At 38.4% G+C, this 144,179-nt stretch overlaps 6 protein-coding genes and 2 long non-coding RNA genes across 8 annotated transcripts; 5 read left to right on the forward strand and 3 right to left on the reverse strand.

The window, feature by feature from the left end:
* The first annotated feature begins 1,183 nt into the window (after positions 1-1,183).
* Positions 1,184-5,162, forward strand: LOC121913155. The gene is made up of 3 exons (XR_006100221.1): positions 1,184-1,232; positions 4,562-4,740; positions 4,885-5,162. It is a non-coding gene; the product is annotated as an uncharacterized LOC121913155 (long non-coding RNA).
* Positions 5,163-20,956: 15,794 nt separating this feature from the next.
* Positions 20,957-22,634, forward strand: LOC121906339. The gene is made up of 4 exons (XR_006098598.1): positions 20,957-21,033; positions 21,131-21,191; positions 22,209-22,387; positions 22,533-22,634. It is a non-coding gene; the product is annotated as an uncharacterized LOC121906339 (long non-coding RNA).
* A 2,005-nt stretch (positions 22,635-24,639) lies between these two features.
* On the reverse strand, positions 24,640-59,769 carry LOC121882871 (complement C3-like). The gene is made up of 43 exons (XM_042391364.1): positions 59,746-59,769; positions 59,190-59,257; positions 58,582-58,623; positions 57,336-57,528; positions 55,551-55,716; positions 55,166-55,236; positions 54,834-54,925; positions 53,744-53,826; positions 53,474-53,561; positions 52,305-52,407; positions 50,934-51,048; positions 50,164-50,279; positions 49,842-49,985; positions 48,951-49,166; positions 48,631-48,831; positions 47,706-47,861; positions 47,029-47,158; positions 45,643-45,711; positions 44,829-45,134; positions 43,123-43,375; positions 41,490-41,575; positions 40,833-40,972; positions 40,514-40,720; positions 39,833-39,893; positions 37,505-37,588; positions 37,222-37,425; positions 36,691-36,766; positions 35,572-35,731; positions 34,772-34,879; positions 34,469-34,619; positions 32,979-33,142; positions 31,512-31,667; positions 31,232-31,291; positions 31,023-31,113; positions 30,417-30,468; positions 30,212-30,299; positions 29,659-29,748; positions 29,202-29,307; positions 28,738-28,827; positions 28,551-28,634; positions 27,712-27,792; positions 27,093-27,240; positions 24,640-25,814 (listed from the first exon to the last, which is right to left on the reverse strand). The coding sequence occupies exons 1-43, from the start codon at positions 59,767-59,769 to the stop codon at positions 25,670-25,672; spliced, it is 5,268 nt and encodes a 1,755-aa protein (XP_042247298.1). The 3' UTR covers positions 24,640-25,669.
* A 2,341-nt stretch (positions 59,770-62,110) lies between these two features.
* On the reverse strand, positions 62,111-66,984 carry yju2b (YJU2 splicing factor homolog B). Its single transcript, XM_042394159.1, has 10 exons — positions 66,903-66,984; positions 66,163-66,203; positions 66,000-66,053; positions 65,821-65,903; positions 64,967-65,022; positions 64,809-64,869; positions 64,525-64,667; positions 64,131-64,303; positions 63,817-63,955; positions 62,111-62,925 (listed from the first exon to the last, which is right to left on the reverse strand). Exons 2-10 carry the CDS (start codon positions 66,163-66,165, stop codon positions 62,420-62,422), a joined length of 1,218 nt encoding a protein of 405 aa, XP_042250093.1. The 5' UTR covers positions 66,166-66,203; positions 66,903-66,984; the 3' UTR covers positions 62,111-62,419.
* A 22-nt stretch (positions 66,985-67,006) lies between these two features.
* gtf3aa (general transcription factor IIIAa) lies at positions 67,007-69,286 on the forward strand. The gene has a single exon (XM_042394172.1). The coding sequence runs from the start codon at positions 67,111-67,113 to the stop codon at positions 68,185-68,187; it is 1,077 nt and encodes a 358-aa protein (XP_042250106.1). The 5' UTR covers positions 67,007-67,110; the 3' UTR covers positions 68,188-69,286.
* Positions 69,287-78,769: 9,483 nt separating this feature from the next.
* Positions 78,770-79,583, forward strand: LOC121882936 (persephin). Its single transcript, XM_042391470.1, has 2 exons — positions 78,770-78,848; positions 79,120-79,583. Exons 1-2 carry the CDS (start codon positions 78,770-78,772, stop codon positions 79,581-79,583), a joined length of 543 nt encoding a protein of 180 aa, XP_042247404.1.
* Positions 79,584-80,525: 942 nt separating this feature from the next.
* wdr83 (WD repeat domain containing 83) lies at positions 80,526-84,954 on the reverse strand. Its single transcript, XM_042399264.1, has 10 exons — positions 84,804-84,954; positions 84,370-84,482; positions 84,001-84,121; positions 83,417-83,522; positions 83,259-83,307; positions 82,937-83,063; positions 82,681-82,748; positions 82,239-82,347; positions 81,551-81,665; positions 80,526-81,276 (listed from the first exon to the last, which is right to left on the reverse strand). The coding sequence occupies exons 2-10, from the start codon at positions 84,470-84,472 to the stop codon at positions 81,121-81,123; spliced, it is 954 nt and encodes a 317-aa protein (XP_042255198.1). The 5' UTR covers positions 84,473-84,482; positions 84,804-84,954; the 3' UTR covers positions 80,526-81,120.
* A 106-nt stretch (positions 84,955-85,060) lies between these two features.
* wdr83os (WD repeat domain 83 opposite strand) lies at positions 85,061-90,105 on the forward strand. The gene is made up of 4 exons (XM_042399272.1): positions 85,061-85,218; positions 87,152-87,257; positions 88,148-88,245; positions 89,693-90,105. The coding sequence occupies exons 1-4, from the start codon at positions 85,169-85,171 to the stop codon at positions 89,757-89,759; spliced, it is 321 nt and encodes a 106-aa protein (XP_042255206.1). The 5' UTR covers positions 85,061-85,168; the 3' UTR covers positions 89,760-90,105.
* The last annotated feature ends 54,074 nt before the right edge of the window (positions 90,106-144,179 follow it).

Consider the following 144,179-nt stretch of genomic DNA (forward strand, 5'->3'; position numbering starts at 1 on the left):
ATGTTGCCACATGCATGATGCTGTTTTTAAATCATGTGCCACTGTAGTAATCATCACCTTAAAATAATCTGTTTTAATAAATCTTCTATAGATGCTCCAAAGACCTCTTCTGTGTCAGTGAGTCCCTCTGGTGAAATAGTGGAGGGCAGTTCAGTGACTCTGACCTGTAGCAGTGATGCTAACCCAGCAGCTAATTATACCTGGTACAAGGAGAATGAAGACTCACCAAAAGCATCAGGACAGATCTTCACCATCACTGATGTCAGACCTGAACACAGTGGAAATTATTACTGTGTAGCCCAAAACAAAAGAGGACATCATAACTCCACGTTATCTCTGACTGTTGTAGCAGGTACATTTTTTTCAGTTCATTCACACATGTACACATCATCAGTCATAATCCACCATATGATGAAATGAAGGTGGGGAGATTTCGCAGTGGCAGTTTAATGAAGCCTTTTGCAAGTTAAATCATCAATGTGAAACTCTTCAGTTTCAGGTGAGAAGAGGAAGCTGGTGATTCTATGTGTATATTAGAGGGAGTGAATGGTAGTCTGCACCAAAGGTTTTTGCAATGAGTGGTTTTAGTTTATACAGGCGCAGTGATGCTATGTGCAAAAGTGCTTCAGTTAATTATTACTGTAAGAGCTCTGCTTGAGCTGGTTGTAGCGCCACCACAAATATAGAGCCATTTGTATTCAATAGTGGCTGAGAGAAACATGAACTCATGCAGAATCTTGATATTGAGCTACTGCATGTTTTCATTCAGAGGAAATGTGCCATACTACCAGTTGTAGCACATCGACCTGGCAGAAGGCCATGAGATAGACCCTGGATGTAGTGAAAAGGTTCAATCTCCCAGCTGGCCTAAGATAGTTTGGGGATCCGGCAGAAAAATGTAATTTGTTTCCTAAGAGGGTCATTATTATTCATTATCTCAAAAGAAGATTTTTTTTTTGCTATATCAATATTGTATTTTATCACCATTACCCAGGAGCATGGAAATCAATTGTCATTGGAACAACCACTGCTGTTCTTCTGGCTATCATACTACTCTTTGTGTTCCTATTGATAAAGTAAGTAGATTTGTTTTACTAAAGCATTGCTTATTAAGTACAGTTTGACGACTGAGTTATGAAATAATTTGTTTTTAATTAATTCCCCTAACCAGTAAAAAGAGGCCCTGTAAGCAATTATCAGAGCCCGGAGAGAGAGCTGAGAACAGAGAACAGGTGAGTAAAGAGAGTTAAACAATTCAGTGAAAAATACAGTGAAATCCTGCTTTAGTTCCTCAGTTCAGTCCAGACTACTTCATCACTCAGTATCATAAAGTACAACATGAAAACTCATTCAATTTGTGAAGCAGTTCATGTCCTCATTGCCATTAGTCTCTCTTCAATCCTCTTCATCACTTGGTCATGATTATATTCCTGCTACATCCAGAACTTTGTATTTTGAACAGGGTATTTGTTCAATACCTTATATTTCTTTACCTGCCCTTTTGTTTCTTGTTAGTGAAACAGGAATATCTGTTTGATCTGTATCATTACTCAAGGTGATGCTGCTTAGGCATTTCCGGTTGTGGTTGCTTGTCAAGTTGCTGTTTATCATTCAAACTTAGTTCAATCGATTACAATGTGACACAACCAACCATGATTCTAGCAGAGTCACTGCTTAGTTTCCTGGTGATGAAATAACCCTGGTGAGAAAGGCACCACATGAAAGCATCTTTCATCAGACGGACGTAACCCTTTACATGCTTGTCCCTGCAATGTTACTGCTTTCATTCGCAACACAACCATACCGGCATTTTCCCTGAAATGTTACTAGGTCTTGAGGTGGGAAACTGTCAGTACAGATTTCCCTGAATATCGATCCCTGCTCCCATTCACGCATGACCCCATGCAAGAAATGTTCCTGAACATTTCAGGGATAGACTGAATGTGTGAAAGGGGCTTTAGCCTGTTGCCATCACAACAGGGACAATAATAATAATAATAATAATAACAATAATAATAATAATAATTTTATCTATAGAGCACTTTTCAAGCAATAAGCACAAAGGGCTTTCCAAAGGAGAGGAAATTCCAAACATAACAACATTAGTGAGAATTGCAAGAGGTAAAATAATGAAACACAAACATTTACACATATATGCCATATATCTACACAAATAAAAGATAAAAACTCTCAGTGAAGGAAGAAAACGATAAAAACGCTCAATAAGAAAAAAAAATCAAACAGCTCATGACCATAGAAATGTAGTCTATCAGCTGTTAGGAAAAGCCATTCTATAAAAATATGTTTTAAGACGAGATTTAAAGCAGTGGCAGAATCAGCTGATCTGATGCTTAGTGGGAGGCTGCTCCAGAGCCGAGGAGCCAGTACTGCAAAGACTTGATCGCCCTTTGTTTTTAACCTGGACTCTGGAATAGTCAGAAGACCCAGACTGGCAGACCTGAGGGAGCTCAGTTATATACTCCAGCGCCAGATCATTCAGAGCCTTGTATGTGATTAAGACCACTAAAATGGATTCTAAAAGAGACTGGAAGCCAGTGCAGTGAAGCCAAGATAGGCGTGATGTGAGAGAATCGCTTTGTTTTGGTCATTAATAGGGGTGTGCCTGAAAACAAAAACGTTATTTGGCAAAGCACAAATAGTGAGTTGTTTTTTTTACAAATATTTGTTTCATGCAAATATTTTAAAAATTATTTGTTTTTGGGAAGAAAAAAAAAAAAAACATGTCAAATACCAGTGCACAGGTCGGTTACATCGCTATCTCAGTCTCTCTCCTCTGCTCCGCTGTTATGTCTATCAGCAGGTCTCAACGAGGGGAGTCACATCCACCTGCTACATGATGCACATTTCCTAATTTGGACATCACCATATGATTGTGACACACACAAAGTGCTCCCAAGGGACTCTACATAACCTGTTGTTCCCCTTCTCCTTTCCACAAAGTTAGATTGTAAAAAATAGGCAGTAAATGAAAAGTGCAAAGCAATAATCGCCTCTGAAGTTCTTCTCTACATGTTACACGCTGTGCTGTCTCTGTGTTATGGGTGTATAAATAGGTAAAGGTCTGCAATGAGGCGATGAGTAAAGTTTTAGCCCAATCAGGAGACTTGTCTATGATCTGGGAGATTCTAGTTCAAAACCCAGTGTGGGGACCCCCTTCGTAAGATTGAAGTTTATTCATGAACACTTATTGTAACACTTTAATTTTCTAAAATTTAAAATATAATAAAAACAAGAACAGGATTTTTAAGCTTATTTCCACATTTATTTGAGTACAAATACAAATAATTTTGCTGCTTCAACTTCCATCTTATCAGAGGTAAATTGTAAGAAGTTTTGGGACAGCCAGCTTTTTATATCATGTAGACAGCTATGTAATGAGGCTAATTTACTAGTGTCAGAAAGTTTAAATGACAAGTACAGCTGTGTGTCATCCACATAGCTATGGAAGGAGATGCTGTGATGATGGATTATCTGTCCCAGGGGTAACATGTATAGGGTAAACAGAATCGGTCCCAAGATTGATCCTTGTGGTATTCCATGATTAGTCTGAACTGTTTGTGAGGTACATTCCCCAACAGAAACGAAAAATTTCCTGTTGGCTAAGTACGAGGAAAACCAGTCCAGAGCAGTTCCAGTAAAACTCGCCCACTGTTTTAATCTGTCTATAAGGATGGAATGGTCGACAGTATCAAAAGCTGCACTGAGGTCAAGCAGTAGTAATATAGAACATGCACCTGAGTCTGCAGCCATCGGTAAGTCATTTGTGACTCTGAGGAGGGCAGTTTCTGTGCTGTGTAGTTTGCGGAACCCAGATTGAAACTTCTCAAAAATATTGTTGTTACTTAGTGCCTGTAGTAGTTGGTCCAGCACTACTTTTTCAAGGAATTTTGAAATGAAGGTTAGTTTGGAAATTGGCTGGAAGTTTTTTAGGTCTGAGGGATCTAAACCTTGTCCCTTCAAGAGCAGTTGAACACAAGTGGTTTTAAAAATATCTGATACAACTCCAGAGGTAAGAGAGCTATGGATGACGGTCAGCAGTGCCTGGCTGTTTGACTCTATAGTTTCTTCAAGCAGTTTTGATGGGATAATATCAAGGGGACTTGATGAGGGTCTCATAAGTGACACAGTTTTCATAAGATCTTGCAGTGATATTTGTCTAAAATATTTGTCTAAACACATCCACGGAAGGGCAAGGGAGGTCGACTAAAGAGGTGGGGGGAGTGATATATGCCCTAATATGATCAATCTTATCTGTGACGAAGGTAAGAGTTTTGTCGTAGTCAGCTAGAGAAGAAGCGTCAGCAGTAGGTGGATGAGGGTTTACAAGCTGATTGATAGTTTAAATGGGATTCTGGGGTTGCGCTGGTTGGATGAGATTAGCTGTTAAAAATACTGGTCCCTGGCTTCCTTTACATTGCAACTGATAAGTGCTTCCTTTACCTTGACAAAATAAGTGGAGATGGAGATAAATGGATTGGTCAATAATGTTCTACCAAAGCTAGACATAACTACGCATGTAAAAGTAAATTTGTCTTTGCAGTGTCGACCCACTGAGAGGCAGCCAGAGGAGCAGGATGACATTCACTATGCCAGTGTCAAGTTCTCCAACAATCAGGCAGATCCTGTTTACTCCAACATCAGACCAGCTCGTCTCCAAAGACGTGAAGAGGAAGAAGAGGGTGTTGAGTATGCTGCTGTCAAATTTAACAGTGCCCCAAGGTGAGCAGCTCTTTACACAGGAACCTTTTTTTTTATTTTAACATTTTATTGCTGTTGAATTTGCTTGTTTTGTTTACATTCTTGCTATCACTATTAGTTTATACCATCTCCAGGATCATATTAATTTTTTTAATTCCTTCTCAGAACCAGAGGTCAGGAAACAGAGGAAGACCCAGCTGCATTATACAGCACAGTCAACAAAGCCCGATGAACACAACAGGAATCTCTAGTCTACCTTTTTTAAATTTTAAAGCAGGTAATCATTTGATTTTTAGCTATGCTACTGGCATAGTTCTGGAGATGGCAATGTCAGTCGGTTGGTTGGTTTGTTGGTCCTATTGGAACAGCAACTTATGGTCCCCACAGGATGAATCCTACTAACTTTGGTGATCCCCTGACATCAACTCTAGTGCCACCAGCAAGTTGACATATTTGGTTTTAGTCACATGTCTTGACAACTGTTGGATGGATTGCCATATCATTTGTTATAAATATCAATGGATTCCCAGCGTATGGATGAATCCTAATGACCTATGAGAAACTTGTGTGTAATACACTTTAAGATAAGTCATGGTTGTTGCAATGAAAACAATGCAAACCATGATGGAGTTTAGTATCAAATTCAGTCCCTACTCCTGAACACTTATAATTGAACAAATTAACTGAGAGCAGCCTTGCATGTTGACTTCATCCTGATTCTGTTTCTAAATGGGTCCAACAGCAGCGTCTACAGCTGTAAGATTCTTGTGTCAATTAAAGAACTGATTCTCTAAACTGAGAAAATTGAAATGGAAAGCAAATTTGACTGTGACCTTTTGTTAATATGAGTGAACAGTTGTCGTTTCAACTTAATACCTTTATTGTATTGAGCTTTCTATCTCTACTAGAGTTAACTTATCTCACTTAGTTTCTAATATCTTTGCATGAATGTAAAGAGAATTATCTGTCACATAATTGTTTAGGCACCACGGAGAGAAGCCTGACAGAACAATTTCTTACATACTGAATTGTTGCCACATTTTTAAAAAAAGAAGACAGGAAAAAAGGTTTGGAACCATCAGGCCACAAAACTAGTCTCTCATTCTCTCCTTTATATAGATTACAGTACAAAGTTTGTATATAGTTTGTAAATCAGCAACAAAGTTATTCTCTTAGGTATTTACTGGCATTGAGTCAATCATGCATATCAATAATGTGAAGAGGAAGTCTGGTGTATTTTAAGATTCTGATCTCTGTCTTCTGGTCTCCTGACCACAAATGAAAGTTACAGTTCAAGACAACTTCCCTCTAAGCCTTGTAAGTAGATTTGCTTGATGTAACTATTCGTCTGTACATTATTTACCTGCTGATGTGTTGATGTTTTTTGTTTTGTTTTGTTTTGTTTTTTGCTTGTTTTTTTTCTTTGTTTCTGAAGCCAAAAAGAAAAATTATAAGAACAGAGTTAAACTGATTTGTTGTCTTCCTTCTGTCTGTGCCTAAGAGAAACCCGAACTGGGATTAAGAATATAACTAAATAACGATAACTCAAGTCCTTGGGGCCCGTATTTATCAAACAGAATCAAAAACAAAGGAATTACACTTAAAAATTATCTAAAGAGTCAACCAATGTTTTTTTTGTTGAGTGTGGGCAATAAGACACATTTCCCAATTGACTTATTCCTACTTACAACAAAGTGTAAAAGTCTCTTAAGAGCAACTCCCAAGTAATCCCAGGATTGATTAAATGAAGCAACAGCCAATCAGAGATATGGATTGACCATTGGGTTATATTTGGAGACTTGCTGTCCATGTCAAAATTGAAAAACAATCAACTGTCCAGTCAGAGCTTGGATGAAGCTTATTATTGATGAGCTGATGGCAACCATGACAGACAGTCTTTCTAAAAAAAGGAAAAAACCTCCTTTCCACCTCTTCAAAACTAACGGCACCCTTATTCAGTTATAGGTGCAATATACGACATTCAGCCCAATTTAGAACATTAATATAACAGCAGTGAGTCCCTCCCTGTCTTCCCTGCATCTGTTTTCAACAACCTTTCACAAATGTTATCATATTACAGCTAAACAGTACAGTAAAATATGTTTCTGAAAACATTTGCAGTAACAGAATCCATAGTTGATCAGCACTGCCTAGTTTGACAGTTTGAACTGAGTTTCGTGAGCTATCAGTTCAGGGGCCACTTTCTGAACTGATAGCGTGCACATTTGTTTTGGTCTGAGATGTTGGTGCTATAGTGCAACATCTAGTGTGGCTGATTGTCATATATTGCACCTTTAACAAAAGAAAAAAGCTTATGTCAAATAGAATTTTCCTTTTGACATATGTTTTAATTTAATTATGACAATAAATGCATACATTGAGAGGAAATGTATAACATTGTGTGTATTGTATTTCACTTTATTTTTATTTATTTTTTTATTTTAGATATTTATAAGATGGTAGGCTTTAACAGAGCCGGTACTGCTCCGAGGTGAGCAGCTCTTCACACAGGAACATAGTAGCAAGAGTTTTATTTCAGTTTTTCCTTTATTACATTTGACTGTCATATCTTCATTATGGCTGTTTGTATAATTTAATACAATATCTTCAAAATCACCTGATCCATTTTTCTTAATTTCCATCTCAGAACCAGAGGAAACTGGGGAAGATCTAGCTGCACTGTACAACACAGTCAACAGAACCTCATGAACACATCAGCAAACTCATGTTTTGTTTTTTGGGAGTTTTTTTTTTTTTCAGTTTGAAAACAATGACAAGAACTCCTTCACACTGTCTCGCTTACTGCTGGAATATTTATTAAATCACTTTGTTTCAGCCCAACCTTCATCAGGCATATATACCTTTACTTCAGCAGTAAAATAATAAGCTAAACTGTCCATTTAAATTGGTCTAAAATATATAACTGTCTCTATGATGCATTCTCAGAGAGGTTCACACTGAAATCTTATTTTAAATTTCAATGATTACCTGTGTAGCCCCAGTGTAAACCTAAGTTTTTAGTTCCTAAAAATGTGGTTGAAAATAATTTAGTAAGTCAATTAAACTGAAAGATATATAGTTTAATAAAGAAAGAAGAAAGTGGTTACCACGAGATTAAGATAATTTAGTCATAAAAAATGTAGGATGTAAAGTAGTAAAAAACAAACACTTCACAACAATGTTGAAGTGGGGGTAAGCAAAATAAAAAAATAAAAAATAAAAAAACACAGATTGTCCCTTTAGTTTCAGCTATTTTGTTTGATCGGTTACTGTAGGTATCGATCGATTCTGTCTCTGCACTGTCCAGTATTATGTCAAGTGTGTCCAACAATCATCAGGACTTAATATTCAAAATAATTACAATACACTCAAGAGTAATAAAACAAGGTACTGAGGTCACATTCATTTGGGTTCTTGTCACATAGGCATTCCGGGTAACAAATGGGTGGACAAACTAGCCAAACAAACAAAGGAAACATAGACATCCATATTAAACTTTAAAACATCAATAAAGACTGGCAACAGCAGTGTGGTCAGGAAATAAGGGGGAGATCAAATTTACATTTGATTCAAAATAGAGTGTGTGGTGTGAGAAATGGAGGAAACAGAAAATAGGAGGTAATAAAAGCTAAATTAAGAATAGGACACAACAATCTATAAAGCACACTTAATATAGAGAAGCATCCAACTGGTCTTTGTGAACATTGTTAATTACCAGAAACTGTGGAACAGTGATCATCAGCTGCAATAAATATATATCAGAGAGAAAGGACATGATGGAGGAAATGACAAGATTCGGGCTAACAGGAGCAGGATTAAGAACATACTGGAGTGTGGTGTTAGTGGACAAGGTAAAAGATGCTTGATCAGATACCTCAGGAGAACAGGACTGATGGAAAAAGTGACAATCTGGAGACTGTAGGAGTGAACTAACTAAAAGATGGCAGTAATGCAACACTATGTGATGCCAGTTGCCGTTAAACCTCAGAGAAGAAGAAGTAGGTATCAGTCAGTGCCACCTGTGGTAACTGGCTGTAGGTAAAGAAGAGAATGGAGGGCAGGGTTAGATGAAAAAACAACAGTCTGCTATAATGAAATAGTGGAAAAGTGATGAGAAATAGGGATTCTGCCAAACAAATCTGAGAGGATTTAAGTTTTGTGTTATTGAATTTTGTGACATATATTGATATAACCAATTAAGTGTTAAGTATTTTCTCAGGTAATTAATTGATTTGCTAATTTTGGTAAAGGTAATTATGTTAATATTATTTTGAAAGATACTATTTTTTATTTTAAAGGGGTAATCTGCATTATTTATGTTTTTGTATAATTTCACCTAAAAGGGTAAATATTATTAATACATTCAAAAAGCAATCGGTCCTTCTAAATTGTTGTCAGTTATTTAAAATACAGCATGGTTAAACTGAACAGACCTACTGCCACGTTTGACAGTTTCTTTGTCTATTAGTAGGGTATTATAAGTTTCACCTAAAGCAGGTAAACCTTTTAAATGAACTGAGCTAAAGATGCAAGTAGTGAAAGTGATCCTGGAGACTTCAAAAATCTTCAGTGTTAAAACCTGCTAACTTAAGTTTGTAGTATTTGTGCTACTGGAGTCACCGGAGTCATTTAGTGGAGCTGTGGATACTTGCCAGTGTAATATTTATTAACGTTGGGTTAGAGGAGATATACTAAAGATTATTATAACTTTCAGCTTTGGACATATCTCAGGAGTAGTGTATCAGTTAGTTAACAAGTGGTAAGATTGTAATGTTTAAGATATTTAAAAAAACACACTGGAGTATTAGAGAGCTTTTACTGATATACTTGTAATTTCCTATTGCTGCCACTAGATGGTAGTAGAGAGTTATATTTCATTGATAACAGACCATTTCCACTGTTCTTTCTGTATTTACAGTATGTCTTCCAGTTTCATTATTACAACCAGTTTTATTGTCAGTCAAGTATTTGTTGTCAGTATTCTAACATTCATCTTGTGAATAATTTCTACTGCCTTACAGTAACATTACAATTGTCTGTTTTTCTGCTTTCTTTATACATATTATTACAGCTTGTTTTTGTTCTATATCACACTTTCAATACCATGTAATTACATTTGTCTTTGTTCTTTGTTGTTTTGTCTTGAAAAGTGTGACTTCTTACATATCATACTGATGCAATACATCTCTTGGAACTCATGGTGGTGTATTCAGTGTATTAACATGCACTACAAGTGTGAGGAGATGCATCAGACTAAATGTCACACATTCGTCACGTGTCATGTTTTTTCTTTAGACACTGAACTGTGCTCACACATAAAAAGAGTAAAATAATAAAAATATCTCATTATTTCTCTTCTCTCTTTAAATTACTAACAGGCCAGAACACTGGTCTCTTATTCTCTGTAACATAGATTACATCAAGTCTTTGGACAACAGTAAAATATGGTTTTAACATATATGTTTACTGTCTTATTTCTCCTCATGCATATTCATAATACTAAGAAAGAGGAAGGAAATCAAGTCATTTAACATCCTGATATCTGACTTCTGCTCACAGATCACAGAGGACGAGCACCTTAACAGACAACGTCCTTCTCTGTTGTAAGTAGAATAGTTTACTGATATGATTATTACATGTTTTGTACATTATTTGATGTATTTTATTGTCTGTGAAGCCTCACAGAGAGATGAGAGGAGCAGCTATGCGTTTAACAGCAGCAGCGAGTGGATTTGTTGTCTTCCTTGTCTCTGTGTCAGGTACTGTATATCTACATTTACATTGTAGGACATTTAGCATATTTATTCAGAGCAGCATGAAGTGATTTTAAGAAAGTAAATATAAAATATCCCAGATCAGCACTTTTCTAGGTTTGATGTATGTGTGATGCAGTATGATGAATAACTTTTAAACTCTACAACACCAAACATTCACTTCTGTTTATTTCTGTGTAAAATATAGCTGTTGAATGAAGACAAAGAAATAATGACAGTATTCACTGCTGAACACTTTGATAATATTATATTAAGATGTTCAGCTGTGTCTGTGTCATGGGTGGTGGGGGTGGGGCCCGGCTAGTAAGGTTTGTCCAACCTCCCTCCATGGATTGTAATCATATTTTATACATGCATATGCATATATACATAGTTCTATGATGGTACAGCAATGCACTGAGAATTTCATCTTGTCATGATGTTTAAAATCTGTTTGGTAATTTCTGCACTCTGTACTGTAGTGCTGGACAACTGTTTTAGCTGTCTAGGTATAACAGTTGCTCCTTCCTGTTCAAACTTGTCACACATCTTATTTTAGCTGCTTTCAAAAGTTTCCCACACTTCATGTTCTGCGTTTCTTTATGGTTTTCATACTTAATTGAGCAGCAACTTTACCAAAGAACTAACAGAGAGGAAATTAACCAAGACAAGCACAGACTCTCTAATGATTCATTTACTTCTTCTTTTCCTGTTCAGTAAAACTGCATTAATGTTCACAGGTTCAATACATTCTTGTTCCTTCACTGAACCTTCAGACTGTACGATGTTCTGTCTCAGTGCACAGAGAGATTAACTGTAAACAGCATCTAAAACTGTTTCTTTATACTGTAAATTCAAAGTTAAACTTAGAAAACACTTAGGGCCAAAACCACAAAGAATGGATTGCGCCCGTTAATAGAGCTCTGAATTGCGAAGCATTTGCACCCGCAATCTGCCCCGTTTTAAGATCTTATTCGGAGCAAAAATGTTCATAAATTTCTGCAGCTGAGTGCAGTTTTCCCTTGTTTTGCATCTGATTGAAAAATTGCGTCCATAATGAAAACTGCCCAGAGCACAAAAGACTCAAATTGCGTGTCTTTAAATAACAGAGATGTGCACACACACTACACGATCACACAATCACAAACCAACTTTCATGTATTTTGTTTCTTTTACTTCTCTAGTGTTTCGCATCTATGACATCATCTACAGAAATTTCCATCAAAATAGGCTGTGGCTATTAATGTGACTCAGGCAGGTCTGAAACGTGTTAGATTAATGTCTAAATCTTGCAATAATGTTGTTCAGGTGTTACTGAATGTATCCGGGATTTCGCAGAAACATCAGTAGGCTACTGATGTTCGGTCTGTTGCCCACAGCTGGCTGTGTGTCACAGCTGGCAGCAGCATCACACAGCAGTGGTCAGGACTTGACAGTAATTAATGTTCTGCGTTCTGCTACACATCTGCACAGATCAGTTGTTACACACAGTTTCCAGGTTTATACGGAGGAATTGTTTGTAATAAAGCAGCCCTTATGGGTGAATCCTGAGCTCCATCAGAGCTGTCAGGACATTTTTATTTGTATTAGTTGAAAGTTCGAGATAAGCCTGAAACCCCCATATCCACTTGAAATCAACACATCATTACTTCTTAAGTTTCATCTACTGGCATCTTGCTCATTTTGCATGTTAATAATGTAAAGAGGAAGGAAGTTTATTTTTTAACAGCTTGACTTCTGTCTTCTGCCTGCAGACCACAGAGAGACGTGATCTTGTGAAGACAACGTCATTCTACATTGAAGTCTTGTCTTTTTTCTTCTTGGGATTATTATTTACCTGCAGACATGTTTTATTATCTCTAAAGTCAGAGAGATGAGACATGCATATGCATATATACATAGCTCTATGATGGTACACCAATGCACTGAGAATTTCATCTTGTCATGATGTTTTAAATATGTTTGGTAATTTCTGCACTCTGCACTGTAGAGCTGGACAACTGTTTTAGCTGTTAAAAAAGTTGCTCCTCTCTGTTAAAACTTATTGTCATCCATTTTATTTTAGCTGCTTTCAAAAGTTTCCCACACTTCATGTTCTGCATTTCTTTGTGGTTTTCACACCTACCTCAGCAGCAACTTTACCAAAGAACTAACAGAGAGGAAATTAACCAAGACAACCACAGACTCTCTAATGAGTCATTTACTTCTTCTTTTCCTGTTCATTAAAACTGCATTAATGTTCACAGGTTCAATACATTCTTGTTCCTTCACTGAACCTTCAGACTGTACGATGTTCTGTCTCAGTGCACAGAGAGATTAACTGTAAACAGCATCTAAAACTGTTTCTTTATACTGTAAATTCAAAGTTAAACTTAGAAAACACTTAGGGCCAAATCCACAAAGAACGGATTTCGCCCGTTAATAGAGCTCTGAATTGCGAAGCATTTGCACCCGCAATCTGCCCCGTTTTAAGATCTTATTCGGAGCAAAAATGTTCATAAATTTCTGCAGCTGAGTGCAGTTTTCCCTTGTTTTGCATCTGATTGAAAAATTGCATCCATAATGAAAACTGCCCAGAGCACAAAAGACTCAAATTGCGTGCCTTTAAATAACAGAGATGCGCACACACACTACACGATCACACAATCACAAACCAACTTTCATGTATTTTGCTTATTTTACTTCTCTAGTGTTTCGCATCTATGACATCATCTACAGAAATTTCCATCAAAATAGGCTGCAGCTATTAATGTGACTCAGGCAGGTCTGAAACGTGTTAGATTAATGTCTAAACCTTGCAATAATGTTGTTCAGGTGTTACTGAATGTATCCGGGATTTCGCAGAAACATCAGTAGGCTACTGATGTTCGGTTTGTTGCCCACAGCTGGCTGTGTGTCACAGCTGGCTGTGTGTCACACAGCAGTGGTCAGGACCTGACAGTAATTAATGTTCTGCATTCTGCTACACATCTGCACAGATCAGTTGTTACACACAGTTTCCAGGTTTATACGGAGGAATTGTTTGTAATAAAGCAGCCCTTATGGGTGAATCCTGAGCTACCTACCTGCAGACATGTTTTATTATCTCTGAAGTCAGAGAGATGAGAGGAGCAGCTATGAGTTTAACAGCAACAGCGAGTGGATTTGTTGTCTTCCTTCTCTCTGTGTCAGGTACTGTATGTCTACATTTACATTGTAGGGACACTGTAACTTATTCAGAGCACCCTGAAATGAGTTTCAGAGAGGAAGAAATCATTCATTCTCAGATCACCATGTTTATATTTGGCCCATAAAGTGATACATAGTCTATCCTTAAAACTCTGCAGCCATGAGGCATAGGATTGGTTTTATAATGGTTGGGACATTTCTGTTGGTTGACCAATATGCACATTTATGTTCAATTGCTCACATTTGTGTACACACAAATGTTTTGTTTTTGTTTTTAATAAAAAAAATGCATTTACTTATATAACTTGCCCAAAACAGGACTTGAATCATGTGGATTGTTTTTAGATTTAAAATGACACTTCACTTATTTTTAAATAAATGTCATACGAGTGTGAGGTTCTTTTAAAAATACCAGCTTGAATTTCCACTGTTAAAAAATACAACGCACGCACAGTGACAGTTCAGGAATTTTATTCACAAGTTATTAAAACAGGTTATTTTAAAAGAAGCTTGTGGTAACCAAGAGTATTTAAAATGGAATAAAATAAGTCCTTAAAACGTCTGTTCCAATGGTGAGGGGCAATAAATAGGTAGGGGAAGGGGGATACTCAAGTTCTCTGTGACACGAGGGGGAAAGGATATGAAGCCGCTGTAGGAGGAGGAAAATAAATATCCTCAATCAAGTGACATATGACTACCACTAGCACATACACGCCCTCAGAGTAGCCTGTTTCACATTCCTTTACTTATCATAATAGTGCGCGTTGAACCAAGTCTCCGTCATCGGTGCCTGGCTCGTCCCGCTGTGGTCTGTCTGCTTCCTTGTCCCAGCTGTACCTTTCACCCGGTGTATCCACGCTGTTTCAACGAGTAGCCTCCGTCCTCGGGTTCCCACGACCAACTGCAACCTATTTTCTGTGGAGCGAACCCTCTCACGTCCGTCGCTCCCCGTGTCTCCAAGTTTCTCCCCTTCCCTTCCTTGTCCACCTGCCTTTCACCTCTCACACTCAGCCAAAAATCAAGGAACTCAGTCCAGTCCGCCAATCCTGAGTGAAGGGTCCATCACTTGATCAATCAGAGTACAATTCACTCAGTCCAAGTCAAAACACAATATCAGAAAATATAAAACCATATAAAAAAAAGCATGCAGGGCAACTCACTAAAACCAGATGCATATAATAAAAATAAGACATGCAAAATATAAGATCAAGTATGACTACAATTATGTCTCACTTTCACATAAATTCAAGACTTAAATTAATATTTGACACTTACATATGATATAGAGTCACTTCACTTCATGCAACTCTGTTTTAACCAAACTGTCTGCTGTGTCTTGTCTCTCTTTTACTGTATAGATTTACCTTCAAAACACTACTGAGAGAGAAACAGCAATGATCAAACATTAATCTGTCTTTAAACCATCTCAAAAACATTCACTTGTTTTTATTTTCTAACCAGCTCATGAACTTACAGACTTTATGACACCAGAGTTCACCTCAGAACCTGCTGCTTCATCGTCTTGTCTCTAGCTTGCAAATCCAAATCTACACCAACTGTATGAGAAATTCACTTTTGTTTCTTTAAAACTGATGTTAAGCAAACTAAATATTTGTATACTTGTTTCCTAGTTTCCTTTCCAGGTTTGCAATCTGAAACACAATAATAAGTGAAAATAAGTCTTTCCCCTGATGTTGTTTTGAATCTGATTGTGGTTTCTGATGTGCTCTGTGTTACAGTGGTACAGGGTCAGAATGGCTGGGGAGTGACTTACACCTCTACTCAGATCTGTGCCTTAAAAGGATCAGCAGTGGACATACACTGCACCTACAGATACCCATCCAGAATAAATGGCCATGATAATGAAGTTGAGAAAACATTCTGGTTTACAAAAGAGAGTAATGATGTGTATGTGGATCTGGCAACAGACCCGGAGTATTCAGGTCGTGTTCAGTATCACTGTGATAAGAACGACTGCACTCTGACAATCACAGACCTGAGAGAGAGCGACTCAGCTCAGTACAAGTTCAGGTTCATAACAAACGACCCAGGAGGGAAATATTTTGGTTCACCTGGAGTCACTTTGACTGTCACAGGTAACATTTTCATATGAAGATTTAATAATTTAATTCCAAACGGTGAACACAAGTTTATGTGTATGTGTGCTTGTATGTGTGAATGTTGACAGTTATGTTTCAAATCAAGTCTGCTTTTCTTTTTTTTTTTCTTTATTCACATATGCAGATCTCCAGGTGCAGGTGAGCAGTTTAACTATCAACCAGGATTATCCCCGGGCAGAGCTGAAGTGTCACAGCAGCTGTCATCTGCCTGATGGTTCTTCCTACATCTGGAACAAGAATGGACAGGACATTAGGAGACGAACATCTAATTCTTATTCAAGCAGCTTTGATTCTACGGACAGCTTTTCCTGTGCTGTGAAAGGACATGAGAAGTCCCCCTCTCCTTCACTGTGTGAGTTTACTTCACAGTCTTTTACACCATCTGGTGGAGTGTTTTAGCTAATGTACCATAACTGAATGTGTCTTAAATATGGGTGATATCACTTCCCTCTCTGTACTGGTCCCATTAAGCCCTTGAGATACTGCTGTAGGTATCCCGACATCAATACAACCTTTAAAGCACCACTGACATGCATATTGTATAATGTCTGACAGCTATAGGCTACATAGATAAAAACACATACAGGAACAGTCATGCACACATAATGCTTAATGTTGGAGATATCAAGCCTCAAGCTTTTTCAGCATTAGCGTGTTCTGTTGCACCTGTCACCACATCAAACAGTGTTGTCACAGTGTACTGACACACCGTGGAGTGCACTTCTGCATCAGAGGTTAAACCACTGGAGGGCAGTAGAGACAAGGCTTCAGCTGGTGTTAAGTTGCTCTTTGATGGGGAAAGAAATGCACTGTGAAATGTAAGTTGTTTAGTTCTATAGTTTATTCAAGTGCATTCTTAATTGAAAGGAGTAATGCTGAATACTACATTTCCCAGAAAGCTATGAGAACACTTGAAACCCAACAGTATACATGGCTCCACATCTCAGGATTATACATTTCCTTTATCAAATTGTATCTAAATTAGCCATCAGTATGTATGGATCCACACCTGAATTTAAATGAGAAACTTCAACATTGCATTATTAATTGCATTTTGTGGTACTCAAGTGTAAAACACTCTTTATGTTTGTCCTTGTGTTGGTGCCATAAGCTTCATAAATTAGTCTCATGTCCTTCTCTGAGGAGGACAGAAGGAGGCCCATGCAGTATCACAGCAGGTTTACATACTAAAGTACCTTCATGACAGATTAAAGTCTGTTCTCTGATGTTGTTATGAGTCTGGTTGTGGATTCTGTTGTGTTCTGTGTTACAGCGGGTCACTGGGGAGTGACGTACTCTTCTACTCAGATCTGTGCCTTCAAAGGATCAACAGTGAAGATAAGCTGCACCTACAGATACCCATCCAGAATAAGGGGCACTTCTACTGTAGTTAAGGAAACATTCTGGTTTACAAAAGAGAGTAATAAAGAACCTGTGGATCTGACAACAGACTCAGAGTATTCAGGTCGTGTTCAGTATCACTATGATAAGAACTACTGCACTCTGACAATCAGGGACCTGAGACAGAGCGACTCAGCTGAGTACAAGTTCAGGTTCATAACAAACGACCCAAGAGGGAAATATACTGGTTCACCTGGAGTCACTTTAACTGTCACAGGTAACATTTTCATTTGAAATGGAGCAAAACATTAGTTCAGGCAGAGCACAGAGCTTTACCAGCTGCTTGGCTACCAGCTGACTAATAATGATCATCATATTGATAGAAGTGGACAGTGCTTCCATTATAACCTGACACTTCTTACTATTACTCTGTTTACAAATCTAATGTTCATCTATGTGATTATTAAGGTTAGTTAGTAGAATCTTCATTACTGCTTGGATTCTCTGAGAGCTCCCTCAAAGAGCAGGTTCTTTTCCATCAAATCTAACTTTATAACCATTTGCTATAAATTGTTGATTCCTTGACGTTGTGATCAGTTAGTTTCAGATGTTTCAGATCATTTAGGAAATGTTACTGTGCACATGTGGATATTTGCTTGTATGTACTATATGTTGACAGTTAATTCTGAAATGACATTTCTGTTTGTTGTTCACAGATCCAGACTTCCAAGTGCATGTTAAGAAATCTTCCCCCAACCAGCATCCCACCTGGACAGAGCTGACATGTCACAGCAATTGTCAGCTGCCTGTTGATCCTTCCTACATCTGGTACAAGAATGGCCAACTAATGAAGGGAAAAGATATATATTTTCATCTGCACTCTATTAATCCTGAGGACGAGTATTCTTGTGCTCTATCAGGATATGAGTCTTCCCCCTCTCCTTCAGTGTGTGAGTTTTCTCTACAATGTTCCACTAACACATCAAATGACAACTTTGACCCGAATAGTCTACAAGTCAGACCCAGTTTTACTTCTTACACTTTTTCATTTATACTTTGTACTTTTATCAACTTAACTATTTTACTTGGACCAAAATGTGATGTCAATTGTTTCTTTGTTTTTTTCCTTTTTGTTTGGTGTTTTTTAAATAACCTGCTGGCTTGTGCTACGGTGTGTAAGTGTACTCAAGTGCAGAGACACCATACTAAGCAACATAATGTCGTCAGAATATTTGTAGAGACAGCAGGATTTATAGAACAAGACAAAAAAGATGTGTAACAGTGAGGCAAGTAGAGCTATATGAAACTACAGGGCCAATAAAACAGCAAGCAGAATCTGAACATACACAATCCAAAAGAGAAAAAACAAGTGTAGAAAAGGACAACTGATTAACAATTAGTGATAAGCAATCTGCAATCTGCAGTCTAAAACTGCTTGCATGAAAGACAGTGAGCACCTGAGACAGGTCAGTGGCAATAATCAAACATTAAAAAGAAAATTGAAAACCTATTCTCTTATACTTTCTTTTATTTATTCCTGCCTCCATCATTGTCTTTAGAGTATAAATTATCAGTAAATGAAACAGACTTTGTTTTATGACAATATTCACATTGTAAAGTTAATATGTGTTCATATCATATCATCTTACAGATCCTCCAAAGCTTCCCTCTGTGTCAGTGAGTCCCTCTGGTGATATCATGGAGGACACTTCAGTGACTCTGAACTGTAGCAGTGATGCTAACCCAGCTGCTAAATACACCTGGTACAAGAAGAATGTAAATCCAGACCTTCAACCTCTCAGTAAAGAACCACAGCTTGTCTTCAGCTCCATCCAGTCTTCTGACTCTGGAGAGTATTACTGTACAGCTGAGAACCAGCTGGGGAAGAGGACATCTGAATACATCTTTATTGATGTGAAATGTGAGTGAAACAGCTTATTTAAAAAGTAAAATACTGCTTACACTGGTAAACATCTTTGCACTTTTTTTAACCAAAAAGCATTTTGCAGATCATGTGTGTTTTCCTCAGGTTCCATCTGCTGTAAAAGTAAAATTCAAATTTAACAGTTCTGTTTCCTTCAGTTCAAACTTTCAGACATTTCACTTATTTATAAGGACAACGCACATTAATCAATGTTTCTGTGTTAGCCAGCTGGCTAATTTTCAACTTCAGTGGTTCTGAAACCAATGAAGTGATGGTTGAAAATAAGAGACAGAAGGCAAGAAGATGCCACAAAGACAATTGCAACAAAATAAGCACTCACAAGACAGTTCACAAGCCGTGCAGAGCAACATGAGACAGCAAAACATTAATACAATATCTACTATTCATCCATTCACCAGACCACCTTCAAGTTTACAGATGCTGCCACATGCATGATGCTGTTTTTAAAATCATGTGCCACTGTAGTAATGCACCTTAAAATAATCTGTGTTAATATGTATTTTATAGATGCTCCAAAGGCCTCTTCTGTGTCAGTGAGTCCCTCTGGTGAGATAGTGGAGGGCAGTTCAGTGACTCTGACTTGTAGCAGTGATGCTAACCCAGCAGCTAATTATACCTGGTACAAGGAGAACCAAACACTGCTTCAAAAACCAGTGGGAAGTTATAATTTAACCTCCATCACCTCCAAAGACAGCGGGAGCTACTACTGCAAGTCTAAGAATCAATATGGACAGAACTCTATGTCTTTATTCATTGATGTCCAGTGTAAGTACAAAACAAATCAAATCTCTGACACACAAAGTGGGGTATAACTGTATGTTATGATTTATCTGCTGTCTGAGTTTAGTCTGGTAGAAACATCATGTTCTAAGGTAGAAAGACTGAAAGGCAGATTCTAGCATGGCCGCTTCTTCTTTGGTCCCCCCTTGCTGGTTTTTGTACAGATAAAAATGAACCTGAAAAGAAATGCTAATTTGTTTGGTCTCTATACATATTGCCCCCCAGATGCTCCAAAGCCTCCCTCTGTGTTAGTGAGTTTCTCTGGTGAGATAGTGGAGGACAGTTCAGTGAATCTGACCTGTAGCAGTGATGCTAACCCAGCAGCTAATTATACCTGGTACAAGGAGAATGAAGACTCACCAAAAGCATCAGGACAGATCTTCACCATCACTGATGTCAGACCTGAACACAGTGGAAATTATTACTGTGTAGCCCAAAACAAAAGAGGACGTCATAACTCCACCTCATATCTGACTGTTGTAGCAGGTACATTTTTTCAGTTCATTCACACATGTACACATCATCGGTCATAATCCACCATATGATGAAATGCAGTTTGGGGGATTTTGTGGTGGCAATTTAATGAAGCCCTTTTCAAGTTAAACCACCTTAAATTCTTCAGTTTCAGGTGAGAAGAAGCAGCTGGTGATTCTATGTGCATATTAGAGGGAGTGAATGGTAGTCTGCACCAAAGATTTCTGCAATGACTGGTTTTAGTTTATACAGGCACAGTGGTGCTATGTGCAAAACTGCTTCAGTTACTTATTGGGTAAATAACAAACTGTAAGAGCTCTGCTTGAGCTGGATGTAGCGCCACCACAAATATAGAGCCGTTTGTATTCAATAGTGGCTGAGAGAACCATGAACTCATGGAGAATCTTGATATTGAACTACTGCATGTTTTCATTTAGAGGAAATGTGCCATACTACCAGTTGTAGCACATCTACCTGGCAGAAGGCCATGAGATAGACCCTGGAGGTCCCACAGAACAATGTAATTTGTCTCCTAGGAGGGCCATCATTAATATTATTATTTTTATTAATGATAATGGCCTTTTTTATATCATTATCATTATTATTATTATTTTTGTTATATCAGTGTTGTATTTTATCACCATTACCCAGGAGCATGGAAATCAATTATCATTGGAACAACCACTGCTGTTTTTCTGGTTATAATACTACTCTTTGTCTTCCTATTAATAAAGTAAGTAGATTTGTTTTACTAAAGTAATGCTTATTAAGTACAGTTTGACAACTGAATGATGAAATAATTTGTTTTCTTAATTAATTCCCCTAACCAGTAAAAAGAGGCCCTGTAAGCAATTATCAGAACCCGGAGAGAGAGCTGAGAACAGAGAACAGGTGAGTAAAGAGAATTAAACAATTCAGTGAAAAATCCAGTGAAACCCTGCTTTGGTTCCTCAGTTCAGTTCACACTGCTTAATCACTCAGTATCATAAATACAACATGAAAACTCAGTCAAGTTGTGAAGCAGTTCATGTCCTCATCGCCATTAGTCACTCTTCAATCCTCTTCATTACTTGGTCATGATTATATTCCTGCTACATCCAGAACTTTGTATTTTGAACAGGGTATTTGTTCAATACCTTATATTTCTTTACTTGCACTTTTGTCTCTTGTTGGTGAAACAGGAATATCTGTTTGATCTGTATCATTACTTGAGGTGCTGTTGCTTAGGCCTTTCCGATCATGGTTGCTTGTCAAGTTGCTGATTATCATTCAAATTTAGTTCAATCCATTGCAATGTGACATGACCAACCATGTTTCTGGTAGAGTCACAGCTTAGTTTCCTGTGATGAACTTTGCTGAGAAAGGCACCACATGAAAGCATCTTTCATCAGACGGATGTAACCCTTTACGTGCCTGTCCCTGCAATGTCACTGTTTTCTGGGCTGACTGAATCTATAGCTTCTGTAATCAGTTTTGTTGGGATAATATCAAGGTGACTTGATGAGGGTCTCATAAGTGACACAGTTTTCATAAGATCTTGCAGGGATATTGGTGTAAAATAATCAAACGTATCCACGGAGGGGCAAAGGAGGTCAATTAAAGAGGTGGGGGGAGTGATATTTGCCCCACTATGATCAATCTTATCTATGAAGAAGGTAAGAATTTTGTCACAGTCAGCTGGAGAGGACGGTATTAAACAGGTATTCTAGGGTTGTCCTGGTTGGTTGAGATTAGATGTGAAAAATACTGGTCCCTGGCTTCCTTTACCTTGCAATTGATAAGTGCTTTCTTTACCTTGACAAAAAATTAGTGGAGAAAAATGGATAAGCCAATAAATCAAGGCATATAACTGATGTTCTACCAAAGCTAGACATTACTATGTCTGTAAAAGTAAATTTGTCTTTGCAGTGTGGACCCAGTCAGAGGCAGCCAGAGGAGCAGGATGACATTCACTATGCCAGTGTCAAGTTCTCCAACAATCAGGCAGATCCTGTTTACTTCAACATCAGACCAGCTCGACTCCAAAGACGTGAAGAGGAAGAAGAGGGTGTTGAGTATGCTGCTGTCAAATTTAACAGTGCCCCAAGGTGAGCAGCTCTTTACACAGGAACCTTTTTTTTATTTTAACATTTTATTGCTGTCGAATTTGCTTGTTTTGTTTACATTCTTGCTATCACTATTAGTTTATACCATCTCCAGGATCATATTAATTTTTTTTAAATTCCTTCTCAGAACCAGAGGTCAGGAAACAGAGGAAGACCCAGCTGCATTGTACAGTACAGTCAACAAAGCCCGATGAACACAACAGGAATCTCTAGTCTACCTTTTTTAAATTTTAAAGCAGGTAATTATTTGATTTTTATCTATGCTACTGGCATAGCTCTGGAGATGGTAATGTCAGTCGCTTGGTTGGTTTGTTGGTCCTATTGGAGCAGCAACTTATGGTCCCCACAGGATGAATCCTACTAACTTTGGTGATCCCCTGACATCAACTCTAGTGCCACCAGCAAGTTGACATATTTGGTTTTTAGTCACATGTCTTGACGACTGTTGGATGGATTGCCATATCATTTGTTATAAATATCAATGGATTCCCAGCGTATGGATGAATCCTAATGACCTATGAGAAACTTGTGTGTAATACACTTTAAGATAAGTCATGGTTGTTGTAATGAAAACAATGCAAATCATGATGGAGGTTAGTATCAAATTCAGTCCCTACTCCTGTACTCCCTCCTGTACTCCCTGTCCTGTAAATTTACTGAGAGCAGCCTTGCATGTTGACTTCATACTGATCCTGTTTCTAAATGGGTCCAACAGCAGCGTCTACATCTGTAAGATTCTTGTGTCAACTAAAGAACTGATTCTCCAAACTGAGAAAATTGAAATGGAAAGCAAATTTGACTGTGACCTTTTGTCAATATGAGTGAACAGTTGTCATTTCAACTTAATACCGTAATTTTATTGAGCTTTCTATCTCCAGTAGAGTTAACTTATCTCACTTGGTTTCTAATGTCTTTGCATGAATGTAAAGAGAATTATCTGTCACATAATTGTTTAGGCACCACTGAGAGAAGCCTGAGAGAACAATTTCTTACATACTGAATTGTTGCCACATTTAAAAAAAAAAGAAGACAGGAAAAAAGGTTTGGAACCATCAGGCCACAAAACTAGTCTCTCATTCTCTCCTTTATATAGATTACAGTACAAAGTTTATATATAGTTTGTAAATCAGCAACAAAGTTCTTCTCTTAGGTATTTACTGGCATTGAGTTCATCATGCATATCAATAATGTGAAGAGGAAGTCTGGTGTATTTTAAGATTCTGATCTCTGTCTTCTGGTCTCCTGACCACAAATGAAAGTTACAGTTCAAGACAACTTCTCTCTAAGCCTTGTAAGTAGATTTGCTTACTACTCGTCTGTACATTATTTACCTGCTGATGTGTTGTTGTTTTTTTTGTTTGTTTTGTTTTGTTTTTTGCTTGTTTTTTTCTTTGTTTCTGAAGCCAGAAAGAAAAATTATAAGAACAGAGTTTAACCGATTTGTTGTCTTCCTTCTGTCTGTGCCTAAGAGAAACCCGAACTGGGATTAAGAATATAACTAAATAATGATAACTCAAGTCCTTGGGGCCCGTATTTATCAAACAGAATCAAAAACAAAGGAATTACACTTAAAAATGATCTAAAGAGTCAACCAATGTTGTGTGAGACACATTTCTCAAGTGACTTACTCCTGCTTACAATAAAGTGTAAAAGTCTCTTAAGAGCAACTCCCAAGTAATCCCAGGATTGATTAAATGAAGCAACAGCCAATCAGAGATATGGATTGACCATTGGGTTATATTTGGAGACTTGCTGTCCATGTCAAAATTGAAAAACAATCAACTGTCCAGTCAGAGCTTGGATGAAGCTTATTATTGATGAGCTGATGGCAACCATGACAGACAGTCTTTCTAAAAAAAGGAAAAAACCTCCTTTCCACCTCTTCAAAACTAACGGCACCCTTATTCAGTTATAGGTGCAATATACGACATTCAGCCCAATTTAGAACATTAATATAACAGCAGTGAGTCCCTCCCTGTCTTCCCTGCATCTGTTTTCAACAACCTTTCACAAATGTTATCATATTACAGCTAAACAGTACAGTAAAATATGTTTCTGAAAACATTTGCAGTAACAGAATCCATAGTTGATCAGCACTGCCTAGTTTGACAGTTTGAACTGAGTTTTGTGAGCTATCAGTTCAGGGGCCACTTTCTGAACCGATAGCGTGCACATTTGTTTTGGTCTGAGATGTTGGTGCTATAGTGCGACATCTAGTGTGGCTGATTGTCATATATTGCACCTTTAACAAAAGAAAAAAGCTAAAGAATTTTCCTTTTGACATATGTTTTAATTTAATTATGACAATAAATGTATACATTGAGAGGAAATGTATAACATTGTGTGCATTGTATTTCACTTTATTTTTATTTATTTTTTTATTTTAGATCTTTATTTTTGTTTATTTATATTATGGTAACTTTGTTTGTTTAAAACCTGTATGATTGTGTGAATACTTGCCGCTGTGTTCCTATATTTCATTCAACTTGGAGAGTGCAATGTTATTACTACTGAAAACAACAATGACCCAAACCAAACAAAACAAAAACAATAAGATGTTTCTTGAAACTGGAATTCCCCTTATGTAAAATAATTGAAAATCCAATCATTTTTTTGTAATTCTCGCCTCCAAGCAATCATGTGAGCCTGGAGAGAGTCCAGACAACAGTGAAAATGTGAGGAAGAAAAGTTCAACAGTACCAATGCAAAAGAAAACCCCATTCAGTTTCCACAGTTTAGTTCAGACTGCTGAGTCACTGACTATCTTCTAGATCAACTTAAAAATCTATCTGACAGAAACACACTTCATGCTGCCCTTATGCCAACCTTCTTCACAAAAAATAATGAAGAATAATTGTTTAACTGTAAACCTCAAGAACATAATGAACAGGACCTGTGTATCAAGGTTGACACAAATGGTGTCTTTCTCCAGTTTTTATCACACCCTGATATCAACAATATGTTTCATAGCTCATGTTAGACATGTTATTCATTGTGAAAATTTGGATATTTTGTTATGCTTTGTTGTTGCCAGTCGTATTTACTTTTTCCTCATTCTTATATTATATAATCAGTACAGAATAATCTTATGGAACATGATATTATAACTGCTTTATCACTTTCTGTTCTCTTTTCCACCATGAAAACACAAATTACATTTGAATAAAATGTCCTTATTGCACAGATTGGGTTGTATGACTAGTAAATCCTTGTGTACACAGTTATTTTTCATCTTTCCAACACAATATCGCTTCTCAGACACGTCTACAGCCTGCAGGAGTTGACAGACAGTTCCTCTGCAGTATCATCAAGGCTCTGGCATTTAGCTTGCAGGCTGGGATTGCTGGAGCACTCTGCAGATGAAGGCCAGCGCTCCACCCAGGTGTCCTTCCCTAATATGTAGTTGAATCTGTCAGACAGGAAGCAAAAAGAGAGAGGAGTTTATTTACATTTAAGTTGTATTTTACGAGATCAGAATGTATCAAGATAAGTTTTTTAAAGAGTTACACTTGTGTGATTCATTTGTTCGCTTGTCCCCATTAACCTCATGATTGATTATAAACCAGAAACTCAGGGTTTACTTCTCCTGGTGTGGAAAATAAAAATGAAGCAGCCTTTTCAAGCCATAGTTTGTACTTAGGAGGTCAGTTATGTTTTCACAAACCTCAGTTTTTGATGTAGCCACAAACAGAGGAAGGAGTGTAGCACATCACATGTAGGTGCGAGGCTATCAGAAATCAGCATCAATGAAAAGTGCCTATCTGCACACAGACTTCAAAATCCAAATTTATTTAAACGCACAATATGTAATTTCTGCCACTAGGGGTACCTCATTCAAAACAATAACAAAAGATGGAGTTTGTTGATGTTGTGAAGTAGCATGGGATCATGGGAGTTGTTGTCTTCATTGTTAAACAACCAGCTTCTCTGGGTTAGGATTCCTTCACTGTTCATTGTTCAGAAGGTTTTTACCAGGAACCAAATTATCCGCAGAGGTCTCCTCCTCTCCAGAACAAACACACCCGGTGATTAAAACTGGTAGAAACACTGAATAAAGCAGTTTCACATAAAAAATCAGTGTTTCTCTGACGCTGTTCAGCAGACACAAGACGTCCGTAGGGGCTGCAAGCCAAGCTGCCGCTAACTTTTGCTCAGCTTGTTTCTCTGACAACTTAAGATCCAGACATTCAGCAGGTGTTTAGCGGGAGCCAAATAATCCGCAGAGGTCTCCTCCTCCTCAAAACTAATGCACATGGGGATGAAAACCGGTAAAAACACTGTATAAAGCAGTTTCACATGAAAAATCAGTGTTTCTCCGATGCTGTTCAGCGGACACAAGACGTCCGGTAAGGTCTCTGTGTGAGCCGAACTGCGGCTAACGTTTGCTCAGCTTGTTTCTCTGATAACTTAAGATCCAGATGTCCAATGACTAAAATCCTTCATCCGCTTAAAAGATATACTTAAAAAGAAACAACAACAACGTAACGTAAAAATGTGGCTTAAAACTGGATTTATCAATTTGTCAATTTATGACAGTTTCTGGCGGACAACCACAACACTAACGTATTTTCTTGTTTGGTAAACACCATTGTGGTGGACGACCATAACTCTGAGGCATGCGCACAAGATGATTATCATAACATTAACTTTTCTCACAAGTTTATTTATTTTTACTTGCTCTCCTCACCCGTTTGTGCTGCTATCAATATTCCACTGGTCCTCTTTGGGGCCAATGATGAGGTACTGAGAGCCCTGCTTCAGGTTGAGCCCATCTCTGCAGCCTCCATGAGACATAAAAAACCTCTTCTGACCCACTACCACTCCGGCCTCCAAACCTGGAATGTAGCAAAAGAAATTTAAAATAATATGTTATTTTTTTGATAACCATAAAATAATGTAATTAGTCTCGATGTCAGTGGAGAGCTTTGGTCTCCCACAATTGTCTTAATGCTGTTGCAAGACATATTTTACAAAATTAACATATAGTGTAAAAGAACAAATTATCAACTAGCTTCAGTACAAAAAATATTATTTCAGCTTCCAAATCTGACTTGGAATAAATAAAAAAATGTGGCCTGCTGTGAAGTTTGACATTGTGCAAGCAAATGGTGAGAATTCTTTCATACAGAGAAAAATGTAAGGGAGAAGAAGAGAGCAACAGATATTTAAAAATAGGAGCAAAGAGTTAAAATATGTTAACAAATGAGTGAAGTGTGTGACATCAAAAACTACATGTCTAAGCCCGCCAGTGTTTGCCAAAGTACAAGCAAGAGCCTGACAGACAGACAGCGAAGACAGTGACTCACCCAGCTTGATAACTTTTGTGATCTCCATCTCGTATTTGTCATAATAACCCTTGGTGACACTCAGCACCTTCACCTGGAAAACTGAAGCACATGAACAATAAAACTTGTCATTTTGCCCTGCTAGTGATGAGGCCTGTGGTCATGATGCCATGAAATTTGCTGTGGATGTTCACGGTCCACAGAAGATGAAACTGAATGTCTTTGGCTTGCCAAATTTGATCTTTCTACTACCACTGCAGCGGGATCAAAATTTTCACATGTACACAAGAGGTATCACACCTTAATGAGCAAAATTTGCTTATGCCACAATCACTAAAAATAAATGCTGCAAGAATTAGTCCTATTATTAATCCTATTTCTAGCAAGTAATTGGAAAGCTTGATATTTTTCTCCTTTTCTTACTGCAACCACACAAATCTTTGACGCATAGATTCTGTATATTCCGGCAAGAATTGCAAATAACTTCTCTCATGCTATCTGCTCATTTGTGCCACCACGCTTAATCAAGACTATGCATGGAGTGTGCAGCCTCCTATTGCATGTTCCAGTCATCCATTGATGCATTGCACTCATTTTACACCATTAAACACATTTAAACCTACATAGCTTTCAGGAAATTACTCAAACATTTAGACTTGCATTCATTTGCTGCTTATAATTGGATGTTCAAGGCAGCATCATTTCCATTTTTCCATTAAAAAATTCTCTCTTATATTTTTATATAATATTGTAAAAGCTTTTAACCAGCAATTACCTAATGAATTTCAATTAACTTGACAATAAACTTTCTCTTACCAAGTTCTGCTGTATGTGTGTGACTGTGAGAAAGTGTATCGTACCATGATGTAACTTCTTGCAGGCAAATGTCTCTCTTTCTTTGCTGGGGAAGTTTTCATTGTCAGTTTTGGAGATGCAGCAGTCACCTGGAGATTGTGAGCAAACAGAAAGTGAAAATGACGGGCACTATAAATACACACACACACACATGTTTGTTAATGGGGTGTTGAAGACACATGCACATTTTACCCTGTGTGCAGCGACAGACGTTGTCGCTGCAGATCTGAGTAAGGTCCTCTATGTCCTCGCTGGGAGTGTACGTACGACTGCAGCGGTGGTCTGACAGAACAAGACAGTGAAGAGATATACACCACATGATACCAAAACATTTAAAGTTGCAATATTGTTTTTTTACTCAAATAAAAATAACTAATAAATAGGAAACATTTTGCATAATCAGTCTGTGTTCAGGACTAAGTCTGCAAATTTTTTGTCCTAGATTGGCTTTTCAGTATCTATTAGGATGTTTAGGGAGCAAACTAGTTCTCATAGTCTCACAGTGACACTGTATGAAGTGTATTCGCTAATATCAGTAAATATCGTTTTTATATCTTAATTATTTTCAAAATGCAGAAAAAAAGGCAGAGCAGAGGTCTGAAACAATTCCAGCCTAAGTTCTTCTGTATGGTGACGGTGTGGTTTTGTTCTCCTACCTGGGTTATAATACTCGTAGACAGTGACTGAGGATGGCTGGAGGAGGCCGACTTTGAAGCTCTGCTGAAGCCTGAAGATCAGGATCTCTGGCTCTTTATGAGACACCTGAGAGGAGGAGAGGATCATTTAGTGCAACAAAGCAGAGAAGAGACACAGAGACATTACAGAGTCAGTGAGAATATTGATATAGTTGGTTTAGTCTGAGTTTCCAGTTGAGTAAAACCTGGAAACTGCTCAAATCTCAGACTGTTGAAAAAAGACTTGTTCTAGGTTTTACTCGGGAATGTTAACCTGTAAAACTGCTTCTTGGTAAATACCTATAAATAGCAACATAAATAGATGCAAAAACTAACCATATTTTATGGAAGAATAATCTTGAATTTGTGCACATCGACAACATGAAGCAATTTCTGGTTGCAGACAAATGAACTTGACTGAGCTCCACAGTGTTGTTACCTTGAACAGGTGGATGATCAGAGAGCCTCTGTCGCTTAGATTATCAACAATCTTGAAGTTATTGATGTAATGGTCCACTGAGTTGGACAACTGGACAAACACATACACAGACAGAGAATTAGTCATCAGTACTGGCCTGGACATGTGGCAAGTCATTTAGCTATCACAGGTTTTTATCATGATGTGGTAAACTTTTAACTTTTAAAGAAGAAAATTCTTCCTTTTTTCCTGTTAAATGTTGTCCTTCCCTGCTTGAGACACTTACATTGAGACATGATTGTCTTTTTTGTAAAGCAGTTCATGAAGTGTTCAAAAAAAATTGTATAAAGTTTATTATTGTATCGTATGTTCCAATCTGCATGTTTGTTCTTCTCTGGTGTGAAAATGTGAGCTGTTTTTTGTGTCATTTACATCCTGATGGCTGCTGATAGAGGTCTACTGCTATAGCATGCTCTTGTGATTTAAGCTCTAGAAAATATTCTTCTCTGAATTACTACATAAAGTCTCTGACATTTTTTGAGAGCTAGTGAGAGTGGTGCTGGAGGCTGTTTACCATCTCCAGGTCTGAGTTGTCGGGGGTGAAGCCGGTAGGCAGACTGATATCCAGGACCACCATCCTGACATCGCTGGGTCCTAAAGCCCTGTGGAAGTAAAACAATAGTCATCATCTCATCACCAGGCAGGTTATTGATTTTAGATCAGTTTAAATGAAGGTTATACAAATCACACACATAGTTTAAGGCAATACAGTAACTCACTTCACTTTGATGGTGATCTGGTAGGACTTTTCTACATCTTCTGGAGGCTTTTCTGTTACGGGACAAAAAAAGGATTATTTAATTAACAGTGGTTGAGTATCTTATCCCAAGGACTTAAATATACTGTATATAATGCTACATATATAGGGTATATATATATATATACTGTATATATACAAAGGGGTCCAAAAGTCTGAGACTTCCCAATGGGAAAGTGGTCTATGACATTTGGACCCCACTGTTCACTATATACAGTATATATTGTTGTTAAAGTTAAGTGTATGTTTTATTTTGATGAATATGTAATTTAGGGAAAGTCATTGATAAATGTTTTTTGTAACTGACAGTACAGTATTATATAATGGTACAATACACTATATATTATCTTTCGTTTTAGGTTACTTCATGTTGTTGTTTTTAACAATATTTTATGATACGTTTCAAAATGCACTTGTATTCATCTTTCTGACTTAATTCTATGTTTTCAGGTTTAAAGCTCATCTCTTTGAGGTACTGATAGTGACTTCACTCAACCTAAGAGGACAGAAAGTAACACTAGAGAGCCAGACATCATGCAGTTATGTGTGCACTTATGATTGGAGTTACCGCTTGATTCCTCGATGGTGACACTGAGCTCAAAGTGCTTGCAGGGCATTTTCTCATCCACCTCATGCACTTGGTTGTAATAGGTCACGACCTTGGGTCAAAGTTCAAGTGACAGAGAGACACACAAGAATTGAATGACAATTAATTGTTTTTCAATGAGTTGTGAAACTGGCAGTGATACCAATATTCCTCCACAGAGTTAGTCATACCTCCAGTATTCCCTGTCCGTTCCCTCGAGCCTCAACAGCCAGGCCAAGATCAGCAGGCAGCTATGGAAGAAAAGCAGAGGATTTTTAAACAAATAAATCAAAAATACACTGCTTGATTTTGTTATTTCCTCCAAGTTGTTTGTTTGATGTTGAAAGTCAGCTATGAACTGTATAGTTAAAGAACTTTGAGTGAGGATATTTGCACAGAAGACTTCTAAACTTCATGATACTGTCTGTGATCTCTGCCTGAATTCACTAACTGAGATTATATTTCTCTCACCCTGGTAGAGCGAGCAGCATAAGCAGTCATGGGGTTGAAATGGTACAAGATTTCCTTGCGCCCCGTTATTTTGACGTCCACATCCAGACTGAGGTCATCGGGAGGAGGTTTGTTGATCAGATACTCTGACAGCGCCTGGAGTACCACCATGGTGGACTGAGAGAGAACAGACAGACAAGGGAGAAGGGGAAGAAAGGAGAAAGACACAATTTTCACAGCTTGATAACATTTTTGCATTTTTCTTGCCTGAATTACTGCATTGTCTGTCATTTCATCACTGCTATTTGTCTCACTTCAAAGGGGTCTGTTAGGGTTAGGGTCATATGCACTACTATTTACCTTAATTATTATCTTCCTAGTTTGATCATATTCACAAGGTACAGTAAACAATTTTGTAGAATTTGTCTTTGCAACCTTATTGTTTAATAATCAAGAGCAGAATTTGTAGTCAGTTTAACTCACTGTGTTAACTGTTCACATTATAGACTGATCAATATCATCACTGCACATAAAGTTTGAATTGTTGCAGTTATACTAGAAAAAAAATATTTTTTAGACACAATCTGCCAGAACTGTCCATATTCTCTGTCCAAAATTGTCCAAAATTGTGCATATTTGGGTGAGTATCAGTGCAGAAAGTGATGCTGAGATCAAAGCGACACCTTTAGGAACCCCCAAAAGACCTTAAAACTCACTCTGTGAGTCATTACACAAAACACCATTCAGACCTTTTGTGTACCAAAAGGTTGTGTTAGTCATCTCTTATGTGATGCTTCCCTCTGCTGGCTTATAATAAGCTGTACATGCATTATGACAAACCACAATGTGGAGAAAAGTTTGTGTTGGTCTATCTGTGCAGCCAGAAGTATGATCATCTCATCTGGACTGAAATTTCTCTTTAAGCAGGAAGTTTATGTTGTTACCAAAACTGCAATAAAATACACCAAGGACAGAGTTTATATCATTCATTAAAGCACAGCAGACAACTATGCATCAGGATTTTGTCAACTATGAGAAGTTTTGTTATTGAGTTTGTATTGAGGTAACTATCCCATTAATATCCCTGGTTGCATTCGGTCATTTCAGGCCAAGCTGTGAATCACTGAACACAGGTGCTTTATGATAATTTTGTATTTACATGCTTTTGTATCAATAAAGTGCCTTGATTTTTCAGGTATTTAATCAACTGCATTAGAGAAAACATCACACATGTTGAAAAGGTTAATCTTGCTTCTACTCTAACATATTTTCTTCTATTATAAAAAGAAAACCCCTCACTAATCCTGTGTGAAGTGAAGAAAGCCAACTGTCAAAACATGCTGAAGTCAACAATAAATCTATGAGAGGCCGCTGAAAGCTGAAAGCTGAAAGCTGAAAGCTTAGAATATCTTGTTACATACTACAATACTTGATTACTTGTTACATACTCAGCTCCCAAATGTCCCCACCCCATCCCTCCGCTGGTACCTGAGTAGACCCGAAGCCTCCTCCTCTCCTCCGCTGGCTGTTCAGCCATTTGAAGGGCACTGCAGCTTCGGCCATGCGGCCCAGCTTCACTAGAGCCAGCAAGGCGTAGCCGGTCCCCTCGAGGGCGAACAAGGTGTTCTGACTGTCGGGCCAGTAGCTGCCACCTGGAGGAGAGAGAAAGAGCCCTTGCGTAAGCTAATGAGAAGGACAAGGCACTCATTCATTCACCATACCTTTAACACTGAATAATGAAGATGCAAAGCAAGGACCTTTATAATGTGAGGCGACAGTGCTAATCTGAAAATTAATTTTAAAAAGTATCAAAATGAACTCTGCAGCTAAATTTAAGACTAACTGGGTATTGCCTGACATGTTTAATATAAAATAATTTAACTGGCTAGATGCTGTATGATTGTTTAATTCTTGCTATTGCATTCCCTCTGGATGAGAGCATTGGCTGCATGCCTGAACTCCACACTACAGTAACTGTATGTGGTGGAGACTAGGGAGAAAGGTACACAATATAGAGATTTATAGAAGATATATCAGCTTTAACTTAAAGGGGGACATATTAGGCACATTAGGCACATTTCCAGCTCTATATTTTTAATCTGAGGCTCTATTGGAATATCTTTGCATGTTTTAAAGTTCAAAAAACTCCTTATTTATCTTATACTGGCCCTTTATGCAGCACCTCAGTTCAGCCTCTGTCTGAAGCAGGCCGTTTTAGCTTCTGTCTCTTTAAGGCCCCCCTCATAAAGAACCCAATCTGTTCTGATTGGCCAGCTCTTGGAAGCTTTCCCTCAGGAGACTTCCGCCAGCTCCAGAGGCAATGTAAACAAACTATGACACAAACTATAGGACTGGGATTTCACTTATTTTTCTGGTTATTTACTCAAAATGTCAACTTCTCAAATACATCAGTACATGTTTGAGCTGAAATCTGATCCGAAATATGAGTGGACAGAGCAAACATCAAATGAAAAAGCCTTAGCAACAACCTTGGCAACAAAAGCTGTGGAACAGGTAATCGTTTATTGTTAGATTTAGGCATGAGGAGTGAGATGGTTAGGGTTAGGGTAAGAATATCAGGGTCAGAGCCAATCAGAGGCAGAGTAAGGGCGGGTCTTCGCAGAATGCAGGTGAGGGAAAAAAATAACATAGGTATAAAAAAATCTTCACAGACAACAGGGACATTTCTACATATGTTAACCTCAAGTTTTGGAACTTTGACTGTGTTTAGCACAGATATACAACATCATAATGGTATATAAATAACAGAAAACCATAAAAAGCATAATATGTCCCCTTCAACAACAACTTTTTTTGTTCTAAAACATGATGTCTGAGAAATTGAGCCAAAGAATTGCAAAAACTAAAATGCAAAGTACAGATTGAAGCAGTTTTTAAAATTACAAAAAGTAACTTATTAGTTTTTGCAGGTAATATCCTCTGCTCTAAAAATGAAACAAATGAAACATGCAGGATACCTGGAGCTGCAGCTTTCAGTAAAATTTGTGTCGGGTTGAAGACTTTTCTCTGCAGAGCCAGTGCGTATGAGGCAATGGCCACCGTGTATGGTCTCCTCCCCGGCGTCATCAGTGCACGCTTCAGGTACTGGGCTGTCTTATGCATAATTACCTTAAAGCACACAGATACAGTAGATTATAGTTTCAAGTACAACTCTACCACAAGTCATAATGACAGGGACATAAACAAGTACTTTACAGGCAACCGTGAATTATGGATAAAAGCCATCTGCTAATACAAGATGTTTTTTCTGTGTTCTTTACCTCTATGTTTTGACCACTGCAGCGGATTCCCGCCTGCTGCGCCTCAGCCAGCGCTATGAGGACGAAGGCTGTAAGGGTCGTCTGAGGGTCATCACCACGGAGACCACCCTGGAGACAAATAAACATGGAAATCGAATGCAAAAAATGAAAAGTTTTAAAGTTCGAAAACTTGAAAAGATATAAATCCACCTTTAGATACAGAGCGCCATGTCCACTTCATTTCAATTTCTGCAAATCAGTTCTATGCTTTTTTATTGTTATTATTTCCAAAGTTTCCTGAATGCTTTTCCAAAACTGAAGCAAAACATCTGCCCTGTTTGCATTCTGGTCTACTGCATTAAATTGTGAATTGCAGAGCAAAATGGTGAAAGAAAGAAGCCCTGATTCTTTGATTAGAAACTATTGTTATGATTATCGACAAGTTTGAGTTTGTTTAAATCATTCCTGCTATCAAACTGTAGTTGTGCTTAAAAAATCATGTGCACTGATGTCAATTACCCTCAGAAAAACAAGACAAAATCACACCAAGCAAAAAATGTTATTGTTTTATGTGAGATTTAGAATGAACTTGTCCTTTAACAATGGTTTCTAGGATACTATAAATACTGAAGGATATTGCGTGTTAGATTGTTTATTTAAGGGGAATGTTTATATTATTCTGATATACACTAATTAAAGTGAATTAAAAGAGGAGCAAGAACGATGGGGATGGAAAGAGGAAAGAAAACATGCTCTCTTTGTTGAATAGACTAATTCAATTATCAGCAGTGTTTTTAAGTGTGTGTCTGTCAGTTTCTCACAATCATGGTAGTGCTGTAAACTGGGTTGTCCTCCACGAAGTGTCCCCTAGAATTGTGTTTGTTGTTCACCAGGTAGAGCAGAGGGTCACACACTTGTTGCTTGTCGATGCCAACGATGGAGTAAGCCATGGAGAAAACCTTCACCACGTACGCTGTGATCCTGACATTCAGTTAGACTGTGATTAGCTTACAGCTGGTCACTTTTAAATACACATCATCTAACAGATTATGTAACAGGAAACTGCATACTGATGTCAAAGTATTCAAATAGAGGTGCAACAATTAGTTGATGGCAGAAAAAAATAGAATCTGTTTTAATAATTGATTCATTATTGAAGTAAGTTTTCAAGCAAAAGTGCAAAACTTTCCCTGGTAAATATGACAATACCAAAAGTATTATCATTTGTGGGGATTAGCTGCTTTTCTGTCCCTTATATGAGTTAATTGAGATCTTTGGATTTTGATGTGTTGGTTGGATGAAACAAGCAATATGAGCTCAGACTGTGATTCTTTTTAGACTTTTTAAAGACCAAACAATTAAAGTAATTGAATTATGAATAGACTTATCAACTGATTATTTTCATTAATCAATAATGAAAATAATAATTAGTTGCGTCCACACATTCTGATTACCAATACTTACTATAAAATTACTTAAGTAAAAACAGGAAGAAACACCTCTAAAATGTCACATTGGCTCCCTTTTTAATCAAGTATCTTAATATGTCATTCATGTAATCCTGAAGAGAAGTCATGTGAAAACTCATGTAATCAGAAATCTCAAAATCTCAAATTAAAAATAATCCCGGATCAACTCCAAAACTGAAATAATTGTAATACATCTGTCTACCAGATTTTTTTGGAAATCAATTAATGGATTTTAGAGATATCCTGCTGACAGACAGACAGTTACAAAACGTTCATGAGCTATTACGTAAATCTGCAAGCAAGCGTGGACTGACCATACAGTAATTATATTGTTTTTAATTCTACTTCCAATTCATGGAATAACACTGATAAACACTGAGTGTCTTGTAAACACTTAAGGGAAAAGAGCACAAAATCAAAACAAGAAATGTGGATCAATTAAATATGTTAAAGGTTATTTTTCGACCGTACCATGTGCTTGCACCTTCGCTCCTGTAGGGGGGGTAGGAGCCATCACTCTTTCTGTATTCCAGCTGGTTCTCGTAGCCTGAAAAACACATCACAAAAGAATTTAAAGATGGGATGCGAAATGAGTGAGACACTTGGCTTACATGATTTTTTATGGGATCTGTTTTCTCGTTGAGGAGTTAAAACAAGATTATTCCAAAACCATCCGTCCATCCATTCATCATCTAGTTAGCCAACATGCCGTCCATCTGTTCACCGAAGCTGCAGTTCATACATCAACCATCTGTCTATCTATCCAACTATCCATCTGTTCATCCATCCAACTACTCATTCATTCACCTACAGTGATGGAAAGTACATTTACTCAAGTATTGTAAGTGCAATTTTAAGATACTTGTACTTTACTTGAGTATTTCCATTTTATGATATTTTGTACTTCCACTATGCTACATTTCAGAGGGAAATGTCCTTTTTACTCCACTACATTTATTTCCCTGTTACCCATCCATCCAACCTTCCCTCCTCCTCTCTCACCTCTCTTGATGTAGCGGAGAGCCTCGGCCTTGCGCTGCACCCCCACGCTCTCCCAGTTGTTGGTTCGGTCCAGGTAGAGGGTGGCGATGAGCGGCAGAGTGATGCGGGCCAAGTTCTGCTCCACACAGCCGCCAGGCATCTGGATTAGAGACGCCAGAGAGTCCTCACTGATAGAATTGTCAATGCTGTCTGCCAACACATTCCCTGGAGAGGAAACAAGAAAATTTAGTCTGTTCGCCTACGTTCATTTTTAATCCTTACCACCGCTCTGCTAGTGACTGACCTCTGACATTGATGAATGTCTCCGGCACAGAGTTTGGCACAACTGACTCCAGTTCAATCTTGCCCATACGAACTGTTTGCATTCCTGTAGTGGACGGAAACAGAACAATAAAATTAAGCTTCAGGAATATCTCATCCAAACCTGAAGAGGATCCATTCCTTGAAAAAAACAACCCCCCCCCAAAAAAAACATCAACCCTAATCTGTACACACATACAGCAACTACACATGAGCCTTAAAGGACCCTTACTGTTTGCTAAAGTACCAATTGAGCTTTTGAGCTATAAAACAATTAGGAAAACCTCTAAATTGTCCAAAAATTGTAACATTCAAAAATATGCATTACTTTTATTTCAGCATTACAATATAATTAAAGCTGCAAGCAGCGTTGAACGGGCCTTCGCACCCTTGCACACATTGGGTGTGGTGCAAGGGTGTCCAAGGGCTTCTGTCACAGGCATGTAGATGTCTCCAGACCTGGGCTGACAGGTCTGACTTTACAAACGTGTAAAGTTTGGTGTGACCGGAGCATGTACAATAAAGTTATAGCAATTTCCTCTGTCATGGCGAAACATCAAATCTCAACGGTGAGAGGATGACAATGGTGAGACATGTCTGTCTTGCTCATCCCTGTGTCATCAAAATTATGCAAGTTTTGGGCCCATTCACTTTAATTTCAATAAATAATTTGAAAACTTTTTGTGTGTAAAAGAAATTCACTTCCTAATTTTCATCAAGTCTATTTTTAGAAAAGTAAAGACTTTTAATTCAGTAGTGGGGATGACCTATGAGGGGACGGGAAAAAATGGAGTGAGAGTGACGGTTTAGTGATAAAGTGCTGCAGAAAAATAAAATCAAAACTAAAATTTGTAGCTCTGTACTGCAGTTTTTCCTTTATTAAGGCCCGAGCACCTAGCAGTTCGCTCACACTCTCCATTCAAATGAATGAGTATTTTTCTGTATCCAGCTGCAGTTACTTATTGTCTCTACACACCTGACAGTACACATGTCAATCAAACTTTGACCAGGTCATGTAGGTTAAAAGTCTTTACTTTTCTAAAAAATAGACTTGTTGAATTAGGAAGTGAATTTCTTTTACACACAAACTCATCAAAAGTTTTCAATTTATTTATTGAAATTAAAGTGAATGGGCCCAAAACTTGCATAATTTTGATGACACAGGGATGAGCAAGACAGACATGTCTCAGAAAATGGTCATCCTCACACCACTGAGATTTGACGTTTCGCCATGACAGAGGAAATTGCTATAACTTTATAGTACATGCTCCGGTGGCACCAAACTTTACATGTTTGTAAAGTCAGACCTGTCAGCCCAGGTCTGGTGACATCTACGTACCTGTGACAGAAGCTCTTGGACTGCACCGCACCTGACGTGTGCAAGGGTGCGAAGGCCCGTTCAATGCTGCTTGCAACTTTAATTTATTGTTTTGTTTGGTTTTTTGGCAGCAATACACAGAAAGAATGAGTAAATATAGATAAAATCTTGTAATAAAACTCACTGGGGCTTTGTATTTTGTCATTTTGTTTGCTTCATTAAAGATGCAGCATGTACTGCTTATGTTATTAGACTCTAGGACCCTAAATTGGCCATTAAAAACTTTGCACAAACCCAATGCAGCGATTTCAGACTCAGGTCAGAATAGGTCCTTGAGTCTTTGGACCTTGAGGACTTTAAGAAGACTTTACCTTTACCTGGTTAGTATCATAACCAGGTAAATTTTTTTTCTGAATCATAAAAATGTGATCACAACTCCAACATATATTCTACAGTTTAAAATACCAATAGGTAAATAAATAGTTTGTTTGCGACTCACAATGACAGGAGTTAACTGATAGACAAAGTTGATCTTTAGTACCCTGATATGATGCACTTCTGGCAAATATGAAACATCATGAGTCTTGCTACTATCTCACTGCACTAATCTGGAAGCTTCCTTCATGCCTTCATGCTCACATTCATATTGTAAACTCATGTATGCTTTGCTGCTGTTGTTGCTGTTATTTGCCAGACTCTCCTTAAACTCTCTCCTGCATCTCCAGGAGAAGAAACATATTATCATCTCTATTGATGTCACTGTTCCTGCACACAGCACGCTCATGTTGCTAGATAAATAAATACGTTTTGGTTTGTAGTGCTTTAAGTCGAAGGATTCCCAAGAGACGAGAGAGAAAAACAGAACACCAGAATTACAGCCTGAATCAAATCATGCTGAGTAGAGAGGATGGGACGTAACCATGATAAATGTAGCATTTAATATGTTGCTGACAGGAGAAAATAGTAAATTATGCATCACTGCAGTCTCCTTACCTCCTTCAGCAGACGGGTTCAACACCACACTCCAAACTTCAGTTTTCTGCACTCCTTCCAACTGTTAAGGTAAAAAAAAAAAAATTATATCTGATTTTTTTTTTCTTCAAAATAAGTCTGTGTTCTTGTAAGACACATCTAAATAGTAAACAAAACTTCTGAACATATTTTAATTATTTTTGCACACTGTAAAGCAGGTACATCTGAAAATTGCTTGGCGTATATATGTCATCAGTTAGTCTACAGTTGTAGACTTGTCAACTTTTGTTTTCCTAACTTGGTCTATCCTGTACATACATCTATTACACGTATGTCAATCTTGGAAGAGGGATCTGTTTTTCTTTCTGAGATCTCTTCCATTTTTTTCCAGTAAAAGGGTTTCTTGGGAGAGTTTTTCCTTACTGAATCAAGGGTCCTGTTGTATAAAACCCCCTGTGGTAAATTTGTACTTTGTGATATTAGGCTATATAAATAAAAAATTAATTTACTTGACATTTATAAAAAGACATTTCATGGCTGATATATTCCAGCATATCAAATTTGCTATCTAGGCAGTTTAAACTGTTGTTAGAACAATGATGGACCCCCAAAAGGTACCTTAATTACCTTAAGGAGGAGAAAAACTGAACTGTTAACATTTGTATTGTTACAGCTATTCCATCATCTTTAAAAGTAACTCACCACCACATTTAGGCTTTTCTGAATGCGATCTCCTCCTATGTCCCTGCCTACCACCATCACCTCCAGAGGAAGCTTCCCCACTATCTGCGGTATGATGGTGTAAGGCACCACTACAGAAGAGCCTGCCGACACCGTAACTTCCTGTGTGTGTCTGCCCTTGAAGGCGATGCTGCACATGTTTTCGGTCTTCATCAGCACCACCTGCACCTGAGCGGAAACCAATCACAGAACGGTCAGCAGTGACACAAATCCTGTAGAAATGCATTATTTGCCCAGGCTGAGCAAAGAGAAAGTGAAGGGATAAAGGTGATTTTCTTACATCCAGGTCATCATAGCCGTAGTTATGGACCACGGCTTTAATCACAATCTGTTCGTGTCTCGCCACTGAATACGGCAGCTTCAGGTCCACAAAGAAACGTTTCCATGCTCTGATGTTGTAAGGCTGGGCAACGCAGAAACCTGCACACATTCAGAAGTAAATTAATAAATCTGCATGTGGAACGTCAAGAAGATGATTCCACTTCAACTTTTACTTGAACATCTACAAGAATGACTCGTAAGTCATACAATTAATACTTGGATGAAAGTTTCATCCCTTTAGATTCAATGATTGAGTCATTTTTTATTGCAATTTTCAGTTATTGGTGTCAGTGCTGACTCTATGTTTACTCATCAAATAATAATTCCAACATTATGAGAATGACATTGTTTGAATTAGCGTATTGTGTTCAAAAGTTGTTCAGAATAAAGTAGATGGAACAAAAACAGAATGTGGATTCAATATTTGTTATTTTAATGCCTAGTCAGTCATTGAATGTTTGTGTTTGTTGAAACAAATCAGACTAATTAATCCAATTCAAATAAAGCTGTTCACAAAAAAAAAAAAAAAAAATCATCAGTAAATCATTCCAGTTTCAGTACAAATGGGTCATAGCACAACAAGGCAAGTTAGCTCCCACACCCCTCCTCCCCCTACCTGTTTGAGGTGATGTACTGACTGCCATAACTCCCCACTCTGTGATGCTGTCAGGTAATGGGTGACTCACAGTCTCAGACGCCAATCTGTTGAATCAGAATAAAAGTCAACTTTATTTGCCTATTATGCTGAGAATGCTTAGTAAATCTCAGCATAAGTGAAAAGGACAAATTTTCAGGACAATACAGATACAGAGATACAACCAAAGATATCAAGCCTAAAACATATAAGAAACTGCTATTATATAGAACAACAGACTATCTATATACAGGGTTGTGGTACTGGTAGTGCAAGAGTGAATGGAAGTGCAAAGAATGCTGGAATAAATACTGCATGGGTAATAAATTACTTATACTATGCACAGTATATACAGACTGCTTAGATTTGCATGTCTGCAATGAAAGGATATTATATAACTGTTATTTCACAATGTTTCTATTACACTGTAATAGATAGATGATATGTGTGTACATTACAATGATCACCTTCATGCCAGTGTGCCTCAATTGATCACCAGCAGATCAGCAGTCTAAAATAGGGCTGCAACTAATGATTATTTTATTTTTCAATTAATCTGCCATTTATTTCCTTGATTAAAAACATCAGAGAAGAGTGATGAATGCATATGCATGCCCATGAAAATATTCTGAAGCTCAAGGTGATGTTATCAAATGTCTTGTTTTGTCTGACCAACAGTCCAAACCCCAAAATATTTAATTTTCTATAAGGTAAGACAAGGAAAAGCAGCAAATTCTCCCATTTGAGAAGCTGGAACTGTCAGATGTTGTGTATTTTTGCTTGAAAAAAGACTTCATTGATTATCAAAATAGTTGCAGATTAATATTCTGTCAGTCAACTGACCTATTGACTAATCGTTGCAACTCTAGTCTAGACTACAGCTTCTTCATAATAGATAATAGATAGTTACATAGAAGTCTATATAGTATGACTGCATGAACAGTGATTCACTGTATAACTAAAGAAAGACAAAGAAAGCAGTGTAAAGATTTAAGAAAGAGTAATCCAACATTTTTTGCATTTCACAATGCAAACAAGCACATGACACACAGACAGGCATCTGCATTGATACAGGACATGTATAAGCATTAGACACACAAACAAGCACAGTACACACATGCAACACCACAAACACAGATAAATGTATGTCAGCATAGTTGATTCTGAGCTGTTTATTCAGCCGTTAACGCTGAGCAAACACAACATGATGCAACCCAGGGGATTCAAGGTGCTACGTGTTTTGTCTCCGAGGTGAAATGGGGTGAGAGACTTTGGACCGACCCTAACCTGTCCATTCATCCTTCAAACACAGTTAGTCTAGTACCACTGGCTGGATTTTGGACAAAACTTTTCAGTATCCAGTTGCTGTTGGGGGGTCATATTAGTCCTTTCCAGTGTTTGAGAGTTGCATTCAGGCACGTGTTTAATGGTCCAGACACTGAACAACTTATTGGATGTTGGTAAAAATTTGGGGAATAAAGCATCTCATGCTTTATGTGAGCCCTAAAATCTAACAGTCTCAATTAAAGGAATGATGCTGTTCCACCGACTGAGGTTTAAGTACACCAATGAGACTTTTTAATCTCTGTAACTTCTACTCTAACCTTTCACTCACCCGTCTCTGTCGGCCTCGCTGGGCAGGTCAACATCCTTCCACAGCCAAGACTCGAAGAACTTGGAGCGCAGATACACCTCACTCTCATCCAGGTAATCCCAATCTTCCTCCTCCTCCTCCTCCTCTTCCTCTTCCTCCATCACAGGACTCGACATCATTACCCTTCTCTCTTCTCCCATTTTGTTGTTATCCGTAAAGGAAAAATGCCCTTCACGTGCAGATAGCCTAGGTGATTCACGTCTAGCTCCCCAATCTATGTGAACACATTCATATATGATTAGCAGGTCTTGACCTCTTATTACACAGCTCTAATATATTAATCTTTCAATATGTCAAAATCAGTACAGACACATTTCTGAACATGCAATGAGCTGAGTGGATGAAACTGATTGAGATTTTCTCTCACGCTAGCTTTGGTTCTAGGGATGGTAACGTCAGACAGTTGGTTGGTCCACCACTTTGGAGGATGTATCTTAATGACTTTGATGATCCCCCGACTTTTCCTCTACTCTAAATCAACACTAAATTAAGATGGAAAGCATGGTAAACATTATACCTGCTAAGCAGGTAGTGAGCATGTGCTGACATTAGCAGTTAGCTCCACTGACTAAGTCTGAAAGAAGTCTGAGAAATAAAAGACAAAATGGTTACAAAACAGGAATTATAATAATGTGTCTTTGAGTATCTTGAAAAGCACTCTATTTTTTTTTATTATTATTATTATTACTACTGTTATTTTTTGGTGGATAAAATGTGAATGTAAACTGCACCATATTAATGTGCAGTTCAAATAATGGTGAAGATACACCCACAGAATTAGCCCCTAATGAAATTTGCCTACTGATTATGCCAATAATAACTATTGATCCACAGTATATGTGTATCTATAAATAAAATCAACAAAATCAATTTCCTGCTATTGTATGACAGTTCTAGAGAGATTCTTTGGGCCGACGTTAAAGAGACATGCTGGTTTTATCAGTGGTTAAACAAAGGAAGCACTGAACCGCAATGAGAGTAATACTGCTACTACCCTGCTCTCTGTGGGCTAAATCGTGTTTCACTTCCCTTTCACTGGTTAGGCTGTGGTCAGAAGTTCCTGAAAGTTTCAAACCATAGAGAACAGCACAGCAGTAGTTTTCTTTTTGTGATTCAGTGTTTAATTTTATTATAACTGAGGTGAATTTGTTGCCTCAGAGTTTGTGGTAGAAATAATTCATTTGTTATATTTGTAATATTTAATAATGCTCTTTACTGTTTAGCAAGTACATACAGTGTGCCTGAAAAACAAGTTTAACAATCACTGTAAGGTGAATGGAAAACTTCATTGAAATATGCATCAAAGTTGACTGAACCCTCTTTTTTCCCAGCAATAGGATTAATAGTGCCTCTCACTTCAATTGGATTGTGTATCACATAGTATTTAGCAGTGTGTTTACTAGCTAATAGGATCAAAAGTGTCTCCCTGTAACATTTTGGAAATAAAATGTTTGTAAAAAAAAAACTTCAAACTTCAAAAATGTTAAATCACAGTGTTCCTTTAAAAATCCCTGGACATCCAGCAAAAACTAATCACTTGACCTATGATAAACAACCTCTTTTTCCACCAAATTTCAAAGCAATGTGTTTTAAAAGTTTTCAAAATGTGTTCCTAACTAGCAAACAAACAGGACTGAAAAGACAAAGCCTCTGGTGGAGGTAATTACCAAAGTTGTGCCGGGAGAGGGGTATCCTCTCTCTGCCGAGACCCATAAAACTACGATCAAATGATGGATAAGTGGGCCTGGGTGGAAGGGTGGTGGTGGGTTGTGGGGTGGTGGGTTGTGGGGTGGTGGGAATCTCGGTATCAAACACCTGGTCCCTGTAGGTGGCGCAGCAGTAGCGGAAAGCTCGGATGCACTCCCAGCCCTCAGTGATGTAGAGGGAGCGTCGCGTGCACGAGTACGGCATGGGGATCTCCCTCAGGCCGTCCTTACAGCAACGGTGCTGCAGCTTTTCCTTGTAGTGACTCTCTGGAGGCGGAGAGGAGAGGAGGGGGGCGGAGGAGAGGAAGACAGCAGGGAGTAATCAGTGTTAGTAATATAGTAATCAATATTTTTTACTTTAACAATTAATGAAAAGGCTGTGTAATGTAAAATTGGTTGGTAGCTAGTAGTGATGAACCCACTCTGAGAATTATCACCAAACTTGCCAGCTTTATGCACCTTTTTAGCTTCTTTTAGGAAATTGTTTTGGTTTTTAGAGCAATTTTACTGTATGGTTCAATCTCAGCACTCTCATTGGCCACATTTCCAGTAGCAGCGGGAAGCTGTATTCAGTCAAACAAGCTCTGATTGTTCTGCTACAGTTGCTAACAGAAGTAGTTGCTAAAATAGTGGGTGAAAAAAGCCAGGTAAGAGAAGGCGGAGATTAAAACAGAGTTGTTAAAAACAGTAGCTTAAATCACCAGTCAGGACTAAGAAGTGCTTCTTTCCACCTGTTCTGAGCCAAACAAACACTCTGTGATGAGAGAGCACTCACCCAGCTGGGCTTTACGTCGTAACAGTTCGGCAGAGCGTCTCCTTCTGGCACTGCCTGGACACTGCAGGGCTGAGGAGAGGAGAGATGAAGTTTAAACAATTACCTATTTATCAAGTGATTGATCAATATCCTTACCCTGAACTGATTCCTATTTAAGACTTTTCAAACAAATTCTAAACAAGTCTTCATGTCTACTACTTCTTATTATTTTCAGATTCAACTCTATCCTGGCAAGAATACAACTCTGAGGCACAGAATAACTGCTGTCAGTAACAAGCTGTCAATTCAAGAAATATTGTCATTGTATCAACCTTCAGTATGAGTTACTGTTTTCCACAGTGACTTTTGCTTGCTTGTAATGTGAATAATTTGTGAATCATATTAAGTCACTTTGGATGAAAGTGTCAACAAACTACCTGAAACGACTCTTTAGCAATGCATACTACCTGTAAGTGTTGAAAATGTTAATTCAACATACATAAGGGGGGCAAAATATCAGTAACACTTTTCAATATAATACAGTCCAGTACTGCCACTGACCCCAATAATGAACATAAAGTAGAATAATCACCTTTCTGCTGTTGTATTGGATTGCATCAGATTGCAAAAGTGTTCCTAATAAAGTGCTCGGTGAGTGTACATAAAAGCATGACTGTTTCACATACAGACTTATTTAGAGATCAGACTAGAAACCCACCCATAGTAGGTCCCGTTTTGCTTCACTTTCGGTAAACACACACTGTAAACATGGACTTCAGATGCCACGCAGGCAAAGAGGGACTACAAAACTACTTTGTGACTTTAACAATTCATGATAGTTTTTTTATTGCTATAACTATAATAACCATGTACATGTATGTACCAGTGTATTGACAAAAAAAACTTGCACAAACAATGCTTTTCTTTACATCCATTTTTCTTATCTAAAGAAAAATAACAAAAAAAAGAAAGAACACAAACAGTTAAGTCTCACTCACTTGTATCTCCAGTTCATAACCAATCAATATTTTCCAGACAGATTTTGTACCCATCCACCTCATCATCCATTAAACCTGCAGATGTTCTTACATCGGATCAATAATCAATACTAGTCAACAAACTATTGCAATGCACCGCATACTGGATGAAGAGAACATTTACTAGAGTTTGCTAAAATCACAACATGTTGAGTAATCCTGTGAATCAGTCTGTTTGAGAAGTGACAGAGCACGTATGCGTCATCAGAACTGCGTGTTGAATGGGAACTAAACTGATAAGCCAAATATTGGTGAGAAAAGCAATATGTCAACTCAACCCTTGTTTTTTTAAAGCCTTGCTTTTGAAGGTATCAGAGTAGCTTAAATTGTCCCAACACAAGGGCAGGCAGCTACACCCAGCTTCACGTACCTTGTCTGGCTTGGGTTTTGAACCCAGCGCTGGAGGTGTAGAGCACTCCTGCATCTGTGAACACCTTCATGGCATCTCGGCCTCCCCCTCGCGTGCAGCCTATGTCGCCATGCTCCACCACGTCCCAAATCTAAGCAAAAGAAGAAAAGGAGACTTGATGTTTTTGCCTCTTTGCATTCAATTTTCAGTAGGGCACTAATGATGGTTAACTTGTGACACCATCACGTTTTCCATTATGTCACCTAAAACTAATGTTTACTGTTCACACATATGTGCAAAGAAAGCATGACTTCTGCGAAAAATTTGAAAGCAAATTGAGAGACTAAGATGACCATTTATATTGTCATCTGTCATCTTTGTTTTGCTCATGTACTACAAGGTGGAAAACAAAGAACTTGCTTTTATGCTCCTCAAAACTTTTAGATATGCGTCATAAAACAGTTGCAGATTTTACATTTTGCCATGAATATCCCTGTTTGAATCTTTTAGATGTGTATATATTTTTCCTCGTAAATTGGTTAAAAAAAAATCTTAATTTTGCAATTTTTCAGTTTTTAGACATATTCTATTGTTATTATTTTATTATATTGTTGCTTACAGTCTTAATTGTAATTTACTGTAATGGATATTCTAAAACACTCCTCACTTCACATCCTCAAATACAAATAAATACACACCTTCCTCTGTGTGAGTCTGTCCTTGTTGAGCAGATACACAGCGTTGTCCACAGCCACCAGACTGACTTTTGCCCCTGGGTCACCTCTGACCTTGAAATCAAAGGTCTTCCCTGGCTCGTAGTCACGAGGTATGCCGTCCACCGGCCCAACTTTAAGCTGTAAGAGAAAATGCATAAAAATGCATTGACACAGTGATAAATACAAGATCATAATGGAAAAAAAATCATAATGAAGAAAGAACAGAAACAGACCAATATTGGCCATATTCAAAAAGTTATGCAACCATGTGCTACATATCACAAGCTTTTGACTTTGTACCTAAGTTCTTTGAGACATTTATAATGTAGCACAAAGTCAAGAGGTTGTGATACGTAGCACAACAAGCTAGTGAAGCTCTGCAAACGGAACCGCGTTCTCATGCAGTGGCATCTGCCTTACACAGAACTACTTTCCAGCGACTGAAAATGTGATCACTGCTTTTAGTCTTTACTCTTTAGTCATTTCTAAACAACCTAACTTGACCAAACTCTTTGTGATGAAGGAACATGTCATCCAGTGCAGCATTGTGACTACTGGACATGTTTTTAATAGTTTTTTGGAGAACAAAAGTCTACAGCACAGAGGAATAAGATATATCAGGCTTTGGATACACACACAATACTTTTTTTTTATTAGAGTAGATATTATTAAAGTAGATCAATTCATTGTTGGTTTGGCTCTGCATATGAGCTTTGTTGACAACAAGAAAAAAAATAGTAAATTGACAGCTATAGCCCTGAGCCTTGCAGTCTAGCATACGAACACTTTTTGCATGTTGACAGACACACACTGTGAGGTTTTTGTAATTGAACTTGTAACTTTTTCAGCTATAGAACAATCTCTATAAGCTCCTTCAGTGACCTCTGAGACTGAGCTGATCACTCACCCCTCCAACACAGGAATCTACCACATCCACCCACACAGAGTCAGCCACCACCTCTTCACGCCTGGACCAGGGAATGGTGTAGAACGCCACGAAACGGAACGACGGCATCATCTCCGAGGTGACCGTCAGCCTGACATGGGTTGACACGTGACCAGTCACATCCACACGCTTAGCAAGGATGATTTTGCCTTTACTGAGCACCTGAGAGAGACAAAAGTTTTGAAAGAAAGTCATGATTGCATTTTTTTTCTTTCCATTTTTTTTATTTCATTGATGTATTGAAAATGTTCTGTGCTGAAAAACGGATGTGCCTGTCTCACCATGTAGGTGATTTGCTTAATGAGGTCTCTGTGGTCCTGGTCTGCAGCACTGATGGTCAGTGACATGGACAGGCTGTCCCCTACAGACACAATATTGGTCCCAGTGGAGATGTATAGGTAATTCCGTTGGCTCATGCTATAGGGGACATAGGGCTGAACATTGACCTGTTGTTTGGCCTGCTGCTCTGGTCTCAGGCCGGCCTGTGTGGTCTCAGCCTGAGAAACAGACAGAACAAGAACTACATTAAGGTTTATGACAAATTTGTCTCCATTACTCCATAGATATATTTCCTGTTCAAAAACTAACAAAACCATAAAAATAACATTAAACCATTAAAACCATTAAAATAACATGGAATGAAGATCACAAACCCGCCATTATATATCTGAAGGGTGTTTGATAGAGATGTCCACAATTACCTTCTGCCTTTTACCACCACCACCACCACCTTAGTACTTTTTTTTTTTTTTTAATTTCACTTCAAAAAATAGTTTTCAACAACATACGCCAGACCATAAATGCATGTTGTACACTCAAGAACTGTTTAAAACCTCAGAAAAAATCCTTTCAAATTCTAGTCTACAACCCAAAGTTTCCAGAGATACCAACTGTTAAGGCATAATGTCTCTAAAATGATGTACAACACATCTAGAATATTTCCATTTGATTTAATAATGCAGCTATGTATGTAATGTAATGGCATCAAGGGTTCAAATATTTAACTCAACATAAGCACCATAAAGTTTCAATGTACTGTTACAACAAACACATGCAAAGTATATTTTAGCATAGCCATGCCAAACTGTCTGCTTTTAAATCCATGCCCACCCAGCTGCAGGTGGGTTGAGGCTCTGTATAACTGAGTAAAAGTAACATGCAGTCATACTTACAATGATGGTTTTTGGGCTTTGATCGTTGGGCATGTTGATGGTAGCTCTTGCTGTGCCGGAGCTGACGACCAGGGGCTCGTCCAGCAGATTCAGCTTTACCGGGACGTTACGGGCTGGGGAACCATCATGGTGGCTAACCTGGATCTGAACAGGTTGGGAAGAATTTCTGTGTGATTTTATTTAATTTACTAAGAGTGACTGAGGTAGAGAACACATAAACACAACACACAGAGCATCCAGCTTGGGATGTTTGTTTTTACTGGAGCCATAAAAAATATCCAGTTTACGTAAGATAAACTACAGTAGATAGAGGAGTCCTTACTGTGAAGTCGAAGGGTAGACCTGGCTTGAAGTACTTTGATATGTCTTTAAAGGATACAACATAAGGAGACTCCACAATTTTAATGCCGGTCTTCTGGGCTTCAACCAGGTCACTGCCTGTACAGCACACAAAACAGGGTCAAACAGCAGCAAATAACTCTTAATAGCCACAACCCTGAATAATCTGTTTAACTTTGTTTCAAAGATTTTGAGTTTTTCATACCATGTCACTCTATAAACATTTCTTACTGATTTTTTTTACAGTTCCTGAGAGGAAATTATGTATTTATTGGGTAAAAAATGTTCTTGTATTTTTTTAATGCAGTGTCTGACAGAGAAAGTTTCATATCCATCCAAGGCTTGGAAGTACTCAGTCTGTCAGTTATCTAATATTGAAAAATGAAAAACTAATTTTGAGTTGTTTTTTTTTTTTCCACACAACACCACTAACATGCCCCACATTTCCCCCAGAATTGTGACACAGAGGAAAGCTTTTGATGACTTTAGTTTGTCCAACGGGCCAAAGGGCATGTTGATACACATCATCAAACATGGAACTGTACAGATGTCGCAATCACTGTGTCCTGTAGGGCAGATAAAATAAACACTGGTCTAACTTTGGCAATTTGAAGAGTTTGTTCTCCCTAGGAAAAACATCAACAAACTGAGCAACAACTGATATAATGACTGATTTTATTGATGGAAAATCATTGGTCAAGGGGTTGACTTTCTGGTCTTTTTTCCTGTGTACCAAAACCATAAAGTGCTTACCTGACTTGGTGAGGACAGAGGCCTTGACATACACAGAGTCGCCCACCAAAGATCTGATGTCAGGAAAAGTTCTCTTGATCTCCTCCATGCTCAGCCTGATGATTCCTCCATCCAGCTACAAGAGACACAGAGAGTAATTTTACAAAACAGTCAATAGAAATACTTGTTATTTTGCCACTGTTACTGATAATTTACAGAACTATAACCAGTATTTTCAATTTTCACAAAGAAAATTGACTCAGCCAGCTTTCAGGCTTTGTCTACAGCTTCCAACCGCACCTCACTGTCTTCATACAGTATGCAATACTTACTACTAACTTCACCCTTTATTTACAACTATAAGATGGGGTTGAAAGCTCCAGAAAAAGCTACTGAGTGGACCGTAAGTTCAAGAATAAACTTTCACATACAACTTTTGATATCAATATTGAATCAAATAACTCTGTTTGATGTGAAAGTTTCACTCAGAGTGCTGAACTCACAGAAACTTAAAATGTAATTCTGTAGATGTCTGTAGCTTTTAGCGTCCTTTAGCTCATTGTTTTGGTTCTCCAGTTGCACACAGACTGCATGGTTAAGTCTCATGGCTCCTGATATAAAACCATAGGCAGCCATTTCCAGCAAACAAGCTCAAAGCAAAGTATATGCTACCAGCACTATAACAGCAGACAAAGTTAGTGCGACTAGCTAATGAAGAAAGTCAAAACATCTGGCAGCTCAAGATGTTTTTCTCCCTAGTTGGTCAAGACCACAACAGATCTAAAAAAGCGGCTTGAATGTTGGACGTACATTCAGGTGGACAGAAAACAGGACTCTGATTAGCCTTATCAACATAATAAGCTGAACGTATATAAAGGCCGTATTTTCGTGAGTTTGTTTTGGAGCCTTTATGACCCCTTATTGGTCAAAAATCAATGAATGTATTGGCTTATCAAAACCTCAACCCAAAGCTTACTGTACACAAACAGGGGCAACAACAGTTTGTGAGGAATACACAGAATAACTGGTTAATTAGCATTAGCAACAATGGCATGGCTGAACAGATTAACAGAAGAGTGCCACTTATAGAAAATCTAATTTTCAAAGAAAAAAAAACATCACTGTATGCTGTACATTATTACACTGACAGGGGAAAAACACCACAGCAGTTTTTGCTTAGCACTAATCCCAGAGAGCATCTTAATGCCAAAGAATGATAAAGGTACCAAAAATATGTTTGGTAATATTTTTAGCACCAACAACTTATTATATAGCTCATAAATGTGGCAGGGAGATGGCGTACATTCTTCCTTTACAAGGTTAAATCTTAATGGCGGCACCCATAAATCAGTGACAACAGTTGGTGAATTTTTGGATGGAGCAGTGACTTACATCTGACACCTGCTTCACTGAAGGTAACCTTCTCATCTCGTTGTTCGTCTTCACTCCAAACACTACATAGGCCGTCCCCTGGACCGACTCCCCATATAGGTACCTGAACACAGTCACAACAACGGTTAGTAAACAATCAGTGGTTTTTATTCATGCTTTTATTTAAATATTATTTTTAGTATTTTCACCTTTACTGGAGAGACTGACAGGGAAGATACAGACAGGAAACACACAGAAAGAGAAGCAATAAGGGTACGACATGCAAAAACATTGCTGTTATATGGTGCGTGTCTTAACCACCAGGCCAGTTTAAAATTTCAATATTATATTTTCTTTATTTCTTCTTTATAAGGGTAAATCCCCATGTCATCAAATAAAGTGTGTGAGTGCCTTTATTTATCTACTTATTTATATTTGGATCCCTATTAGTGGTTACCCGCTCAACAGCTACTCTTCCTTTGAAAAAGAAAAAGTTGTGGTTTGTGGTTTCCGAAAGACAAACCAATGTCATTGTAAGAACGATTTTGCAAGTCCTGGCTATTTCAGAGGCTGGTTAAGGATGAGCACATGGTTTTAGACTTAAGGTTAAAGTTAAGTTTGGGTTTAAGTTAAATTTAGCACAGGATTAGTAGGGCTTTAGGCTATAGAGTGAATTGGGGGCTTATCATCAAATTTCCAGGTTTATATTAATATTCTGGGGCTCTAATAGAATAAAAGCTCATGATTTAACTTATGCTGGCTCTTTATGCGGCCCCTCAGTTCTGTCTCTGTCAGCCATCCTTCACCCGATGTCCTGAAATATGCGAGTAGACAACCCAAAAAACCCACGGAACAACCTTAGCAACAAAGACTACAAAACGGACGGCTGTTTTGTGGGAATGCATGGACGATGGGAGTTCAATGGGAAATAGAGTTAACATTGCAAACAAAGCATTCAGAACAGGTTGAAGCCCTGGTTTTGGAACTTTGACCATGTTTAACATAGTTATCCAACATCATAACAGTATAAAAATAACAGAAAATTACAAAAAGCATAACATATCCCCTCTAAACTTTGATCAGTAGCAGTGTGGGTCATGGCTCACTTAAATGAATAAATATGGCCAAGAGATGTACCGTATTATAAATTGCAGTGCAACAGTAAATAAGGGTTTGTGTATTGGACTGACCTGGCCGAGATCTCTACTACCAGCTCACGGTCATCCAGGTCGAGGAAGGACTTCCTGGGTGTCAATGTAACATTGAAGGCTGGGAGCACTGAAACACCATACACCATAAAAATAAAGAGTAACTGTATCACACAGTTGGAGAGCCTATGAATCACTTTGTTCCAAAATGTGACATTCAGAGTTGAAGAAAATGTGATTCATACTTGACAAAAATTATTTCTAGCTACTGATATAATTAGCAAAAGCAAGCACGATTTATACTTGACCTACCGTATTTCTTCACTTCAAACTGGGAGGTGAATGTGTTCTGCTGCCGGTGGTCAAACTTGGCAACCACCGTCCATGTTCCTTCACTGTCACAGACAATCAATTAGATATTAGAGATATTAGAGATAGCACATAAAACAGAGGGATATTCTTTGGCCTTTTATGTGTTACATGTAATTTAGAAAAACCAATCTATCATTGGAAAATAATTATGATCCCTTTATTGATGGCTGTAAAAAAGTGAAAGCATGGTCACTACAGGGAGCAGCCTCAATATCGCACTAGTGATATTACTGTAAAGGCAGAGTTTCTAGAAATCAAAACTACTTTACCCATAAATCCTGTCGCCCTTCACTCCTTTCACATTTGCCAAAAGCTCTAAAAATTGTAGCTTAATTTCCACAGGAAGAAAAGTGCCCCACTACTACTACCAAACTACTACTGCTTTTTTAATTTAAATGCAGTGTAAATGCTGTCTACATACTGCCAATTGTCTTAAATAAATCTTAAAATTGCTTATTTTATAACATTAAAATGCTCCATGTAATCAGGTCAATCATATGTTTTTGGGGGATTTTTTGGCAGGTACAGTTGCGTCTTTTTTGGGAAAGAAAAAAAAAAGGAACTTTCACTTGTTTGACTTGTTTTGATGTGGCCTTGGATTTACCCTAATGCCCTTTAGGTTATCTGTCCATCACAGTCTCTTCTGTTCACGATAAATGCTACAAAATGTGGCTTGAACTTTTAATCACATAGAATTATTCTGAAAAAAAAAAACTTATTTTCTTCAGTTGAGGTATTTCAGTAAAGTGAATTTAGTCACCCTAGTGTACATCCACAGCATATTACAAAGCCTTAACTGGGGCAGGTGGAGGCCTAAAATAAACATGTTTGTGACCAGCGAGGTGTTGAAAAATCCTGGGCCTTCTGGGTTATTCTGAACACTCTGAGTTTTCTCAATAAATTCTGCTGAGACAAGAATCTATGAGAGTGTGAATTCTTGACTAACCGTCCCTCAATGAATAATGTCAACACCTCTAATCCTCTAGGTGTTGGAAGGTCTTTAAAAAGGAGTCCAACAAGTTGATCTTACTTGACAATTTCGGAGAGAATGAAAGTTTCCCTATGGATGCCATCAACAGCTCTGACTCTGAAGATCTGCTTAACCACCACACCCTCTGGATTCTGTAACACAAAGAGGTAATTTGAGCTAATATTAATTTAATAATCCATTAGGTTATTACAAGCTTTGACACAACCTATAACTCATGATAACTCATGTACCTCCAGCAGATCTAAAAAAAAAAATCTTCCAATGTTTCCCATTCTCTTTTAGAAAAAGACTCTCTTTTAAGCATTTTGTTTATTACAAAATTATGTACACACATTTTACATTTCAGCGATAATGTATCGTTATTTGTTTACCTGGATATCTATTGTGATAGAGCTGTCAAAGGCCTTAAAGGCTGGAGAGGACACAAAGGCTCTGAACCGTACTGAGAAGGAAGAAACAGCGAAAGGGAAAAAGTATAAGAAACAGACTGAAAAATACTCAAAATAAATAATAAAGTAAAATAATTTTTCAATTTTTAATACATCAGTCAAACATTATTCAGGCTTGTATATATAAGTTGCATCATCATTATTACACTGCTACCACTAATGGTGCTTTTATCATGGCTAAACTTTGACTGGAGAAATAAAATAGTTGCTCTTTTTACATATCCACCAAACCATTTTAACAGTTTTAACCAAAAACAGTATTTGTGGTCACTTGTGTCATTCAAGTACCATTATTTTTAGTCCTTACCAGTATCTCCAGGCTTGTAAATGGGTTTGTCTGTCTGGATGAAGATGTATCCAGAGTGAAAAGACACCATCATTACCCTCTCCTCAGAGTGATAGTCCTCAAACCTCACGGTCAGATACACAAAGTGGTTCTTTTTGTCTTCACGATCGAAATGGTCCGAGGACAGCTGGGAAAAATGAGATGAGAAACAGGAAGATATTTAAAATTAGAAATAGAATCATAGTGGGGATCAGTCACAATAAAGACAGTTGACCTTTAACCTGCAGCTGGTAAATATATTTTTTTGTCTTGTCAGTTTTTCTGTCTATCAGCTTTCTGTTTTCTTAATCATGTAAACAAGACACTTGGTTTAGAGATAGATGATTTTCCCAACTAGAGTCCTGTAGAAAGATGGATTATTGTCATTATATGCATAACCTAACTTTTTAACTGTCTCTGACTACAGAGCCTGTTCTGTCACTGTGCTGCCAGTCCAAATACTTCAACAGTCAGGAGGCAGTTTTGTTCACTAATATACTCAAGATAAGTAAGCCATTGTTCCAAAATTGCAGCTGTCAGCTTATTACATTCATGCATCTCCAGCAGATTTTTTTCCATTGCTCTGGGTAACTCTACTTCCTCAATGGCTCAGTTTTGGTGTCCCTCAAGGTTCATGTCTTAGTCCCCTTCTGTTCCCTATATACATGCTGTTTCTTGGCCATGTTATTCAGAAGCATGATGTACTTTGCCATTTTTATGCTGACGACATTCAACTCGCAGATCCTAGCAGCCTAGCAAATCTCAGAACTTGCCTCTCTGATATTAATTCCTGGATGTCCCAAAACTTCATTAAATTTATTGATAATAAGTCTGAGGTCATTCTGTTCAGTCAGCCAAATTTCATCAGCTCTTTTGGTGCTAATCTTGGTGATCTGTCGAATAATATTAAGCAGGCTGGTAGGAATCTAGGGGGGATGCTAGCCTCTGTTTTAACGATCAAGTCAGAAATGTTGTCAAGTCATGTTTCCCCCAGCTCAAGATACTCTCTAAAGACAGAAAGTTTTACAAGCCTTCATTTATTCTCAGCTCAATTATTGCAATTCACTTTACTCATGTATCAACCAGAGCTCCCTCTACTGTCTCCAATTGGTACAAAACACTGCAACTCGACTTATTCCTGGAACAAAGAGGCATGATCACATTACCCCCATGCTTGCCTGCCTAAATTGTCGCCCTGTTAAATTTTGCAATGATTTTAAAATCTTATTGCTCAATTTTAAGGCTTTAAACGACCTTGTACCTACATACATCTCTGACTCATTGACCTGGTATATTCCCTCTCAGCCATTAAGATCCGTAGATGGAGCCCTGCTGGTTACTCCCAGGTCACGGTTGGTGACTAAGGGTAATCAGGCATTTGCTATTAGAGGTCCCACAATATAGAACTCTCTGCCTACTGAAGAAAGATGCACTAATTTGCTAGCTTCTTTTAAATCTCTTCTTAAAACTTTTCTCTTTGTCAAAGCTTTTGGAAATGTTTGATATATACTTTTATTTATTTGATTACATTCATTTTATTGTCTCTACTTTCTTTTTATCTGCCTTGTCTGATTTTCTTTTCTTTTTGTTAGGCACTTTGTAACGTTGTTAAGAACAATCCTATATAAATAAAGTTTAATATTATTATTATTATTATACTATGTTATAAAAACTTAAGACAAACTGGAGGTTAGGACATTTTGACCAAAACATACTCATGTCACTTATCCAGACCATGGCACCTAAAGTTATGATCTGGTGAGTCACCTGTATAGTCTTGAGAGCGTGATAGCCATTTCCTGGTTCGAGTCTGACGGAGTCCTGGAGGAGCGTGGTTGTCTTACTGAAGTCCTGGATGGAGATTAAGACAGTGACAGGGCTGGACAGACTGCCTTCGTACTGCAGGTAGATGTTCTCCGGACTGTCTGTCCTCAGCAGGTCTGGAGCAAGCAGAGTAAACCTGCAGGACGACATCACAATACGAGACCAGGGCAGGAGTCATTAACTTGTTAGATACTGTAAACATTTCAATGACTACTAACACTCCTTCCACTATCACCATTAGTACTACTTCACTAACTACTGCTACATCTACTAGCCCTACCACAACTTTCACAACACTCTCTCTTCTTTCCCTAAGCTTCCTTTTCCTTTTCAAGAAATTTACTATGAAATTACTAAAAATATGTGACCTGTAAAATGAAAAAAGCAATGCCTAATACACTACTGTCACCATAATCAACTATAGATACTACCAGGGCTGTAGTTACCATTAAGGACACTGAGGTCATGTCCTCAATATTTTTATGGGAACTTTTTTTTGTGTGTTTTAGCAACCTAGAGGGTATTTATTTTCTACAATTAAAAAGTAACTGGGTGAATATTTTATAGGCTGATGCCAGAAACTGAAAGTGGCTACCAGAAACCCTACTATTAGGCCACTACTACTGCTCCAAATATTACGACTGAAAATAAACACCAGTACTTAAATGTGTTAAAGGTGCGGTGTGTAGGATTTAGTGGCATCTAGCGGTGAGGTTACAGATTGCAACCAACTGAATTAAAAAAAAATAAATAACCCCTCCTCCCCCTCCAAGAATGTAGGAGAACCTATGGTGGCCATAGGTCACCCTACATAGATATAAGGTGGTTCTAAGGTAACGAAAACACAACGATTCTTATTTTCAGGTGATTATACACTAATTAAAACATACTATACATTCCATTTCTGCCAAGTCCGTTCCACTAGACACCACAACTTCTACACACTGCACCTTTAAATTTTGCTTTAAAAGATGAACAATACAAAGCTTGTGGATGGAAAATAGAGAAATAAACAAGAACTGATGAGTGATAAGATGTCAGAAAATAATTTTAAAAACTGCCAGTACTAAAATAGAAGTAAGAGTGAATATAAAGTGATAGGTCAAACTTAATCTGTCCTTGAAGAAGGAGAATTATTTGTTCTGACTGTTAATGGTTGTAAGAGTCAACACCATATCAGCAACTGTACCTTGCAGAAGAACTGATTTTGTGCTTCGGGTCAGATGGTAAACTGTAAAATAAACACAAAAATGTTTATTTTTAGTCATGATACAAGTGTTGCCAACAAGAGTACAGATCAAACAAACAAACTGTGGTATTGGAAAGTCACATAGCATTAAACAACAGTAAGGTAACATACAAAATTGAAACAAGGAGAGGGAAAAATGTAGTGACTGAGTTTACATTCCCATTTAAAAAAGTGATTTATTTTTTAATGTTTTTGTAAAACACAATGTACCCCGGAGTTTCCCCTACAACTGAATAATAATGACAATAATAATAATAATAATAATAATAATAATAATAATAATACATCTAATTAGTACGACACTTTTCATTCATAGTGAATGAAAAGTGTGTTTTTTTCACTGGATAAACTTTAAATTTAAAAGCTGTCCCACAATGACAAATATTGATTTCTTGGGAAAAAACTTGATATTGTGAAATTTGGGCTATTGATATAGTCACGTCAAAAGATGTCAGATGATGTCACAAAATAACTGTTCAGTGTAAATACATATTGTATAGTATTTGTTTTTATTTTTTTGTTAAGACAAGTCCACTTTGGTTACTTACGAATGGAGGTCCCAGTATTTGTTTATTGGCTGAAATCTGGGGAGTAGATTCAGAAATAATAACTTAAGCTGTCAGAGACTAAAAGTTGCAACTGTGCATATGATCTCTGTGTGCACACCTACCTGTCAAACCAGGGGGGTCGACCTCGGGGTCTGTTAAGAACACAACTTCATTAGTAGGTAACACTTCAATAATATAAACTGTCCTAACAGTCAGCAGAAAATGTTAAAGCAAAAAGAACTTACCTTTCTAAAGTTATTCTATCCTGAAGCCACCCGTTGGAGTTGCAGAGAAGCATAAGAAATAAAATGTTGTGCAGTGTCCACCAACCCATGTTGACTGACAGGGAGCCTCAGTGAACTGTGGCCACCGGAGAGACAATCAACTGTTAAAACAGAGCCGTAACCCCCTCCTTCCTCATCAGACTATGTACAGTCAACAGGAAGAAGAGGGACTAATGTTTCTGATCAATAATAGTGCTCGGACACAAAAACAAACTACAAATTCTTGTATGGAATGAGTTAACTATTTGAACCAACATAACCCTCCAAAGTACCTTTATTTCAATAAAATCCTTCATCCTTATTTAACAGAAACTACCCCAATACTCATCATCATTTCCAACGTGGAGTAGTCTATGCGGCCAAACCAGTTTGCCAATGAATTGATCTCCCCTGTGCTGAATGATATGCGATCAAAATATTTATTTGATGTGTCTATCTACATTATGAACCATCCAGACCTCTCAGGTTGTCTGGTTCAGGTCTGCTTTCTGTCCCCAGAGTCAAAACTAAACATGGAGAAGCAGCGTTCAGGTTTATTCACCACATATCTGGAACAAACTCCCAGAAAACTGGAGGTCTGCTGCAACTCTCAGTTCTTTTAAATCAAGGATAAAGACTTTTCTGTTTGCCGCTGCCTTTTAATACATTTTATTAAATTTATTTTTCTCTCTACACATAGCTGCACTGTAGCTTTTATTCTCCTGTTTTATGTCTTATTCTACTTTTAGCTTATTATAACGTCTATTATTTAACTCTTTTAAATCCTACTTGATGTCTTGTCTTTCTTTTACATCTTGCCTTTTATGTTTTATGTACAGCACTTTGAAATGCTTCCCTGTTGAAGGTACATATTTTACATGTAAACTTGCCTTTCCATACTTACTAATTAAAAATCACAACCATTTATGACCACATTTTAGTGGAGAAAGCATCTTTTTTTCAAAGTTATATTATCTAAGCCATGTTTGGATTTAGGCACAGAACAGCGCCCACTAGAGGGCGACGCTGCTGCAACATTAGCTGTCAGCTAATGATTGTTCTAACGATCATCATTACAAAATCTCCACAGTGCAACACAGGTCATTTCAGGAGAAACAATATATAAAATGCCCAGCAATATCGATTTGAGATTCTGACAGAGATCTGAGTTGCTGTCACTCATCATTCAAATATAGATGCCAAAACCTTTTCAGGGGACTTATCCTGCTTTGATTTTCTGTCCTTTTTATACTGTTATTATGTCAGATCTCTATGTGAAACGTGATCAAAGGTCCAAAACTTGAGGGTGAACGTATGTAAAAATGCTGCCTGCCTTCCCTGAACGCTCCGTTTGCAATCTTGGTGTTACTTCCCCATCAAACTGATGCCAGATTGTTCACACATGGCCGCCAATGGCTGTTGGTTCTGCAGCCTTGTCGCTTATGTTGTTGTCCACTCACGTATTTCAGACAAGATCGAACTGAGGGCATGCATAAAGGGCCAGTATAAGACAAATCAGGAGTTTTTAACTGTAAATCATGCAAAGATATTGCAGTAGAGCCCCAGAATAAAAACACAGACCTAGAAATGTGTATATGTCCCCTTTAAAGACTTTATAGTGGTGTAATTGAAGCACCTAAACCCCCATGGTACAGCCAACCTGATTAGGTTGCTTCTCAGGACTGCTTCACTTTCCTCTTACACTGTCATCATTCTTACCAGTACATAGAAATTTATGACATCATGTAATTCAAGCATAGCTACACCCAACTCCAACCTGACTTGAGTTCCTATCAGCCACAACAACTGAAAACATCTGTGTGGGGGTTAAAGGGCTGTTAACACTGAAAATTGCGATGATGCTTTCAGAACAGTGACACAGGAAGAAGCTGTATAAACTGCACTGTGCAAAAAAGTTAAAAATTTAAATGTAATAGAAACCTTTTATGAAACTAATGCATCATGGTGTCCAATGGATTCCAGGAGTTATTTTGTGGTAAATTGCTAGAATTTACCTCTCTGGTGTAACTTACTCCTTAAAAATGTTGCCAAATTTACTTGAATACTCATGAAACTGTGGAAGCAATGGTAACAGCAGATAACGTCAATAGCTCTGCATTGATATGTCAATTAATAAATTGAAAGAAAATTAATCAGCACCTGCTTGTGACGGTTTTCTGTTTTGTTTTGGGGGTTTTTTTTGTCATATATGAGTAAATGGAACATCTTAAAGTATCGGACTGTCACTCAGACAAAGCAAACAAATTGAAGACATCACTGTGGGCTCTGAGAAACTGTGAAAGCAATTTTTCACAGTTTTTTTTATCATTTCATAGACTAACCATTTAACCAAGTAAATAATCTGCAGATTAATCAATAATGAAAATAATTCAGCCCTAAATGTCAATAATATAACATGCTACTCTTCTTAAAAAGGTCAGATTTTGCTTTGTCTTAGTCTGTGGGTGAGTTCGCACAGTGGAGCAATTTATGCATTGACTCTAATCATTATTAATAATAATTTATGAATGAATTATTTCTGGAGATACTGTTAATGATACTAAGTCCAAAACCAGATATTCACCATTGGATGATGTAGATAGTTGCAACAATTTCTGCTAACAAATGATATTTAAACTCATCAAACAACATTTTAACTGCAGTTTAAACTATATTTAACATTTAATTTACAAGGTTCCTGACAGTTTTGTTGTCAGATCACACATCTGTGGGCATATGAAACAGAAAATCAATTTAATCAAACATTTTCAGCTGGGTCTGCAGTGTTTACACAGTCTGTCTTCATAAAACACATGTATGACACTGAGTTCTGCAGGCTACCAAGCTCAAAATTAAAATCTTATTTTACACATTGTGTTTAAAAAACAAAACAAACAAACCGAATATTTCTATTATGATCAGTCCGTGGCTGTTTCACTCTCACAAAATAACACTTTTCATTCAACCTCATTGTCCAGGGTCTGAATCGGAGTCGCTGTAGTCTGCCACCAGGGATGTGACTGTTCCAAAACTTCTGTCCTGCTCCTTCTTCTTCCCAAAGTCCTCTGCGTCTGTCAGTTCTTTATCCGCTTCCTCTGTGATTTTAACCTCCCTGCATCCACTGTCATTCGTCTCTGTTACTTCTTTTCCCACTTGTGTTGGTACCGTACTCGGTCCCTCCTCTCTCTGAGTGACCTTTGAAATATCTTTGTCATACGTGTTGACTTCAAAGTCTGATTCCCTGTGGGTGATGGTGGCGCAGGGTTTAGTTTTGATTCCGGATCCTCCCGTGCGTTTGCGGATCAGGGGGCTGTGGGAGGCGCTAAGAGCTTTAGCCACTGCTGCTTCTTTCCCCTGCAGGCCCAGCTTGTGCAGCAGACTGCCAGCAGCGCCCCCTGGTGAAGGTGAGGTGGAGTTGAACCATGAACGAGAGGAGATCTGTTTCCGCTTGCTGTGCTTCTTGTCCTCATAGGCTGAGCAGAGAGGGGAGGGGAATAATAAAGAAGATATTTTTAGAATTCAATTTTTTGTACAAGCTGTGGTCCAATTAATATGGCTTTAGTTAGAAAAATGTCAAAAATGTATGTGAAGGTTGTTTTTTTTTAAAAGAAAAAGGATTTCTTCACAAGGTATCTTCTACTATTTTGCTATTTTCTCATTAACCTCTTCAACTGAGTGCAAATTCATGCTGTGCATAAAAATCTTTGTTCAAATTCACAAATGATTGTTTTAAATTCTAGTGGAAGAAACAAAAATGTTGGGCTGAATTCTGGAGAGAGGTGTCTAAAATAATGCACAAGAAATCAAGAATATTTTTATTAGATTCCATGAAGTTTGAGTTTTGGGTTTGAATATTTCACTCTGAGTTAACATCAGAGCTATAGTGAAGGGTTTTAACAAGCTGATATGGGATATATATGATGTAGTCAAGATTATTTTTACAACCTCACTCACAATATTAAAAGGGATTTTAAGATGTAGTGCAATTCTAGCAAACATATCCCACGATTGTCTATCAAACACTGATCCATATTCAGCCACAGATTACAAATTTGCATGTAGTGTGTAGTTAAAATAAATTATGCGACCCTGTCACATCTGTGTGATTTCTGACAGATTTCCGGCTGATACAGACATTCTTTTAAAATGTATTCATTTCTTACAAATTGTTAAAAGTTACTGCATTTTTTTCAAATGCAGCTTGAGGACTGTGTCCAAAGAAGAATGATTTTCCTAATTTTTAAAAAGAAGAGCTGTTGTTGCAAGTAAGGTGGGGTCAAAGGTCAAATGCAGTCAGTGAATATTTTTAAATTCTACTTAAATCAGTCGTGTATGTGAGAGAAGAACCCATATCTGCTGCTTACAGTCAGGAGCCTGGTAGGTGAGCAGTGCTGCCAGTTTCTTGTCCTCCTCTTTCTCCGGCAGCAGTGGGATGGACAGGTTGGTCCTCATTCTCACCGCGTTGTCCTTCTCTTCCTGCTCAGCCAAAACTTTCTTCTCTGTCTGCATCACAAAGTAAAACAGAGTCCTCAGTTTGGTGATGCAATGCAAAAAAAAAATCTCAAAATATGTCAGTCTACTGTATGCAAATTAGTATTTCAGAGGAAATTCAGCACAGGAACATTATCTTGGATAGCATTAATACAGCAGATACCTACACAAGAGATCAATATCTTACTCTGAACTTCCTGCGGAGGGAGCTGTTGAGCTGGAAGTCGTCCTTCCAGCCAGACTGGTAGTCCTGAATCTCGGACAGTGAGGGCAGAGCCTTCGTAAGCTTCTCCTTATCTTTCCCACCGTGGTCCAGCTTATACATGGCATCCGTCTCCAGCTTCTCCTTCTCTGTCCGCTCTGTCCAGAGAGACGCAGGAGAGAGTTGTTTAAGAAAAGAGAACAAGCATGCAAAGAAGAGCAGGTGGCATAAAAAAAATAATATCAACCCTTGAGAGAAAGACATTAGCAAAAGACACCTTTATGTCCTTATATCCTCAAGGATGTGCATCGTCACTGTGCTCAAAGAAAGTGAACTAAACAAGTCATTTTTCTTTTGATTTATAAACATGAATTTGTACCTGTGGTGAGTATCTGCTCATTTTCAGCCATGTCCCAGCGCTCCTCCTTCCTGCTTGCCCCGCTCACGATCACATAGTCGCAGGTCGCCGGGTCCGTCTGCATCTCGATGTAGTTAACACACAGATGGCACTTCATCCTAAACCTGGTGGGTAGGTCAACAAACATTAATATTTTAAATTCTTGATTTGTGATTAAATTTTTTTAGACACTTTTATTGTCAGAGGCATCATTTAAACTGCGTCACACGGCTCAGTTCACGTCAACTCAGTCCATCTGTGTTTACCTGTAGATTGGCGTGGTGTAGTAGTTCCCCACTTTCTTCTTCTCAGCATTGTAACGGACCCCTGTACGAGAAGAAAATCTCTGTTATAGAAATGTGTCAGACAACATCATGTGAGACTGACCCCGACTAAAAGGGCCAAGTTAATTCTCCCAGCTTACCCATGCCGATGTGATTTTTACAGCCATCACACCAGATGTTGTAGGGCATCTCAAACCTTTATGGACAAAAACAGTCAGTTAAAACATACATTCAATTCAACTTCTTTCTTATTGTTTAATCACAGCAAAGAAACTGCTTCATTTGGAATAAAAAAAGGTTATTTCCACAGTTTTTAATTGGATGAATGAACTTACTGACATACTATACACTGACAGAATAAGGCATGTTGTAAAAGATAAGCTTGCTATAAGCTATCAAATTTAGGGGCCTTTCCTTGTTTTTTGGGAGGTAGCTAAGTTTATCTAAATGTATCTGTTTACTTTTTTATATTGTATGTGTATTTATACAGTGTTTAGATGTGTGTATATCTGCACTACTTTTACTCTTTACTTATTTTATTTTATTTTACACAAAGATTTTAACTATCTGCTACTCGTCATCCCTCATGGACTTTCACCCTAACCTATGAATTGTTTAATTACAAGAGTTGGATCTCCCCCGTTTGTGTCTTCGTTTAGAGAAAGAGGTATGGATGTGTGTGCTTAATTGCACCATATTGGTAATTTTGTGTTTACTGTATATTGTATGAAAATTATCATAATAAAGCATATTTGAAGCTCTGAAATAAAAGAACTCCAAGTTACTTCTTTTCTTTGTCTATCAGCATTATTTTATCAGCATATTATGTCATTTGCTTCTATAAATATGTATTTTGGAGATGATAACCGGTCAAACCAAATGAATTTAACTTATCGAATAACATGTCAGAAGCTGGATTTCAAATGATATCATTTATCATTTTCAATCTCCAGTCAACATCAGTTTATCATTTCTACAGTATGTGTGTACTGACCTGATGATGAGGATGCCCTGGGACAGTTTCCTGGCCCTCTCCCGCAGAGCATGAGTTTTATGGTAGCCATTGAGGGATCCATGCTAAAGGCAAAGAATGATGGAGATGTCAGTCAGGATCTATACACACAAAGTTGAGCTAAAAAGATTGAAAACTCTTGTCTGTGTGGTCATACAAACCTTGGCAGGATCAAAATCCGGAGGGTAGTATTTGTTTGTTCCTTTTCTTTCACCCTGTCAAAAAAACAGTACAGTCTGTTTTGTTAGTAAAGAGCACATTCTGAGTATTTAAATATCTTTGTAACTTGACAGACACAGGTGAATAATACTCATCATGGCTTACCATAGTGACGTCTGGATCTCCACACCACTAATGGATCCAACCTTTTTTCACAAGATAAAAAAAGAAGTTATGTCACTGACACCATGTTGATATAGCTTCAGATAACAGGATAGGTTGGATTCATAAGTTCCTCATGCAAACTCAGAACTGGGGGGGAAATCCGGTTTCCGGTACTATAGTTAGTTAAGCTTTATTTATTCAGGGAATCTCACTGAGATCAAGATATCTTTTGCACAAGAGACATGAGAAAAGATTACATTTACACAGGATCACGATAAGACCGTTCGTTCCCATCACTAAACAATCATCATACACACTCACAGACACAATCAAAAGAGATCACAAGAGAATATCAGCTAATAAAACTTTAAAGTCTCTCAGAGGAATGAATGTCTCTGATGTCAAGCTGTGTTGGAGTAACTTAGTAAGGTGTATAATGTGAATACAAGTGTATGTCGACCGTAAAGGCTTGTGTTGTGAACAGAAGGTGGTCTGTATGAAAACATAAACTGACTTTTTTTTTTGCAAAGAGCGTGCTGTGACGTTTTCTCATTACATATGACCTAAACGCAAACTAGCATTAGCCAACATGCTAACGTTAGCTAACGTTAGCGTCGTCTGCGTCCAAATATGAACAACGTGTAACTGAACGGAAACTGCAAACACAATCATTTGTGCTGTCATTTTGAAATGTGGAGCTGTCATGTGTACTTTTTACGTAAAAATCTCACAGTACTTACAAAAGCTCTTGTGAGCTAACTGCAGAAACAGTCAACAATCAAACATCAGAGGACCGATGGGTAATTAAGACGTAACATCCGGAGTGGAAGTGGCGTCACGCTGCAGAGCACTGTGGGAAGTACCGGGTGAGGTTGAACGCGTGTAGCGTGCCTTCAGAGGTAAACTATATCAAACTTGTATCCTCTGTTATTACTAAATGCCGCAGAAATGGAAGTTAAAACGCAGCCGCACAAACGTTACATCTGCTCGTTTCCCGGCTGCTCGGCGGCGTATAACAAACAATGGAAACTGGACGCTCACTTGTGTAAACACACGGGAGTGAAGCCGCACACATGTGAGCACGACGGCTGCGGGAAGTCCTTCTGCAGCCTCTATCACCTGGCACGACATGAGCTCACTCACAGCGGGCAGAAGCCGTTTCACTGCACCGTGGACGGCTGCACTCAGGCCTTCACCACCAACTCAAACCGGGCCAGACATGTCAGCCGCGTCCACACCCAGGAGCAAAGGAAGTACGTGTGTAAAGTTGACGGCTGTGGGCTTGAGTTCAAGAAGAACAAGCAGCTCAAGTCCCACATGTGTGAGCAGCACACCCAGCTTCCCCCTTACCAGTGCACTTATGAAGGCTGCCAGATGCGGTTCGCCTTCCCCAGCAAACTGAAGCGACATGAGAAGGTGCACAGAGGTTATCCCTGCAAGGAGGAGAGCTGCATCTTCACTGGAAAGACCTGGACTGAGTATGTTAAGCACAGGAAGGAGCAGCACAGACCCAACCTGAGGTGTGAGCAGTGTAGCAAGGTGTTCAGGGACTCCTGGTTCCTGCAGCAGCATCAGCACGTCCACTGTGACGAGCGAGTAGTCTTCAAGTGCCCCAGGGATGGCTGCGAGAGGTCATTCACCACGACCTTCAACCTGCAGAGCCACATCAACTCCTTCCACGAGGAGCTTCGGCCCTTCGCCTGCACCCACCAAGGCTGCGGGAAGACCTTCGCTATGAAGCAGAGCCTCCAGCGCCACAGTGTCGTCCATGACCCCGAGCGGAAGAAGCTGAAGAGGCCCCGACCCAAAAGATCTCTCGCTTCCAGGTTAAGCGGCTACAGCGACCCGAAAAGGTCAGTCTGCAAAAAGGCCCGGGAGTCCCTCAGAGGGTCTGGACAGAAGAAGACAGCTCCACCTGGTCCTGTTGAGTTGGTTTCCCTCCTGCAGGACACGTCCTTGCTGTGCAGTCCTGCTGTGGACACACATGGACTTACAAATGCACTGACTACACCACTAACAGTATAGAGTCTAATGAAGGAATTTACAGCATGATGAAGGCAGCAGACATTTGTTGAAAGCATTTATCCCACATTATCGTACCTGACTTTGGTTGTTGGAGGTCCTGTTATTGTATAAAGTTTGTCCAACATTGTGAGTCAACCGCAAAAAACCTGAAATTGTATTCATTTTGGTTTGATAGGCTGGAACCTAACAGACTAAACTGGTTTACATAATTCACATGAATTAAGAATGAACAAGTCAGCATAGCGACAGGAATAACTTTTGGCCTGGAACCAAATCCTCCATGTGACGTCAACTGCAGTGCTGTCTTTGTATTGAAATGATCTATTTGTGTTTAAATGGTCTTCTTTTTTTAGGGCTTCTCTTTCTGTTTTGTTTCAAGTGCGTCGTTTTCTGGAGCATTTAATCCACTATATCTGTTTCATTTATATAAGAAAATATATTTTTTCTCCATATTGTAAATTGAATAAGTGGAGTTAAGAAGCATAAAAAGTTAAAGAGAAGATTGATCTTTATTTTCTGATCTGTTTTTTTGTTTCAATGAAACATTTGAACGCCTTGAAAAATGTTTTTGATTTCTTAATGGTATTTATTGCACTTTAAGGGTCGTTTAAATCTGTGAGGTCTCCTGGCAGCCTTTATTGAAGGAGATGAGATCATTCTGCACATTACAGTTGGACTATCATGTGAGCAGGCGAGCCTAAATTGATATTGATCTGAACTAAACTGAAATCTACTATGCTAATATTATAGAGTTCTGATGAAGATATTTTGTCAGTGATTAATTAATTTTATTTCCAAAGAAGAAAACATGTTTAATTTGAAATAAAAAAAATGGAAGGTCACATATATACATAAAAATGAAGCCTCTGAAACATTTTCTTTCATTTTTTTTTTACACATCTGCAAACATGTATAATACACTGATATTGACGTGTGATTGGCTGATCAGGAACTTGGACTCTTATCCAGTATTTCAGCAGTTTGTCATTTTCTCACTGTTCATATTATGAACTTTTTCCAGCTTTCACTCCATTCCTTTGCATTAGTTTAGTCTGTAAAGTGGCAGCTGGAACTGGCTATAAAGTGTGTGTTAACCATGGATGTATTAAGATTAATTAATTATTCCTATGATACATCCATGGTTTTAACATGTCTTTACTGAACCCCTAACTGTACTGAATCAAACAGATATTAGATTTTACTGTGTATAGCACAGTTACACCATGTGGCCTTAAGTATGTGGACACCCCAGTTCATTTATATTTGCAAACTTTTGGTCCTGAATTCGGCTAAACCCCTTAGCTCCAAATTAGGGAAATCTTAATGCTACAGCATACTATGATGTGCCAGACTATAGTCTATAAAAAATGGTTTTCTCAGTTTACTGAGAAAGAACTGGACTGGCCTGCACAGAGTCCTGAACTCAACCCCATTCAACACTTCTGTGAACTGGTGTAGCGTAGAACACAGACTGTGAGCCTGACTTTATCACCCGACCTCAGTTGCCAGCTTCACTAATGCTCATTTGTCTGAATGGGATCAAATTCCTGCAGCTAGGTTCCAAAATCTTATGGAAAGCCTTCCCACAAGTCTGTCACAGCAGCAGATTAATGCCACCGGATTTGTACTGAGATGTTCGACAGTCGTATATGAGTGTAATGTTCAGGTTTCCGTTCTAATTTATTTGGGTGTCCACATACTTTTGGTCACGTAGAGTATATCTCTCAACCTTATTTCATCATGGTCGAGAAGTCTGCAGCTGATGTCACTGACTTGCACGTTCCCAACCAAAGGAGGGGTGTGTGCTGAGAGTGAAATCAGCTGCTGCAGAGAGAGGCTGGGAAGATTCTTGCGCCACGATGACACATGGTCAAGTATTTCAGCACCGACCAACAGATTTACGGCGTAAACAGGAGCAGCTCTGCGCGAGTTTGAGATTCCGAGGCTAAATCTTCTCCGAATATTTCCAGTTACAGGAAGGCTGCTCCCTGCATTCCTGCCCCGCTCAGCTCAGACGATCCCTATATGGACTGGCTGTCTGACCAGCTCACCCAGGAATGCACCAAAGGCCTCATCCAATTAGTATTCATACAGTTTGAATGTAACATGTAATATAATATCCTGGAATCATTTCCTCTTTTACAACCTTCTCGCATGGATGCTGGAGCGATTAAACCTTAATTTATCACGTGGAACAAATGCTCTGATTTGTCTTGATGACTGCTGCAGAGAAACTGATAACTTACAATAACACTGCAGTTAGATGCTGTATAGTCACATCAGTCAACATTTCAGTAGAAAACCATCCCTTTGGATTATGACTGTACTACAAATCAGACATCAATATTTCTGTGGTTTTTCAGTTTCTACATACACACTTTCGTGAACATTACCCTCTGGAGTCAAGTTTCATTTTGGTTAATTTTTACCAACTTTGAATGCATTAATGTTTGTCTTTTTTTTAGCACGTTTTAAACCATCCTTACCCCACATTCATTGTATACATTTTTCAGCGCAAACTCAGCTATACTTATCATTTTGTCACTTTAAGAAAGTATAAAACTACCAGAAACCCAAAAAACACACAAAAAATATGACTGTTGCCTTAACAAATGTACAAATCTTTAATGATAATCACTCAAAATATCATTATAGAACAGTTCCAGTTTGTACAAAAACTATTCATACACACAAATACAGCAGAAAAAATGTAAGAAATAAAACCACAATACAGTCTATTTACATGTAAAGTGATTTTATCCCAACTAATTTTTGTGACTTGTATTCTACTGTAAATCACTGAAAATATGAATAATTAAGTTTTTAAAATTTCTCTCAAAAAAGGTGTTTTATGCTCTACAGACATATACTCACCAGCCACTTTATTAGGAACACCTGTGCAATCTAATGTAATCCAATACAACAGTTCTGCCATAAATTCTACTTCTACAAAGCTTATGCACTTTCAGCTTTTGTTGACGTTGTCAGAAAGGTGACAATACTAACTCAAATTGGTAAAATTTCCTCAAGTGTTAAGGAAATAGTTTTGGTTAATTAATTGTTTTAATTGTTAAAATCAGGTTAGTATACACCACTGATCAAAGCAGAGGATATGTTCATATTTCCTATTGAGTTAATGTACATACAGGAAACAGTACATCTTAAAAGAAACATATCTTTGATTTATATGTCGGCTTCCTGTGACAAAAAACATGCAGGAATACAGAGGAGACAGAGTGCAGGGAGCAGTGATGCACCATCAAAGACTTATGATGCCCCAAAAAAGATTTACACCGGAAAACAGACAATACGCCTTTTTTCACAGCAGACATTTTGACTTGTCATAGTAGTAAAAGCACAGGTGTTACTAATAACATTAACAACTCTATTCAATTGTCCCAGTAAACCATGACAGTGTTACAGTGAGCCAGCAGGACAGTGAAACAGCTAAATGGAATTCATTTTCAGTCATTCATTTTATTATTTACACCCATACTTTTTTACTGTGATGTGTCAAAATGTCTTCTGTGAAAAAAAGTCTACCCATATATCATGTAGCGAGCCGAATGCCGCCCAGAGCTTAGAAGCTGCAATGCAGTCCTGGGCCATCTGAGATTCTCTATTATCTGACATTTTACAGGCTAAATGATTAATTGAGAAGATTATTGGCAGATTCATCAATAATGAAAATAATAGTTGGTTACAGCCCTAAAAACAACCAGGAATTTACTGCTTACATGCCCTGAAGCAACACTCAAATCCCCCAGCTGCTCCTGTTGAGCTGCAGTGGCAACCAGTAGTTCTTAATACATGGCTGCTTCCATTATGTAAATGTGTGTATTTTGCATATGAAGATTTATATTTTAACAGGTAATATACAGTATTGGTATTTATTTTTAACTTGTAATTAAAACTCATAATTTTTTGTAGTTAAAAGCATAACAGTAATACCATAAAAAATGTATTTTAAGTATCAAAAGCAAGCAAGTCCTGCTTATGTAGATGATGATCCCAGTCACGTTAGAGCATTACATATATTGTAGTGTTGTATCATTGTAACTGATGTATTTATGTGTAAGCAGCATTTAGCTGACAAAGGTGGAGGTAATATCAACTTTTTCACATGCAGCTGAACAATTTGATCTGTAAGAATGCATCATATTTTATAAAGTAAGTAAGTAAACTTTATTTATAAAGCACATTTCAAAACCAGAGTTACAAGGTGCTGTACTGTCTTGCAAGGTAGAGAGTTTGCTAAGGTCATACAAATTGAAAGAAAAGTATAGCGGTGTATCGTCCGCATAGCAGTGATAAGAAATACACTTAAATCGACTAATTATGAAACCAAGGGGGAGCATGTACAGGGAGCAAAGAAAAGGACCAAGGCTTGAACCTTGGGATAGACCACGTAAGCCGAGCAGATAAGGAGACATAATGATCATTGGCCACAGAAGAACTCCTGTCTGACAAATAGGAGGCAAACCAGTCTAGGGCAGTCCCGGTGATACTCGCCCACTGCTGGAGCCTACCAAGTGTCAAAAGTTACACTTAGGTCAAGCAGCAACAGAACTGAACATTCCCCAGCATCAGCATGTATTAAATATCATTTTAAACCCTAATCAGAGAAGTTACTGTGCCCCACACGAAAACCAGACTGGAATTTATCAAAGATTTCATTCCTTCAAGTTGTTTACATACTACTTTTTCCAAGACGTTGGAAAGAAAAGGAGGTTTTGATATAGGTCTGTAGTTACTGGGAAGCAATGGGTCAAGGCTTGGCTTCTTCTAGAGTGGCTGAATAATCGCATGCTTAAAATAATCAGGCAGAGCTAAGGGAACTATTTATAATAGAGAGTAAGTATGGTCCAAAGGAACTAAAAACATCTTTAAAAAGAGTGGTTGGAAGAATGTCAGGAGAGCTAGAGGAGGGGCGCATTTGGAAGACAATGGCTGTGAGTTCTTCCAATGATATTGGGCTAAAGTGGCTAAATAAAGAAACACAGACCAGACAGTCTACTCCAGGGGTACAGGAAAGCAATATTTTAGACCTTTTATCAGTGACCTTGTTAACAAAAAATGATAAAAACATTTCACAGTCATTATTTGAAAAGACCAGTACAGGGGGAGGTGCAGGGTTAACCAATCTATCGATAGTGCTAAACAAAGCTCTGGGATTTATTGCAATTAATCAAATTAGAAATATAAGCAGTTCTCATCTCTGTCACTTTCTTATTAAAAGATGAAAGTAATTCCTTCATGGGAATAAAATGAACCTCCAATTTAGTGTGTTTCCACCCATACTCAACCTTTCTGCACTCTCTTTTAAGACAGCGTATGTCGTCAGTCATCCAAGAGGATGAGTTAACCGTACAAAGAGATTTTTTTTAAGTGGAGTAACAATATCTAGGATTGACAAACAGAGGTTATTAAAGGATCAGACTAAATCATCGGTCTAGGCAGGGAAAGCCATATCCTTAGTAAGGTCTGCAGAGACAGAGGCAAATTTGTCTGCAGAGCGGCTGTTGAGAGCGCAAGAACGGGTTGTACGTTTCATGGATTGGGTTTCAGCATTGAAGACAGTATGAAAAATAATACATTTGAGGTTAGACACATAAAAGTCATCAATGCATAAAGTATTAAGATTCAGACCCAAAGTATAAACCAAATCAAAAGTGTGACCATGATTGTGAGTTGGCCCTGATGCATGTTGCATTAAATTTAAGGATGGAGTAGTGCTTAAAAACCCAGCGGCAATTTTATCTGATGCATCATCAACATGAATATTGAAATCACTGACAATCAAAACTTTGGCAAGTTTAACAACCACAGAAGATAAAAACTCAGCAAATTCAATTAGGAAGCCATTATTTGGGCCACGTGGGTGGTAAATCAACACATATCAGCCAATCCAATCCTGAGCATGTACACCTCAAAAGTGTTGAACTCGCCAATAAAGTTGTTATATGTTTTGTATGTCAAATCTTAATCTTCCTCACTGTAAAATAATACAACAAATAGTGTAGCACAAATAAAATAAAAAATAAAATATTTTTCTCTGAAATGTATCAGTGTAGAGGTTGATATATATATTGGTAGCACTTTCTATGATGTCCATGTCTATAATACATCATAAACATACTTATAATGCATTATAATCCGTATAAATACAGTTATAAGCACTCATAAATATTCATAATGATTTATAACAACAATCATAACAGCATTTTTAATTACTTATAAGGTCAAGTATCATAATACTTCATAATTGTTGGTCATTTTTTTTGCAAGGACCATAATGTATTATAATTCTCATAGTTGTAATACATTATAATCATTTTATAATGCATTATAACATATTTAGTTGTATATAACGGGAATACTCAAAGTACAATACCTCAAATTATACCGAAATTGTGAAACAAATTGAACAGTACTTGAGTAAATAAGCTCTTAGATAACAATATACACACACACACACATATATATATATATATATACATATATACTAATATCCATATAAAGGGGCCCTACTCTGTTTTAAGTTTGTGATATCTATCCTGGCATTAGAGTAGGTTACGCTTTTTAAAAATATTGGGTATCTAGTTTTGGAACCGTATCAGGCAGTGTGTTCAGATCTGACCAGCCTGACCACAGTATACAAATGTTGTCACCATTTTGTGTCTTTTTTCTTTCTTTTTTGACAAAAGTGATGGCACGTTCTTCCCATTCCTGTCCTCTGACATCCTTGAATTCCAGACTGGTTTTTCAGTCTGTAATCCAAAGGGATTGCTCTATCTCCACTGTATTTCTCCCACCACCTCCTACGCTTTCCCACTATCTTTTCATTTCTCTCCTTGGCCTTCGTCCCTGCGTCTCTTTGAAAAGTAGAAGGAATGTGTCAGGCTCTTTGCCCTTTCGTGCACTTGTTTTCCATGGAAATTACCGGAAAAATGGGTGCTCTCAGTGAGAAGCATTTTGCTTGGCTGAGGGCAGTTGAGTCAAGCGGAGCTGTTATTGTTGTTAACCTGTACAGGTTGACAAAGAACTTTCATTTATTGTATACTGCATGCACAAAGATGAAGGTTACATGCATGTGTGTACTGACACTTAAAAGCTGCCCAGTATAACCATAGTCCTAAAAGACCAGACCATAAAGCACCAGAGCGGGGTTTTGCTCAGTGGCGCTTCAATGGTTGAATTTCTGGACCCCTTTAAAACTAAACACCAGATGTCAACTTGTTCAAGCGGCTCAGACAAGGTTCAGAAGATTTCACAATTTCTTTGCACAATAACTCATTAAACTGTAAACTTTTAGCCTGAAATTTTATCGTTTGAAAAAGATTTTTGTGCTGTTGATATACATTTTTGTATATAGAAGGTATTCTGGGTTAAATTTGCAACTATTTTTTTTGTTTGTTTGTTTTTTTAATTACCATTAAAAATGTTATTGCATTCTTCACATTCAATAAATAGAACTTAAATCATTATGGCTGTTTTAGGTAACATAAGGCCATAGTACAGTGTGATTTTGAAACAAATACTGAAAAGTGTAAAACCTATAGAATACACTCTCTCTGCTCTCTGAAAGCTTCAGTAAAGATTAATCATACATTTATTAATGACTGATGACGTATTCATGAATGACAAATAGGTTCAGAAGTTTGATATAGAGACTAATTATGAGGGGAGACTGTGAAGGGTCAGAATATGAATCGTATGAAATGGTTAAAAATTTTGGAGACAGTTATGTCCAACTGAAATTGTTTTTACTTTAGCAAGTGTAGCATTTGCATGAGGTGAATGCGTGATGGTGATGATTTGGACTAGCAGCAGATAGTCCAAGAAATATATAGTCAGTGTTGTTAAACACCTGTATTTGAGGTGGAGCTTGCTTAAAAATACATTTTTCATTTTAATGTCTCATTTTGTGCAGTCTCCAAAGCCTTATCCTGGAAAGAATTATTGAAATTCCTGGCAGTAAATTTCATGGATCATTGTGAGTTCAAGATTTAGGGATGATTCCTTTTTAATTCATATCAGCAGTGCTATAATAAATGAGAAATGGGGCTGTTTAACTGAAATAAATAAACTCAAAATCTCATTGGACATACTCCTCTTGTCTAAATATAACTAAGTGAAACCAGGAGGCAAATACTAAAACAGCTCTGTAAAAGTAATATCCTTTTTTTTGATTATTGTATTATTCACATGCATTGGATATTTCCTGCTATGTGAACTGCTTACTCTTTTCTTTAATGTTCATTCCTTTGTTTACCTGCATTTATGTTCCACCTTTTGTTGTTTAGACTTTACAGATTGTCTATTTTTATTTTAATAGATAATTCAACATCTGACTGAAAGAGTTTTCACATGCACATTTACTTTCATAATGTTGATCAATGTGCATTTCGCCTTTACAAAGATTACTGTATATGTTTAAATATTCTTAGCACACTAGAATCCAGAGCAGTTAAGAGTCTGTGTAACTATGCCGTTGCCGTTTGTCTACGCAACATACAGTAACTGAAGCAGTGTGTTTGGAGGAAATTGCCTCAGTTAACATTTAAACAGACAATGTGTCTCGATGAAGTAAATCCATCCTCCACATTCAAGCAAGTCATTCATTTACATTAAAACGATGGTGTCGTGAAGACTTTCAAATTTAGATGATTTTAAATAGTTCGCATTTGGCTCTATGATATTACCCAGCTGTCAAAAGGTTTCAGAAATAACTGGAAATAAGTAATTGATTTATTGTCATCTCGGTTAAATGAACAGACATCTTTCCCACCACTGCTGTATTCTTAAGAAACTACATATGTCAGGTTTTGATCATGTTATTCAGTTTGCTAATATTAATCTAAACTTATCCATAAATACCTAAAAAAAACAGGCTCTTGAGGTACTTCTACTACCTGGGGAACCATAAGGTGTCCTTTTGTAAATCAAATTAAAACTGTTTTTAAAAAGGAACCAGACGTATAGTCTTGTATGATCTGTTGGTTCTCTTTGAGTTGTGTTGTTTTACATATTTTGTTGTTGTGTTTTGTGTATCGTATCTGTATGAAGGTCCGTACAGACATTGTTAACTAGCTTATGCTATAAATGCCAAGGTGCATGGCATTAGTCCAACGCCATATACTTGTCTCCATTAAAATAAACAATAAATACATAAAACTGTACTTAAAAAGTCAAAAATGTAGAGCAAACCATAATGCCTTATTACATCTGTATTCTTGGCTGTAAAATGGATGATTTTAATGAACTGGAAATACTTACTAGAAATAAACCTACACTTACTTTAGTCTTACAAGCAGTCTTAATTGTGAGGTACATATAAAGATAAATGTGATCAATTTAGATGGAGTTCACAGATATAAATCTAGAGAGAATGATACGTGTTATTGTAGGGCTGTTTGTGATTAAAGCGACTGGTTTCAGTATTCTCAGATATAGAGGAGGACCAGACGGTTTGGCAGCTCATTACCTAATTCAGCGGTTATCCATATTTTCAGCCTGAGTCACATCATTTGCTATAAAAAGGTGCACAGAGGTGTTTGACCTGCACCTGTATGGCAGAAACAGGGTCCAAATATGCACTTTCTTGCAAACTCCAAATTCCACTCACTGCCTGTTCGGGCCCTATGACCTTTACATAATGCATATTCTACATATTCTACATGTCAGCCACACATTGCTGATCCAATCCCTCAATTTATGGACCGGCTCTGTCTTCTTTTCAAGACGAGTCACCTATTGTGGAATGTCTGCTGAAACAGGCCCTGTTGTGTTCTAATTATAACCTGACTTCCTTTTTTTCTCTTCAGCGTTTAACCTTTTAGAGTTTCTTCTTACGTTCCTTTATCAATCCTCAGAAATTACCTTTAAAATTAGAAAAGTGACTAAAGCAGATTACAACGGGGGCCTATTTAAAGACATTCCACAATGACTCATCTTGCTCTTTTAAACTTTTTAAAAGCTCCATCATTTACATTTCCTACATGACTCATTTTTTTTTTTTTTTTTGCTTTTTGTTTGTGTATTGATAATTTTCTGATTGATAATTTTCTGTCTATGAATGTATCTCTTGGCTGCCTTTCCACTTCCGTGTCTGTCTTGCTATCTTTCTAATGATTCATTTATCACACATTCTTCTTAGCATCATCAAAGTGGCATCATTGTCCACTCCTTCAAGTCACTCCTTTTAAGAAACCCCAACCCTCCATTTGCCAGGGGCCAGAGTCCTCTGGAAAAACATCTGCGGGAAACTCAACAATAAACCAGTGATTTACACCAATTAGATAATCCCAACAGGACAAATTCTGGGTCAAACGCCCGCCTGCCCTCCTACGCTAGCTGTCAGGCTCAGGTGAATGGAATAGTCTGTTGGCAAGTAACGGGTTAGTGTCTGTCTCCCCCCTACACCTCCTCGTCTCGTCCCTTCACCCCCCTTCATCTCCGAGGGCTATATATTGGAGGTCGCGACTCGTCTACATCTTAAGCATCACTCGCACCCGCAAACACTTGCAGACACGTCTGGTTCTCTTTGAGCGACGGCGTAGACGAAGAGCAGACTCTAGCGATGAGGTCCCTGCTGAAGCTGGTTGTGATTCTGTTCTGCATCCAGAGGGGAGAGGGCCACTGGCTGAGGTCACTGATCGGTGAGTGTTGGCTGAAATGAGGGTCATGACCTATGACCTTTTGGCTAAAATCTACATTTTACTGAATTTCCCAATGTTGTATTAAATATGGTGTATATACTGAGAAATTTGATCTTTTAGCTAGAGTGTAAATATTTGTTGTTTCAATGTGGATTGGGGTGAAGTTTGAAAGTAGTTGCACTTAGCTGTCAGTTAGGACCCTTTTTATAAATTTCTTACCAGTAATTTGGTACATATGATACTTATAGATAACTCTTTCTGCCTTTTCTAGATCAGAAACGAGAAACAGCATCACACATGTCTCCAAGTGAGGACAACAAAAGCAGAGATCCTGCTGAAGAAGATGGCCAAACAGAGACTTCTGGAGTTGGGCCATCACCCGATCCCATCGTCCCGATCCCGGTCCGGTCACGCCGTTCCACTCATGACTCCCAGTGTGGCCTGCACTCCATCCTGCTGCAGGTTCGAGACCTCGGGCTTGGCTACGACTCAGACGAATCCGTCCTCTTCAAGTACTGCAGCGGGACGTGTCCCCGCGTTCGCTCCAACCACGACCTCACCCTCACCAACCTGCAGCTCAGTGGGGTTCTCCCACAACCGGCGCCCGGGGAGCTGTGGCACAACGCGCCCTGTTGCCGGCCCTCCCACCATGAGGACATGGCCTTCCTCGATAACTCACACCGCTGGCACAAGGTGGAGAAGCTGTCGGCTGCGGGCTGCAGCTGTGTGGGCTAGAGGGCTGAACGTAGACGGGTGAAGCGGGGAGTGAAAGGGTGGGGCGGTATGAAGCGATTGAGATGATCTGGGAGGACAAAACTGGTTTTCTTGTAATTTCTGAAAACGACAACTTTCATTCCAAAATGTCATGTTTTATGTCACAAAATCAAGCTATTTTCCCCAAATTGACACGAGTCGCTTTTGGGTGAAAACCTCATAACTCCAAGTTTTGTTGATTTAAATGGTTTGACTTCAACTGAAGATCTCATGAACCTCAACAGGATTAGAATTTAACAACTTTTGGCTTACGAGAGCTTTAAAAAAACTACTCCGATATCAGTCAAGCTAAAAACCAGGATGCTTTCTGAGTTCATGAACAGTTTGCATTCTGGAAAAAGGGGAGTTTTTCATTTGACGTCTGCAATAAATACATAAAGGGATTTGGAAGGGAAGTCTTCAAATGTAAATACTTTTTCATACTTATGTCAACTGATTTTGCTCTATTCTGAATGTTTTGATTTCCTGACAACGCCGTTTAGAAGAGCAGAACTCAATCAGAGACACGATTCTACAAGAAACTACTTGACTTTTTTTTTTTGTAAATATGCTGACATATATATTTATTTAAAATCTTTAGTGCAATTTTGGGGTTTATAATAGAATGGATCATGTGTACAAAGCTGCATAGCTACATCTTGTGGTTCGACAAATGCAGCCGAGTGAAGCTCTTTACAATTCAGACAAAGACACCGACGGTCCTGCCACATTTTAAAACATTTATTTATGTATAATAAGTTATTTATTTATTTGTTGCCATTCATTTGTCATGCTGATTAACTTATTTTATAACGTGCTCATCTCTATGTTCATTGTGTACAGTACTAATAAAGATAAGCTTGTAAAGAACCGAACCGTGTTGGTTGGAGTATCATTTATATGAAGAAGAGACAACACATAATGTGGTGTTAATTATAAAAGAAAATGTTTATTCGGTTTTGTACAAAAATATTTTGATGTCATACAAAAATTAATAAATCCAATAGCGTGCGGGCGAGATGACTCACTAATGAGCTGAATTCATATCCAGATTGTGTATTCTGTGAAGCATCTGGTAACAAAATCTCAACAGCATTTGCTTTCCGCTTACATTTTTGTGAAGTTAACAGCCATGAGGACAGACTGGGAATCTGGCTGAAGAGTTAACTTTATTTCGACGGCCACTGTCTGAAAGTAGCTCACCTCAAGACTAAAATAAAACCACTTCTCCAGCATGGTTATTTATAAATTTACACACACTCCAGTTATTATCTCATTGATTTGGGTAGTCCACGTGAGCCTTTACGATTCCTGATATTCCTTCTTTCAGCACTTCTTTTCCAGCACCAGCAACCTCGTCTTTACAGACAGAAAAACTAAACGTGGTAGTAAGATGCCACATTAGGTTTTATATAACTACATCAGGCATCCTAATTTGGTTTTCTTTAGGTTGACAGTATAGCCTCGTTACTAGAATAACAGGAATCTTCTCAGTACGCTTCTACTACTTTCACCCTCTCTATGTGGCCATCGCATCCTCCTCTGTCTCCTCTGGCTCTGCCCCCCACACCTGGACACGCCCCTCCATGGCTGTGAGGAGGCAGGTCTCTGTGGGGTGGAAGGACAGCGACTGGACGACAGCCTTCCCCACCGGCAGCTTCAAGGACAGAGACCCCTGGAAGTGAGAGACGCAACGAAAATTTGGTGACAAATAGCATAGTGAAGATAATTTAATTTTGATGATGGACTGGTTCTTGAAGACAGATTGTCGATCGAGTCCACTATTACACTCCTCTGCTATTCTGTCATAAAATCAAACAAAGGGACTCAGGCTGCTGCTCTATATGCTATTGTTAAATATTTGTTAGTATTTCTGTCCACTGTAGTTCTGTAAAACATTTGTGATGAAATGTTCAGTGCTCTACGCAGGTTGTTAACGGGACACTTACCTCCACAAGGTCCCAGCAGTAGACGTGTCCGTCCTCTGAGCAGCTCAGGATGTGGGTGTCTTTATTGGACAGGCAGCAGTCCAGCTTATAGCCCTTCATCTTGTGTCCTGTATACCTGAGCAAAACAAACAAACAAAACAAATGCTGGTAATGTGTTGAAACGTAGATGACAGTTTACAACTTAAACAGTGGAATAAAAGCTAATAAGTGTTCGAGCCTAAATATTGTTTTAGTGTAATGTTGTTCTTTAAAATGACTAAGAATCACTGCTTTTGTTTTTATAGATTTTCCTGGAAAAATATCTTGATTTTTGAGAAGGATTCAAGATATTGCTGGTAATGTTGCAGCAAGCACAACTCTTGCTCAACTCTCAACTGTCCCCCTTACATATGTTAGATAAAATATAGAGAGAAGATTCAAATGCTCTGCTGATTATGAGTCCTTCAAGTACTAAAAAACCTGTAAATGTTGACACTATTTTTCACAACTTCAAATGCTAATTTAAGACTTTTATACTCAAATTTTTTACCTGGATTTCATCGATTTTTTTAATTGACTCGTATACTCAAAACAATGAGCCCTTCCCATACTGTGTCACACTGTTTTATCTTTTAAACAAAGTGGAAGGAGCCCCAGTGATGTGAAGGCATCATGCTCTAAATGAGAGAAACAGTTGAACACCACTCACTCTCCCAGCATTTCTCCGGTGCTCTTGTCCAACAGTCTGACCGTTGAATCCAGACTGGAGCTCAGTGTGCACTGACCGTCCTGACTGAAACACACACAGGTGATGGGACCTGGAACACACAAACATACAAGTTACAAGTGCATTTAAAACTTCTGCACACACGTCCTTTACTGAGCAGGTGAAAATGTGAATGATCACATGAGTAACACATTAAGAACTGATGTCTTAGTGTAAAAACAGTTTCTGCTTTATGATATATCAACACTTAACTTTACTTTTCTGTTGGCTTTCTACTCTTATGAGCTATATTTTCATCTTCTGTAATTCTATATTATCATTTTCTTTATAAATCTTACACTGCTGGGATGCATCTTCAACAGAATAATAGTCGTCACCATGTTTTCTGAATGTGGAAAATACCGTAATGGATAAGATTACTCACTGCTGATGAAGTCAACATGCAACTGTCCCATTCTCAGGTCGTAGCGCCTCACTCTGCCGTCCACCGACCTAAACAGAAGATGTTTGTTGTGAGAAGAGTGTGTCAGTGCAATCTTAAAATCTGTTTTAATCGTCTCTTTATACGACTCTAGCTAACGTTATAACTGCTGAAGTCTGAATGAACAGGAGACATTAGTCATTTGTGAATTAATCTTAAAATCAAATCTAAATAATGGCAAAATAAGTAGTGTTCTGACCCTGTAAGCAGCTCATGTTGCATCACTTTCACGCTGCTGATGCTGTCTCGAGCCTCATCTAGAACCTGGATGGGCTCAAATCTTCGGGACCTGGTGTCCCAGCACCGCACGGTCCCGTCTATGGAACCTGAATGGTGAAAAATAGATATAATACTTTTATTTATACACAAACACAGCGTGAATAAATGAACATAAAACTCTAATAAGGAAAAAGTGATACAATTTGAAACGGTAAATGATCAATATTAGTTTTGATAGACTGGACCACACACTAATATACTGAATAATGTATTGTAGGTATGTTACATAAATGGAGACTTACCAGACAAGATGACAGTTGCCTCCTCATTGAACTGGACACAGTTGACTTTCTGCAGACAGAAAATTTTAGTGAGATCAAGAAAAAAAGCAAAACCAAACAGACAGAGAAACGAAGTGACATTGTGCAGGTGTGACAAACAAACAGACAGCAGAACTGACCCCGGCGTGACCTCTGAGCTTTCGTGTGACCTGGCCGGTGGCGACGTCCCACAAGATCACTGTCTTGTCCGAGCTGCAGGAGCAGATCTGGCTGTTGTCATAGGAACTGTGGAAGTAGCCAATGAGAAACAAGAACCGTTCATTCATGCAGGGGTTAAGAGTTATAAAGCGCTATTCTGTACTTCAGTAAAGTATAGTTAGTTATTGTGTCATGCGCATACCAGTGCCCAACTCACATGGACTTACAAGAACACCAAAATACAGTTGCAGTGGTGAAACATATGTCAAACATAGACAAGAACAAAACTTCCTACATTACATTGCAAACAAACAAAGTCTTTGTTTAATCAAGAAAATAATCAGCATGATGAACTGATTATAAAAATAATTGTTGTTAGTTGCAGCCCTACATGTAGTCATCCTGCCCATTCATTTATCTATCTATCTCTTAAGGACATCATTTCAACATTTCTCCTTCTTCATGTGTTTACACTACTTTATCATGCAATTTGATGAAACTGTATCGCTGAATTAACCTTCCTGACACAGTGTTGATGAGGTGACTGTGACAACTCTTCGCTCACCTATCTGCATCCAGAACCTCGTATCCGTGGCCACTGTATGTCTTCAACAGGGTCCCTCGGCTCACACTCCACAACTTTAGAGATTTGTCACTGCCACAGGACAGCAAGTAGTTCCCATCAGCTGACCAAGCAGGGAGACAGGAGACAGAGACAGGTGTAAGCTGAAGCAACTGACATCACAAAGAGTGTACAGACTTAAATAATACAAACATGACACAATAGAAGAAAAGAACGCAGAGTATTTACTTTACTCTGTTAATTTAACTGGACTACAGTCAGACTATAGTATGCATGTTTTCATATATTGGATATTGATTTATCTCAACAGTCTCAACGTTAGCATGATGAATATTTGTGTCTCATTATTACAATTGAAGCGAACAGCCCTGACAGCTCCTTGCTGACAGTCTACGGTCCTGAGCAGATGCTGGGGAAGCTGAGGAGCCTGAGGTCTGGGGAGAGGAAACGCCATGACACAACCTGTGTGGACAAACAAAGACATGTCAGTGACAATTCCCCCTTCATTAGCAGCTGGTTGTTATATGGTTTTATCCCTTTTAATTTAAAACTTGCACTTAATTTAGAACCGTAAGTCGTCTAGTATTAACGTTACTTCTTGGCCCCTCAAAAACTCTATTTTACTTCACTGGCTTCCTCAAAGGACACTAAAATGACTTCTGGAAGTCCGGTTTCTAGCTTGAAAAGTGGATTTTTGTATATAAACCTGACTAGCATACAAACAACACTTTACACTCCATCTAGCATTTTCTTCTCACAGCGGTATGAGTTATTGTTAAACTTACCAAAAAAAGTTCAAATTTAGGGGTGGGTCATGTTGATTTTCCTGATGTAATTAGTTAAATCAATTAGTAACCAATTTTAACTTCATGTTTTTACAATCTAGCTAAAGTCTCTTCCATTCATTTTACCCCTGATGTTTGTTGATACGCGCAATGCATACTGGGATCAAGTACTCCTTTCAAAATAAGATTCCGACAAGCTTCTTCCCGTTTAATTTCAGCCAACGGATTACGCTAAACTTTAATTTTGAAACACACCGGAAATACACCTCAGGCCGTTCACGAAACGGCCGATCAGCTGTCATTCTGTCCCTGGAGTTTAAATTTACTCCTAAAAAAATCATAACACGAGGGAATTGTAGCATATTATGTCCTCCAACAACATGTCAGACCCGAGGCGACAGAATAAGATTTTGAGGTGAGTATTTTATACAGAAAATCGAGCTTTTTTTTGAAGTGAAATTAGCTACTTTAGCTAATGGCAGCTAACCAGCTAACCTCAAATCATGAGTGTAGCTTGAAGGGATTAGCGATTAGCTCATTTAGCTGTAGGATTTATACACCCCTGAACTGTCTGCATATGTGGATAATTACTTAAATATTCAATCGTCTGTCGGTGGTTTAGTTCTGTTCATTAATTTGTTAACAGTATTTATAAATGAGTAGTGTTTCCATATGTCGTTCATTGCTATTTGCCCTCATCTCATTCATGGCAGTCAGTTAGCAAGTCACTTTCTCATTGGGCTACTTTTCAGTGTGTTTTGTTCTTTTAAAACTAACGATTGATGTCATTATTCATTCATCTGTCGATTACTTTCTCGTTTAAAAGATTAGTTGTCCGGTCCATACAAAGTCAGAAAATGATGAAAAACGTCGATCACTGTTTCCCAAAGTCCCAGGAGACGTCATCAATTGTCTTGTTTTATCCTTAACCCAAAGATATTCATTTAACTGTCATAGAGGACAAAAGAAACCAGAAAATATTCACATTGAGAAGCTGGAATCAGAGAATTTTGACTTTTGTTCCCTTAAAAAATGACTCGATTAATTGATTATCAAAATAGTTGGCAACTAATTGGCAACTAATCAGTCAATTCATCAGTATTGTGTGTCTCTAAGTGTCTTTTACTATTTCAAAGTTAGAAACACTTTTCTTTAGGAGCTGAATAATTAACACAATCTTGTGGCACAAGGTGACTTTTACACTATATGGCCAAAGGTCAGTGGAACCCCCTGTATATACATCTGGGGCTGTTTTTCTTGGTTTTAACTTGATCCCTTAGCTTCAGTTAAGAGAAACAGTAATGCTATAGTATAAATCGATATTTTAGACAACTGTGTGCCAACAGCTTGGGAAAGGCCCTTACCTGTTTCAATATGCAAAGCCAGGTCCATAATGAAATGCTTTTCCCAATTTGCTGTGGAAGAACTTCAATGGCCTTCACAGACTCTGATCTCAGCCACATCCAACACCTTTGAGATGAACTGAAAGCTGACTGTGAGCCAGGCCTTATCGCCAACATCAATGCACAACCTCACTAATACTCTTGTGGCTGAACGAGAGTAAATCTCTGCATCCAGGTTCCAAAAACTAGTAGAAAGTCAAGCAGAGTGGAGGCTGTTACAGTAGCTGATCGATGTCCATGGTTTAGATTTTAGATGTTCAACAATCACATTTGGGCAAAATGTTCAGGACCAGTGGTGCAACAGTTGCAGGGCCCACATAACATGAAAAGTAATGAGTGTGCAAGGCATGTAGTACACAGTAACCTTAACTTATCACTTTTAAAATGTTAAATATTTAAAGATCCCCTTCAGACATGCTTGAGGACATTTGAATAATAATTTGTATCCCTTTTTTTTTTCCCCACAAAAAAGTTCAATTACTTAGTTAGAAATTCTTCAAATGACATCTACTCCTTCTCCCTCATTAAAAATCCAGAATATATAAATATGTAAATATTTTTCATTTCAAAAGTTGAGCTGCTGGACACAAGATGTCTCCTACTTCACTGTAAAGTCCATTTTCAGTGTTTGTGCACTACAGGTTTCCACATCACACTTGTGTAAGTTGAATATTGGACCAGGATTAGCTTCTGAAAATAGTTGTGATGTCACAAGTCATGCTTGTTGGCCCGCCGCTTTAACATTTTCATGAACACATATAGAAACTTCCCCGTTCAGCAGAAAAATGTGAAAACAGCCTTCAAATGTTAAACTCTGCACGTAAGCTCCAAACATCCAACTGCAGTAGCAAGAAGAAAAACACATGTTTGAGTGGCGGGAGGCTTTAAAACACACAATAAAACAACCTACATTAAGTGTTTGATCATGCTTTTATGGTGTTACAGGTACAAGCCTCCCAGCACAGAGACCAACCCCACACTGGAGGACCCCACCCCTGACTACATGAACCTGCTCGGCATGATCTTCAGCATGTGTGGACTGATGCTCAAGGTGACCTACAGAAACACACACACACACACACACACACACAGACACACACATACAACCTCTGTCTCCTATGCCTCCTCTGTCATCTGCCTGTGTGTCCACACTAAAGGGCTGTTGTCTCTGAAGGGTAGAGCTTGGTCCAGCCCAATCGTTCCATTTAGAAGATTAAAGGTAAACTCACCTTTTAGGTTGAAGGATGAAGGGCAGCTTTCGCCTTTCAGGACACAATAGACTTAATCAAAAGGGCAAAGGCGGTACGCTCATGTGGCCTCCCAGTCCAATAGCGGATCATTTGTTTAATTGATTGTCTTTCCATCAACAAATACGTTTCTTTACTTGTTTGTGTTCAATGTTAAAACAATTGAACATATTATTTTCCCCTAAAATCTCAAAATTCAGTAACACTGTCAGGTCGAGGTGCAAGAAACACTCACACTACAAATGTACCTATAGAACCACTAGAGGTGTACAAAATAATGGCAACACTTAACAATATACTATATGACTATCTGTATATGGTAGGTAAGTACAGTAAAACAATACTGTACATGTGAAGGAAGCACAGTAACCTTTGCCTGTAGAATAGCTTTTGTGTTGGGAAGCATCATGTCGTGCGTCTTTGTTTTCAGAACAGGATTAGAGCAGTTTCTAAATGACAACACCAAATTGAGAGTCATCATGTATTCATTGATTTGGTGCCTTTTAATCAGCTGTGCCGTCGTCTAGCCTGGTTCAGTTATCTCCATAATAAACTTCAACTGTTTGTTTTTGTTAATGCAGTTTGTCTGATCCAAAGCAGAACATTATATGTACCATTATATGAAATTTTAATCTTTCAAATCTTCCCTAAGCTGGTACATCTAACCTGTGTTACCTGTGTGTTTGTGTTTCAGCTGAAGTGGTGCGCCTGGATCGCGGTCTACTGCTCGTTCATCAGCTTCGCAAACTCCAGAAGCTCCGAAGACACCAAACAGATGATGAGCAGCTTCATGTGAGTATGAAACATAGATTACTGATTATAGTTTTGCCAGTCTGGGAGGGTTGTACCACAGAGATCAGGGAGAAAAGACCAGCCTTCTGTCTAACTTCGAGCTTGGAGATAAATCAATAATATAGTTAATTGACTTTCAGTGGAATTGCATCTTGAAGAAATGCTCATATCACATTATCATTTTTACAATATTATAAATGATTCTAAGCTAACTGTAATACAAAAACTTAACAGAATGAGTTATTGAAGTTTTTCTTTTACACTTTTGAATTATACTATTCTGTCCGACCCAAGCTTCCCCCTGATTTGGCAGAGAAGCGTGCGCACTCAAAAACTTCTAATTCTGGCAAACTGTGGGCGGCTTGTTATAGGGGATGTGACTCTCTGTTGCAGCTCTTAGTTATGATAAAGGCTAATGAAGGTACTACTGTATGTGTTTACATTAAAGTCTTAAATTAAGCAGCTTTAAAACCGTAGCTTAGACTCAATTCTTCCTGCCATCGAGACTCCAGATGAGCCAACTCTAATGTCCAAAAGCTTTTAACTGTGTGACCTCTAGGGTTGATACATTTCCATTTGCTTATAAAAAGTGTACTACACCGGGGCACCAGTCCAGTAAAGCTGGGCCGGGCCCCCGCAGACAGACAGATTTGCACAGAGGAAAAGCCCTCTGGTCCATTGTCTAGATGAGGTTGTATTAAAGACAAGCTTGATGAAGACGTAGTTTAGTAACGCAAAATGTTTGGCTCAGCAAGTAATGTCGGACGATGAACTTAATGCACCAGCGTCTTGCGCGTAGATGCCGGTTCAAGGGCGGTTTAAGGACATTTGTCAATTGCCAAGATATGATGTAAGCATCCCTGTGTTATTAAACAAAGGTGAGTTTCTACACTGGATGAAAAGAGAAGTGGAGGGCAGGTACATGTTTGTGTAAATTAACCACTCAATGGCTTCATATGTCTCAGATGAATTCATTATACTGACTTCAACACTAGTCAGACCTGTGCTCAACTCCAATAATATGCCAAAAAGAGTGTGTTTTTTGCTTCATAGGCGAAAGCGGGGTGTAATTTAAAAAGTCACACTCCATGAACACAGGTGCTCTTTGAAATCAGGGATCACAACAAATGCAAACATGTTAACAATACTGTCTAGACCTGATGAAGGCTTTGGTCAAAATACAAACGTGCTAGCCTCACAATAGTGAAGATTTTTTTTTAATTCTGCAGACTCAGAGCACTTTGGAATTAAGTTTCTTATAGTCTTAATAAAACTATGTTATAAATAATGCACTTTCTGTTACATTTATGGTGTACACTTGTATGTTTATCCCGCTCCAATATAATTCTGAGCAGGAAATTCATTAAACTAAGGTGGCAAGCTATTCAAGAAGCGGTGTTTCATAGTGACTTTATAACTAACATTTCTTTTTTTTTTTTGTCCGCAGGCTGTCCATCTCAGCAGTTGTAATGTCCTACCTCCAGAACCCACAGCCGATGTCGCCGCCATGGTAACCAAAGGCCCACGACGGAGGAGCATGGGAGTGAATTGTGGACGCCGGAGTGGGTGACGAGACAGCTGATTGGCCCCCCTGGCCGTCGGCGAGCAAAAACAGAGACGGAAAGGAAGATAATGCGATAGAGAGAGAAAACAGATGACCAGGAGAGGTGGACAGTAAAGAGGACGCTACATCATAGATGAAGGGATCAAATGGCCTTTGACTGTGTTCTCATGATGTTCTCTTTTCAACCTTTTCTAAGTCTTTTGTTGTTTTATGGAAACTTTGACATTTTACTTTTACTGTTTGGCTGATCTGTTGAGGAGTTTATGGTAAATAAAGATGTACGGTTTTAAAAGGAACTGCTGGCTTTTGTTTGTCTTTGGAAGAGAACATTAAAGTTGCATTCACATCATATGGAAGTTGTGGTATTATTATGGTACCAGTCTATAACTTATAAATACTGTCTATGTCAACATCCTAATGGCAACTATAACTATAATATTTCTCTGAAAGCTGCAATATATCACCCTCGGCACTAAATGACAGCGAGGCACTGATGCCTGTCATCAACTGAAGTCCCTTTTTCAATTTTAATTCAATTCGATTTACTTTATTTTACCTGGATAATCCGCTCAGTATCAATACTGCTTTCCAGAGAGTCATGGAAACATTTTAAAACAAAGAGAATTAAAACACATCAGTCTATTGAACAAGACTTCAAGCTAACTTTACCCTGATTTAGTAGTTTGTTTTACTAGTTTGTTACTTTAACCTTTTTTAACCCCCACATAATCAGCTCTGATTAATATACAACACAGATAAATCTCTGCTTAACTCTTAAAAACTTCATTTAAACAGATTTTTATATATAATAGAGTGGATTATAGTGCTTTTATACAACAAAAAAAGAGGATAAGAATTACACAAAATGTAAATATCAATCATATGGCACACTTCTAAACGTGAGGTTATGTAAAGGTACTTTGTGAATTTTGAGATATGAACGAATAGTTGTACACAAGTAAATTTCTTGTACAGGATTAAACCGTACTGCTGTTGTGAGTGTGCACTTTCAGGTTCAGGTAACTTATAATGCACTACACACTGCAGCAGACATTTATCTGTTGAGAGGTCCCCCCCCCCCCCCTCCCCCCCCCCACCCCCACCCCCACCCCCCTTCCCCTCTTCTCGGTTCAGGAGCTGTTACATCTGCTAATCAGTCACACACACACATTTACAGTAGGTCTATCCCTCTCCAGTCTCTCCTCTAGTAAGCAATAAAGCCCTGCTCTCTCCCCTCTACAACACACACACACACACACACACACACAGCATTAATTGCTTGTGTGTGTGTGTGCTGATGACCTGACAAGAAGCTTGAGTGTCAGCTGGATGTGAGACTGATTTAATGGCTGTGTAACTCATGTCTCCTCAGGCCGGGCTCTGCTGAGGCCACGCTGAGTGGGAAATTGCTGCCACAATTTCAGCAAACTCCACTGGATTTTCTCTTGATTTAGTCCTGACTCAAACTGCTAACTGACTGACTTTTTGGAGCACAACAACTCCCTTTACACTTTTTGTTGTGGCTTTTAAATTCTGCCCGTCCCAGTCACAATGCCGCATTTGTTGTTGATTGCTATCAGAGGAGAGGATATTGAATTTGTCCCGAGTCAGCAGTTATCATCAGCATTGATCGGGTGGGCTGCGTAATTTGGATATTAAAAACTGTCACAGTTTGCTGAATGTGGATCTTAAGTTCAGCGGGTGACAGGTTTGAGGCAATTTTAATTAAATCTAATCTCCATATTCTGCACTGTTGGATCTGCCAAATCAAAGCAGAGTGTAAGGAGGACTCTTGTGGATCAGACCTCCATCTCACTCTGTAACACTAGAGGGCACAACGGTATCACAAATGAGTCTTGAATGAACATCAGTGGCCTCAACTAGTATGGAGGAAAAGCACTAAAATGCCACTAAAATGATGTTTTCTCACAGAAATGTTTTAATCTGGAGTGGAAAGACATTTTTACACAAAACGGCACAAAATTCCTCATACAAATACTTCTTAGTGATGTTGAACAGCTGGCAAGTGAAGTTTTTAAGGCTGTCCTGAAACTACTCCTCACACGTTCACCATGGGAGCCCACTGACCCAGGTTGCCCCTCCACTCTGAACTATTCCTGCTGCCAGTCAAAATAATATGAGATACCAGAGTTTGTTTTAGTCTCTTGAGAAGAAGCCAATACCTGGCAAATAATTTAAAAAGCAACTTCTACAGACTTGAAACCTGATCCAGATGAGACTTAAAGCAAACATAAAGGTTTGTTTTGGTTATGTCAAAGCTTCGGTGTACCTGCCTGCGGTGAGGCTTATTTCGGGGTTTAATCAAGACCAGCGGTGAGTCTGCGTCCGTTGGGAAAAGGGAGGTTCTGTCTGCTTATGGCTTCAGAGACCAAGGCGCCGATTTGCAGATTGTGTAGACGTTGCAAAAGTTTTTGCTTATTAAGTCTCAAATTACCACCACACCACTTTAATTCACTTTAATTTATCTTATTTTTATATAAGTGTTTCCATCTTATGTTACGTTAATTCGTTTTTTTTTTTACATGCTTTTATGTCCTTTTCATGTGAAGCACTTGGTGCATGTAATTTATTTTATTGTAAAGCACTTTGAGCTGCATTACTTGTATGAAAGGTGATAAACAAATTAAGTTATTATTATTATTATTAGCCTGTTTGAGTAATTTCAGATAGCTAGATAGAGTTTTTATTATTCCTAGGGGGATTTGTTATCACAGCCTGTACATACAGATATCCACACAACATATGGAATGTCCACAAAAACCCATAGAGATCATCCTTACTGGAGACTTACTGGAGACATACTGGTGTGGTTTGGCAACCTGATTGAACAAGACCACAAACAACTGAGGAGGACAGTAAAAAAACAGCTTCAAACATCATCACTGCCACAGATTCGGGACATTAACTCCTCTCGCTGCAGAAGGAAGACCTTAAGTATTATGGAGGACACCAGCCATCCAACACATGGCCTGTTCTCATTCCTTCCCTCAGGAAAACGCCCACAGAGCATCAGAGCTCAGACCAGCCGCCTCAAAGACAGTTTTTACCCCGAGGCAGTTAGAGTAGTACTGGGCAGTAAGCACTTACATAACTCATAGCAATTTATTATTTGTGGAATTTCTTACTTATTGTTTTTTTTATGATTATGTCTAATTTATATGTAGTTTTAAGGACTGAGAGAGCCTGGGCAGATGCATTTCATTGCATTTGAATGTACAATTGTAACTTTTAAATGTATATGATAATGAACTTGAGCAACAACACAAACGTATATACACATGCATAAACACAAGCGAGTCTGGATGTATACCACTGTCAACTATCAAAGAGGCAGTTTGTTCAGGGCTGCTATGGCAGAGGAGGCAAAATATCACATTACCGAGTGAGAGCATTATGGTTTTTCCTTTGCTTCATTAGACTTAGGTGGTCCCTTGACTCTCACAGGAAGACATAGATGATATAATATTTCATGTCACCTTAGAAACATCATTGTCACATCCATGTCTTCTAAATCAGGATGTGTCTGTTAGCTAGAAAGCAGGTCAGTTTCAGTTTCAGCTTTTTACACCAACATGAAATTTTCTGCCAAAGTTTGAACAACTTGAGCAAAGGTGATGTAAGGTATTTCTCCTTCTGAGCACCAATCAGCATTCAGCAATATTTGAAGGAAAAGGTGATGACAAGTGTGGGGTTGTTTTGCTTCTGTTGCCGGCACCACCACTCAAATCTGATTAAACCACACCCGCGTAGTCCTGATGAAGTGGATAAGCTGACTTTTTGATACTTAAATAAATAACACTTGAGGTGTTTTTTCAAACCCTAACTTTGATTGTTGCATATTTAGTCATGAATATTTAATATTGTAGAGAAATACTGCCTGATCCTGCACTAAAGGCATGTTTAATGGATGGGTCCACAATGTATTTAAAAAAATTAGTGAGTAAAATAAGAGTTAGTAAAATAAAGTTGACGTCTTGCACAGTTACAGTGTTTTTAGTACAACATTCCTTCTTTGTGTCTTGACAGACGATGTTTTCCTGTTTGACACTATAAAGACTGTAACTTTGAGAGATATTGAGTCAGCTTGACTAATTTTGAACAGCTGAATCTTCATATTATCTTCAAGCAAGCAAGCAAAGTTTATTTATGTATGTGTAAAATAAAATAAGATGCAGTTAGAATAAATAAAAAAACAAATACACCAGATAAAATATACAAGGAGAGCAGATAAAATAGACAAAATAAGATATAAAACAGCACATACTACCCAAATGCCTGTCTGAACAAATGGGTTTTTAGCTGCTTTTTAAAAGCGTCTACATTATCCAAGGACCTTAAGCTTGTGGGAAGAATATTCCAAAGCTTAGGGGCTGCCGACTGGAAAGCCTGGTCTCCCCGGGTCTTAAAATGTGTACGAGGTTCACTTAGAAAGCCCTCGGTGGAGGATCTAAGAGCTCGACTAGTGGTGTAGGGGTGCAGAAGGTCCGTAATGTGCTGTGGTGCCTGGCCTTGTAGGGCTCTATAAGTGAGCACCAAATAAACTTTTAAATACATTTTTGCACAGAAGGAGGATTGTGGATTTTGTCCCCCATCACTTACACTGAAAGTGCATTATGAGTGGATCTCTTAATAGTTGGCATTAACAGGAGGAATGAATACAGCAGTGTTTAATTGCACCTGGCTAAAAATTTGAACCACTAACCTTTCAAACCTAACATACTTTAACCTTGAGGCTGTGTCCTTTCCTGTCTATCATGATTTTAACACTTTTAAGATGTGCATGTGTTTCCTGAATTCCATCTATATTGAGGCACTGCGGCCTGCGTCATTTCTGAGTGTGTACATACTTGTGTTTGTGTGTGCTGGTGTTGTATGTGTGGACGTGTGTTTGTGCATGTATACCAAGGTCCACTGAGTCTCTGCAGCATAACAGCCAGGCTACTTTGTGTGTCCTCAAATGAGGTTACACAGTACTGAACCTCTGCAATATGTGTGTGTGTGTAGAGAAAGTGTATGTACGGCTACAGACTTTAATTCTCAGGAGGAAGGTGTTATTGTTGGATGTGAACACTAGCACTGTTGGTGACAAGATGCTGAGTTGGGCTTCCTCTTTCATTGTGCTGTCACACACACACATAAACAGATAGAGAGAGAGAGAGAGAGGTACATAACATGACACACAAAGATGGAAGAGCTGCAAAAACTGCAAACACTTGCACGCATTTAAATGTTAGCGTGCACAACATTGTCACCAGTATGAACAGAGTTTTCCTGCCGTATCACAGCTTGGTACTGGATTTAAAAAAAAACAAAAAACAGTCAGATTCCTGTGACATTGGTCCTGTAGCTATAGCCTAGTTAACCTGAAATGATATTTATATATACAATATTTGTCTATCGCCGTCCTATCCCTTCTCTTCCTTAAAGACATACACCTGTGAATGCACCAGCAGTATCACAGAGAGAGAAAATACAGAAAGGAAATGAGAATTCACTAAATGTTGCCAAAACCAACAGAATTCATGTCTCTTTCAGTCATGTGTTAAATAAAGTTTATTTGTTATCTGTTGTTTGTTTAATATCTGTGTTTGTCTGTTATTAAAAGACAGCAAGGAGATTGTCCTCTTTACTGTAATTCATGTTTTTAACCATGGGAAAATACACATTTGCTTCTAAGCTTATTTTATTTTAACTTTTTTTTTGCAAACTGATACCTAACTTTATTTTGTTTATACCTTTTGTAGTGTGTGGCACTTGTCTCAGCCTGTTTATGCTGTTTGTATTCTAAATATTGCTGTAACAAATTTTTATCTGCTCTCTTAGCCAGAAGATTTAAATTGCTGTGCTGGGGATGAATAAAGTTCTGTGAATTGAATTAAATCATTTATTTATTTATTTGACAAGGCCAATGCTCATTAATTAACAAAAAAAACAAAAACTGTAAAATTCAGATTTTACTTTTAAGTTTTACGTTATTGAAGCAGCTAAAAAAAGACTTGAAGGTGCTTAAATAAAGTAAAATGAATGAAAAGTAAGAGACATTTTTATTTTCCACTGTGGCCTGTGGTGTAAATTTGTCTCAGGGGCACCCGGCAGTCAAGTCATTTTTATTCATGGGAATATAGATAAATAAAAAAAATCAATGAATAAATAAAAACTTTGGCTGGTGGTGGGACTCCTTCCCAAGGATGGAAAATATATCACAGGTGTCCCTGAAAGGAAGTAGCAGCTGAATTACAAAGTGACAATATTTAATAACTAAAGCACATAATATATAGACTAGTAAGCAAAAAAAAAAAAAGTGCAAATCACGCAAGACATATCAAATACTGTAACATGCAGTATATCAAGCACCTAAATAGCAAATACAACATTTGAATTTAATGTAATTATGTTTATAAGTGGAGGTGTGTCTCTTTAATACGTAAATATATGAATTAATTGATAAGAGGGAGAGGGAGCGACTTTCATAGAGATACATAGAGAGAGGAGAAAACGGGAGAGTGGGAGAGAGAGAGAGAGAGAGAGAGACAGAGAGAGAGAGAGAGAGAGAGAGAGAGAGAGAGAGAGAGAGAGAGAGGCTGGCTGGAGTCCAGTGTGGTGGGTGAGGAGCAGTCATCGCACACACAACGTCCTTTCAACAAGAACAGACCTCTAAAATCACAACTGGAGCGAAAAAGATTCCTTGACTGTTTTTGCACTCTCCCCCCAGTTAACAACGTGATCTCTCGGCGTCACCACATACCGTCTGATACCGGCTACCGACCAGCTGACATCACAGTGACAGTAACTGAACCGGCGAGCATCACTTTTGACGGGATGTTGTGGATGTGAACATGGAGTTTTCCTCCCCTCCGGTGGTGGATACGCTACTGTTTCTCCTCCGCTCGTCCAGTCCTCCCAGTGCCGTTGACTGGTTTCTAGCCGCTCCCGCCCGACAGGTGAGCAGGTCGGGGCTACCGGAGACCCGGTGGGCGGGTCTGGAGTCCCCGGTGCCAGCAGGCTCACTACTCGCTGGACAGCAGAGCACCTGACAGACAGGTAAGACTGCACAGAGCTCCACTTACAGGATAAATGTGAATATCATTGTAACATTAAACTGCAACTGTAAATCCATGCATCACTTGCCAGAAGAAATTCAATAGATAGAGATTCTGGTGATTAACGAGGCAAAGGTTGACCCAAAATATTAGTAAGTAGGAAATAGTCTAACATGAGATAATTATTTGGTCAATATTTGAAGTAACTTTAAGATCAGGCCTACTATCACTGTTTGTTTTTTTTTTAAATAAATGCACACATTTGGCCAAATTTATATAGTATACCTAATAAAACTTAAGTCATTATGATATACTACGCTATTAAATGGGTGGTTATCGTTATAATATCATTATTTGGTCTATAGATTGATGGTTGGTCACTAAACAAGAAGATCAGTCTGGGCACTCACTGCATTATTTGCTTGTGATGTCTGTTGCTCATTTCTCCTAAATGTACATAGGCCTACCATTCAACACAAAATACACAGTCATTTGGCCAGTCCCAAAGTCGGCCACCCCATGGTTTGATCCAAATTAGTCATGGCAGATAGATGGACTATTCGCCTTGTACTTCAGCATTAATAATGTATGAGATGACCATACAAGTTTAGATGCTGATATTAGTTAAGTTAAAAAAAAAATCAAGAAATATTTGATCCTTGAATGTTGATCCGTGGCTTTTCACAGTTCACAGTTTTGAGCTTTCATTGTAGCATCGTCACCCTGCCAATCAGTGTGTTTTTAAGTGGCAGAAAACTGCTCCAAAATATAACGTCACTCCACATTTTGTCAAAATCAGACCACTGGTGTCTGACTACTGCTCCAATCTTAGAGTTAGAAAAAACTTGAACCATTGTAATTTGTGATTTGCAGCGTAGGATTCGGCCCAATTAGGAGGCTTTTAAAGGCCTGTAACTAAAATTAATTGGAGTAATTCCCAAGTCATTAAAATGTTTAGGTCTGATAGATCCTTAAATTCCCTGCAATTACAACATAACCCAATCTTTACTACCCCCTGAACATCACTGCCAAATTTGGTCAAAGTCAGATCTGTTGTTGGTATCTGAGATTTCACATCGAATGAAATGACATCTGACTGACGGGCAAGACTCAAATCAGACTGAAACACAGAACACTGAACCTCACAGGCCCCGGAGCATCTCCTTCTCAATGTAATAATAACTCTGTTTGCCTTTGCTCAGTCACTGTTGATAAAGCACCAACAGAGGAAGGACAGTGGTTTATTTACTACAGTCTGCTGAGACCGAGACCTTTGTACTCCTTATTGGTTCCTGGTTCCATAGATTCCATATATCAAGGAAAATGAAGCTATTTCCATTTATTATCAATATCTATACAAGAGAAAAAGTGTAACAAGTTGACCACGCTAATCTGGGCAGCGTTTATATGGAATTAGATTAAGGGCTGCGACTAACGATTACTTTCCCAATTAATCGATTTGTTGTTGTGGTCTATAAAATGGCAGAAAATGGCTCGATATGCTTCCTGGTTAACAGTCTACAACCCAAAGATATTCATGTTACTATCATAGAGGACTAAAGAGACCAGAAAATATTCACATTTAAGCAGCAGGAACAACAGCTGGAGAATTTTAGCAGTTTTTCTTTAATAATTACTCAAAGCAATTATTGATGATCAAAATAGCTGGTGGTTAATTTTCTGTCAACTGACTGATTGTTGCAGCTTTAATTTTATTGTAATGTAGCCTAGCCAAAACAACCCATTCTTATCTAAAGCAAAATGAACTCTAATCCTGCAAAACAAAGCTAAAATTGTTGATCTAATTTTGTTAAGTAATAAAAGATTAATTTTTAAAATACTGTTTGCAAATAAAATAAGTCGATCAGATATGATAGAAATAGTTATTCTTTTCATTGTATGTATAGCAATCAGAGTTAACTTTAAGAATTACTTTGACAAAAAAATCACAAATCAAGGCCCAAGGTCAAGGTTATTGTATGTATATCAGTCAGAGTTAATAACCATAATAATTAGTTTGACAACAAAAAAAAAATCTTAAATCAAGGTCCAAGGTCAAGGTTTTTCTCAAGCCTTCATGGTCTCCCTCAGCAGATACAGTTTGCTTGGTTGTCACAGAGATAGCTCAGCGTGCTAATTGTATCGGCTGAGGAGTAGCCGTTTTATTTTGTCAAACTATCATTATTTTATCTGGATTAAAGTGTATTTCTACATGTACATGAAAGAAGAGATCATAACTGCAGGCTCAGTGTGTTTAGACAGATCTTCTTTGTGCTAAAAAAAATAGTTACAACAGAAGCATGAAGACAATGACAGCCATGTAACCAATACCAAAATTATTTCATACCATCTCAGCATCACTGCATTTTCAGAGAAGACATTATATAAGGTTTGTCTTCTCCTAGCCACAGTTGGCTGACAGAAGAGGGCATTTTAACTTCTTTAGATCCCTCAGGTGTGTCACAAAGGTGATTTTATATCTCCCAGCTTTTATTAATAGTTTTAGGACAGAGAGTCCTAAACAGAAAAGTAAAGTGACAAACACAAATGTTTGTAGACTTGCTGCTATTGACCCCTAACTCAAATGTAATATTTAAGATGAAAGAGCTACAAGTCAAACTGTACCAATGCTTCAAGTCTGAGACCACCCTGTAGTCATACGAAGAACAAACAGCTCTCCTACTGCTGTCTCCTGCTTTGAAGAATAAAAAAAAGTCTCTCAGATCCCTCAACTCCCCTGCTGAGAGGGTCAACATCGTGATAGACATTGAGGTTTTTCTTGCGGGGCTATTATTGTAGACATTCAGCAGAGTGTCAAATCCGCTATTGGATGAGTGAGTTATGTAAAATCTCTATGTGCGGATCTCTCGAAAGTGCTACTGTACCTCTTAGCCAAAAATACTCCCTGTTCTCTCTTTTCCTTTTGCTATTTTGGCCTGTGTTGGCCCGAACCCGACATCAACGTAACATCATCTGATCTAAATGTTATCGCATCTTTACAGGGAGCAGATTTCCTCCTGCTTCAGTCGCTACAGAGGTAGAGGTTTTCTTCCTTGTTGTAGGAAGGACTGAAGTTGTTCTGACAGATGTGTGCATGTGTGTGTGTTTGTATTTTTTGTTTACTATCTCTGCAATCTCACACCTGCGCTCTTACCTGTTGCTTCTGGGTCATCTCACTTCTGACCCTCCCTGTCTCAGTACTCTGTTTATCCATCCCTCCATCCCTTTATCCATCAATCCATCTCATTCCCACCTCCCCTATCCCTCTGTTTGTCAGCTTTACTTGACTGAATAGGGCTTTACTGGCATGAGACGAAACAGTGGAGCTGTCAGAGTCTGTAGCTGTCAAACTAAACTAACAATAAGCAGAAGTTGCCAAAGATGAAAAATCAACAGCAACGGGGACGAACACAGATAAACAAGATAAGCGTTAAGTATGAATAGACAGATAGTGCGGTGGATACAATGCTGCCAGCTGCATAATTTGATTGAAGGTGATCAAGTCAGCGTCACGTCGGCCTATAGCGATGTTACGACTGATACTGTTGCTTCCAGGCATGTTTTAATATTCCAAAGCAATGACGTCTGAACCACTGCATCTGTCCTTTTCGTATCTGCAAAAATCCTTTGATTGATGACGTCTGAAGCAGTTTACTACTTTGTCAGCAGTTCACACTGGTCTGATCCACTGTGGGGTGATAAGCTCAATGAGTCACAAATGCACTTTGTGGCTTGCAGAGGTGGAATTAAAGAGAAGTGACTGCCAGAAGTGACTGCACAGGCGTCGTTACGGTATTAAACGTATATTCGTCGGTTGATGTGGCCGATACAACACACACAGACAAATTATATTTCAATCAGGGGAGGCACAAGTTGACATGAATTCAGAAGCTTTATTTGATAGTCTTTGGTGTTGACCCTGTTGATTAAATGGATATATCGCGATGGAGCCCTAGAAATACCAACCGATCGGAGATCCCCGCAAAGAAGCCATAGACCGGGCCTTGACACTGGTGGCGGTTGGGCGGTGGAGGGGTGAAGCAGTGATGCAGCATAGATTGTAATGAAAGCAGAGAGAGAGAGACAAAACAAGTAAGGTGGGTTAAATATTCTGAGGTTAAGATGATGATTGTGCGCAGAGGGAGGTGGAATAATTGGATTACGGAGAAGTTGAGAGGCGGAGTTCAATGTGATGACAAAATAGGCTGACAGTTGTCTTCTTGCTTGAACTCGCACTAAAAGCTTCATTTGTCCAATTACTCGTTGTGTTCATAAGTACCGTCACTATGTTATGAAATCATATCATATGAAATCACGTTCTTCACACTGTAGGATTTAAAATGGACTTGGACAAAGTCAATGACAGGGAAATAATACACAGACAGAAAACATTCAATCTAAAATGGGTTTACAGATGTATAACATTAACATGAAAAAAGAAAGCTAGCTTTTTTCAATAGCTAAAATTATAGTCTGGATAAAGTTTGTTGTATTTTTGATGAGCATTGGAAAGTATCAAATATACATCACTCAAGGTACTTTGAGGTAATTCCATCTTGCTAAATTTCTACTTGTACTTGCCTGCATCTTCACATATATATTCTCCACTACATTTATCATGACTGCTGTAGTTGTTAAAGTAGCTAAAATTAACTCCACCTTGACATCATTAAAATGCTACTTGCTCACGAATGCATCATTAAAAATAAACCAGTAATATAATACACGTATCACTTGGAAAGGGGGCATTCTTTTGATACATGTAGTACATTTTGCTGGTAAATCATTTGTACTTTTAGCTTAGTTGACTTTTAAATATGGTTTGAATTGATAATTTAGACTTATTTTTAAACCACGTTACTGCTACCTTTACTAGGATCTGAATGCTTTTTCTGAATACTTCCGTAAATACTTTATTTGAATTATATTTACTTATCTTTGCACCTTTTTTACCATGCTATGACAGGCTTACTTTTCCTCTGTTTAGATCTGGCTCTCTGTGATCCAGGTAGGTCTTGCCACTCAGCGTATGACGCAAATCAAACGTGGTTGTCATGGATGTACCGGGCTCAGCGGAGTAAACAGCATCCTGTGTTCTGGCTTTTATGCAATAGTCGGATGAAAGCTAGAGTGAGTCAGTGTGTCGTGGCACCCTTGGGTGAAACCCAAAGTAAATACTTCCACTGTGAAACGCTGGCTGGGTTCAGCCGAGCACTGATGCGGACAGCAGCCATATGCCTCTGTTTGTATTTTTGTGAATAGAGGTGGCACATCAATTTTCTCTACCTTTGGCTGTCTCTCTCTGTGTGCCCATCAGTAACTCAGATTTATAAGCCCCAGTAACACCTCTGTCTCCTCTGCCGCCCCATAATTTTGGCCACCTCTGCTAGAATAATGGATCTCAGCATGTTGCCAGCTGATTTTATTCATGTCCAGAGCTAGTGTAGTGACTCACTGTGAGACAGTTTACAATTTGATTATATTTTCCAAAGCCAAATCACTTGATCTCCATTTGTTAATTGGAGACATCTTTTGGTTTTTAAGTAGCGCAGTGGTGGGGTGATCTTCTTTCAACCAATTATTACATTCGGTTGAAAAATGGGGATTTAAAGGGGACATAACATCCTTTTTGTGATTTTCTGTCATTACTTTTGTAATGTAGGATGCATGAGTTGAACATGGTCAAAGTTCCAAAACATTAGGTGAAGGTATGTAAAATGTTCCCTGAAACTCAAAAGCCTACTCAGCCTGCTCCGAATGCTTTGTTTTCAAAGTTACCTCTACTTCCCCATTGAACTGACGTCTGTAGTCTTGGTTGCCGAAGTTGTTCCGTGGGTTGTTCACATTGTCCACTTGCACATTTGGGCTCGAACATGTATGGACGTATTTGAGAAGTTTCCATTTAGAGTATAGAACAAGAAAAAGAAGCGAGAACCTACTGCTACTGTTTGTTCATGTATCCTCCCAAGCTTTAAAGAGACTGGAGCTACAACAGCAGGGCAGGTATAACATAAATAAGGAGGTATGGTTTTTTGAATAGTGAATCATGCTAATATATTCCACTAGAGCCCTGTAATAAAAATGTAGACCTGGAAATGTGCATGATATGTCCTCTTTAATAGGGTTCAACATCTTAATTAACGACGGAGCTGTTGAAACATATTTGCCGGGAGGTTCCTGCTTGATAACTACAATACGGGCAGATGGTTGGTATTACTAAACGGTTTGTTTCTCAAGAATCCTAACCATCCAACTTGTACACAAAGCAGGTCTGGATAACACATACACATACACACACACTCTGTAAATGTGTACTGCTCTTTTCACAGTTCAGTGGTCCAAGAGAAACACTCTCACACTTCATTTAGCTCAGTACATTTACTCCTCAATGTTCCCACCTGGGACATTTCTGAAGATGTGAGACGCACATTTTATTGCACAAATAATATAACATAGCCACTCGCCAGCAGCAGCTAACGCATATATATTTTATTATATTTAGGCTACACAATATTAAAAGGCTGCTGTACGTCAGGGGTTTGTATATATTAGATCAGATTAAACTTTATTGTCATTGCACACAGCATTAGCATATTACCAGCAAACAGCAGCAAAAGTGCAACAGAAGAGTTATAACAAGAAAAAGTTTAAAAAATGAAGTTGTGTGTGCGGCTGCTTAATGAGAATAGGACCAAGGATAGGGAATACAGTGTATGTGTCCGCAGACCCTGTTGTACACAAAATTTACAATACTGTATATTTTCACAGGCACGAGGCTTATACAGTATAACAGAACTGCATGATCTCACATAACATTTGTTGTTGGATAGAGCTGACTTCCATGACTTTGGTCTAATATCTGTCCAAAAGAAGCACATTTTGCACATTTTTCAAAAAGATATTGTGTCAATGCAAGCTCAGCTAAACTGCATTGGGAACCACCTGTCTGGCAGTAACCTCAGTTAAATGGATTTAAATGTTTGTTATGTTTGTTACCATATGACACCTTTTTCTGAATGAAACTCTGTATTACACATCCATGTAGTCCTGCTTGAAAATGAGCAATTCTGACTCCAGGCAGTATTTAGCTTTTAGCTGTCGATGTCACATTCAACAAAAACAAAGCAGAATTAAGACACTTTCTCAGGTGCTATTTGAGGATAGCCTAATAGCTGATGTGAGAGGAGAGACGGTACGGCTTGTTATCATTCACCTGCTCCTTGATGGATGCAGCAGTCGGGGAGCTGTGACCTGAGAGGTCAGAGTGTCGTGGGGGTTGACAGGCAGAAAGAGGTCAGCGGCAGTCAGACAGTCAGAACATCAGGAGACCAGTGGCTGTGTTTGATCGCTAAATTGAAAGGCTGGATCAATTTTTTCCTGCCAAATGAATGACAGTCCAACTGGCTGTCTGGTTTGTTTATGTCTAATTTGAGTGAGTGACTTGCTGAATGCTGTAAATCATGCTATCTTGAAATGAGGCTTTTGTCACAAGATGATATTACATTAACTTTTTAGCCAGATCTGTAGACTACTAACCATTCACCACTCAATTATTCAGTTCAACAGTGCCTTCTTGAAAACATTTTCTGTGGGGCGAGTTGTTGATTTTGCTCATATATAATGTTTCAGTCATTGTGTGCATCATTTAGTGTACAGTTAGCACATGTTAAAGATAATATGTGTAATTCTGTGCAAGTGACTTCTATTTGCTGTATACTTGATTAAAGCCACCATGTCTACAATGTCAATGTGTTTAATATCTTTCATATTATTCTGCTGGCATGAGCTTTTGTTTGTAGAAAAACTGATAACAATATTGTTAACAATGTAATAAGGGTAAAAAATACTTAAGTAATACTTAATTTTATATATGAATCTATCTTAAATTCCTGTTGCTCACCATTGACAAATGTCACTCTGACTTTATATGATTAATTACTCTAGTTAATGAATGTTAATTTTACACCCTTATTATAAAGTGATACTGAAATCAAATTGAAATAGACAATCAAGTTGAAAGTTCTTTTAGTGTATGGCAAATAAATAATAAAATATTATTCTTTATAATAGTAAAATATTTCTATTTTAATTTAATACAATTACAAATATCAAAAAATAATATTTTATGTTTTAAATCAAATATTATATTATCAAAAGAAATAAACTGTAAAGAGTCACAACAATACTTAATTAAATTTACAGAAGAGGTTAGGCTGTGTTTCTTTCTTCAAGACAGTGTCCTAAGTCACTCCCTGTTATACTGTCCATCATTTTATCTGAGTTTCCAAATTCTCAATTATGCACTATTGTCCTCAAATATTCCCACAATGGAACCAAAGATGTCCATGGCATACACATTACTTTCTGCAAACGATCCCACAATACGCTGTGTTGCTTTTTTTGTAACACATGTAACACTACACCGGACATTAAATTATTACTGGTCACTATAACGTAAACTAGAGTGTCAACTACATAGTGAATGAGTGAACAAGGGACTGATTTTGGATGCAGCTGAAGACTGTACAATCTAAGTAGTGCCTTTAGCAGGCAGAGAGTAGACTGGCTGGCTAACATGTGCAAGCTAGCTAAGTTACCTGTAAGTCCGTCTGAAAGGGTTTGCATTATCGGTTGTCTTTAGCTATGCTGTTGCTAAGCTAACACGTTTCTACTTGAAGTGTATCAGCATGTAACTGTCTCAGTCCAACAGGCTAGTGTGTTAGCATCTTAAAAAAGGGAGCTCAGGATAAGATACAGTAACTTCCATTTTTATGTTTGCTGCCACTGAGGGGAAAATAAATCCTTTTTTGAGGGCTGGGGGCAACGATCAACTTCTCAACTGGAGCAGACTGTAACAAGCTTGTTACAAGGTGTGAGGACGGCTTAATTGGTGCTGAAAAAACAGAAACCTCCCTATTACAGCTCAGAGCTACATATGTGTATTCAATAAAGGTAACCTACCTTTAGTCCTTGTCACTGACGTGGCTATTTTCTCTGTATGTAGTAGTTACTCACAAGGAAAAAGGCATTTACATGTGATAACAGGAGGAAAAGATGTTGAGCCAGGACAGGAGCAGGTAGCTAACACGTAATTAGCTAACGTAAAAAGCTAGCAAATGAGAGTTTGACAGTTTGGTATTGTTGTTTAATAAGAAATACGAACATAGCAGCTGGCTTATATACAAAGTAACAAGTTTTTTATCAAGGTTGAGAGTATTGATTGGCGTGGTGTCATCCCCGTCCATCCCCAACATACTGAACCAGATAGTTTTTAGTAATTTTGGGCCGTTGTTGACTGTCTGTGGCGGGGCCATCAGTAGTTTTCATTGTGTCCCCCACTAATGGCACCAGTAGACCCTTTATTGTTGGCTCTGGCTGATTCAGCACATTGAATCTGCTTTTGAGGCGCTTGCACTCAAATTCACTTACATTTCCATTACATTCAACTGGAAAATCATGATTACTTTGGACTTTTATATCACTGCTATCACCCAGATGAAAAAGAGAAAACAATCTATTGCGTTTCAGTTATTCCTCTGAATGTAGAAGTTTTCCTCTGAAAGTAAAAGTTGTTTCTTGGCCAAGATTTTCAGCTCATCTGCAGTTTTCTGCATCCTGGTTTATGCTGTTTATTTTCTATTATTTTGCCATATATTTATATCTTACGGACTAGTGGACATCTTATTTTGTCAACATGCTGTCAGGCACTTAGATCAGCACTCAGCTGTAATTTAAAACATCCTCTCTTGACCTTACACATGCAAAATACCTTTGCCAGTCAGCTCCTCCCCTGCTGAATGCCTACTCTTTACAGGATGCATGAAAAGGTGTTTTTCACAGTAAATTTAGAGAAATTATGGTCTAAATAGCCGCTCGGGGCTGCTTCAAGGGTAGAAAAAAAAAGGTTTTACTCATCCACTTTCCCTTTCCAGATTTTCCTGGGCTGCCTGGGGATTCAGATCAGTGACCTTCCAATCAAACCCGGCTTCGGTGACTTTGAGGCTTTGCCCCTTTCTTCTCTCTTCTGTCCCTCTTAAATGCACCAAATCAAAATGCTTCTCCCTTTTTTCTTGACAAGCTTTGCAAGTCAATCAAATTATGATTATGATCATACTAGTATTACCACGTTTATAGTTAGTCAGCTAAGGGGAGTGGACAGAATACTGGAAACAATACAGAAAAAGTTTAATCACTGTTACTAACAAAGGGTGAGTTATGTTCTGCTGCTGCAGTTTTTTATAAATAGCACGCTGGAAATTAAATGTTTTGACGTCAGTGTTGTATCAGGAGCCAGCAGGCTGAATGAATTTATGCAGTTATGTGTGTGATAACATATTCTTTCCTAATTACCAACTGAACAGTTTCATAACACGAAAACTATCAGTTATTCTACAATAGGAATGCTACAAAGCTTCATTTAAAAACATTGTTGGCACTAGAAAATCCCAATTTGGGCAGCAGAGTGGATCCTCGGTTGAAGGTGGTGGGACAAAGAAATTACAATGAATCAACACGCTGAACCCCAGTGCATACATACACACATAAGAGAGAATAGACTCAGTCATCTATATTAAATATTCCTTTAAGCCATATATTAAACATTAAATTGATTACATCTGTTTTTATTTTTATTTTTTGACACCAGCATCTAACCAGACATTAGAGGAACATTATTTATAGAGGATGTGCAACTGATGATTAACTTCATTATTGATTAAATGGTCCGTTAAATGGGAACTCCAGTGTTTTTTTTTTTGTATTGCACTTAAATTTAAGGGCCTCACAAGAGACAGATTTGAAAAAGAAAAATTGGTGCAGCAGGCGCCAAGATCTTCTGAGTCTTGGTCCCTGTATGTATGCGTCAAGCTCATAGACTGTATAAAAATATGGACGTAGTTACCGTGACGTCACATGTTGTTTTCTGAGGAGCGGTTTTGAAGCTCAAAGTGAGCCGCTCCGGCCGTCGCCATCTTGGCAGTGCGTGACGCCGCCTAACTCCCAGCCAATCAAAAATGGGCAAAGAGGCAGGCCGAATGGCTGAAATAAGCCACCTAGCGGCTGGCGGACCTGTCACTCAAAGCAGCCATGTCTTTCATTATGCATAACTTTACAGCTTAATAAAATTTAAACAGGTGAGTTAAAGTTGTCATGAAAGGGGAAATTAGCTATAGAGACCAAAACCGTTTTTTATACCAGGCTGTAAACATGTTTATTTCTGCTGTAAAGTTGAGCATTTTAACATGGGGGTTTATGGGAATGACTCGCTTTTGGAGCCACCCTCAAGTGGCCATTCGAGGAACTGCAGTTTTTGGCACTTCCGCATTGGCTTCATTTTACAGCCCTGGAGGTTGCTGCTTGGTCAAGCTCCAAAGACAAATGATCCTACACTTCCCATAATGCAACTCAAGAACATCTTTCTTTAGACTCAAACTGTGCAGTCAAACTCCATGCCCCCTGTTTATAACAACGCCTTGCTGTTACATATTTGTAGTCTGTAAAGCTAAGCTAAGATAACCGTGATGACATTATCAGGTGTTTTTTTAAGATTTTTTTTTGACATTTTTATTTGATAGCTGGGCACCCCACCATTAGGGTTATTTTATCAGTCTTTGGAGCAATCCCTCAACTGCTTTCAAATTTTAAATTAGTTCACCTTCACTTGAATGTAATGTCAAAAAATAAGAATAAATACCCAGTGTACATTCTCAGAAGCCATCTTTGAAGTTTTCATTTTTCTGAACATTTAAAAAACTCAAAGGGATTCAGATAAGATATCACAAAGAGGAAAGCTGAAAATCCTCACATTGAAGAAGTTGGAACCTACAAATGTTTTGCATTATTATTTGATAAATTATTTAAACAGAGATTCATCTCTAAAGAATGTTTTCTGGGCTGGTACCACATTGCACATTCAAAGTAAAAGCGTCGTCAGCAATACAGATAAAATCTCTGAATGCTGTTTTTGGTGGTCAAACTATAGATCCTCATTTGGGAATTTAACCGCCGCTGTAAAGATGCCTCCTCTTGTATGATGATGTCATTTCAAAGACACCCTGTTGGTTCATTTTAACTGGTGTAGGAAGCGGAGACAGACTGACAGGCAGAATTGCAATGCTCTTTGAACATTTAATTATAAAACACACTGGATGCATTTTCTGTTGATATAATAATCAGTTAATCAACTGATTGTTTCAGCACTAATCTTGAGGCACTTTTATAATGACTTCAGCACTTAGCCATGGTTGCTACTTCAGTCCTCAGCCCAAGCAGCAACTACCACAGCTTGAGGCTGATGCCAATTCAGAAGTGCAGTGCTAGATGCTGGCTTCCACTGAATCCTATCAAAAAGCATCAACTTTTCTCTAGAAATAATAAGTCAGTAATGTTTTTGAATGAATCATTATGGACTCAATCGGTAAATTCAGGCCCTCTGATAAGTGTGCTTCTGGTCATTTTGGATATTATTGCTCCATTAATAACATTTGAAGATGTATAGTAGCTTTGAAGTCTGGCGTGTGTGCATTGATTGACAGCTTTATATACGGTCTATGCCTCAGCCTCAGGGAGTCTAAAAGAAAGTAAATGGTTGAATTATCCAGTTGCAGATGCAGCATCAAGACACAGTCTGTCATGCAGGCTGGCAGTGGCTGCGGCTTCGGTTGTCTTCTCTCACTAATACTCTGTGCTGTAAATCTACAGTACGTAGAGTTGTAGTAGTTTCCTGCTAAACCAGAGGTGCAGAAGCCTCCTTGTCTCCTCTGCTGGGGAGAAAGAGAGTCACAATGAGTGAAAGCGAGAAAAGGATTTTGCTTCATCTGCATGGCTTTGCTCTGTCTTTCTCTCTCAGCAATTAGTCTTTCCTCTACTCATCTGTCATGTCCCCTAATCTCTCTCACCCTCTCTCTCTCATCCCGCTGGCTTTTGCTGCCTCTGTACCTTTTATTAAAGTGCTCTCTCCATCATACAATTGTGCCTTTGAGGTAAATGCTGGTCGCATGTTTCCTGGTCTCCCCACTTCCCCGACTGTCTCACTCTTTTCTGCCCTCCGTAGCTGTCTCCCTTTCTTCCTCATCTGTTCAGTCATTCACCCTCGTCTTTCCTCTTCATCTGTCCATCAACCTTTCTGTCTCCCCTCATAATCTCTCCACCTCTTTGTCAGTCTTCGGTGTCCTTGTTAGTACCACAGTTTGCCCTTGCACTGTGCTATGTGGATGGTCCTGAGTTTGTGGTGTGTTATTCAAGCCCTGCGGCACACATGCACACACACACACACACACACACCCTCAATCACCCAACAAAGTCCTTACCATAGCAGTATGTCTCATCATTGTACCTGCAGTGTGTGTGAGCGTAAATCTGTGTGTGTGCACCTGTCTGTGTGAATTAGTTTTCGCTTTACACCATGTCAGGGAGAAATAATGTGTAATGCACTCTCAGCAGATAACTGGTGGAGAAAAACGCTGTTTCCAATTCGTTTGTGCACACATACACACACTTGGAAACATGCACACATAAACCAGGAGCATTTTTTTTTTGCAATTACGTAGTAAAAATTAAAATGCCAGGTTAGCGTCATTACTCTTTGCAGGCGTTTAATGTGTGTTTCCCCTTCATCTTCCTGTTCACCCCTCTTTTCTTCTCTCCGTTTCTATCCAAACCTCTCATTGTTGTTTGCCCTCTGTACTTTTATTGAATGCCTGGTTTATTAATGCGCCCCTTTCTGTATGGATTCATATTCTTCACCTTTTCTCACTCTTTTTTTGTTTCTTCTTTACCAAGGGCAAAAAACATTATTTTACTTTTTTTTTTTACATACAAAAATCATCCTGCAGTTTCAGTGAGGACAATTGAATTGTTGAAAACTGCAAAATTAATTTATATATTTTGTTCATGTTTTGGCTGAAGAGATGTGTAACATTATCCTGCCATAACAGTCTGACACTCCATAAACACATATTACATTACATGAGAAACAGTAGACCTGAGACCTTACTTTGCACATGTAAGTAAACGTTTTTAATTTCATGAGTGGAAGATGAGTAAAAGGGGCATAAACACACCTTAATACCTGTAAGAACAGATCATGTACATCAGGACAGATCGTTGCGTGTCCTCACCTTGAATTCACTTGCCGTTCATGAAGAGCTAAAATACACTAGAAGAGGAGAGAACATGAAGGAGTTCAGTGTCTCCCAACAATTCCAGCCATTATCACGACTTTACCGGCTAAGATATTTGATGACAATACAACCCAAATATGCTTTGGTTAGTTGTCAAAGTGAGAATACAATCTATATCTAAACAAATTTTTGATATATACAGTATATACTTCCTCTATTAAATTATTTTTGAAATTGAAAACAACACCATAATTCCTTAAATATTATGCCCAACAGAGAATTAAGATGGATTTATATAGTGCATTAGGGCTACAAAGTCTACTCACATAGCCATTGTAGCTATAAGTGTCTGATTCCAGTGAAAATTGTTGATAAGTTTAAGAAAGGTTCTGCAATCTTCTTTTCGGTAACACACGTTTAGCAAAGCCATCTGCACTGTAAACCTTCTGCTCACCACGATAGGCACAAACAAAACAAACCTTCTCACAATAGCTCTGTATCACAAAATGAATGAACGAGTGTTACTTCGATAACTACGGAGAATATACATAAAGCACGATACGGTCTGATCATGTAAAATACATCTATTACAGTGATGCTATCAATGGGTAAAATCCAGTACTGAACTACGCCATAGGTATCTGTGATGAGATTTTTGTGGCGTAAATGTCCATAAGTCTTGCAACAGAAATGCACAGTTGTTCTGTAAATAACATTAAAAATTGTGTTTCTGGGTGAGTTGCTGAATAAGCGATACTGTAATTCAAACATGCTGAAGCTATTAAAGCTTTGTAGCGGGTGATTTTAGTGGCTTATGGGACGGTATCTGTTATTTTTCATCCCAGTGCTAATGCCAGCTTTTTAAGTTTTCAGTAAGAGTGTGTCTTGTGAACAATTATATTAGGGCAAATGGGCCCTGGGAACAGGATGATCCCTGAATCTTTTAGCTGATGTTCACCTGCCGCACTCGTTCACCCGCACCTCCTGTTTAACCAAAACTCAAATATTCACAACTTTCTTGTTCTTTTTCCCCATTTTACCCTTCAAATCCCTCATTATTTCTATCCTTCTCCTCTCCAGAGCTTCATCACATCCTTTACTTCTGTGACTGTACAAACTGTAAAAGCAGATTCTTCATCACCGATTTAACGAAAGTTCACTGATGTTTGATTCATCCCTCCACAAAGTCAGCCAATAACGCGATAATAAAGTCAGCCGCTTTATTATTGTAAGTTTTAGTATAGCTGTTGGACTGCAGCTAATATAATGAAATGAGTTCTTGGTTGATTCCCCAGGGACCAGTGTATATTCTGTCAAGCAAATTTTAATTTAAAAGTTATTTGTAAAAGCGGATTGTGTCCTTTGTCTGTGAACTTGAGTAGTTTATCTACACTATGCAGCATTCTCATTTAAGCAACTCCATTTTTTCATTTCAATACTACCAGATTTCACTGAATCATTTGCTATTAGAATGATTTGTCTTCAAGGTTAAATGTATTTTACTTGAAATGTCCCCTTATTTACCAATACAAATACTGTAGCTTCATGAAGTGTGGTCATGATGTGCTTAAGCTTTTAAAAATGACTAATAATAGATGAACAAATGACATTACCAAATAGTCAACAAAGTGTTGAACTAACAGTGTAACCTACTCATTTATTCATTCACTCACTCATTTGCTCACTTCATTACCCTTAATGTGCAGCATCCAGTGTAACATGTTGTTTGTTCTTTCAATTAGTTAATTGCTGTCTTTTTCCACCAATAACCACCCTCTCTTTTTCTACCTCCTACCACCTTTCCTCCTGCCTCCCCCTCCTCCAGCTCCATGCTGTCCCCCCTCTATCAGGACCATGGCGGCTCGGTGGTGTGGCCCCAGACATCGTCCTGCTCTTCCTCCTCTCAGGGCCTCCACCGGCCGCTGCGCTGCCCCCCACCCCCAATCAGTGGGAGCAGCGTGGGCCCCAATCCCACCTACTATCATGCTGTGTATGACGTCCGGGTGGAGCAGTACAGAGAAGTGCCCTTCATCGGTGGGGGTAGTGGCTATGGGATTCGCTCCGGCCGGGGCTCTATGTCCCTGGTTACCAGCAACAATGACCCCAAAGTCCCACTGATCCGCCGGAGGGGAGGACTGGTGGACCACCGTGATGTCATCCTGGCCCACCAGGCACACAAGCGGCACAACACACCACAAGCCAGGAGGAAGCAGTGGGAGTGAGTACAGTTCACTTTCTATAATTGAACGATTAAGGGTACTCTGGAGGCTTTTTTGGTAACAAACAAAGTTATGTTAACATTCAGACTGATAGATTAAGGGTACTCTGGAGTCTTTTTTCGGTTAAAGTTATTTTAACATTCCGAGTCTCTACCCAACATCCTAAATGTATCCTAAATGTGCTCCTCATAAAACATTTAGAAAGCTATTCGGAACCTGCGTTGTCTACATCCAGCTTTCATTTTCCCTGCCTTGGCTGCCAGTTACTGCCACCAAATGTTGATCTATGGAATAGCGTGAAACTGTTACCAGAGACGTGTTTGACTACGTCCTCATGCACATGCACAAGATGCAAACAAAACAGGGACCTGCTCATAAAAACAGTGCTCCGTTGAACCACTAGTGGTACTTGGTACCTTTAAGGTTATGGGAATCTTTTTAAAAAATTCTAACTTTGTTGTGTCAAGTTTTTTTCGTCAGTTTGACACACAGATCAGAGCCTTGGCAAATTCACAACATTGCATTACGTTGCATTTTCTGACATCATGTACCAACCCAGTGTAATCCTTAGCCTTTAGCCTTTACTTGAAGTCAGTGGAACATGCGACAGAATTTGTGAATGTTTATTTCCAAATGCTCCTTGGGAGTTGAAGTTCATTTCTATCCTTAATTTTTTTGGTGTGTGAGGTGTGACGTCAGCCATTGGTTACCATTGGTTGCCATTGGTTGCAAACATCTTTTCCGTTTGCAGCCAGGACCTTCCAAATAAAGAGTGTGGGGTGTTGCCTTTCACGCTCTTGAAACACACCCCTCTACTTCAGAAACACTACTTACTTTAGCTAAATTACGCTAACATGACAGATATCGTTATTAAGTAACATTAAACTTAGTGAATTATAGCGACTATTGTCAGACTCAGTGCGAGTCGTCAATCAACGCAAACATGGCAGATATCAAAAGTCTTCAAATCTTATCAACAGAGCAATAAAGATTGAAAAAAATGCTCCATAGAGCTGCAGAGTTTGATAATAATTTTTGGGGTCTTGTCACCACGAGAGACAACTTTCACTTTACATGTAGTCGTTTTATTCATATTGATATTAAACATTTGATTACTAAAGCTTTAAACTGCAGTTAAGGTAAAAATATGACAAACAGGGTTTCTGTGAACATAACCGGAGCTGAAAACAATGTGTAAATAACACTCAGCTTCAGCTTATCTGTTACCTACTGAACACAGGACTCTGTACGGGTTACCTAGAGAAAGTGGGAGAGCCATACAACAGAATGACTATTGTTCAGCACTAACTTCAGTAATCATATCTGGGATCTACTTGTCCAAACGGGGCAGCTGTGGCTCAGCAGGTAGAGCGGGTCTTCCACCAAACAGAAGGTCGGTGGTTTAATCCCTGACTCCTCCCACATGTCAGTGTCCATGGACAAGATACTCAGCACCAAATCACACTCAATGGTTGCACCAGCACCCTATGTGGTGACTTGCCACCATCAGTGTGTGAATGTGTGCGTGAATGGGTGAGTGAGCAGCAGAAACATTGTAAAGCACTTTTGATAAAAGCACTATATACATTCAGCCATTTACCACTTATCAAACAAGGTCCCAACTCATCCAAATCATAATTATCAAACATGTGGCGTAGAGAGTCTTCATCGGAAAGGACTTTGCTTTGCAGTGGTGGGTCATGTAAGTTTGAATACCAAAAAGAAGCATTTTACAAAACTCGTTTTCAAAGCAGCTCCAAAAAGGTGAAATTACAACTGTATCGATTACAGTTTTTACTTTTTAGTGAAACATTCTCAAAAGACCATGACAATTTATATCAAAAAAAGACAAATGGTCACAATTTGAAACTTCCCAACAGGGATATGATGTAGAGGGTTTACAAAGACTACTGATAGTAGTTTCCAAATCTTGTCAGAGTTGATTTACTTTGCTGGTGTGTTGAGTGATCAAATGAGCCAAAAGAGACTAAAACAAACAGAAGAACAGGCTAAAGTTTCTTCTTGGTGCTTCGTATGTGAGATTAAATTTCAACCCCTGGATGAAGAGTAGAATTTAACTTTCCCAAAGAAAGTGCATCCAATGGTAATTTAGTCTAAGAGACGAAATGGGAGGATTCATTTTGAGACCAATAAATCATGTCCAAATGGTGTTAGAGCTTTTAGTACAAAAGTGGTTCAAACAACTAAGAAAATCAATAGCTGTGTCTCCATTGATTGTACGTCAGTCACTTAGCACAAACAGGAAAGATGCTTCTTGGCACTGACATTCTTGAACAGTTTTGTAAAGGCAGCTTAGGAAGAGAATACTTCCTTCAAGAATACAAGAATAGACTTATGTGTAGATTTAATAATCAAATATAAAACTGAAAGCAACAAAAGACTTAAGTACAGAACTTATGAATGCAATTTGATTTCAAATATACTCTAAAATATCAAAATGTTTTGTTTTAACCTCCAATCTTTTGAAAAACACAATATGTAATTTCTGCTGCTGGGGGTCTCTCAGTCTAAACAATAACAAAAGACGGAGTTTCTCCGACAACTTAAGATCCAGATGTTCGATGACTAAAATCTTTAATCCGGTTAAAAGATATACTTAAAAACTACTGAGGGAGGTCTAAAAAGTTAATTGTAAAAATGTGGCTTAAAACCGATTAAAAGTCAAATTATGACTTTTGATGTTTCTGGCTTACAACCACAACACTGATGTATTATCTTGTATGTGTATACTCTTTGGTAGATGCCATTGTGGCAGACAACCACAACGCAGACACATGCCCACAAAATGATTATCATCTTGTACGCGTATACTCTGTGGTAGAGGGGGTATGACGCCATTGACAGGCAACCAAATGAAACAGACTGTAACTTTGATTAAAATTACGGATTTGTCTGGGTTTGAAAATAGTTGGAAACATTTGGGATAATGTAACTACACAACTCAACAAAATATATAGCATAGGTCCAGTTGTTTTTAGACATTTTAATGAGGAATAGTTACATATTATAGCTTTAAATTCAGTTTTTTATATCATCTTGAAGTGCTTGAAAGGTTTTAGATGTACTTTGTTGAAACTCAGAGTCTTGAGGTGGACTTTAATGCTACTAACATTGAAATTAGCACCTAATATTATATGACTTATATTATCAAGATGCAGTCAATGAAAACTAGTCTCTTTATAGCTGCCTTATATATATTTTTTAGAATGGAAATGAGCTTTTTGGGCAGTATTTCTCAATCGTGAGTCTGCAGGTTTTTCTTGCAATCAAACACTGCAGCAACTGCTTTGACTGAGTAACACACCTTCAAACAGAGAGGAGGAAGTAATCAGTGAAATGAAAGTGAGTTTGGCTGCACTGAGAAGCTGCAGACTTTTTGTTCACAACACCACGTGGTTGAGTCAGTTGACTCTCTTACCACCCTGGTTTTTCCCGTCACAAGGCACCATGTCCTTGAGACTGTCGAATCCTGAGCTTTGTAACGGAGGTGACAGAGAGAGACTTCACACTGCCTTGTGATTTTATTTTTTTTTTCCTTTTTTCGGACAGACAAACAAGCAGAAAGACAGGCAGACAGACAGCTGCTGACCCAGTTGCAGATCAGACCAGGTGTGTCAGTGAAGCCTGGGGGGGCTAACCTGATTTTTATGAGACATGACAGGTTAAAACCCCACTTACCCTGTCATCCAGTAGATCCATGGATGGAAAGATTGCCGATGGGTTAGATAGATTTTATTGCCCTCTGGTCCCATGCGTCTGTCTGCCTCTTCCCCTTTCTGTCACTCCCTCTCCTTTAATGCCCTCCCAGTATCTAAGGAAGTTCATGCCATCTAGCTGATCACACCCAAATGGCATATACTGCATCAGGACCAATAGCTGCAGCAGCTCATCTGTCCTCTGCTATTATTCCCCCCTAATTGTGATTGAGAGCATGTTTACTGCTCCTGCTGCATCACCTGTCTCTGCTGTCTGGCTGTCTCTGGCACCAGTTCAGTTCAGTGAGTTCATTATTGGCACAGAGATTCCATATGGAGCCAAAATAAAAAAGATAAAATCCATCAAATCAATTGAATAACAACAACTGAATAACTGAACAACAGATTAGTTAATTAAGATGAGATCCCCAGGAGGGAAATTGGTATTACAGCAACACAAGAAAGAGACTAAAAACAAACCAAGCAAACACTAAACTTCTAAATAATGTTAGAAATCTCTGTACATAATATGAATATATATCAATATAATACACACAAGATAATAGTATACATTGAAGTTCAGTGATGTAGTATACCTACTTCCTCTTCATCCCCTTTGGAACATAAGGCCACAATGGGATACAGTCTGCCTCCATTCGACACACACGGCCCATCCACTGCGGTCCCATCTGCCAATCTTCTTGCTTCTGGGTTTTCTGTACAATTTCAGGGCTGTGATCTTGTTTGGCAACAAGAAGATGCCACAAGGAGCCTCCTCTTAGGCATCCATTGTGGAATCCTTTTCAGTGGTGGTTTCCTGCCAGCATTCAAAACTGCACATTAGGATGGACTTGATGCTGGTGGTGTTTTTAGGTTGTATTGCTTGGCTAACCAGATATTTCAGAACTAAGAAAATTAATCCTGGGCTTTTCCCAAGCTGGGGAATAATATAGAATGTCGATGTGATGAACAGTGAAGGTTTGAATTCAAGCACTGACCCCATTACCATTTTCCACAACCCATCTTATTATTAGTAAAGGGAGAAAAAAATCTTTTTAGCAACTGGAGGGTAAAAGAGAATTTCATCTTACACTCCACTTGAATTATTTAACTAACGATATTACTTGTTGATGTATTTAGTTTTATTTTTGACTTGTCTGATGACCTTTTACAGCATTTCGTCAGTTTTGGGGCTGCATAAAAAGATAGCTACAAGAGGTCATGAAAGAATTAATGACTGTTTATATAATTGGTCTGGGCTTAACCATGTGACTTTATTGTAGGTTGTTGTGGAAGAGAGAAGAAACATCTTCAATTACCCAATTACAGTAAGCCAGTCTCGAAAGTCACTCTCCTGTTTCTTTAACTTCTTTGCGACCGCTTGCACTCAGTTACAGTAGATGTGTTTTCAAACCGTGTCATTGCTAAAGGTCACAGTAAGCTGAGAAAGCCTGTGGTTTGGAAAAGATGAGGCAAAAATAGGCAAAGCCAGGGTCAGAGTGAAGAGTTGACCTCTTCATGTATTGACTAACCAAGCATGGAGGCATGCTCAAGAGATTAGGCCTTTATGTTTCCAATGACAATAAATGATCCAAAAACAAAGGACCTCTGCACTACTCATGTTTAAATAAACTTGGTCTATCAGTCTGCCATTTCCTGGTTGACATTGCAATTTAAAAGTGCCTCGATCTCATTCTATTCTGCGTCACGTTTTGTCATTAGAGTGAGAGACCGCATTAAAACACTGACATTTAAAAAATTAAAAAGCCACCTGCCTTCAGCAAGGAGTAAATGTAGCAGGAACTACTCCTCCAAAGAGAACATTATTTGGGAATAAAATTACCAGTGCTAACAGACCAGTTCTGTGTGTATCAAGATGTTTTCTTGGTTTTTGGTCCTCACAAAGGTCTTTTTTTAAGTTACCTCTAAGACACCTGGACAAGAAAAGTACATTTATGTAATTTTCTAATCAAAGACGCCTGTGGTGGTAAACGTACTGGGGTTGACATCAGTCATGGCTTATAAAATCAGCTGTCTCCTACCCTGTAAAAACATCACACCTACTGTCGTTGTGACACTTCTGTGATGGAGAGGAGAATCCAGAGATCAAAATCCACTGACTGGTACTATTTTTCACCCTTGAATGAATATGTGGCGCACAAAATGTCACCAAGGACAGACGGTATCACTCTCTAAGTTGAGTTACCTTTCTGCAAATTGAATTTTTCTCATTACATTTCTCATGTGTAATTAAGTGCAGTAGCAGTTTGTATTGGAAAGATATTCACACATTAGCCAACATACAGTTACTATATACAGTAAATAACTTGAATGAATACATAAATAAATAAATAATGAGTTTTTTTTATAGTTGTGTTGGTTGCCTGCAGTTTTATTTTATATGCTGTGAAAGATTATATTTTTTGAGGTTGAAAAATATCAAAAAGAAAATGTCAAATAAATTATAGAGACATGCATACATACAGACACACAGCAAAACAAGGATATGTGATACTAAAGGCACAAAAACAATTGAGTCAAGTGATGTCATGGTGAGGGTGGTGTAAATGTCATAACAAAATTCATAAAAGCAAAACTTTCTTTCTTTTTTTCTGTATTTTTCTTTCTCCCTCTGTCTCTTTATGATTCTCTTCCTCTTTCTCCTCAGAGGAATATGGCAGCCATTTGCAGTGTCCTCACGCCAAAGCTACTACTTGCCAAAATCCCACACCAAACCCCCCCCTCAATTTTCCCCCCACACACACCGCCACCCACTCACGTACAGAAACACACACATCTTTAAAAGTGTGTGTGTGACTGTGGGGTGGGGAGATCACATATATTTTTTGTTCATTTCAGGTGCATAATATGTAAATATTACATACATAGTGAATTATATTTGTCCCCTGCGTAACCAGACAAAAGTGTCAGACCTGGCGTCTGGCATGAGTGGTCCTTAGAGGAAGAGAGGGAGGGAGTGTGAGAGAGTGTGAAAGAGTGTATGGGGTTTAGAGAAGGTCAGCCTGTGTTTGTTTGTGGAGCCAAACTTGTTTAGAAGAAGGCAGGTCAGAAGGTTACTTCTGTTCTGTTTTCAGCCTCGTCGTAAATTTGAATTTCAGTGACAGCATGACTCAGAATATTTACATGCACAACAAATCTGATGGTGCATTTATGTGCATTGTAACCTTGTTACTGTAAAATCTGTGTTTACATGCAACATTCCCCTTGATATTATTGTAAGCAATGTTCGTGTGTGAGAAGGAATATAACTGTCTGTTTGAACCCAGATCAGTGAAGCCATTAAACTTCTGCTCGATCCCTGCAATTTCCTTCTCTTTGCATGTCTCTCTTTGCTCTCCATTTTTTCTTGCTCTACCTTTTCTGAACCCTATGAACTGCCTGAATAGCACTGCCTGTTAGAGTGACTGACACCAGAATATCATCATAACATTGTAAACACTAAATATGTATAAACAAGATGATGTTTAGCAATTCAATAAGAATGTTCTAAACTTATGTGTACACAATTTTGTTTCCATATTACTATTTCACTCCTACACTAGAAAATGCGTGTGAATGCTGATAGCTGAAATAACTTGCAAAGCATTGCTGCAAATACAGCACACTTGTTCAGCATCCCCATCTGTACAACTTTGCAGAATTTGGTTACCATGGTATTTTACATTTAAGGGATATGGCAGTTAATAAGTAGTATGGTGGTGATTTAGTCACAACCACAGGGTGGGGCTATTGGTGCCATGATTCAGTATGTCGTGCAGATTCTCATGGAGAACTTGTGTACCAAGTTTCATTTTATTAAAGACAATATCATGTTATAATATAATGCCACACTTGTGCAGTGTGGCGTTATGTACAACATTCCCAAATTTGGTTGCAATCCAATGTAGCACTGAAGAGTTCTGGCCCATTAAGGGCATCATTTACACCTTCAAAAGTTTGGCAACCAATCACAGACAAACGGTAAGTGATACCCAGAAATGAGCTCATAAGTTTTGTCTGGGGTCATCGACATACGGTATTTACCAAGTTTGGTGAAGATTAGATGAAATATGTGCCAAAAGAAGCAAAAAAAAAAATCCTAAATGGTTGAAAATATTCCCAGGCGCAAATAAGCGTGGCCTATTTCAGTTGAATCAGTGTTGTCCAAGGAACACACTGCAAATATTGTTTTGATACGCCTCACGATTAATGAGTTATGTAAAATACATAATGACTGACCACATGGTGGTGCTATTGGTCCCATGTTTTAATATGTTAAGCATTTCCACATGGGACACCTGTCCATGTAGTATGAATACTTTAGCACTTGTAGTTTTTGAGATACCACCCAGCAATCATTCCTCCCATAGACTTTCTGTCATGGACTCGTTTTTTTTTTAGACTTTTTGTGTTTTGTTTGGGTTTTTAGTTTTGTTTGTTGCAGATGAGAGATTGTAGTGTTGCTTGGGTAGTGTTGAGTTGTATTCATGTTTATTCTGTGGCGGTTCCATGTGGGTCGGTGTATTATGAAGAGTTTTGTGTTTTCTGGGGATTTGGGTTTATTGCCTTGTTCCCTCCTATGTTCCTGAGCTTGCTTTGCCCATCTACACACCTGCCCTGCATCTAGCATCGTTAGCCCTGCCCTACTTTGTGTCTCCACACACCTGCCCTGTATCATAAATAAACCTTTGAAGAACAATAGTGTGAATGTTGTCAGCATTAAAACATTAGAGCTGTATATTTTGAGAATCACGCGGTTCTCATGGTACACTGAGACCTGTAGGACCCACAGGACATGAGAACAGCGTAGTTCTCATGGCACGCTGAGAGTTGTTGTTGTTGTTGTTGTAGTAGTATTATCTGGCCAGCACTAGTAGGGTTTGTGTGAATCCCGACCAGCCGCAGTGAGTTGCAGCCTTCCAGATCACACCTGAGCTCGTGGGTACAATTATTGGTCAGGCACCTTGGACCAGCCGCAGCTAGCTGCTGCCTTCTCAGCACCCTGGCCACCATTCCCACGCTCCCCCAGGTACTTCCCCATAACAAAAATGGGACCAGCTGCAGTGAATTGCTGCCTTCCCCCTTTCCCCCGGGTAAGGGGGTATCCTGGACCAGCTGCAATGAACTGCTGCCTTCCAGGCCCCCCAAGTACTGCTTACCAAATGCAGGATTGCCATTAATTTACTGCAAAATTAATGATGTCTTGCTGTTGCTGAAATTAACAGCTTGTTGCTGCTTTTATAAATACAGCATAAAACTGTTATTCTCTACTTCTACAGCAAAATACTGCAAAAAGGATTGCAGGGTTTATTACTGTTAATTTGCACTTTTTACAAGTGGCATACTTACAGATTTTTACTGTAAACTGCAAAATGTACAACATACTACTCAACACACTATTGTGTAATTGACTACTAACAGTGAGGATTACAGTGAGTTTAAATTTTAATTATTTTTTCCACAAACCTTGTTACTTGACATAATTCCTCATTGACAGTATTGATAACAGTGAATAAACAGCTATTTGAATTGTGACTTAAAATGTTAAGACAAATTATACAACTTCAAGGTGTTTCTTTCAAATCATGTCTCACTTTATTAACATTTTAAATGAATGATGCTAAACATTTATACACAATTAATAGAAAAAAAGTAATAGAAAAAACAAAACATGGAGCACATTCAGATAATTAAACATTCAAAAGTCACGTAAAAAGTAAATACTTAAACAAGTAGTGCAGTCTGTCTGAACATGTCTGTACACAAATAAAGACATAAAACAAAAAATATCAACATGCTCCTCTAACTGTTGCATGTGAAAAGATGCTGGGAAGATTGAACTGGAAAAATGATATGGTTAAACAACAATGGGACAGCTTCATTGGGTATATGTCTGTATGTTTGTTTGTTAATTGGTATTTTCTATAAAATTCAATAAAAAAACCTTTACATTAAAAAACTGCAAACTGCTACAGTAGTATGACTGCTTGCAGTAATCACACTAATTATCAGCCTTGACCTATAGTATTATATACACACATGCTGTTTAGATATAGGGATGAAAGGATTGTTTTTAATACAATCCCAAAAGTTAAGAGACATTACAGCACGGTAATGTAAAGCTGCCCATTCTCTTTTACTCAGTATTTATTTATCATCACTGACCCACTAATGTTCTGTTCATTTTCTTATATGAATAGATATGGGCAAAAAGCTAATCTTTTCATTTGCATGTAATACAATTTTAAAAAATTAAATTAAAGTAAACTAAATTAAAACCTAAAGGATTTTGGGTTGAAAAGACAATTGACAAGATAGGAAACAAGAAAAATGAAACTCTTTCTGGCTGTTTACAATTATTTGCTGTCTTACTGTAAAACAAAGTTTTACCTGCGAGGAAGCTTTGGCAGATTGTCAAGAAAAGTGATAAGAGACAGACTCAGAGACTAACAAATGAAATCAAGCATAATAAAACTTACCTTAACACAGCTACACTGACATGAAATCTTTCGTTTCTGCTATTTCTCAAACCAACAACTCTCCCCTTAAATTCAATTCAATTCAATTCAATTTTATTTATATTGCACCAAATCACAACAAAAGTCATCTCAGGGCACTTTTCACATAGAGCAGGTCTAGACTATACTCTTTAATTTACAGAGACCCAGCAATTCCCCCATGAGCAAGTACTTTACGACAGCGATAAGGAAAAACCCTGCTTTAACGGGAAAAAACCTCAAGCAGAACCCGGTTCTTGGTGGGCGGCCACCTGCCTTGACTGGTTGGGTTGAGACATAATATAGGCCCTCCAATCTATCTAGACAGAACCATATTTCTATCCCATCTATTTCTAACCCATACTTGGTTTAACCCATGCCATCTCTGGTGATGTCAGCAAGATCTTAAAATCAGGAAGTAGCTCAGTGCCTCCCCCTTTTGTCTCCTGGAAAGCATGGTGGATATGGTAAGTTACAACCTAAGCTAATCTATAACTCAAGAAACTCAGTACTTAAATCAATAAACGGTGAATAATGACCTTAAATACTTTTCTGTCTTGAATAAACCATAAATGCAGATGCAAATGCAACAAAACAATATTAAACACATACAAAACTCAGGATAGTATGTGACAGCAATGCGACTGGCTAAACAAACAAATGACAAGTATGGCAAGAAAGTCATTGTTTTTTGGGTTTTTACTTGATTTTATCTATCAACACACAAAGTGAAAGGTGCCAAAAGTTGGGTGAGCAATCCTATGGAAGCCCAGTACAGATGGTAAATGAGGTTTTGACCTATCATTAGGTAGAGTTTAAGCTGTGCCATCATAAATCTACCAAGCCATTCTCTAATCTTGACTTAACTTTATTTTTTTATTGGTTTATTTAACAGGGGCAGTGCACATTAAAAAGCATTGGTGTAAATATGCCAGAGTTAGCCAAAATTGGCCAAAATATGCCAGAATGACTCCATTTCAACTGTAGTACCTGGACAAACAAAACCCAGGATAGTATGTGAATTGTGGCTCCAACACATTCTGACAGAAAAGATTGCTTGTCAGTGCCTTAGTTTAAGCAACTCAACAATTAAACCTAATAAATTGAAGTCTGCTCGATGCTTGTGTTTAACCCCATAATTTCTTATTGGACATCTAAAACATTTTTCACTCAGTTGGTGTAAAACACTTTTGCAGTAACAAATATTAACGTATTTTGTAAAATTTTTGTCTCCATTTGTCAGATGTTACAAAGTCAACCTAACAAACAACATAAGAATATAAGATTTAAAATTACAAAGTTATTGAGACCATTTATAAGCATATAAATGTACTTTTACTGCCTTTGAGCAGATACTCTGCTGCTTAATCGGGGCTTACATCTACATTGTGTCTGCTTAGGCCAAACTATATTTGCTGGCCCTTCTGGCCTGCTCGGTCGTCCAGCCACTATCACTGTGTATCTTGTTCCATTAGTCTAAATATCTAAAACATCCCATAACTTATTGTTTTCTCTGGCATTTTCTCAATTTTATAACTTTATATGTTGTGGATCCAACACGTTCTTACAAAAAAAATTGCTTGTCAATGCTTTCGTTTAAGCAACTCACCAATTAAACCTACTGCTGCAGTCTGCGCAATGCTTGCATTTAATCCCATAATTTCTTATTGGACATCTAAAACAATTTTCACTCAGTTGATGTAAAATGTTTTTGCAATAACAAAGGTATTTTGTAAAATTTTTGTCTCCTTTTGTCAGTCTTTCTGACTTAATGTGACTAGCGTTTAGAGGACATATTTTCAGAAAGTCAAAAGTCTCTTTCTCTGTGTCTGTCCCTCAGTGACTGTCTTTCTGTTGTGTTGTATTAGTGCCAACATCAGTCAGTTTGTTTCGCTGGCTGGGCGACGCCACTCTGCTGCCAGCTGCACTTCTGACTGCAGAGTGCACATCATTCATTTTAATACTTACCCTCCTTCTACCTCTCACTCCTTCCACGTCTCCTTTCCATTCATCTGACAATCCTCTCATCTCCTCTCCTCTCTCTCTTCTCCCCCAATCAAAAGTTTGGACACACTTTCTGATTCCCTTGAATGAGAAAGTGTGTCCAAATTTTTGACTGGTACTATATCCTCCCAGTCTCTCTGCCTCCTGTCTCACCCAATCTCCATTCATGCATACTGATCACCCTTCCCTCCTTCTTTTCCTCTTCAGCTCTCTTTTTCATCCCCCCTTCTCTCCTCCCCTCTTTTTTTTACCATCTTCTCTTTTTTTTGTTCACCGTTGCGTCTCTATCTGTCTCCTCCCTCCACTTCTTTCCATCTGAAAATTAGTATTCTGATTTGCTGCAACTTTTAATTACACTTAAAAAGGGGATACTTTCTTGTACGTCTATAAAACACATTGTGGACATTTTTTTTTCAACTATGGTTTTATGAAAAGTGATATATTTTCCAGAGCTCCACACCCACTTCTATTCAAACAGACTGTGCAGGCTTTATTAACATAACTGTTATAGCTTTGGCATTCTGTCAAGTTAGAAAAAGTTTGAAAGTAAGTGTAAAAGTAACCAAATTTCTAAATCAGTGAAGGGTTTTATGAGGTGAATTTTTTGCAACAGAGTCCAGAAGTTTCCACTCTTTACACAGATATTATACATCTTTTATACATTTTATATATACATTATATAAAATTTTGGTAATCATACATCAGGCTCTACATGGTGAAGTCCCTGAGTACATCTCTGAATTACTGTGTTCATATAGTAAGTAAGTAAAGTCTCTCAGATTGGCCAACCAGTGTCCTCTGGATGATCCCAGAGCTCGACTTAAAGGACCAGTGTGTAGAATTTAGTGACATTTAGCAGAACAGAATTGGCAGAAATGGAATATAATATTCATAAGTATGTTTTAATCAGTGTATAATCACATGAAAATAAGAATCGTGTTTTTGTTACCTTAGAATGAGCCCTTTATATCTCCTTCTATGAAGGCTGCCATGTTGTGCCACCATGTTCCTACAGTAGCCCAGAATGGACAAACCAAACACTGGCTCTAGAAGGGCCTTTTGCAAGCTTCACGGCCATTGTAGATTCTCCTACACGCTTGGGAGGGGAGCTGTATGCAGTTGGTTGCAATCTGTAACCAAATTAGATGCCACTAAATCTTACACTCTGGTCCTTTAAGGTGAAGGGAGACTGAACATTTGCTCTCTGATATTAAACTTTGGAATAGTTTAGTATCAGATTACCAAAACTTTTTAAAAACTTCCCAAAACTCACTTATACTTTTTTAAACTGATGTTTGCTGTTATGTAGAATTGATTTGCTGATATTATTTCTGTTTTGTAAATGTAAATCTTTACGTACTACCATCATGTTGCTTCGATGCTTTTAATGCAAAGCACTTTGCACTTTACTTGTGTTTTGAAAACTGCTTTATAAATAAATCTTTACTTATTTACATCAGAATGTTCCCACAAGACTTCATTCTATCAAAATGATTTAATAATTTAAACCCTCTGTGCACATATATCATCATGTTCTGTTGCTCCTGTTGGTCTCCTGCTCTGAAGTTACACACTTTGCACTTTTTATGTTTTTACCCTCTATAAAGAACTTTTTAATTACCACTTAAAAAAGTACGACATAAAGTGCTTTTAATCTCATAATGTCCTATTTGGCTACATAAACATTTTGCACTCTGTCAGTATAAAAACCTTTTGAAATGACTAAGGAACTCTATGACATCTTGCCTCCTGCAGTCAGCCCTTCTTAAAGGACAAGTTCACAATCTTTCAAGTCTGTCTTAAAACAATCGTTAGGTGTCTGTATGAACACTGAAAACAGGTTTTGCTCACAGTAATCATTCTTTCTGTTCGTACTCGCCTCTGTTAAGATCCTTTCTTAATGCACTTTCAATGTAAGTTATGGGGGACAAAATGCACAGTCCTCCAATTGTGCAACAATGTATTTAAAAGTTTATCTGAAACTTATATAAGAATTCAGCCGTTCAAATTAATCGAATCAAGTGGATATCTTCCAAGTTTAAGTCTTTTTAGAGAGTGTTTGTTCAGACAATGTTTCCCTGTTGAGCTGAAGTGGAGGAATAGTAATAAAAAAGGCTGTAAGTCTTGAAGATATCCACTTGAGCTGGCTAATTTGACAACTGAAGCATCATATTAGCTTCAGATAAACTTTGGAATGCATTTTTGCACAGAACAAGGACTTTTTCAATCACTTAAAAGCGCATTTGGAGGCAATATTTTATTGACCACTATGAATTTGAGGATTACAACAAAGAAAACCTCTTCAGACGAAACCTTTAAGTGTTGATATGGGAACCTGACAAGTCTTTAAAGACAGACTTTAAAAATTGTGAGCTTTTCTTTTAAAGTGACCATGAAACTGCTCTCAGTCCTACAGTTTTCACTTTTTACACACGTTATACATCAAAATGTTCCCACAAGACTCCTCTCTCTCTCTATCTCTCTTTAAAAACATAATCCATAGGAGTCACAGTTTACTTTTTAACCCATAGAAGAGGATGACTGAATCCTTCATTTTCATTTTTTTTGACTTCTCTTTTTCTCTTTTTTGAAGTTTCTCTTCTTAATTTAAGCACTCTATATTTTATTATCATCTATTATAAATCATCATCCTCAGCTGCTCTTGCTGGTCTCCTGTGTTGATGTCACATGCTTTGTGTGTCCAACCATCCACCTCAGGCTCCCTCCAAAGAGCTTTTTCCTCAGTTCTGCCTTTGCTTTGTTACATAACTGCAAGAGGTCGCTTGTCAGGACAGTGTAAACATAGGTTGTTTTAAGTGTTTGAATGAATTATGAATGGTGTCACCTGTCTGGTAAGGACAGTCTCAGATTATTAGGTTTACTTCATAGTAGCCCTCATCTCTTTGTCAGTCGACCCCTGTCTTGTCTGACATCCAAATCCCCAATGACTCACCCCACTTCCCTTCCTTTTTTCCACCCTGTACCTGCCCACTGCCAAACACACACACACACACACACACACACACACACACACACACACACACACACACACGCACACACACACACCAGCTAGTCAGTTTGATCAAAGGTCTGATGGTTCTTTGACTGATAGCCACCCAGAGCTACACACACACACATACACACACACACACATACACATCTGCTGGAGCTGCTGGGGGAGTCCTCAGGTGGGAAGCTGCTGCCCCCTTGTGTTGATAGTGATGAAGTGATCTCATTATCGGTCGTGTGTTTGATTTTGTGTTCAAGAGAATAAATCAGAGTCCTACCTCCTTGTCTGTGGGCTTGTAACAGCAAAGTGATAGAGGACCCAATGTGTCACACTCTGACGCAGGTGGGCTCTGTGCTTACACACACACTCACACATACACACTGATTTTGATTTAAGGATTAGAAAACCAGTTTCAAGGATGTTTTTAATGGGGTAGCCAACGTTGTGCATTCACTCAATGTCAGCAGAATGGGAAAAACAGGAAAATAGCACATTATTCTTACTTTGGAGAGTTCACACATTATTCCAAGAAGGTTACTTCCACTGCTAGCCATATCACCACACCATTTAAACTGCTTTTAATTAGCTGCTTTTGCTGTGTCACATATTCAGAGGGGCTTAAGACCTGAAACCACGTACAAACAAACAGCCTGTAGCCTAGGAACATTCAGGTTAACAAACGTCCTTTAGCTTCAGAAGAAAACTGACAGTGGGTGAAGGGAAGGGAAATTAATGGAGAAGAGACAAAGGAATGAAAGAGAGGAAACATAACTGTGGAAACATAACTGTTAAGGCAGAACAAACAAGTTCAAAATGTCTGGATGAGGGATATCAGAAAATGGTTAAAGAGGAGGTCAAATACAGACAGAGAGAGGTGGTGAGAGTGAGCTTTGATGGTAAAGAATGAGGAAGTGATGGAAAAAGGAGATGGAGGACAGACAGAGCAGTAAAGAGAGGAGATTTTGGTTATCAGAGTGCTGTACACACATACGCAGTAATAGCATTGACACCCTGACAACTGATGTGTTTTTAGGTTGTTGTAGATAACTATGAATCACTGCAGATGTTTGTTTGACCACTAGGTGCCAGCAGACACAAACACATGTGGCTGTGTGTGCTCTTGTACTGTCCATTTTTGTGAGCTAACTTCCTTTTTTTTTGTACAGCACACTTAATTCAGAGACTAATTCAAATTGGTGATTTACATAATATTTTGATTACATATTGATCTTAGTACTTCCCTAAACTTTCCATTTACCTTTGTAAAAAGCTATCAGACCATATAATCTAGATCAATAGAATCTGCTCAGAAATTGGTAAAACAGCACTTTTATAGTATGCAAGATAAACTTAATCTGGAAACAGTAACTTCACATCAGTCATTCAAGTATCCCACTCAAAAATGGTTTAATGAGGAATTGAATTGTTTTAAAGGTCAAGTTTTTTCTCTGTCATGTCACTCAGGTCTTGTTTTACTGTGCTATGTGTGATTGATGTAAAGTAATGATATATGTTCTTATGTAATATGTGATCTTATGCTACCTTTTTTTGCCAGGTCTCTCTTGTAAAATAATGTATCTCAAGAGACTTCCTGGTTTAATAAAGATTGAATAAATAATAGAACTGAGTAGCAGTAGAGAGAGAGAAAAACAAATAAAAAGCTAAAAAAATAAAATGAAATAGAATGGTGCAAAATAAATAAATGCTCTCACAATGGTACAATGATATGATGAATGCTTGTTCTTACAGTCTTGGTTACTTCTGGCTGTGTTTAATTATCACTTTTCTTGTTAGTTTAGTGATTTTTTTCAGTTGTTTTATCACTCCCACAGTTTAAATGAGTCAAAAAATGATGACAAATCCCTATCACAAGTTGTCAGACACCAAGGTGGTATTGTCAGATTGCATATATTGCCTGAACAGTGATCAAAAAACCAATATAATAAAGTGCAACAGAGAGAAGTTACTTATCCTCATTTTCAAGAAGCTATAACCAGCAACTAATTGGTTAATCACCTAATTTTCTGAACCAGTGCTGATTTTTTTAGGGTTTACATTAGAATATAGTTGAGAATAACGGGAGTTTATGTTAGAAATGCAGGATAATTTATCTGCAGTACCTCATGTGACCACAGAGTGTCAGTAGAGTACTGCTCAGATCATCCTGATGCTGTACCAAATATGCACACTGTACACAGCTTCACACTCACACCACAAACACCATGTACTGCTGTCATGTTATATGGGGATAAACATTGGAATTATCTGAAAAAGCAACAACAATGTCAGACTCTTAACCTGCTGTGATTCAAATTTTCAGTAGGATTTGCTTCTTCCTTGTAGTTATTCTCAGCAGTTTACCTCTCAGCAGATTTTTATCTAATCAATGTTTAATCAGTATTGGGTTTACACTCTACAACAGACTTAAATGTTACAAAGTATTTTCATAGTTTTTAACATCAGTCCAAAGCAGGCCAATTACATAAACCACATATTTGAAAGTAAAATGTAAAGTTACTTATAGTGGGAATATTCCTTACTCAAATATGTGGTAAAGAGTATATGTGTGCAGCAAAGACTGCAAAGCTTTTCTGCAGAAAAAAGCACAACTGCTCAGCAAATTCCTTTCCTGGATAAATAGAAGGTTTAGAAATCATTGATTCGTTCTTTATTTTAATGAGGAGAAATCCACTGGGAACATGTTCGCTCTCTCTGAGGAGTGAAACTGTGCACAAAGCAGCAGTTAAAGCAAATATCCCTCCGAAACCACGTACAGGGAAATACATGTACTCCATGCATTGATACACACCGTCATACTGTGCTGAACACTTTGCTGATACGACATCCATCACACATTTGATCATTTGATCCCTGCATTTGAGTCCATTCCGGTTGTTCTTTTAACAAGACCTGCCTCCTATATTTATATTCATCTGGTGAAATGTAGAGTATGAGCACAGTGCTAAGAAACAAATTCCTATTTCCACTTTATTTACTATTACAATGGAAGTGCTCTAAATCAAACCAGGGGGGCTCTGAGGTGGAGGATTTTGGGTTCTCGCCCAGCAGGGGTTGGTGGGAGGAGGAATTATTTGGCTGCTTCATCCATACCATTTCCATTAGACCGCATTCACATTTTGGCTTGGTGAAGACAGGCTTGCATTTTCAGCAACTTTTAGTCCTCTGAGCTGGGAGTTCCAATGTACTCCTGAAATTAAAGTGCAACACATAAATGTTAGAGAATGATTTTCTTTTTATTCTGCACAGGAATAAAAAGCCTCAGTCAGAAACTCTTAAAGGTTTTTTTTTTTCTTTCAAAGGAAAACTTCACAAGTATACTGTGGAGTCTGAAATGATTATGGCATAAGCGGGTTGTGTTAGTTTTGTTGTGTCAGCCTGGAAGGCCAGCTGCAGCAGTGGCCAACACAGCCAGCCTATCAATTAGCTAATAGTCTTAGTCACAGCTATCGTCCTGTAATGACACAGCCGTTTCTCTGCTTGGACAGAAGGCCTTGATTGGATGGTGGTGTGTTTGGGGTTGGGCTGCTCAGCATGGAGATAATGGCAGTGGTGGAGATTTGGATTTTTTTTCTCAATCAAATTACAACTAAAAGCAACTAGTGCAATTCTCCATCTGAAACAGCAAAGTTCAGCACACTCCAGTATCCTACTGGTTAAGACACATGCCACATAATTGTATCTGTGGTTTGAACCAGAGGACCTTTGTTACATGTCACCCCCCCAACTCTCTCTCCCTTCCTGTTGTATCTACACTGTCACTGTCCCTATATCTCTACTGTCACACGGTTTTGTTCATAGTGCTTAGCTAGCTGGTTGTGCTTTATGTCACAACCTCTTTACTGACTTTATACTGAAGTTATTTACAATGTACAATGTGGTTCAAAGTCAATAACTTCTCTCCAGAGCCTGAAAGTGTGACAAACTAACGTGACCAAACTCTTCATAACAAAGGAACATGTCACCCAGTACAATGATGTGGCTCATTGATGTGCTTTTAATAGTTTTTGGACAACAACAGAGGTCTACGGCACAGAGGAGTAACGTATATCAGGCTTTGGATACACACACGATAGTCGTAAGTAGATCAGTTCATTGTTGGTTTGGCTCCAAGCATGAGATTTGTTGCCAATAAGAAAAATATAGAAAATCACCTTATTCTTTAAGGTCATCATTCAAAGATGTGAACGACAGTGTCCTGTTTCAAACACACGCTTTGTTGATTCAACCATCCAGCCTGATCTCCTCCCTAAGAGGTTTTGTGATATTATATCAACTTCATGCTACTTCTTCCTTTGCCTCTCTGAGAAAACATTTTCATTCATTTTCATTCATTCATTTTTTGCACGACCACAAGAAGTCGATTGTCATGGAAAACTAGTAAGATTGTTTTAGGTGTTTGAACAAATGACGGAGGAAAATCTCAATAATCTCACAATGCAATGCTTCATCTATGATAGATTTAAGAATGACCATGACTTGCCAGTAATGACGCAAAACGATGATGGCTCATAATTGAATATTCTGTTAAGGGGATTTATTTCGAAGGTAATAATGAATGAGTGAACAACGGAGTACTTCTTCCTGATTGGTTCAGAGGGTACTGCATAATTTGTGGTTGATGACTTTCTGTTTTTTCTCTTAAGAGCTCTTTACTCTCTCTAGCTGTCACTTAGGGTCGCCCCCTCTTTGTGATTGGCCGGCTGCCATCCACTCACATTTAGTGAGGGCACCGCCTTACCCTTCATGCCTCAGCTTTTTCTCAATGAAACCTTTACACCAGGGACATTTATGACGCACACACACACATAGGCATTATACTTGTGTGATATATTGACTAAGTAAATGAGTTTATAACTTTAAATGGCTTTTAAACACATTGAAGCTGCACTCAGCTAGATTTTTATATAAAAATCCACCTATCTTGTAGTTTAGATAAATTATGGCTGCAGCAGCAATAGAAAAGCATCCCATTCTGGCGCTGAGACACTGTAGATTTAACTTATCTGCTCAAGTTAAATTAATGTGACAAAACCAAAAACTTACAGTATGAGCAAAATCCAAACTGTCTCCCAAACATTGAACATCACCATCTTCGACCACATTCAATCCACTGGTGTCCCACTACATGGTTTCTAGAGCAAAGTCTGTAGAACTTTAAAATGCAACCTGTTATTTCTTATCGGCATTCTGGGCTGCCATTATTTGACGTGATTGTAGGTGTTGTTCCCCATCCTATCCTTATGTTTTTCAATCAAGCAACCTCTAATGGTCATGAGGATAATGACTGTCCTCTCTCATGATGTTATACCAATACAAAGTCTATTGGGGAGGACTGTTGGGTATCAAAAGCCTGTTACTTTGACAGCAAACACTAGTCAATGTTGGCTTCTTTTTACCATTACTCTGAGTTTTTGGTGGCCGAGGTTTAAAATACTGTGCATTGACAACATAATATATCCATTAAGTTACCAGGTAATCAGTGTTTTACTGTAGTAATTACGTATGACATGTACGCAACATAAACCTCACAGATCTTAAAGGGGAGCTCCACCAATTTTACACATTAAAGTCTGTTTACAGGTAGTACTACTGCATATGTGGAAAAAGTAATATAAAGCCTTTTGTGGCTCCAGAGGGAGATGCTCTGATTAAAAAAAATATCTCAAGTGATGCCACTTGTGTCAGTGTCGGTTGGGGCTGAAAAACGAAAAAAAATCTGGGGGTGTGATAGAAGTGAGCTTACCAGACCTCTGTAGCCCGCTCCTCATCTCTGCTGGAGGCTAGCGACTGCAGGCATTGTGGGTAATGTAGGCATCAAATTTTGACAAGGAAGAAGAATGTGTGTGGAATTGAAACTTGTGTGAATCTGACAATGTTATAGGAGTGCATTATTAAATCTGTTCAGTACTCTTTTAAGCTTGTCAATAATATTAGTAACAGCTGTGCTTTTCCTAATATATGTCAAAATTTTCTCTATGAAAAAGGCCTGTAGGTTTTGAAACATCCACATGGATTGTTTTGGAACTGACAACCAATTTTGTCATTTTGTACTTTTTGACTAGTTTGCACAGCTGTTTACATAGAAAATAAAAGAAAAGTGTGAAAATTACACTTTTTTTACCAGAACTGATTGAAGTTACAAGGGGAATACAAACCACATGTGTGAATATGCAGTAGTAGTAGATGCTATTATAACAATTACTTCCTAGGCTGCACACACACTTGCAGGGAAATGACAGCTAATCTTTTTTTTACTTACAACAAAGCCAAAGTAAACAACCAAAAACTTTCTGTCGAAGAAGCAGAGCTACTTAAAGCAGGTCAGAAATGTGTTAATATGTTGATACCATTAACTTGGGATGCATGCTATGAAATACATAGTTCATTATTCACATCTGTATACGGAGAAACACTGAAATGTGTAGAAGATGAAATCTAAAGTTTGGATAACTGTGGAGCTGTGGGAGGAAGCTGTACTACTGTGCAACATTTCTTGTGTTTTCTCATGAAAGACCATGGTACCCTCATTTGCTGCCTCGTAATGTAAGCAACTATGAATGGAGTTTCGGTTTTTAACCTTAGTTGCTATTTATTTATCAAGGCTAGTCTGTTCATATACCTAAACATAACTACCTAGGTTCAGCTCTCTCTCACTCTCTCTCACTCACAAAGAGGACACAGGAAGAAGAAGAGTGTGACTCAGTTTAGCCGTTATTGATTTGAAATGTGGTAAGCAGATTTATAGTCACGTCAGAAAAGAGAGTAAAGAAGGAGAGAGAGGGATGGAAGAGCATTAAACATGCAGAAAAATGTACAGAAAAATGGAGATGAAGAAAGTGAGATGATGACAGAAAAAGATCAAATACAGGAAGAAAATGAAGCAGAAAAAGAGAGCAAGGAGACAGAGTGAGGCTTTTAGAGAAGAAAAGTTGAATGAGTAGAGAGGAGGTAGAAAGAAGGAGGAAGCAAAGGAGGAAAGAAGGGAAGGATGTAAGACCAGGAGTGGAAGTGTGAATCAGGGAAGCAAAGAGTACAGGAAAAGATGAAGAAAGATGGAGGGAGAACGAGAGGGAAGAATGGAAAGATGAGGAATGGGGAAGGAGATGACAAGAAGGAAAAATGCAAGAGAAAAGATGAGGAAAGGAGCATGGAGAGCAGGAGTGAGAGGGGAGAAGAAGAACGAAAGAAAGGAGGGAGGAAAGGTAGACGAGTGCAACAGAAGGAAAAAGGGGACCGATGAGAGATGAGGAGAGCAGATTTATCCAGTCACTTCATCACTGCCTGGTTTACCTCTGTGTCCTGGTCTACTTACTGTACACACACACACACACACATACACACACACACACACACACACACACACACACAGATACACACAGACACTTTTACTTATACTTATGAGGACCCTCATTGATATAATGCCCATAAACATCATCAGAACATGTCTACTGCATCACTTCAAACATATGGTGTGGGTTAAAGTTACTACCACCTTTAAGTTAGGTGACTTTCGTCGTCATGGCTACAATAATAACCACAGTGTAGAAGTTAGAGGATGGTAGTAATTGTGGTTTTTAAAAAACTGTCCTGACTCGCAGTTGGAAATGTGACACAATTTTCAGTTAGAAAAGGGAAAAGTACCGTGGTCTCCAAAGTTTAGGGAATGATCATATTTCAGATTAAAATTACTACTTTGTTAAGGTTAGGGGACCTTCATTGTTATGGAAACAGGAAACAACCTCCTTCCGAATTGCATTTTGTCCCCTTTGCCTGATTTCTTCCGGTGCTCTCGTCATTACTGCGGCTGCTAGAAGACGTAGTCACTTGAACTTACTGTATGTCGTTTTTGGGAGCTTGCTGAAGCAGTTGAAGCTGGAAAAATGCTTCTCCGAAGATACACGTAACCATATGCTCTGGTGCTATGGGTAACAGTAGGTTGCAGAGGTTTGCAGAGGAGCCAACGTGCACACCTTCCACATCTCAACAACATGTAGTGCAGACCTGAGCGTCAGGCAAGTTGATTGCTGGTTTCAATTGCTGTCGGGAGGCTGGTCAATAACAGAGACGAAAACAAACATAAATGTGCTACATACAAGTATAAAAGCAATGGCCACACAAACGTTCACCAATGTGCAGCCCAGAGAACCATCAATCCACCTTTACTTTGTTGTTTATCTTGGGAGGACGGTCTCAAGCAATGAAACAGGTTGTAAACAAACCTTCAAATTATTAATATATTTGGAGGAGAAAACAAGGCAAACTGTAAAATCACTACCCAAACTATCTGTTCTAAATTTCAATCACAGTTAACAGTTGTACTTAGTGTGTGTGCATAGTTTTCCTGTGCAACAGATGATTATTTGTGACATTTCGGGTGGGATCACCTTCCACAAAAAGTGGTATAGATAATCTGGCCAAACTGTTGACTTGTTTACAACCTGTCTGATTGTCTAGCTGCTTGTTTTTCTCGCCCTGTCAGATTTTGTTTTGTCTCATATTTCAGCTATTAACTTTGCGAGTACAGCATTATTACCAATAGAAATCAGATTTTTTTGAAATTTCCCTTTAACCCTAAAAAGTCTTAACCCTCAAACAGCCCATTAAAGAAGTGAAGGACTGTCAAAATGCCCTTCATTTTCCAAAATGTACTCTCTCTGAATGTCTCCAGTTGGTCCTCATAAAGATAGAACAAGAACACACACACTCACACACATAATATGTAGATAAGGTGCAATAGACATGTGGCATTGCAAAGATGCAGACAGCCGACACACATAACACACATGCACTTTATTATATGGAACAAGAATACACACAAAATACAGATACACACAATATGCAAAGTCTAAAAAATAACACACATGCACAATCATAAGTTCACAACACATCTCTGATATGAAAACCGTAGCAGAAGATAAACACAAACATTCACACAGCACAGTAAGCACATAGACAAACACATTCGTATACACTAAGGAGGTGTGTGTTTAGTGAGGCAACAGAGTAAAACAGGCTGTTACTTTCCCCCTGCTTCCCTCCCTCTCTCATATCTCTCCTCATCCTCCTCCTTCCTCGCCTTCTCCCTATCTTCCTCCCTGTCCCTGTTCTCCTCTTTTTCACCTTCTTCCACCTCCTTATCTCTCCCTTTCAATCACTCGCTCGCTCCTCTCCTCGTCTCCTTTTTGTCATTTCGCTATCTCTCTTCTCTCACTTCCTATCTGACCTTATTTCCTGCCTCCTCTACATCTCTCATCCTACCACCGTGCATCCTCTCAACGGCTTTTCATCTCATTTTTAGCTCCTCACCTTTTGTTTTTGTCCTCTTTTGGTTGTCTTCCTCCTCACCTCTAGTTTTCTTATTTCTCTTCTCTCTGTCTTGTCCTTTCAGCCTTTCTTTTACTCCTTTGCTCCTTCTTTTTTTTCTTCGTTGTCCTCTTGACTTTACTTCTTGCCCTTCTCTCTACTTCCCCTGCTCTGCTTTTAAACTCCTTTTTGTCCATCTTAACTTTCTGTCATTCTCTTCTCTCCTCTTCACTACAACTCCAGACTCAGAGTACAACTCCAGTACATGTGTGCTCTTTGGCAGGGAGAAATATTTTATTTGTTTTTAGCTTTATTGTCTTCCAGATTTTGCTGGCAGTGTCTGCAGCAGCACTTGAAGGATTAGGCTGCTGATTTTCTATATTTTTCTTATTGTCAACAAATCTCATGTGCAGAGCCAAACCAACAATAAACTCATCATACTTACAAGTATTGTGTGTGTGTGTGTGACCAAAGCCTGATATATCTTATTCTTATATGCTGTAGAACTCCATTGTTGTCCAAAAACTATTAAAAACTTGTCAGTGAGTCACACAGTGAGTGACATGTTCCTTGGTCCCAATGGGTTTGGGTATGTTAGTTTGTTGAGAAACGGCAACAACAGAGGTCTACAGCACAGAGGAAGAAGATATATAAGGCTTCCCATACACAGACAATACCTGTAAGTAGATAAATTCATTATTGGTTTAATTATAGATTTGTTGACAGTTAGAAAAATATAGAAACTCACCAACCATATCATTTAATTGTGTGCACACCTATAGTATGTATTCTCTTCCAGAGAAGTGGTGTTTGTTGGAAAACCGTTGTTCTGTAAATGTGACAAGTGGGGAATCAATGCTTCTTACCAATAATAGCATAAAGTTTACAGTTAGCTGCCTGCTGTAGATGTAGGACTAAAAACAAGTTTAAAAAGTTGAAAATAGTTTAATTTAACACCATTATGTGTTGAGATTTTTATTTATTAATTTCAAGAAAACTCCAGATAGAGGGCCAGAGCTCAACAGACCCAGCTTCATAAATGTGCACAGATGACACTTTTGTTCTGGGCAAAGTGGAACTCGCACAGAGCCGTGGGTACACTTTTATGTCAAGAAAAGAAAAATTGCACAAAACTGGGATCATCATTGCTTTGTCCTACTTTTTTTGCAGGTGGAACGTTGCATCTGTGGCCAGGAATATTCTCTTAATAATTTAATTGGTTGAACATATTCATAGCACAAAGTTACTTAGTGGCACAGAAATAGCTAATTGCATATATGACTAACTAGAGTATGAGAAGAAGCATTTGAACTTCAAGACAACCTCATGTAAACAGAAACACAATGCATTTTGATGTCATTCATTTCTGTATATATGAGGCTTTGGTGCCTAGTGTGATGTTTCTTCTCACAAGAACAAGGCTGCATGATCTATTTCCTACATTGTCTATGATTTAAAGATAAATATCATTTGGCCTTGCTTTATTAAACTACTGTACAGGAGAAATAGAAACTCTGTCTCTGTGTCCATCTCCCAGGCTTGACTGTATCATCATGTCCGATCAGTCTGTGTTAACAAGCTGCTTAATTCAAACTGGATGTTGAGCTGACCCACTTTGGTTATCTAACTTCTATCTATCTACCTTTTCATCCTGCTCCTTCCTTCCTTCTCTCTCCTGTCCTACTGCATCACCTTTTCTGTTACAGAATATCTATGTCACAGTGGATCATTCATATTTAGCTTCCTCCTTTTTCCTCTCCTCTCCTCTCCTCTCCTCTCCTCTCCTCTCCTCTCCTCTCCTCTCCTCTTCCTCCATCTCGCCCAATAACAGAGCTGATTTTAAACAAGAAAAAGATGCATTAGGGGAAGTAAGACTGGATCTCAGCATCGTCCTGACTGCACTCTTTAAGCAGTCAGCATATTGGGAGTCATAATTTACTCACTCATGGTGTGCAGCAGCAGTTGCCACTCTACAGCCTCTTTAAAATGACTAATCACGATGTTTCCTCCAGTTACACATTATCTAAAGTAACCGTTGTAACAGTAATAATAGTGCGAGGAATTTTAGGAAGACTTACCACAAACTATAGGGGTGTAAAAAAAGGCATCATGAGAGGATATTTTAGAAAGAAGGTTTGATTATGTGCAAAGACAGCCTGACAACATCTACACTGTTACTTAGAATAACTGTGGAGACAAGTACCTGCTGTAAATGGGACATCAGTAGTAGAACATAACAAGTTACATAAAGTAGTGTACATAAGAATGGTTTTAAGGTACTTTAAATTAGTATTTTACTTGAATACTATGCTATAATTCTAATCCTCTGGTTGTAAGTTTCAAGGTCTCTGACTGTTGCTTTTGCAGTAATATAGAGCTGTACTCCTGGGTGTGTCAGTACACTGTGACATCACAGATGGGTGTGCACCCGTAACCACACCCAACAGTGATGTCACAAGGTCCTGGAGTACACTTGTACATCACTCCAGCAAGGTGAAGAGTTAAACCAGTAGAGGTCAGCAAAAACAAGATTGTTAACTGCTGTTCTTTAAATACAGCAACTTTTCAGACTCCTTTTAATTAAATGTTTCTGTACCCAGGCAGCTCTGTTTTACAGCATGATTCTCATTTCCCTTATTAGCTGATTCTCCAGCAGACCTCTTGTAATGGCTTCAGTTCTGTTGCAGAGTCATTTTTAACATGAACCAAAAATCAGTCTTTTGAAATGGCCTCTCTAGAATTAAACCATACCCACTGTGAAAGGGTTAACCAAACAAAGCATATTTACCAGTCTTATTTGGGTTGATTCTCCTGTAAATTTAACATTTATCCAACTGGATGGCTATTACAGCCCCTCGGTGGGTATTAGACATCCTGGAACATATGGACTTGATGTGCTTGACTTGCCTTTCCGTTGGCCGTCCCTCAGATTCTGGCAGGTTGCCACATATTGTGCTGCACTGAAATGAGCATTCTGGGTTTTCTCCCAAAAGGTTTGGGAACTTGGATTGGTCTGTGAAGGGTTTTATATTTTATTTACTGGTGATTTTAGGGAAGAATAAATTGTCTGTCTGTTTGCACAGTTTCTCTGTCTATCTGATTGTGGTTATTATCTTATATAAGGAATTGCAATATTTTGGTGAAAAATGGTCCTTACATCAACATGTACACCAGAAATTGACACCTAAACTAACTGACCTAAATTATGGTGGAAGCTCTTCTGGAAGTTTAAAGGTTTCACCTTATTCGTTAGAAGGTTGCAACTCACTGCATACAGTCATGACATTAAATAGAGGCACAAAGACTTAAGATGTGGAAGAATGTTTTGTGGACATAGTTAGACAACATACAGTAACTGGCCTTCTATTATAGTAGGACACCATCATACATAGAACATTTTTATGCATCTTTTTTTAGTCATGTTCAATGACTTTTCCTCTGAAAATATACCTTTTCTTGTCAAATATGTTCAAACTCTTATCACATCATTTGTTAGGCAGAACATGGAAAAAATATTGAATAACATCAATCCAATGAGCTCCTTATCCTCTGTATTCTAACATAAAGTAAATGCTAACTTTTACTTGAGGAGTTTTACTTTGGGGTTAGCTGGCTAATTCTGTTTAGCCATATCAGGGCCGTAGTCAGGATGAGTCCAAGCCCCCACCCCATGCAAACCCTTAAATTAAACCCTGACAATCATCTAATGTTCATCCTCCCAAACATCTGACTACCACAGGTCAATTTTATAGTCTAATTTGAAAAATACTGACTAAAAATATTGAAATCAGCCTCTAAAATAGTGCATAAATTCCCTCCAGGTTGTTAAAAAACTTCCAAAATTCCCAGAAAAACATACAGAGGACATGATGTGTCCTTAAAGAGTAACTAAGCACCCCAACAAACTTGCCGCTGTGATGAACAAGACTACTTTAGGTGCCTGTGACATCACTGTTGGGTGTGGTTACAGGTGCAACAAACACACTTCTGACCACACCCGATCACACCAGTGTGAAACAGGCTTGAAACTTTCAACAAGAGATGTCAGTGAAAACTGTTTTTCAGCCTGTTGTCGAGTTATTCTTTAAAGGTAGCTACAGCCCTGAGAAAGCCAGCAGTTAAAATGAATGCTCTCTGTGCTCTTTGACATCTTGATCTGTCTGTTAGTGATACTCACAGTTACATTTGTTCTCTGATTTTACCACAAGCAGCATCAGCATCGTAAACACTGCTGCAGAATCTGTGAAAACTGTTACCACTGACATCCACAATTTTTTCAGGAGCTAAAATTGTATAAGGAGTTTAAGAATGGACCATTATAATCGCTGTAGCTGTATCAGTATTGTCACTGGCGTGTGTGTCTGTCTGTGTGTGTGCAGGTGGATGTCTGTGTGTATTCAAAGCAATTTTAGTTTTACCCTCTCTGGTGTCTTGATGCAATTCATTAAAAAATATATAAAGTCTCTCTCTCTTTCACAGTCAGCTTCTCTGTCTCTGATCTCAGTCTTCATTTTTGCTCTGCTATTCTCTCTTCTCTCCCTCCCTCTCTTTGTTTCTTTCTTCCTTTCTTTCTTTCTATCCATCCTATAGTGCTGATTCTTTGACTAGAATGCTTACTCCACACACCAGAGCCAGGCCCATTAGCTGAGACCAGCACACTCCTCTTCCTCCTCCTCCTCCTCCTCTTCTTCCTCCCGCCTGCGTTCCTCTTCTCCACTTCCATTAACCAGCCAATCAATTAATACAGGTTGAGTCGGCGTGAGAATGAGCCAAAAAAAGAGCAATCCTCTAATTAGCTTGGACGCTACATCAGCTTGCTATATCTCTCTGCCTGTCTGCATAACCCCCACCATCACCATTCTTTCTCTCAGACACACACACACACTTTACATAATGATCATGAGCATTTAGAGCTGAGTTTCCTGAATATACTGTACTCTGCAAACACACACACACACACAGGCTCTTAATTTCAAAGAAGCACCATGTGACCAAATGTTACATAAAAGCTTCTCGTTCTCTTCCAACACATGAGTCCAGTAAAACACAGCTAGTCAGCATTATGATTTCCTTTTTTCCACCAAGGCAGTTTGAGGGCCAGTGTGGAGCCAGTGCCTAATCTCGAACCAGTTCTTTGTCAGCCAAAGAACCGGCTCTTGGCCAGGAAAACTGGTTACAGACGGCACCAAACTTTGCTGGTCTAGAACAAAGAACTGCTTACGTCAGGGGCTGGGGGCAGGATTATCATGACCAACAAGACCAATTAGATCACCATTTTTTAAAAAAAACAGAGCTTAAGTATGATGTGAAATGGAAGCAGCAGTGGTCTGTGGAGGAGACAAATTGTCTTCTTGCATTGTGATCCTCGACAGAAATTCAGAATAAACTCGAGGGAGCTTTAAGAACAAAACCGGTGTATGAACAATACAGCACAAGATGGCTACAGCAGGGTACAACAGAAACGTTGAACAAATAAACAACAAACTCAAAAAACTGAAAAAGGAGCACAGGGACAAAAAGAAGAGAAGCAGCAATGGTCGTCCACGGAGAAACCCCCATTTCGATGTACTTGACTCTGTCCTTGCGACAGACCAGTAGCTATGCCAACTCATCGGGGCCTTGAACTCGGCAACAGCTATGCTTGAGGCGATAGTGTACGCTGTTTCAAAGTTCCACTGATCCTGGTAAGTTTTATTTTTCAAATGTTTTGCCCTGTTGCTAGCCAGCAATGCATTTCTTAGCTGTTTAGCGAGCCATTAATTTTTCACTAATTTGTTACGGTCATAACATCAGTGTTAGAAATTAGTAGCAATGCTTGCTTGGGTAATATTAGCTGACCGACAGCTAACTTGCTAGCCAGCTAGCATAACCTTGGTAACAATAACTAACGTTAGCATGTTTCTTTCTAACATTGCCATTGGCTCACTTACCAACGTCACTTAACATTTGGCTTCACTGCACTGTTCTCTTGTTGTTTTTGTCGTTTATAGAGTTGTCTGCCATCGTCAATGTTGATGCCAACACAGAGCTACCATCACCACCACCGTCTTGCAGCTCAGGAGCTCAAAGCTTCTCATCTTCAACTCAACAGGCCAGACAGGATAGGACTTGTTGTGCTGAGTATATAGTAGTCTGTCACACCAGATGCTACGCAAACATTGAGATATATTTATATTACCATCAGGCTCTGATATAATGTTTTTATTTTTCTTCACCTAAGACTGTGGCAGGTAGCTGAACATTCAATTCTGGAGAGCACAGATGAAAGGTTCTTGCAGCACAGCAAGGACATGAATGACTCCTTGCTGCAGAAAATAGAAGCAAGTGCACAAGTGCTTTGCTTGGGCTCATGAGATGCGTGGTGACGATGAAGGAGGCTCAATCCCACATATGACTGCACATCAACAACACTAAAATGT

The sequence above is a fragment of the Thunnus maccoyii genome, chromosome 2 (assembly GCF_910596095.1).
Source record: "Thunnus maccoyii chromosome 2, fThuMac1.1, whole genome shotgun sequence".
NCBI classification, from domain to species: domain Eukaryota; kingdom Metazoa; phylum Chordata; class Actinopteri; order Scombriformes; family Scombridae; genus Thunnus; species Thunnus maccoyii.

Bases quoted from the DNA above. Each gene is read 5' to 3' on its own strand.
- LOC121882871 (XM_042391364.1), bottom strand. From the start codon at position 59,769: ATGAAGGATTTTATTGAAATAAAG. The intron at 50,280-50,933 runs GTAAGCACTTTA...TGTGCTGTACAG, and splicing joins CTCTGTCCTCACCAAGTCAG to GCAGTGACCTGGTTGAAGCC. The intron at 43,376-44,828 runs GTAATTACCTCC...GTGTTCACATAG, and splicing joins CCTCTCCCGGCACAACTTTG to ATTGGGGAGCTAGACGTGAA.
- yju2b (XM_042394159.1), bottom strand. The intron at 65,904-65,999 runs GTTTGTATGACC...CTTTGCCTTTAG, and splicing joins CGGATTTTGATCCTGCCAAG to CATGGATCCCTCAATGGCTA. The intron at 64,668-64,808 runs GTAAACACAGAT...CCTACCCACCAG, and splicing joins TACACCACGCCAATCTACAG to GTTTAGGATGAAGTGCCATC.
- gtf3aa (XM_042394172.1), top strand. From the start codon at position 67,111: ATGGAAGTTAAAACGCAGCCGCACAAACGTTACATCTGCTCGTTTCCC.
- LOC121882936 (XM_042391470.1), top strand. From the start codon at position 78,770: ATGAGGTCCCTGCTGAAGCTGGTTGTGATTCTGTTCTGCATCCAGAGG. The intron at 78,849-79,119 runs GTGAGTGTTGGC...TGCCTTTTCTAG, and splicing joins CTGGCTGAGGTCACTGATCG to ATCAGAAACGAGAAACAGCA.
- wdr83 (XM_042399264.1), bottom strand. From the start codon at position 84,472: ATGGCGTTTCCTCTCCCCAGACCTCAGGCTCCTCAGCTTCCCCAGCAT. The intron at 82,749-82,936 runs GTCAGAACACTA...TCTTCTGTTTAG, and splicing joins CAACATGAGCTGCTTACAGG to GTCGGTGGACGGCAGAGTGA. The intron at 81,277-81,550 runs GTAAGTGTCCCG...TCTCACTTCCAG, and splicing joins ACTGCTGGGACCTTGTGGAG to GGGTCTCTGTCCTTGAAGCT.
- wdr83os (XM_042399272.1), top strand. From the start codon at position 85,169: ATGTCCTCCAACAACATGTCAGACCCGAGGCGACAGAATAAGATTTTG. The intron at 85,219-87,151 runs GTGAGTATTTTA...ATGGTGTTACAG, and splicing joins CGACAGAATAAGATTTTGAG to GTACAAGCCTCCCAGCACAG. The intron at 87,258-88,147 runs GTGACCTACAGA...TTTGTGTTTCAG, and splicing joins TGTGTGGACTGATGCTCAAG to CTGAAGTGGTGCGCCTGGAT.